Source organism: Arvicola amphibius, chromosome 5, assembly GCF_903992535.2.
Source record: "Arvicola amphibius chromosome 5, mArvAmp1.2, whole genome shotgun sequence".
Taxonomy (NCBI): Eukaryota; Metazoa; Chordata; class Mammalia; order Rodentia; family Cricetidae; genus Arvicola; species Arvicola amphibius.
In genome coordinates, this window is record NC_052051.1 from 15474233 (window position 1) to 15598897 (window position 124665).

A 124665-nucleotide genomic window follows, 5' to 3' on the forward strand; every position below is an offset into this window, starting at 1 on the left:
AGACATCTTTCAGAAGCACCAGCACTCTGATCTCCTTTTGTCACTAATGGACTTAGCATCTGCCTGCTGTGCTAATGTGTGCTTGGCCATTAAACGCCCTAAGAGCCTACATCCTATGATGTGGTTTCCGGGGTGAATGGAGTGCTGCCGCTGCTGTCTCCACATGTGGCCTTTCAGGAGTCCGAGAACTGCACCCTGGATCCCCTATCATGAAAAGGCACCTTCTGGGTTGTGTGGCGCAAGATCCAAAGCAGTTGCTGATGCCCTGCAGTGCCATGGCTCCTCTTGAACTGGGCTGCAGGCTTCACGAAAAGGGCGTCTGTCACAAGTGATAGGATGTCACAGTTGACCAAGATCCATTCTAAGCAGAACAAAGCAGAACTTTCCATGGGGTGTTTCCTCACTCCCTGCACACAGGGAACACTAGAACTCCACCCGAGGCATGGTCCTGCCCATGCAAGAAGCCCATACTCTGAGACAGGACCTGGGTTTTCTCCCTAGCAGGGGTGGGAGTATGTTCCATGTTGGGAGAAAAGGAAATGCGTACTGAAGCAGGGAGACGAGGGAAGGCCTCAGGACTGTGCATGAAGTTCTGTTCTCTTCCAGGCTTGGCACCTGCAAGTATGGGATCTCCTAGACCCCTGGAACTACCATACTTTGAACAGTGAAAGGTCAATAGGAGTGGAATTTATTATTTCCTGGTGGCAGCTTTAAAAGCCAGGCCAAGGGGCTAGGGAGATGGCTCAGTGGGTAAGAACACTTGCTGCTCAAGCATGAGGGCCTGGGTTTGAATCCCCAGCACCCATGCAGAAAGTCAAGTGTGACCATATACAAACTATAGCTCCAGCACTGTGGGGAGCAGAGATGAGAGGGTCTCTGGGGCAAGCTGGGTACCAGCCTAGCTCTGGGTTCAGTGAAAGATGTGTCTTGAAGGAATACGGCAGAGCATTATAGGACAAACCCCTGATGCCTCCTTGAGCCTCTGCACCTGCTCACACAGTGCATACATTGCACACATATAACACACACAGCTAGTGCATTATTCATCACATGCTGTTCACCATGTGCTCCTTCTCTTTTTGGACAGGAGCATGACCTGCTCCAGAGGGCTCCATCAGCGTAAGGCCCTCTCGAGAGCAACAAAAAGATCCCCTTGAAGCCCTATCCCAGGCACCTGCCTCAACACGGCATGGTGCTTTACCACTACACAGCATGCTTTACAGACTACTTTTCACTGCTGAACTTACTACAGCCTGACCCTGCCCGTCCTGATGGTGCCCACAAGGATAATGATGTGGCACAGCTGCGAAAGCTACCTTCTTTGGACTCCTGTGTCTAAGCCTGGGTTTCCACTCCCACATCTTTCTATGAGGCCAGTAGAAGTCATGTTGCTGTGCCCTCCGCCCATAAGAGGTAAAGACAGGACACCATGCTCAATGGCATGTCAGCTCTAACAATGGAGCGAGAGCCAGTGATGCCAAGACCCTGTAGGAGCTGAACTCCAGGGCCAAGGTTAGGAAAGATATAGGTAAATGTCATTTAAAATGGCCTATAAAGAAGGATACTACATTTAAATGTATCAGTTAGTTATTTCATGGTGTAACAAAGGTGCCCGGTAAAGCAACCTAAGGAAAGAAGTTCATTTTTGGCTCACAGTTTATGGGGATACAGTCTGTCAGGGTGAAGGATGCGGTGGTCACATTACATCTGCACTCAGAAAGCAGGGAGAGATGAGCACTATTGCACAGACTGAGTCTCCTTTTTATCCACTCTGTGAGGCTAGCCCGTGGGATAGTATAGCCCATACTCAGGTAGGCTCTTAGATGATTCTAGATCCTGTCAAGTTGACAATATTAATAATCATCACAAAGTCCAACACAAAGAAAACTACTAAATTTACTGAAAAAAAAATACTGGCAAAGGTTAAAAAATTCAAGGTACCATGAGTACATCATATACACACACGCATACTTGCCTCCTGCCCAGGTCACAGAAGTTAGCAGCCAGGAGGATTTAAACCTGAGCCATTAGTCTGACTTCTGGTCCATTACTGATAATGAAAGCGAGTTCTTTCCCAACCAGCAAGCTCTAGAATGGGTCAGCTGGCAAATGCCTGGACTCTTAGAACTACTCAAAGTCACAGCGACCAGTAGACAGAATATAAACAAGTAGGAATGGTGAGGTTTCAAGGTTTCATACTTTATTTACAAGAGCAGATTTGGACTCAGGCCACAGGTCAGAGTTTGTGGAGGCCTGACCTGAAAACACAGATCCTAGAACATAGCCATGCCCCACCCCCTTCTGGGGAAAAAGTAACAAGCAGAGATTTGGTCTAAAATAAGATCAAGCCCATAAAGAGAAGCTCCTGTAGTTACTATTTAGAATTGTGATAGATGAACACATTAATATAGAATAACTGTAATTTACTTCTCTACTTATCTATGATTTGGAATATGACCCCTCAAGAATATGGTCTTTCTACCGACACTTGGATCCTGTAAGAAGTTCAAGGCTTATGTGAAGGCATCAGATCTCCTGAAACTGGAATTACAGGCCGTTGTGAGTGCCTGATATGAGTGCTGGGGACCAAACTTGCATTCTCTGCAAGACTACTGAGTGCCCTTAATCACTGCGTCATGTCTCCAGGGTAACAAGAGCTCCAGCTCCATGTACACAGAGATGCATCTGAACCCTTCTATTCCACCCAAGGAGACTCTGAAAGGTTTCCCAGGGTAGCAGCAGAGATGCAGGATAAAGAAAGGCAAGGCCAAGAGCCATATTTGCAGGCCAGCCCTTAGGCCCGTATCCACGCGGTACGGAGGCATGCTCAGCTAAGGAGGCTGTGACTTGGGTGGAGGTAGTCCAGGGCTCGGTCTCTCTTATGTGGCAAGTTTCTTCAAAGAAAGACACATCTATATTCAGAGCGACAGAATTTGCCCTCCAAAGAATTTTCCAAAGACAATGAATGCTAAGCTACTAAATAAAACTAGTTAGCTGCGAATGGTGGCACACATCTATACTCCCAATGCTCAGGTGGCTGAGGCAGAATTGCCAGTTCAAGGCTAGCTTGAGCTACATAATAGGACCCTCCCTCCCTCAAACCAAAATGAACCTGCATAAACAGGTCCAGTGGGCTTCAAATGTGGTTTTTAATCAACTCAGCTTTTCAAGCTTTAAAAAAATGAAATGGCAAACCTCAACATATCTGTCTGCATAGAGCAAGAAAGTATTCCAGGCAGTGTTACAGACTTAAAAACAGCCAGAACCCTAGAAGCACAAACTCTAAACACCCGAATTATGAACCAGTGGGGAGGGGCTAGGGAGATGGCTCAGTGGGTAAAGTGCTTGCTGCACAAGCATGAGTCGTGAGTTTGGGTCCCAGCACCCACAGAAAAAGTTGGGGGTTGTCTCCTGTTGGGATGGAGGGGACAATTGTATATCAACTTCTTTGGTGTGGTAGTGAAAAAAAAAACACCATGCCAAGGCTGGAGAGATGACTCAGCAGTGAAGAGCTCTGGCTGCTCTTCCAGCGGTCCTGAGTTCAATTCCCAGCAACCAACCACATGGTGGCTGACATCCCGTCTATAACGGGATCTGATGCCCTCTTCGGGCATGCAGACGTATATGCAGATGGAGCACCTATACACATAAAAAATACATAAATAATTTTTTTAAAAAACCACCATGACCAGAAGCAAAGCCACCCCTTCTAAACCTACACAAACAGTGCCACCAACTAGGAACTAAGTATTCAAACATCTGATCTTATAGGGGAACATTCTCATTTAAATAACCACATACCCTGTCTCAGGATTTCTATTACTACAATGAAGCACCTTGACCAAAAAGCAAGTTGGGGAGGAAAGGGTTTATCACCTTACACTTCCATGACACTATTCATCACTGAAGGAAGCCAGGGCAGGATCTTGGAGGCAGGAGCTGACGCAGAAGCCACAGAGGGGTGCTGCTTACTGACTTGCTTCCCACGACTTGCTCAACCTGCTTTCTTATAGAACCCAGGATCACCAGCCCAGAGATGACACTACCCATAAGGGGCCGGGCCCTCCCCCATTGATCACTAAATGAGAAAATGCCTTACAGCTGGATCTCTGGAAGCATTCCCTCAACTGAGGCTCCTTTCTCTCTGATGACTCTAGCTTGTGTCAAGTTAACATAAAACCAGCCAGTACACACCCCACTGTCACCAATGGGAACCAACTGTTTAGATATCTGAGTCTATGACGGAGTGAGGGGCATTCTCAGTGGTTAAGAGCACCGATTGCTCTTCCAGGAGACCCTGGTTCAATTCCTAGCACCAACACAATGGCTCACAACTTCAATCCTAGGTATCCAAAGCTCTTGTCTAGCCTCCATGGGCACTGCATGAACATTGTATATAGACATACATACAGGCAGTACACCCATATTTATGAAATTTTTAAAAATGTTAAAAACCTTTTTTAAAAAAAAAAACTTTAAAAAAACCCAGAGAGTACCAGACTCAGTGAGAGATCCTGTCTCACTTAAAAAAACATGGTGGTGAGTGACTGAAGAAGACACCCAATGTCGTCCAGTAGCCTCTGCTCACACATGCACACACCAAACTTGTACATTCATGTACAGCACAGTCTCATAAAAGACACCCAATGTCAGCCAGGCGATATTGGTGCACACCTTTAATCCCGCACTCAGGAAGCAGAGACGGGTGGATCTCTGTGAGCTTGAGGTCAGCCTGGTCTACAAGAGCTAATTCCAGGACAGGCCCCACAGCTATCTTCTCTCAAAAACCAAAAAAAAAAAAAAAAAAAAGGAAGGAAGAAAAAAAGAAGACACCCAATGTCATTCAGTAGCCTCTGCTCACACATGCACACACACAAACATGTACACGCATGTACAGCACACTCCCATAAAAGAAACAGCAGGGGGTTTGTCACTACAGGGCCCTGTTACTACAGAAGAAACAGTGAGCTAAAGCATAGACCTAAAGAAATTCTAGTTTATCACACAGGACACGTGTGGAAGAGGGCACGAGATACTGTGCATTCCAGTGAGTACAGCACCAGGGTCCTCAGAGGGGAGAGAGAGTGAGGCAGAGGCAGCGGAGGAGAGGAGGGATGGTTTCCAAAACCAGCACAAGCTAGTCCCACACAGGTTCAAGGTGCCGGATAAATACAGAGTGTTAGCACTCTAGTTGATGGCGTGAACCTGGGGGAGCACAAGGAGCCTAGTTCAGGCCCCAGAACCCAGGGGAAAATGCTGCTGGACATAGTGGCACCTGTGTACAATCCCAGAGCTGGGAGGTGGAGACTAGCTGACCAGCCAGTCTAGTCTAACTGGTGAGTTTCTGGCCCAGCGAAGGACCCTTTCTCAAAGGAGATAGGCAACATTTCTGTAGAAAATCTCTGAGATAGTTATCTGGCCTCCACATTCATGCACACACACACATGAGTACACATACACACACACACACACACACACACACACACACACACAGGCATGAGTATCTTATCTAGACTCTCAACTCCATGAGTAGAATGATGAAAACACCCGGACTCAGCTCAAGTGAAAAGAGGAGGAAACACACTACAGTCAGTGAAAACACTATTCAAGAATAAGGGGGAGGAGGTCGCTGAAAGTTGGCTCAGTGGTTAAGAGCATTTGTTGCTCTTACAAGAAGACCCAGGTTCGATTCCCAGAACCCACATGGAGGATCATGACTGCCTGTTACTTCTCTGACCTCTGAGAGCACCAAGTACACACATAATGCAAGCAAAACAAAACACTTATACACATAATCAAATAAATCTTTTTTAAAAAAAATAAAGGTGGGACTAGAGAACTGGTTTAGCAACTAAGAGCACCTACAGCTCATTCAAAGAACCTGGGTTCATTTCTAGCACCCACATCAGGGGCTCACAACCTCCTGACACCTTCCCACATACATGCGGCATATGCTCACATAGACACACATAAACAAAATAAATCCTCTTTTAAAAATTTATTTATTAAGCATACAATGTACTGCTGGCAAGGAAGGCACCAGGTCTCATTACATTACAGATGGTTGTGAGCCACCATGTGGTTGCTGGGAATTGAACTCGGGACCTCTGGAAGAGCAGCAAGTACTCTTACCCTCTGGGTCATCTCTCCAGCCCCCAAAATAAATCCTTAAGGGAAGAAAAGGTGAAACAAGGGTGTTGTTGAGCCAACAGAGACAGAACAGTATGTTAACAGAGGTCAGGAAGTTGAACTTGAATCAGAAGGACAGTAATTCCCCAAGTGGTATAAGATGCAATGGGAGCCAGAATAGCAAAAAAGGTACAGATTTGAGGAGAGGCACGGGGGTGGAGGGAAGGGAGAAACCGCACAGATACCAAATGACAACAGCAGCAAAGGCCAAGGAGGCGGTTAAATCAGGATTACCCCTTCAGGAGTGCTCCCCCTTCCTTGGGTATGTCTTTGCTTCTCTGGCTCCTTTGAGAAGCACACAAGCGGGTTGGAGAGATGGCTCAGAGGTTAAGAGCATTGCCTGCTCTTCCAAAGGTCCTGAGTTCAATTCCCAGCAACCACATGGTGGCTCACAACCATCTGTAATGGGGTCTGGTGCCCTCTTCTGGCCTGCAGGCATACACACAGACAGAATATTGTACACATAATAAATAAATAAATATTAAAAAGAGAGAAGCACACAAGCACGCAGGAATCCACGGGGGCCAGAAGAGGGCATCAGATCCCTTAGAACTAGCCTTAGAGATGATTGTGAGGGCACCAGGCACACACGCAGTGTACTTACACACATGCAGGGAACACACACACAAAAAAAGAAATCTATTTTTTTAATTGGATATTTCAATTTGCAATTATTAAGCAATCAGAAAGTGTACAAAGTGAGGAAGGGTGGAAGTATTTCGTCAACACTCTGTACTTAAAATAAGAGCTGGTGCCAAGTGTGTTGCACACCCCGGAGACTGTAGCACTTAGGAGGCTGAGGCAAGAGGATTTAAAATTAGAGACTGCCTACATGAAGAAGTGACCTAGTAGAGATAGATTGTAGGTACACAGATTGTGGGGTGGGAGGAGAAGAAAAAAAATGAACCAAAGAGAGCAAAAATAAGGGTACAGTAGTCTGCTTGCCACAAAAGCATGAGGCCCCGGGTTTGGTCCCCAGCACCATGTAAACTGGCTACAGCAGCACACGTCTATAATCCCAGCACACAAGGTAGAGGTCATCCTCATCTACATATCAAGATCCAGGCCAACCTGAGCTACATGAAACCTGGTCTCAAAAGAGGGGAGGAAGAGAGCAGGGTGGGGGATTATGAGGGAGGCGGAGACAAGGAAGGAAAGGAGGCAGGCAGGAGGACTGGTAAGAAGGCTCATTAGATAAAAGTGCTTGTTACTAAACCTGATAACCTGAGTTCGAGCCCAGAACTCACGTGGAGGAAGAAAACCAAGTCCTCTCTGAAAGTAGTTCTCCCACCTCCACAATTATGTCACTACATGCCACTGCATACAAATAAATACATGTAAATTTTTTTTTGAAAGATAACGCAAAGTTAGTTAATGTAAACCAAAGTATATACTGGGTTTAATTATACTAATGAAGTCAGAAGATGCAATGGCAATGTTCCTGCCATAAACAAATTTGAATAGCAACTTTCCTCGAGGCCACTCCCCCAAGCAACGGACAGTCTTTTCCTGATGTCATAAGCTACCCATTGTGACCACCCATTCTGTCCCTTGACAACACAAGGTAACAGCCCTTCGAGTCAAAGGGTTGTATAGCCTGCTAACTTCACCTCCTTGGAAGCTACTGTTTTGGGCTCTTGTATCTGCTTGAATTACCTTCTCTTACAGCCGTTTGCTGGCTTTCTCTGCATAGCTGTTGCTGACAGAACTTGAAGAGGAAGAATTTCACTCCAGAGTCCCAAGAGCCAAAGCTTGGCAGAAGACAGTACGCTCTTACAAAAAGGCTTTTCCTTGAGAGGTGTGCCATTTATACTTTGGAGAGCAAGACAACTTGGCTTCGAGTCGAGTCCCCATGGAGCCAGAATCCATTGAAATCTGTCCTTACAACCCTCACCACCGAATCCCACTCAGCAGACTCCAGTACCACCTGGCATCATGCAGGAAGAAGAACCCCAAGAAAGCCAAAAAGATGGCCAGCTGTAAATACAATGCTTGCCACGTGGTCCCCATCAGAAAGCTGGCTGAACATGAAGCTACTTGTGTCAGCCGAAGCTCCCTGGAGGAAGAGGACACGCTGAGCCCTCTTCACATTAGTCTCCCAGAGCCGCAGACTGAGGACACACTACCGGTCCGTTGGCTTTCCAACCCTGATATATGGAATGTTGACGGTGCCAACTCTCACCCAATGTTCGTGCTTAAGAGTTTTGTTCCCCAAAAACTTGTTTGTGAAAGTGACACACAAGAGTCACAGAGAGGAGACCAAACCCCAGAGGATCCTCGAGCCAGGACCAGGAGGGCAAACCTCTAGCAGGAAGAAGAGGGCTCTCAAAATGCGTGGATAGACGCGAATCTCAAAATAAAAAACCTGCAAAGTAACTGGCCCTGCTGTTGATTGTTCCAAAAGAGCTTAGGAAGTCTGCGGTAGAGGTGGGATTTATAACAAAGGTGAGATGAATGTAAGTTGACCCAACTTCCATGGGGAACACTTTGACAGGAACTATGAAAATGATCATCACACACAGGCTTTGATCAAGTAACTCCATATCTAAGACTTCACCCTGCACAGCCAGCCACATGTAGAAAATGAGGTTGAGTACAGTTACTTAGTAACGTATTATTTATAGCAGCACTGACTTGCCCATAAAGAGGGCCTACCTGAGGGAATTAGGTTGTAACTTTACTAACAAGAGAAGGGACTGTGATGAGCCATTTGTAGAAACTGTATAGATGTTGGAAATTGGACACTGCTTCTTCAGAAAGGCGAATAGTTAGGCTTGCTTCACCTTGCAGACTCTCTGGCAGCTACTTGTTTCTATAGGATGAAAACAGCCAGAGAGAACACCTAAGTCAGTGACCCCATGTTCCAATAAAGCTGTCTACACAAACAAGAGGCAGCCTGGATTTGGCCGGTGGGATGTAGATTGCCAACCACTGAGTTTAAATGATAAAAAAACAAGCCTAGAAAAATCTACATTATAATATGCCATTTGTACAGGGCCAGAGAGGAAGCATGATATATGTGCTTGTATGGCATACACAGGATAAAATAGCAGCATGTCCAGAGGTTTAAATGCTCAGCACCTGATAAGAGCTTCTTCCTAGACTCCTAACACTGGCTGCTTCGAGGAAGAACAACCAATGAGTAAGGAAGACATCTCCCTGTTCTTCGCCTCTGCACACCTGTGTATGTGTTACCTGGCTTACATATATATTTTTAAAAAAAGCAGCCAGAAGCCATAATTAGGATTTTGTAAGTTCTTCAGAAATCTTTATTTTTTAAAGACATAGTGTATAGCTAACCTAGAACTAACCATATAGTCTAGTTGACCTTGAACTGTGAAGTAAGCTAAGGCTTGAGTTCACAGGTGATCCACCATACCTAGTGTAGGAGGAAATCTAATCTTTTTTTTTTTTTAAGCATAACTTGGGCACACGCCACACCACCCTTGCCTCAACTGTTTCCATAATGTGGTGTGCCCCTGACCCCGGAGACAGCGTTTCTTGGTGTGTTAAATGAGATTACTCAAAGGGTAAAGACACTTAAACTGACCTGAGTTCAATCTCCAGAACCCACATAAAGGCAAAGAAAATCAACTCCACATGAACTCTGTCCATATGCACACTGTGAATAACACCTCCCAAAAAACCATACCCAATAACAATTTTAGATTTTTTGTTTTGTTTTTCGAGACAGGGTTTCTCTGCAGCTTTAGAGCCTGTCCTGGAGCTAGCTCTTGTAGACCAGGCTGGTCTCAAACTCAGAGATCCGCCTGCCTCTGCCTCCCGAGTGCTGGGATTAAAGGCGTGCGCCACCACTGCCCAGCTCAATTTTAGATTTTTATTCTTGTGTGTATGTGAATGTATGCCAGGTCTCAGCAGGTGCCCCTAGAGCTGAAGTTACAGGGGCATGTCAGCTGCCTGACAGGGATACCAAACTTGGGTCCTCTGGAAGAACAAGTGTTCACCAGCCCCAAATAACAAAATTTAACAAGAATTTAAGTGTACTAAGTAGAGAACAGCCAATGGGAAGTCAGGGGGAAGCAGTGGAGGGATAGTTGTATAAGGCCAGGAAAAATGTCTGGTGTGTATTAAGAGCAAATTAGTCATTAAAAAAGATCTATCATGAGGTGATTCTAGTGTCTTGATCTTTTGTGTATGTTTGTTACTAGGGACCCAGGGCTTTGTACCTACTAAGCACACACACTACCACCTGCTACATAGCCTACTTTTATATAAACTTGAAGCCTTCCATAAAGAAGTTTAAATGAATATGCCAAATGCAAAGTGACACCCTGGGTTGAAGAGAGACAGGTGAAATCCAGAGGAAGCCTGGTATTTGGGGGTGGTTTTACACCAGCCATTCTTTAGGTTTTGTGAAATGTACCACTGTTTGGCCAGATGTGAATGTTGGCAAAGTGAAGTGCTGGAACTCATCACATGATCACGGTAGGTCCTCTGGGCACTTAATACATCCAAGTAAAAACTTTAAAACGCAGAGTGAACCCGGAAGGGTGTGAGAAAGGCCTCCATAGGGTCCAGTTTGGGCTGAATCCATTCTGTCACCAGATGGGAAGTTCCCATCAGCTGTTGTCAGCAGGGCAGCTGAGGATCTATAGTCCTGACTAAAAAGGACTGGGTGGTTCAACGCACTGAGATCAGGGAAGCTCTGCATCAATGTTAGTCATCACGGCATTGTTCAGCCATCCATGCCAGTCTTCCAAGTCAAGTCTCACTGACAAACCCTCTCCCTCATTGCAGGCTGGCCCAAATCCAGATCCCAGCCATCTGCTGTTGCCTCCGCCTACTTCAGTCCTCAGCCTGTCTCCAAAGAACTGGGAGACTGCACCTGCTCTATGACACACTACCTCCAATTAGTATATAAATTGCTTGCTTCCTCAAAGTCTCAACCAGCTGGTTTGGGTAGTTTAGCACACTCCCTTGAGTCTGAGTGATAGCAGGAACCTTGTCTCCTTTAGTAGTCCCAAGTGACCCTTCCTTGTATCTCAAGACGCCTCAGTCATCTTCACCTTGGGCCATGTTATATACAGGTCACCGTTTGGATCTTGTTGGTTGACCCCTGCACAACTTTGAGACTGTCCCTACTTAATATTCACATTTTGCTCCCAGAACCGAGCTCATCACATTAGGAAACACAAACCGGGTGGATCCAACTGATGAAGGCCGAAAGGCCTTACCTCCAGCTGGCTCCCCGCAACAAGCACAACTAGGTATTCCCATCCCCTGTGGGCTCTCCCTTTGTATAATTCCTGAGAATAAGACCAGAGGTAGGATTTGCATGTGTGTGACAGTTGTGTAGCTTGGTCTATTTGTGGGGCTAACAGTGGGGTCAGGACCTGTCCTTGGTGCTTATTTTTGAGACCCTTCTCCCCATGCTGGATTGCCTCACCCAACCTTGATGCATGGGGAAGAGCCTGGTTGGTCTTGCCTGAACTTGATGTGCTATGCTTTGTTGACTCCTATGGGAGGCCTGCCCCTTTCTGAATGGAGACAGGAGTGGATGGGGGAGGGGGAGAAGGGAAAGGGGAAGTGAAAGGAAGGAGGGGGGGAAACTGGAACACAAAATAAAAATAATTTAATTTTTTCCCATTTAATAAAAATTTTTTCTCATTACATTTTAGTCCAAAAAAAAAAAAAAAAAGCCAGAGGTAGGAAAGGGCATTGGGTGGGGTGTCTCAGACCAGCTCATCAGCATAACCAAGGACTTCCAGGGGCCTAGGCTCCTAGCTAAGGTCTTTGGACCCAAGAACCTGCACCTCCAGCCAGCAGCAGACAGCCACAAAATACAGATCTTGGTGGGAACCTCTGGAAACAAGGCAGCTCAGGCCTCTTCCCCAAGGAAGCTGACATCCTTTTATGGCAGAGAAAAGGAGAGAAAGGTAGAGACACTCTGGTGGCTACTCTTCATGGTTGACTTGAACAGTGTCTGAGGAAATTCCAGGGATTTAAAGGGAAAAACCCACCCTACATGTAGGTGGCAGCACCCATTGAAGAGCCCAGACTGACTGAGAAGCCTGGTAAGCACTAGCAGCCTTCATCCTCTGCTTCACGGTAGCCTCGTTTCTGCCACCACACCTTCGCTAGCACAGACCAGGAGCCAATGTAGCTCCCCCAGCTTCCTTCCTGCCCCCCGTAAGTCCCTTCTTGGTCCTAGTAGTGAGAAAAGCACGAACAAACACAGGGGTGAGGCAGGTGCAGCTCAGAGACAGAACCTACCTGAGGCATGTGGCTCAGACACATAGCACAGGGGTGAGGCAGAAAGAACCGACCTGAGCATGGGGCTCAGGCACAGGCTGTAGGAGGCAGTATGGGAAGAGCAGAGCCTGTCCCCATCATCCCTTGCATAAGAGCAGGGAAGTGTCTGAACTCTGGAGCGCTGGCTCAGGTGTGTCTTGAGATGGTATCTCTTGCCTTATTAGAAAGGATCTGCCTCTAGTCTTCCCAGCAACCTGGACTCAGTACAGGCTTTCCAGAGGTTCATCCAACCTCCGACCCAAGGACACTCATGCAAACTACTGAACTTCCTGATCTAAACATTAGGCTCAGCATCTCTCTCTTCAAGCTCACCAGCTATAGGCCATACTCCATCCACTGACCCTAACCAAGGGAGGCAACAGCCTGAAAAAGCAATTGTTCCCACAACCTCAGACATAGGGCTTCAGAGGTAGGCAGCCTTCTTTCTGCACACTGGCCACCAGAGTTGCACAGTTCTGCCAGTCCTTTCCACCTTCCAAGAGCCTCTCACCCATGCCCAACTTCACCAAGAGTTCCTAGGAGATTTGCAGAGATTTCCACAGGGCAAAGTTCTAAGGACAAAGGTCCACATACCTATATGTCAGAATAAAGCCACTAAGGCATTTCAAGCAAGGCCCAGAAGGCAGAGTCAGGGCTGCACAGGGAGAGGGGTATTTTATTGTGGAGAGAATGGACCAAAAGGGGATGAAAAAAGGAACACTCCTAGCCACGTCCCCTATCCTAAGCGGAGGTATGAGATGAGGCCGGTCTTGATGAGAGCCTGGGAGAAGCTAACAGGGTTCCTAGTGGCATTGGGGACAGAACAGATAGGCCCAGGAGTGGGATTTTGTTCTTTTAGCACCAGGAACTAACTTCCCAAAGATAGACCTGGGGACAGGATATAGTGTGTGTTACTTCTGCTGCCACCTGAGTAGTCTGAGGGGCTGGCAGCAGGCGACTTCCTGAAGCTGATCACCTGAATGTGATTTCAAAGCAAACCTCACCCCCCCCCACCCTAGCCCCTGTAAACATGAGAACAGATCTGTACCCTCCAAGCCCCTTCAGGACAGAATGAGGGTCCGAGATGTGTGGCTGGGCTTCAGGCGGCCCAGGAGCTGCCGGGCTTTCTCTTGCATGAAGAGCTGGTCTTTGGTGCCCCCGCAGGCCACCATCTTCCAGGCGTTGGTCATCTGGTAGGTGAGAGAGTTAGCTCAATAACAAACCCCGGTAGTCCTGGGTAGTAAGGGTGGGGACATTTCTAGGGCCTTCCCTCTGGATGCTGGAAGCCAGTTTATGCTCCCTCCATTTTCTTTGGTGGCCCTGGGGAAGTCACGCCTCATCTGTGGGCTTAATAGTAAAGCAGGAGGCTAAGACAGGAAAAAAATGTACAGCACCTGCTGGCCTCAGGAGAAGCCACAGCAGAACAGATGAGGACACTGGGATGCAATGACCCAGGTCAGCACTAAGTCAGCCAAATACAGATAATGACCCAGTGGCAGGTAAAGTCCAAGCCTCAGGAAGGAAATGGGGCTAGATGCATCTCTTCAGGTAAGGTTAGGAATGGCTTCCCATAGGAAGTAGCAGCTAGCCTAAGATTATAAAAGTTAATCAGGCAAAGAGTCACAGGAATGCAGTAGAACAGTCAGGCCCTGGGGCAAAAGGGTAGCAGGACCTGTTTACAGCAAGCACTCACAGGGGCAGGGGCTGGAATATGGCTCCGGGGCTTCTGGGTGGCCACCACTTTCTCAGGTTTGGCCTGCAGGAACCCCTGGTTGAGCAGGTTGTTATCCTCTTTGATACCTGGCAGGGTGAAGCTAGAGGAGCTGGATGGGACACTTGTTGGCTGAAATCAAAACCAAGTTAGTCACCACTTTGCCACAAGATCTTTGCCAGGGGAAAACAAAACAGAAATACAACCTGGTATCCCAGCATCCCCACCTCGATGAGATGTGGAGCAGGATATCCACCCTCTAAGCCTCAGTTCCCTTTCAGATAAGGAGTTTAAACACACTCCCTTAATCTTTTTACTTAAAGGAATATCTATGAACTGATAATTTCGGAGCCTAGCAATGCCAGCTCCTGTCACATGAGGTCTGACACAGTACTCCAGGCTTCCTGGTCCAGAAACACCCCTAAGCATCAAGTGGAATTTGCTGCAGACCCATAAAGCACCCCTGCTCTGCTCACTGGCTTGCTTTCCTTATATTCGACTTGGGGCAAGGGGCCCAGGAGTCAAGACCACAGGCTAATTATTCCCTACAGCAGAGTGGGTTCAACCCCCAGCACTGCTTAAAGCCAAAAAATATATGTGCCTCTGGAGGCAGCCAAAGGTCTGACTGAAGGGAGCAAGTCCCCCACAGGGCAGGGCTCCCTGGAAAAAGGCTTTTCTAGAAGGATAACAGCCCTACCTATAAGATCTGTTTAGCAATTCATCTCCTTCATTCATGCTCCTACCACTCCCTCACAGCCTCTTTACTGGTGCCAGGTATCAGGCCTAAAGGAAAACTCCAATTCCCCTAACTCCAAAAGGCTGTCCAAACATCCAGAAATGAGCTCAACCTAGACCTAGATAAGAGGATTCTGGCAGTTAGATAAAAGCCAACAGGCCTCAGGAACCTGTGAAGCCGGTTCCCCTCCACTTGAACATATGGTTACTTGTGGGGCCTATCATATATCAAAGCTTATTTATGCCGGTCTCCAGGCTCCCTCCCTATCACAAGTACCTGTTACTCATTTCAAAGCCCAGGCCAGCATCCTAGCCCTTCTTATCTCCTCCCATACCCCAAAATCCCAGTTCCCTTCCGGCAGCCACTCATTTTCCTTATAACCCTGTCATTCATGCTGTTTTCTCTGTTCTCTATCCCGTGCTATCCTCCTCTCTCTCGCAGATAGCCCTGGTCATGTCTAGGCTGCTGTTTATGTACAATCTATTCTTTCTCTTCTCTGGATTCTTCCAGACGTCTCTGGCTGTTCTCTCTCTCATATCCAAAATAAAAAATCTTCCCTTTAACCATACAGCAGAACTGCCATACCATCAATTTATATACCAGGCCACATCCCATCAGCTCCGAGGGACCTGCATTAGCACCTGGGCTCTTAAAGGCAGTGACTTCTACTCCCAGAAGAGCAAGGCTGGCCTGTAAGCCAGATAGCAGTTGCTCAGGGTTAAAGTACCTCAACCACCCAGCTGGGCTTGGGGCACATGTGGTTGGCACTCAGTGGGCAGGGTGGTGCTGGGGGCCTAGAATGTTCTAGTAATATAACTCTTGCCAAATCAAACCTAGGAAAGACACATCAGGACTCTCAGTGAAGCTCAGGCTGGATGCCCAGACCTGCCATCTCCTGCCAATCTTCCCAACACTGGGCCCAACCGGAGAACCAGAACCCCCCCCCCCCCCCCATCTAGAGGGTCCTCTCCATGACCAGACAGCTTCAAAGGCAGAAGGTTCCCAAGGCCCCATGAAGCAGGTAGTTACTGTCACCCCCCTTACCAAGGACAGAGTTTTGGGAAGTGTAGACATCAGCTTCCCATCTTCATCCACAATGTCAAGAGCCAGAGACTTTCGAACTTTCTTGATAGGGCTTCGCCGCAGCTGAGGGTTGGGGAAGAAAAGGATGGATGGCGTGAGTAATCAGGTTCCCCATGGTCAACACCTCAGTGACCACAGTCATTGAATCAGGACTTGAGAGTATGTGTAATCAAGGAGACCTTGGCCACACTAGACTCTGACCCAGGTGGTCCTTACCCTGCCAGACACTGTGGGTCCTTCCCAGCCTCACTGCCTAGCTCCATCATCTCCCTCTAGGGAGAGCAGTCTAGGGAAGAACACAAAAGCAAGGAGATCTGTGGCAACAAGAGTAGCCAGCCAGTGTAATGGGAAGGAAGCAGACCATGACTGGTATCGCATCAAGTGGCCCTGTGAATCCCACCTCACCCAACGGAAAACCTCCATGTGCTGCCTTCATGGCTGAGGTACCCATTCTGACCCTTTTCCTAACTCACTTTACCATCTGAAAAAGAATACTTGGAATCTGTCCCCCTCTATTCCCTCATCCCACATGAATTCACATGGCCATGAGGGTATGTGCTGCACGCCTGTCTCTGTAAATCTCACTTGACCACTACTGCACTTGGCACCCCCTGGTCCAACCCACTTCAGAAGGGTGCATCACTCAAAGTGCAGGAGGACCCAGGGAAGAGACCAGGGCTCTCTGAAAGGTGTACTCCCTCGGTAAGGCACTTCACGGGTCCCCCTGCCCTTGGGGCTGACTTTCTAGGCCTCAAGTCACTCACCCCAGGCTTTCTTTTCTGCTTCTCAGGCCTTACATCATCCTCAATAATGAGCTCAATGCCGGCCTCAGAACGTAGCACTTCCTTCAAGTCCTCTTCCAGGTGTGGAGTCTGAGGCTGTGGACAGATGCAAGGGTGACCCACATGAGGCCAATTCAGGCTGTGCAGGTCTAAGAGAGGTGGACGGTACTAGGCAAGCAAAGGAAGCCTACACCAGGACACTGACCTCACATGGATTGCTCATAACCTAGTTGTCCTGCCTTATTAGACAACTGGATGAAGACCTTATCCCTGACAACCTACATGTCTAGAAGAGCAGCTTTACAGCTCCACATAGCCTTGTGCAGCAATTTTCATGTCTACAGAGTAGAAACTCGGGCTCATATGTATCAAGAACTTGACTCTATTATAATACAGATGCTTGAGCCTGGTCTTCTTTGAAGTCCCAGGTCCTTAAGAGTCGATGCAGAATCCAGGAATTTCAGACAGCACCTGTCTATAACCTCAGCACTGTGATGTTGGCCAAGACAGGAGAAATCAGCCCGGACAAGTTCAAGGACAGTCCTGATAGTGTTAGTTTTCCATTAACTTGACACAAACTGGAGTCACCTGAGAGGAGGAGACCCGAGAAAAGGTTTCCAAACAGAATGGCCTGGAGGCAAACCTCTGAGGGTATATATTCTCAATAATAATTGACGTGGGAGGGCCCCACTGTAGTCCTGGGGTGTATCAGAAAGTAACTGAGTAAGTCATGAGGAGCAAGCAAGCACTCCCCCTCAGCAACTGCACCAGCTCCTGCTCTGACTTCCCACTGTAGGCTGAAGTAAGCCCTATCTCCCTGAAGTTGTTTTTGGTCAGCATTTTACCACAGCAACAGAAACCCAAGACACTGGGCTTCGTAGACAAAAGCTATCTTTAAAAAGAACCTACATACACCAAAAGCCCAGCTTCCTTCTGTCCTTGTTCCGCACTAACTGGGACATTATGTGTCTTGTTTCCATTGCTCGGGTGCAGAAGCTCCAAGTAACCTCTCTACCCTTGGGTAGTAAAGACTTGGAGAGACAGTGAACACTCACAGTGACACTTCAAATGTCATACAAAGAGCCAACACTGTCCACTCATCTACAGCCGCCAAGAACAAGCCTGAAGGGTGACCTAGTTCAACAGACAGCCTTTCTAACCTATTAGGGACAGTATTAACTAGTACTCATGACTAGTACCAGTTTCTAGAAGCCCCCACTTGACCTAGAATAAATGAGATAACCTTCCTCTTTGCTGAGGCCTTCCTTTTCTCCTCCCCATGCAGTGCAGACTGGCTCACAATAGCCTTGCTTCAGCATCCTGAGTGCTAGATTAAAGGCAGGGACCACCATGCCTAGCTTCCACCCCCACCTTTTAAATAGGGTCTCATGTTGCTCAGGCTAGCCCCAAACTTTCTAGGTGGCTGAACTTTTGATCTGTCTGTCTCTTCCACCTGCCAAGAACAGGTATTACAGGTGAGTGTCACTATGCATGTCTTGGCCCTTTTCTTTACAGTAAGAAAATCTGTAGGTATTTAGGTGGCATGTGTTTTAATGTCCAAATCCCCTGTTCTACACAATGTCACCAAGATACCACCGACTCTACGGTCAGCCAGTTTCTGCCTGTCTGGCACACTGAAGGTACTCAAGAAATGCAAACAAGTAGAAACTGTACCTTGTGAGAAGACTATGGAGCCCTCAGAGAGAAAGGGGCTCATCAGCCCACGTCAGATGAAGCCACCCCACAGAGAGTCACAGCAACCATGGCACATACCAGGGGCTTCAGTGGTCCGTACTTCTCCAGGGCATTCTTGAACGGGGTTGGCGTGTGGGGAGTGTTGTCCATGGAGTACTTCTGATCTGGGGTTACAAACCTGCCAGGGGCCAGAGGAGGCTCAGCCAAGGCAAAGAGTGAACCCCTGCTTTCCCAGTCATGACCAGGATCCCCAACTCCCCCCAGATACTCTTTCCTATCACATTGGTTCAACAGTGCCTGCCTGACTTCCTGCACAAGGTCTAGGTCAGGGACCCAGAGGAAGGCTATTCTCAAATAAAAAAAAAAAAAAAAAAAAGGACAGGAAAGAGGGGGGAGGAGACCATGACAATGATGGAGAGTGCTGCCCATCAAAGTACAGTCTGGGGACTTCCCAGATACAAGGCATATTTCAGGCCCAGGAAGCAAGCCCACAACCCTATGTGTCCTATCTATAGAAAGTATGTGGTACTAGGTACAAGACAGCCTCGATCTCCACTGGTTCTCTCAGATCATCATGGTGGGGGCAGCAATGCAGAAAGAACACATGTACAGTTCTTCCATGTTCTCTCTCCATCTGCTCACAACTCAGGGGCCATGCTGCTCCTTACACAAAGGCATGCCTCCACCCTCGAGCTGCGGCAGTTCCCTTCTCAGTTCCTTTCTTCTCAAATTCCTGACAGCTGTGCTTCCAAGGGGCTGTCCCTGATCTCTGGTTATAGTGGAACAAGTGTGCCACCCCTCAGGCCAGGGCAATTTTCCCTTCAGAGACCAGTGTCTACTACCAATAAGGACCATACCTTGATGTGTGCTGTTTAGACAGTCCCTAATTTACAATTACAGCACAGCACAAACCAACAGCATTGTGCTTCTCACTTTCTGTACAGTATATATTAGCAAAACAGTCCCTTGTAATAGGCTTTGCATTGGAGTTTCTCAACTGCAGGGTTAGCAATCGAATACATTTAAGGCAGGAGAGGCTAAACTATTTTCTGGAAGTTATCTACTAAATAGATTTTTTTCTCTTTTTTTAAATTGTGTGTGTGTGCGCACACGCGCACGCATGCATGTCTCAGTTTAATTATGTATACTACTTGAGTGTAGAAGCATAAGAAACCCAGAGAAGGACATTAGATCTCCTACAACTGGACTTACAACTGGCTGTGAGTCACGATGTATGTACTGGAAATTGAATCAGAACCCTTTGCAAGAGCAGCCAGTGCTCTTAACCAGTGACTCATCTCTAGTCCCGTACCACTCAGGGCATTTTCCACTTTTCCTCCCCCTGCTGCACGGTAAGCACACACTTCATCACTGGCTCTATCACAGCCTCCATGTAGGGCGTTTTAAACTAGTGTTGGGTCTATTCCACTTTTAGCTGAGAACACCAGTATCTGTTGTTAGTAAACCATTCCTTCTACTAAGCCACACCTCTGTGACATGACGAAAAAAGTTCTGGGCACAGTGGTGACAAGTACTTGTGACACCAGCTCTTGGGGAGGCAGAAGCAGGAAGATAGTAAATCAAGGTCAGCCTCAGCTATATACTATGTCTGAGGCCAGTGTAAGACACACGAGGGCCTTTCTCTCACAACAGCACACCCCCAAACACAGGATGCATGAAATAAAGCTTTTGGCAACAAAACTCCAATTTGGAAATTTAAGTCTAGTATGTCTTGCAAAGAATCTTTGAAAGAGATAAGAATATCAAAAGAATTTGTGATAGTATCTGCATTTAAAGATAAAGCATGTTTTCCACCTCTGGTCAAAATGGAACAGCAGAAATCAGATACACCCTCTCACCAAAAGAAGGCAGATAGATGAACAGTTGTGTGAGGGGGACTTGTGACACTTGGCAATTGGGGAAAGTAATCCCCGAGTCCATGGCTATTCCAGTTAGCTATCTATCTCTTAAGCACAAAACAGGAGGAGGACACCCAGGCAGAACCTAGCAGTCACATGAGCTGCATTGAGTGACGTACAGGCCTAAGAATGTCACTCATTATCATCAGCCTTTTTTATTGAGATGCATTAGTAGCTTAGGTAGGTCTGGAACTTGCTCTGTAGACCAGGCTGGCCTTGAACTTGAGGTCCACCGGCCTCTGCTGGGATTAAAGGCAGCCCTGGTGCCCCACCACCGCCCGGCAAAAAGACCCACTCAGCTTTACCATAAAACAAAATGTAAAATACAGAAATACAAAATTATACAGCAGTAAATTCTACACCACAGGTCTCTAACCACAGAAGGAAAAGGCCAGGCCTGCCATAGTTCAGCATCCCTGTTAAAGGGCTCAGATGTAAAGTCCAGGTTCTCATTTGAATGCAAGAACTACTTCTCACAAGACTATCGTTATTATATTGAGTGATTTCTAACCAATGGATTTTAATAAATTGCTTTTGAAAAGTCATCATTACCTTGTGCAAAATTCCTGAACCAATTCCTTGAGCAGACTGTAATGCCTCTGTAGCCAAACCAATGAACAGAGAGAGGAGCAAGAAAGCAACCCTCATCCACCTGGAATTCCATCATGCCACAAGAGGGAGGGGGCATACCATAAAAGCCCTTCCTCACAGCAGGCTGAGGACAGACACAATCGCAGAGCTCTTGGCTCCTGTGGCATACAGAGCCCAGGGGCACTTTTGGGTTCAAACACATCTGATCCATACTTGATGCTTATCAAAGGAGGGAAAATATTAGGGTTTTTTTTTTTGTTTGTTTGTTTGTTTGTTTTTTGTGGCAATACTGTTTCTGAGATCCAGGACTATCAAGTTAAAAAAATAAAAGGGGAAAAGACGGAAAAAGAACAGGTTATTCAGACAAGGACCAAGAGGTATGACAGCCATGCCCCAGGATGAGAACGCCTCCCTGTTGTCCAGGTGGACAGGTGGCAGTGCGGCACTCACGATGGATACTTCTGATGCAGGGGAGTCTTATCCCTGTGCAAGGGTGTGGTGACCACCACCTTCTGGCTGCACACTGGAGTGGATGTCAGTGACGGGCTCTCTAGCTCCAGGGTATCCTGCTTGTTCCAGAAGTTCAGAAACTGTCAGGGAAGAGTTAGAACATGTGACAAGATGAAGCCTTTGACGGACAGGAACAGACCCTTAGGCAGCACTCCCCACGTCTGTTCCGTGAGGTTGAGGTCTTGTCCTGACCTGTAGGACACCAGCAAAGACTTCTTTCAACAAGTATGACTCAGCCCTTCTGTCTTTCCTGTATCACCCAGCCAGGTCCTACAGCATTCTCAATGCAAGAAATTCCTCTATCCCTGAAAGTCCCCCTGGATCCATAGTTAGCAACTTGATGGTGTTTGCTGGCTTTGCTCACCTAGCACTGAGTCCCTAGCACTGAGCACAGGGAGATACTCAGTGAATACTGATTATCCAATGTGTACTGTGCCAGACCCCACTGGGCACTAGGTGTTTTATTTATGCAATCAAGGCAGTCAGAGGGACCCACGCACCTGGGAAGGAGAGAACGGAAGGGTTTTGACAGGTGTGCTCTTCGGGGTAAGACTGTTACAAGAGTCCAGGAAGGACAGGCTGGCACTGTTTTCTGTGACAGGTGACAGGGCCACACGTCGTTTCTTCTGTCGCTTGAGCACTGAGGGTGGTGTGCCAATGCCTGAGCCTCCAACCTCAGTGCTTGGGGAAATGGGGATCAGCTCCCCCCGGCTGCTCCGGCTCAGGTCTGAAATAGTGTGGCCATCAAGCCGATACTCAGTCATGCTGGGCCCCGGTGTGGCAGTCTCATGGGATGGCAGTGCCTGTTCTTGCTGCTGTGATGTCTGGGGTTGCACTGGGCTGCTGTTGACACTGCCCTCAGCAGATGGTTCTTCAGGAAGATCAAATTTACTCAAGTCACACCAAGCATCAGGGTCCTGCCAGAAAGGGAGGGTAGAAAGTCCTAATACAGTAGAACTTCATTCATTACATGAAAATAATGTCAAAATCGGTCCCTTATCCCTGGGATCAGTCATTATCAATTACATTCATTTCCTCAATGCTCTCTGTATTACACTGAAGCTTGAACAGGATGCTTGCCAATCAACAGCTTTACAATCCCTTAGCAACCTGCTAGAAAGCATGACTTTTTTTTATTAATTCATTGCATTTATTTACACGTGAATGTCAAAGACAACTTGAAGGAGTTAGTCCTCTCTTTCTGCCACGTGGGTCCTCTGGATTGAACTCAGATGGTCGGGCTTGGTGGCAAGTGCCTCTATCTGCTGAGCCATCTCTCTGGCTCCCTTTCCTGCTATCACATTAAAGAACCCATGCTAAGCTCAAAAGAGTATATGAGAATCACCAGTCCTCATCTTTACCCAAAGGTGTCTAGAAACAGAAGATTCCACTTTGATCCTGGAAGTGTGGCCCTGAGATAGAGCCCACTTGCACACTGTGGTTCTTGGGACTTGCTGGAGCCAGAGACAGCTCATTCCTGAGTAGAAACTAGCGTGCAGCTAGGTTGACCTCAGATCCTGATCTCTCAGAGATCAGAGGTCCAGGAAACTGATGACATCTTGGATCTAGGAAGTATATCCTGCAGGAATGCCTGCGGAGGATGCTAGATGGGATGGACAGCGGTTTTATAGATCCTTTCCCTTATCTTCACCACTCCTGGTAGAGTCTGAGGTCTGAGTCAGTCAGGACTTAACTCCTAGCTGATATAGCCTGAAGCTGCCTATCACATCAAAAGGGTGGCCCCAGCCACAAGCTCTCAGGCAAAGTCATCATTTAGCTATTTTCTCAGAAATGACACATTTTCTCCTTGAGGAAATTTACAAGAGCTGCAAGGCCCCTCCCCACTGTAAATAACAACTGGTGAAGATGAGACTCCGCCCTGAGGGCTGCATACAATCTGGGCTAGGCACCACAGTGTCACTCACGCTGGTCAGCTTACTAGTAATGCAGCCGTCTTGTGGTGTTACGAGATACCCACAATCCTCTAGGCATCACCTGCTGGAGCTGTGTAGGGTTGGTCTGTCCTTGGTGCCATACCTGGGGTAAACAGGTATTTGCTTGTCTCCACATAAGGAGCACAACCTACGACACCTAGGGCAGTAATCACAGCATGGCCTGGGGTGAGCAGCCAAACCCATTGGCTGAGCAATCGTAACTCCTTGCACTTCCAGGCCCCTCTCCAGCGAGACCTAACTATATGATGCCAATTCGGCACCCTCTCTAAGAATACTTTTCATCCCATTCCATGCTGTAGGGCAAGGACTGCAATGACCTCACTAGTGTCCCCAGCCTGGTCAGGGCTGTGCAACCTCCATCAATCAATAAATGCAAGGAGAGTGGTGGAGGGAAAAAAAGGCAAGTTCACAAGAGAAGTGTTGGGCCCAACATACCGACTCAATCAAGTCCAGGGCTTCCGAGAGGCTGGGCCCCACAGCAGGGATGAGGAGGTTTGCTGCCTCCACCACCCATTTGTAGGGCAGGCTCGTTTCTGGCGAGGAGGAGTCCTCTTGATATTCACGCTTGAGGGGCTCCAGGGGCTCTGGGGTGTGCACTTCGCCCAGATCAGCAGGCACAGGCTCACGCTCCTGTTTAGCACAAGCAGCAGCAGCAGCTGCTGCTGCGGCCTCCTCCTCACTGCTCTCCTCTTCTTTCACAGCAGAGGGCGCCAGCGGCCAGCCAGCCACCAGACTTCCCTGTCAGATCCAAGGGCAAAATGTGCATTTTTGTTGAAATAGACAATGCTGTAAGTTTCTAAATCAAAACACATAACCCGAGTCAAAGATAAAGGAAGCTCAGATGACCAGAAACTGCAAGACATTCTGATTGTACTGCATATTTGAAAACTATCAGTATGACATAGGCTAATGAGACTTACAGAAAAATAACTAATCCTGGACTATTCATAGGAAAAGCGGAAAATGGACTACACAGAAGAGAGAGGCCCTGAAACAATGCTGGGCATGGCAGAACTTGAAAGGCCAAGGCAAAATGACCACAAGTTACATAGTGAATTCCACAACAGCGTGGGTTACAGAGGTGGCTCAGCAGATAAAGGTGCCTGCAGCTGGGCAGACAACACGAGTTTGACCCATAAGATCCACATGGTAGAGAAAACAGACGCTATCCTGACTTACACACACATCATGGTACTTGCACACACAGACACACACACAGTTTTTAAAGCAAACAAAAAAGTCTTCAAAGCAAGCAAGCAAAGCAATCCATTATGCACACACATTTGTTTTGTGATTTGTTTTTCTCCCCAAAACCAGATTTCCAGGGTCTTTCTGTGTAACAGCCCACATGGAGATCTTCCTGACGCTGCCTCCTGAGTGCTGGGATTAAAAGTGTGGGCCACCATGCCCGGACACACATACTCACTTTGTTAAGGTTGTTTTTTAAAGCAAGCAACCAAAAACAAATCGTTACCACCACAAGACTCAGAATCAATGTGGAAGTCCCTGAATTAGAAACAGACATACCTTAAAATACAAAAAAAAAAAAAAAAAAAAAAAAAAAAAGGAAGAAGAAAGATAGAAAGAAACAGATGTACCGAGCGTAAGTGAATGCCCTTATTTTGGGAAATACAAGCTGAAGCACAGAGCATTCAGGGGATAAAAATGTAGTAACTCCCGGTTTTTCTTTCTTTTTTTTTTTCTTCCGGTTTTTCTTTCTTTATCGAGGCAGGATTTCTATACAGTCCCAATTGGCTTGTAAGTCTCTAACCAGACCAACCAGTCCCACACTGAGTAATACAGTAAGTTAATCGAAGTCTGGCAAATGGGAAAAATGAGCTAAGCCTTGGAGCTGCAGGTCTGTGGGAGGGTCCTTACTAGCACGGGCAAGGCTCTTTGGGAATGGGACAGGAATGGAACCAATCCCAAGTACACATGGAAACTCCTAGCACTAGCCCTGAAACGCTTCTGGATGTTTATCCCAACACTGTGACAAAAAAATAGAAATTGAGGAAAATCCTTCACAGGAATAATTCTCAAAGTAGAACCTAGTAAATGAGCCATTCAAGGATAGGCTAGGCTACATGAGACCTGCTCAAAAAGCAAGTGCTGGGCTGGCACTTGCCGCCATGTCTGATGATCTGTGTTCGATCGTTGGGACCCCACATGGTAGGAGAGAATTGCAAGTTGTTCTTCACCTCTACCTGCACAGTGGTATGCACACCCCGTCCCCAACACACACATGCACAAGATAAACAAATGTAATAAAAAACTGAAAATAAGGAGCTAGAAGGATGGTTCAGGAGTTAAGGGCACTGACTGTTCTTCCAGAAGACCCAGGTTCAGTTTCCAGCATCCACATGACAGTTCACAACTGTCTGTAACTTTAGGATCCAACACCCTCACACAGACATACATACAGGCAAAACAACATCAGTGCACATAAAATAAAAATAAATTATTTTTAAAAAAATGAAAACAAAACAAAATAACGCATCTGGAGAGGAATGGATGAGACAACGTTTGAGCTGACCTCCTGTGCTCTGGACCATGTGGGGCTCACCCCACCCCAGCTTCGGACAACACTCCAGTGTCAAAGGAAGAAAAGTGTACCAATAAACTGACTCCTAGCAGAGCAGGGTCTTTAGCAGCACCACGCCCCCTCATGCTCTGGCCTCCGTTGGTGGATATTCTTTCTTTCCCTCAGAAATCTCAAGTGGAAAGCATACTGCTTAGACATGCAAGAAACTGCCAGAAGCAGACTTCTTTGGTGAGGGAACCTTCAGGGAGCTAGGACTAGAGATGCCCTTACATATGTTCTTCCATCTTTCTCTGCAATTTCAATTTCATATCCTTTCCCTCTACAAAGCTGCATCTGACATCAGGGGATCAGATTCCCAGAAGTTGGAACCCCAAGAATTAGAGGCAAAAATGTGCTGCAGGTCTGTGGGAGGGTGTTTATCTAACTCTTGAGCAGGACGGTGTAGAGCTGGGACAAGCAAGTTCCTGCTAAGCAGTAAGAGGGGTACAAGACAGTCATATCCGTCAGTAACCACCTCAGATCAAGACAGCACAAGACAACTGGGGAGGGGGCTGCGCACACTGTCATCTTTGTCTCTAATCTTTTTGAGACAGGGTTTCTCTGAGTAACAGTCCTGGGTGTCCTGGAACTTGCTCTGTAGACCAGGCTGGCCTTGAATTTACAGAGATCCGCCTGCCTCTGCCTCTGTGAGTCATGACTGCCTGGCCCTGCAATCTCAATTTTAAAAAAGTAAATCAGTTTTGTTTTTTTTTTTTTTACTTTTTATAGTTAAGATCAAGTGTAAAAGAACAAATTATTGGAGTGTGATGGCTGTTCTTAATTGTCAACTTGATTACATCTGGAATTAACTAAAACCGAAGCAGCTAGATACACCTGTGAAGGATTTTTCTTAATGAAATCATTTGAAGTGGGTAGAATAACTTTTAACCCTTTAATCTGGACCACACCTTCTGCTGACATGAAGGAGGAAACTTTTGCTCTTTGCCTACTTGCTCTTGCTCACTGTCAAGTTCATTCTGCTGTAAATGAAGACCAGCTGAGACAGTCAGCATTGTGACCTGAAAACTACTGGATTCTTGGAACTTCTGTTGGTAGACAGCCGCTGTTGGACTAGCTGGACCACAGCCTGTAAGTCACTCTAATAAACCCTCTTTTTATACTTATAGATAGACTCCTTCTAAGTTCTGTTCCTCTAGAGAACCCTACTACAGCTTTTGGTATCAGAAATGGTTCTAGAACAAGAGAAGTATGAGGATGAATTTTTTGTTCTTTGGTTTTTCAAGACAGGATTCATCTGTGTAACAGCCCTAGCTGTCCTGGAACTAGCTCTGTAGACCAGGCTGGCCTTGAACTCACAGAAATCCCCCTGCCTCTGCATTCCTAGTGCTGGGATTAAAGGTGTGTACCACCACAGCCTGGAAAAGATAAATTTTTAAAAGTATCTGAATAGGCTTTCCAATTTGCCAACATCTACATGAGTTACTGAAATCTCTCCTAGAAGCTCAGAAGGTATTGAAAGCCCATGGTGTGCACTACTTTACAAACTTAAGGAGACAAATGCATTTAATTCTTCTGATTCACCAATAGTAAGAGACAATGGATTTGGAGATTATAAAGAAGGAAAATGATGATGCTGGTTGGTTGTTCTTAACATCTCTAGATAAACTGACAAAGGGAAAGAATGTGCTCCATTCTGTGATAAAATTGAACTAACAGCTCAGGATTTGGTAATGGACAACGATGAACTAAGTGGTGAAACTCACTAACTCCAGATGTGCATAGTCTAAAGCAGTGGTTCTCAACCTTCCTAACGCTTTGATCCTTTAATATAGTTTGTCATATGTGTAACCCCCAACCACAAAATTCTTTTCGTTGCTACTTCATGAGTGTAATTTTGCTACTTTTATGAATAGTAATATAAATAGCTGTGTTTTCTGATGGTCTTAGATGACCCCTGTGAAAGTTCACCCTCCCCAAGGGGTCCACCCACAGTTGAGAACCACTGGTCAAAAGGTTTCTCAGTAGACCCTTGCTTACTTCTCTCCAGCAGCTACAGAAATCAAGCTGTGGAAAATCAAGCAAAAGCAAACCCTAACTATAATGGCCGAATTACAAAGAAAATTCTGGAATATTCAAGTCCCAGCCTTGGAGGGTGTCCACAGTTAAAGGAAGGTCATCAGTGGGTAAACAATGGGATCGGGGTGTGTGGACCAGAGCGACGCTGAGAGCTTTGAGCCCTCGGATGCTCAAGAGCTCATGAGTCTCCACCCCCAGCAGGAGATGTGCTACACCCCAGTACCCTGAAATATTGTCTTTTCACCTTTGACTAAGGAGATTAATCCTTAATTGTTGGCTAAACCAGCAGTGACTTTCCCTAAAGAAAATGCCAGGTAAAGACAATAGTGATGTCCCTTGGGGCCCTCTAGACCTATAATCATACTAAGGCTAAGCAGGCTCCTAGAGAGGACAGAGAAAGCGTAGTTCACAAAAAGGTATGCTATACAATTTAAGAGTATAATGAGTTTGTTAAGTAGACGTTTATTACAGCAGAAGTCTGGGGAGTATGTGAGAATGGATTTTAAGGGTATGGATAACAGTGAAGAATATAAAACTTGATCGGGCTAAATTTATTGCTACAGGTCCATTGGATGAAGATTCTAAGTTTAATATGGAAACTCTCACAATTGAATGGTTGGCTGAACATTTGTCAGAAAATGGCCTACTGAAAAGGAGTTGGAGGTACCTGACATCCCTAGCTTCGTGTTGACGGGTTTTAAGGCTCAGGAAAATTGCAATACTTGAGTGGGTACAATGTGTAAAACCTAATCCTCCACCATGGGAAAAGCCCAGAAGACACACCCTTCACTACTCCTATAAGATGCAAATGGTGAAGAGGCACCAGCATATTTGAAGAGCTCTGTTGTCACCCTTTTTCTTGTGCCAGATCTTAGGGTTGGAGTTGTTGCTACTCAGCTGTATGAATTAAATGCAATGGGTTTAATAGGGTCCTGAGGAAGCAGGGTCAGGTGGCATCACTGAATCACCAAAGACAAGGTAGTCATAGTTATTGTAATAGGCAGCATAGACAGTCATATCACCAGGCCAGGCGGTGGTGGCGCACGCCTTTAATCCCAGCACTCAGGAGGCAGAGGCAGGCGGATCTCTGTGAGTTTGAGGCCTGTCTGGTCTACAAGAGCTAGTTCCAGGGCAGGCTCCAAAGCTACAGAGAAACCAAGTCATATGACCATAAAGGTCAGTACATAAAATGTTGATTGGTCAATAGCCAGACAGGAAGTATAGGCGGGACAAGCAGGCAGGAAGTATAGGTGGGGCGACCAGAACAGGAGAATTCTGAGAAGAGGAAAGCGTCTGTCTGCAGTTGTCACCCAGATGTAGAAGCCAGATAATGCATCACTGATAAAAGGTACCAAGCCACATGACTAACACAGGTAAGAATTATGGATAAGATATAAGATAAGAGTTAATAAGCCTGAGCTAATACGCCAACCAGTTTATAATTAATATAGACCCCTGTGTGTTTCTTAGGAACTGAATGGCTACAGGAATGGGCAGGACAGAAACCTCTGTCAATAAGATGGAAAATAAATACAAACAAAATTCAAGGGCTTTCTAACTCAATGAAATTCTAAAAAAATTTAGTGGTGTGAATGGTGGTGGTATACGAAAATTAGTGCCACCTTTTAAGGTGAAGGATAAGTTATTGCACCTGCCCCCCCCCATACTGCCAAAGAAACAAGATTAGCGGGGGCTTATCTGGATTCTAGAGACAACACATTCCCCATCTGGGTCTATTACTCTGGCCGGCCCATACACCCAGAGACTCTGAAAGCTGCTAGCTTTGACTGAGGCCTGGAACAGGAGAAGGTTCTTCAACAGGTCCAGGCTGCTGTGCAGACTGCTCTACTACTTGGACCACATGATCCAGCAGACCTGACGGCTACCTGAGGTGTCAGTGGCAAATAAGGATGCTGTCTGAAGTCTTTGGTAAGCCCCTATAGATGAATCACATTAGAGACCTAGGGATTTGGGAACAAGGCTCCATCATAATCGGCAGATTACTGTCCCTTTGAGAGACAGCTCTTGGCCTGCTATTGGGCCTTAGTGGAAAGTGAACATTTAACAATGGGCCAAGTTACCATGCAACCTGTGCTGCCCATCCCAAGCTGGGTGTTATGTGATCCACCAAGCCATAAAGTAGGACATGCACAGCAGCAATTTATTGTCAAATGAAAGTTGTGTGTGTATATGTATGTATATGTGTATATATGTATGTATTATATATATTTGCGCCCATGTGGGTTCTGAAGGTGCAAGCAAATTTACAAGCAGAAGTTGCCCAAATGCCTACAGTTTCTACTCCTATTATAATGCTGTTTATTGTATGCACTTATAGGTTCATGGGGCTATGATTGGTTGACTGATAAAGAGATGACTAGAGGCCGGGCAGTGGTGGCGCACGCCTTTAATCCCAGCACTCGGGAGGCAGAGGCAGGCGGATCTCTGAGTTCGAGGCCAGCCTGGTCTACAAGAGCTAGTTCCAGGACAGGCTCTAGAAACTACAGGGAAACCCTGTCTCGAAAAACCAAAAAAAAAAAGAGATGACTAGAGTCTGGTTTGATGTGGGATTCCCCTCTGTATGCTGTAAATGTTTTATTGCCATTGGTTAACAGAGAAGCTGCTTTCGGTCAATGACTTAACAGAATATAGCCAGGTTGGGAAAGGTATTTAGAAACAGAGTCAGGGTGATGCCATGTAGCAGCTTCAGGACACAGATGCTGGACACCAGACAGAACCTTATGGGTAGGCCACAACCATATCATGACACATAGATTAATAGAAATGGGTTAATTTAAGATATAAGCACTAGCTAGAAATATGCATTAGCTAATAGGCTAAGCAGTGTTGTAATAATACAGTTTCTGTGTGGTTATCTTGGGTCTAGGCAGCTGGGAAGCAAATGAGCACTTTCGACCAACACTGGTCGAAACACTGGTTTACTGATGGTTTAGCTCATTATGCCAGTGACCACCCAGAAGTAGACAGTTGGCACCATTACAACCCCTTTCTGGCACAACCCTGAAAGACATTGGCGAAGGGAAATCTTCATAGTGGGCAGAACTTCGGGCAGTACACATGGTCATTCATTTTGTTTGGAAGGAGAAATGACAAGATGCGTGACTTAGTTGATTCATTCATCCAGTGGATTGGCTGGATGGTCAGAGACTTGGAAAGAGCTGACTGGAAAATTGGTAAGACAGAAATCTGGGGAAGAAGTATGTGGATAGGTACCTCCAAATGGTGAAGTGCGAAGATACATGCATCTCATGTAAATGCTCATCAAAGGGGACTTCAGCAGAGGAAGAGTTCAACAATCAAGTAGACAGGATGACCCACTCTTTGAACAGTCAAGTCTCTTTCCCTAGTCATCCCTGTCATTGCCCACTGGGTCCAGGAACAAAGTGGCCATGGTAGCAGAGATGGGGTTTGTGACAACACGGACTGCCACTCGTCAAGGCTGACCTGGCTATAGGTGCTGCTGAATGCCAGATCTGCCAAGAGAAGAGACCAATACTGAGCTCCATTTCCTGGAATGACCAGTCAGCAGCCTGGTAGCAGGCTAACTACTCTGGACCACTTCCCTCCATGGAAAGAACAATGCTCTGTCCTCACTGTTCTAGTTAAGCATTTGCCTTTCCTGCATGCTATGCTTCTAACAAAGCCAACATCTGTGGACTTACAGAACTCCTTATCTACCCTCATGGTATTCCACACAGTATTGCTTCTGAACAAGGAACTCATGTCATAGCCAGAGAAGTGCAACAGTGGGCTCAAGATCATGGAATCCGCTGATGTTACCATATTCCCCACCATCCTGAAGCATCTGGCCTGACAGAAGGATAGAATGGCCTTCTCTGTGATTAAAGTCAATGGGAAATTACAACCTAATCCAGGCAGGATGACAAAGGACACAGACCCTTCAAGAATAAAGCTAAGAGTCACTTCAGGAAATGAGCCAAGACCTGCTGAGGTGCTTCCTGAGGGTGGAGGAAATACAGAATGGGTAGTAGAGAAAGGTAGTTAGTTTCTGTCTTCAATTATTTATTTATTTGTTTGTTTGTTTGATTGTTTGTTTATTATGTGTACAGTGTTCTGTCTGCATGTATGCCTGTAGGCCAGAAGAGGGCACCAGTTCTCATTACAGATATGGTTGCTGGGAATTGAACTCAGGACCTCTGGAAGAACAATCAGTGCTCTTAACCTCTGAGCCATCTCTCCAGTCCCAAGTTTTTTATTATGTAATGTAACATCAATTAAGGAGACACATTTCCACCTATTCTAGAATATATAATGCACCTGCAGCTATATGAGAGATATCATGTTAGATATAACTATAACCTGGTTATTGTTTTCATTTGGAAATTAAGCATGACTTGAGGAGATGTGTCAAGTTGATAATGGGTAGACTTGTGATGACTGTTCTTGGTTGTCAACCTGACTGCAGCTAGGAGTAACTACAACCAAAGCAGCTGGATACACTGTGAGGGACTGATCTTAAATCATCTGAAGCGGACGGATCTTTTGTGGTGGAAAGATCCCCCTTTAATCTGAACCACCCTTCTGGTGACAGCCTATATAACAGACATAGAAGGAAGCTTGTGCCCTTTTCCTGCTTGCTCTCGCTCTCACTTTCCCTGGCAAGTCTGCTCCTTCACTGGCATTAGAGTCAACTTCTTCAGGATTCCAGTGTATCCTGAAGACCAGCTGGGATATCCAGCCTTGTAAACTGAACAACGACTGGATTGATTCTTGGACTGTCTGTTTGCAGACAGATATTGTTGGACTAGGTGAACCACAGCCTGAAAGCCTATAAGTCATTCTAATAAATCACCGTTTTACAGGTATATATGTATATACATACATACATAATCAATCTATAAGTTCTGTTCCTCTAGAGAACCCTGACTAATAGGCCTAGGTTTAACTGCCAGCACCAAATACACAGGGCATGGATAATGGCATATGCATGTAACTCCACCATTCTGAAGTCAGGTGTAAGAGAACAGAAGTTCAAGGCTATCCTTAAATACAGAGAGACTTCTTCAACCTGGTAAAAGACCCTGTTTTCAAAAAAAGAAAGAGAGAAAGAAATGGGGGTGGGGGTGGTTAGGATGTGCAGCAAGATGGCTCAGTGGGTAAAAGTGCTTGCTACTCAAGCTTGACAACTTGAGCTCAATTTCTGACACCCAAGTTATCCTCTGATGGCAACACATGTGCCTATACTGACTCACACACATATACATGGACACAAATAATTACATTTTTTAAAATAGAAAAAAATATAGTTGTTTTGGGAGTGGATATTTAGTATATGCGCATATCAGTTCCACTGTTTATAGTTGTAGAAACTATAAGATAGAAAACATCAAGGCGGCTGGAGAGATGGCTCAGTGTTTAAGAGCATTGCCTGCCCTTCCGAAGGTCCTGAGTTCAGTTCCCAGCAATTACATCGTGGCTCACAACAATCTGTAATGGGGTCTGGTGCCCTCTTCTGGCCTGCAGGCATACACACAGACAGAATATTGTATACATAATAAATAAATAAATCTTAAAAAAAGAAAAGCAAACACATCAGGAAGATAATGGGCTGACAAAAAAAAAAAAAAAAGGAAATTCTGGGTGATGGCAATAAGGATGCCTTGTGTTTTCAATGGTCTTAGGCAACCCCTGTGAAATGGCAGGCCACCCCCAGCACACCATGGGTTATGCTATGACCCACAGGTTGAGATGGTAATGGGGAGCCATGGTGCTGTGCGAGCAGCCGAGCACTGGACTAACAGTAATGGTGGTAGTGAGGTGGCTACAGATACACCAGTGTGCTTTTTATCATAATTCAGAATATATGCTGAATGCCAAAATATTTTATATCTCAATAAATCTGATCCTTTTTAAAATGGCAAAAAAGGAGACAGTAAGGTTACTAAGCAATTAGATTGCTTTACGACTCTTGCAGAGGACCCGGGTTCAGTTTCCAGAACTTACATAGAGGCTCACAACCTCCTGTAACTTTGGTTTCAAGGGGATTCAATGCTCTCATCTGATCTCTGCGGGCTCTTACATGCACATGGTACACACATACACATATGGTACACACATACACATATAATAATGCTTTTTGTTTGTTTTTTGAGAGCTGGCATTGAACTCACAGAGATCTGTCTGCCTGTCTCCCAAGTGCTGGTAGTAAAGGCGTGCGCCACCACCACCACCTGGCCATATATAATAATTCTAAATTAGAAACACAGGCTGGTAAGATGGCTCAGCAGGTAAAATGAGCCAAAACTCATATGGTAGAAGGAGAGGACCAATTCTTATAAGTCAGCCTCTGAAGGTCAGGCATGGTGCTACATTCTAGTACTTAGGAGACAGAGATGGTAAAACCCATGAGTCTGAGGCCAGCCTAGTCTACATGGAGAGTTCCAGAACAGACAGGAAGACCCTGTGTGATGTGGGAAGTCTTTCTGTATATGTGTTGCTTTTATTGGATAATAAATAAAGATTCTGCCTTGGTCTGTGATAGGGTAGAGTAGAGCTAGGCAGGGAAAACTAAACTGAATGCTGGGAGAAAGAAGGCGGAGTCAGAGAGGAGCCATGTAGCCGCCACTGGGAACAGATGAGCTAGAACCTTGCTGCTAAGCACCAGCCACGTGGAGATACACAGATTAATAGAAATGGGTTAAATCAAGATGTAAGAGTTAGCCAATAAGAAGCTAGAGCTAATGGGCCAAGCAGTGATTTAATTAATACAGTTTCTGTGTGGTTATTTTGGGAGTTTGGGTGGCCAGGAAACAAAGAAGCAGCCTCCTACTACACCTGTCTCAAAGACAAAAAAGAAAGAAAGAAAAATGAAAAAAAAAGAAGGCACCATGAACAAGCTGTCCTCTGACCTCCTCCACATGAGTTCTAGGACATGGGACACATGCACGCAAACACATCTTCTTTTAGATTTGAGACAGATTTTCTCTGTATAGCCCTAACTGTCCTGGAACACCCTCTGTAGACCAGGCTGGCCTAGAATTCTCATAGATCTGCCTGTCTCTGCATCTCGAGCGCTAGGGTTAAAAGAATGCATCATCACCACCTGGCTATAAAAAGGATTTTTTTCTTTTTTGGTTTTTCAAGACAGGCTTTCTGTTGCCTGCCCTGGAACTAGTTCTTGTAGACCAGGCTGGTCTCGAACTCACAGAGATCCTCTTGCCTCTGCCTCCTGAGTGCTGGGATTAAAGGCGCGTGCCACCACTGCCCAGCTTTATAACAAGGATTTTTAAAAATAGCAAGAACACTTTCAGTTTGTAGATAGGAAAGACCTTTAAGAAAAGAGTTGTTGAAAGGAGTAGGAGGCTAAGAACTCCTCCCTAACCCACTTCTCAAAATGTTATCTGACCACTTTCCTGTCCTGTAACAAACTAGGACTAGACTGTCACAAGGAAAGTTCTAGAAACATGAAGGCCGCACTCAGACCCCAGAGCAGAAATGAGTGAGTGGCTCTGAGGAAGGTATTGAGGAGACAGGGTAAGAAAACCAGGGAGTAAAGCCAACAACCAGCCTGGAATGAAACCCAGAGTCTGAGCCACAGGGGGCCACTCACCTGGCCTTCCACGGGCTGGGCACTCTGGTGACAGTCCTTGTCCTCAAGTTCCAAAAGCAGGTAGACAGGTTTGCAGTCTCTGGACTCATTTGGGAAGCCTCGTGTGTCTACTTTCCTCTTGATGGTGGAGTTCCAGTGATTCTTCACAGCATTGTCCGTCCTGTGGGGAAATCCAGGGACCCCTGATATATGGCTCTCGGAGGCTTCCCCCACCCTGCTGCAGCATATCCCCCATCTCTAAGTGAAGGTTCGGCCAAATGCGCTGTGAGCACTGTTCAGCTCACTGTGTGTAGCCCTCCAATGGCCTAGCAAATATCCACATATCTCCATGGAATAAGCAAATGAAGGACTGAGTGCAAGTTGGACTGACCCAGAAAGCTTCTCTGAAGAAAGAGCAGTGAGAACTGATAGCACGTGGGTAGGCCTCACAACAGGGCAGGGCAGCAATGCAGGCAAGGCTGTCTGAGTGGCTCAGGGTCAAGGTGATTGCAGATGGAGGTGAGGCTACTTGCATGTTCAAGGCCAATGTTTCTTGCCCAACCAAGCAATAAGGCAGGCCCTCAAAAGTAACACAAGGGGCTGAAGTTATATTAACAGGCAGTTCAGACTCAAAAGACAACTTTATCACCTGGCCTCCTCTTTATTCTTCCTTCCAGGATCACACCTCCATGACAAAGGAAAGACTCAAAACACAGAAAACAAAAGCAAAGTAGGGATAAGAAAACAGGGAGGGAAGTGGCAGCAAATCAGATTTTAGAAGTTATTGGAAAGTGGAAAGAGGTCAGATGAGTGACAGCCCAGGAGTTTAAGAGTCCAAACCAAACTGACCTTACAGGAAGACTGACTAGAATCGGTTCACCCTCAAGGCTCTCCCAGGGCTTCCCAGAACTCCAGGAGCCCCAAGATTGTAGCAACCAGATTGAATGAGGAGCACAGACAGACACAGGTTAAGCAGAGCAGCTGTCCGACCTCCAGCTCCTGACACTGACCTCCAGGCAGGAAGAGATGTTTCCTCTTTAAAAATAACCCAGTTTGTGTGTTGGGTATAGCTCAGTGCAAGAGCATTTGACTGCAGACATAACCCAGCAACCGTGGCCACAATGAACAAAAACAGGACAGAAACTGGGGCTTCATGGAAATCTGCACCCTGGAGGTGAGATTCCCAATGCCATGGCATCCCAGGCAACAGCTCCTTAAAGGAATAAGCTACTTCGAGGAATAAATAAGTCCAGAGAAAAGCATTAATTCTTGGAGCATCCCAAAGGGCCAGTGAACAACAAACCCAGCAGGGAAGCAGCAGCAGTGTGCAGTGGGCTTTACAACAATGGTTGCCAACTGCTTCCTAACAGTGAAGAGCCAACCACAGATCTGCAATCCTTCAAAGCAAACCTCCTGTATTAATCAATATGGATGGGCAAAACAAAGAAAAACACTAGGCCATGGTTCTCAACCGCCCTAATGCTCCAAGCCTTTAGCAGAGTTCATGCTGTAGTAATCCTCAACCATGAAATTATTTTCATTGCTACTTCATAGGCAAGCACACAGTGCAGGGAAGGAATTTTGTTTTTTTTTTTTTAATCTTTTGATCTTTAACACAGTATCGACAGTGAAATAAGTGGCTGCAAACATACATTAAGGATCTGGGCCAGAAAAGGGGTTAGAATTTAGGAAACAAAACTTTTTTGTTCTTTTTTTTTTTCCTTCTTTTTTTTCCCAAATAGGGTTTCTCTGTGTAACAGTCTGTCCTGGAACTCGCTCTGTAGACCATGCCTGTTGAGGCTGGCCTCAAACTCACAGCGATCTGCCTGCCTCTGCCTCTCAATTGCTGAGATGAAAGGTGTGCACCACCACCTCCTGGCCAGAAAACAAAACTTCTTCATTAAAATGATTTCCAAAGGATTAGAGGGTAAAAGCCAAGAAACTTCTGAGAAAGTGAAATCAAAGAGAAAACAGAGAAAGATGAAAAGATCACGGGATGCTCCCAGTACTCTGAACAAAAATGACTTTCAAACGCTACATATATTCAAATCATCTATTATATACGGGATAAAATTGAGGACTGAGCTTTGGATGCTAATGAAGGATGTGTTCCACTAAAAAAAGGATGTAAACAAAACAGAAGGTGTCTAACAGTATGAGGGACAAAAGACATTTAATCTAACAACAGAGAAATCCTGTCTCAGGGGAGGAAAAAAAAATGAGGCATGACTTTCTCTCTTGCTGTGGAACAATGGTCAGTACCATCACTTGTATTTTAAATAAATGCTGATTGGCTAGTAGCCATGCAGAAAATATAGGCAGGGTGACCAGGCAGGAAGTAGAGGCAGAGCAACAAGAACAGGAGAATTCTGGGAAGAAAAAAAGACTCAGCCTGCAGTTGTCACCCAGACACAGAGCAAAGCAAGATGTGACTGTCTCACCAATAAAGGTACCAAGCCACATGGCTAACACAGATAAGAATTATGGACTAATATAAGTTATAAAAGTTAATAAGAAGGCCAAGCTACTAGGCTGACCAGTTTATAATGTAGACCTCTGTGTTTTTCTTTGGGACTGAATGACTGCAGGACCGGGTGGGACAGAAACCTCTGTAAACACTCTCCATCTCCTGGTGGCTGATGAGACTTCCACCTGCCTGTACCATATTTGTCTTAAACTCTAACAATAAAATTGTCTTTGAGATTAAAAAAAACAAAAACACCTGTGGAAGAAGGGCCACATAGAAAGAATAGCCAGAGAAGAAGGAAATACATTCATACACAGTACTAGTGCTTGAATTCTATATTCAAGGCAGTGGTATAAGCTTTGTTATCCTAACTAAAAATTGGGGTCATGGGATATAACAGGTATCCTAGTTACCTTTCTTCCCCACCTGAGACAGGGTCTCTCTTTGTAGACCTGGCTGTCTCGTTTTAAACCAGGCTGGCCTCGAACTCAGAGAGCCACCTGCCTCTGCCTCATAACTGTTAGGATTAAAGGCTGCGCCATCACATCAGGCTGTCTACACCTAGTTTTAACTACTTGTCAGCAGGGCGATGGTGGTGCATACCTTTGATCCCAGCACCTAGGAGGCAGAGGAAGGAGGATCTCTGTGAGATCAAGGCCAGTCTGGTCTACAGAGAGTTCCAGGATAGCTAGGGCTATATAAGGACCTTGTCTCAAAAGGTGGGGGGGGGTGAGGGGGACACACCAAAGTCTGCTAAGTATAAGCCTGCAAGTGAGCGAAAGCAAGCCAGTAAGCAATGTTCCTCCCTGGTTCTGGCTTCAAGTTCTTACTCTACTTCCCTCAACTGTGACCTGAAGTGTAAGCCAAATAAACCCTTCCCTCCCCAACCTGCTTTAGGTCAGTGTTTTATCACAGCGACAGAACCAGAACAGCTGGATAGAATGGGGCATCGGGGAGGTAAAGAGGGTCAGAGTCCCAGGAAGCTAAGTCTATGGCTGAAAACCAAGATGAACAACATCACAGGGGCTGAGGAAACAGATGGTCCAGCAGCTAACAGCATAAATCACTCACTCTTCCAGAGAGAGGATCCAGATTTGATTCCCAGCACCCACCAGGTAGCTCACAACTGCAACTCTAGTCCTAGGACATCCAACGCCCTCTTCTGGCCTCCTCAGGCACCAGCTAGACATGGTAGATACACAAGCAGGCAAAACACACACATAAAAAAAGCAAACATAAAAAAGAACCCAGAGGTGTAATAGTCTTAAGAACAACGACGTATCATTCATTAATATGGAGACTAGATAGGCAGGGTGGTGTATACCCACATTCAGCACTCAGGAGAAGGCCAAGGCCACAAGGTGAAGTCGGCATGTCCCTGTCTCTAAATACAAACAAATGAGTTTGGTTCAGCAGAAAGTGGGAAATGGAGACGGAAACCGGTATTTCCACCATACTCCTTGTAACAGGATATAACCTGACGTACTGCCTTTCTAGCCATGCCCTGCTGATGCATGTCTCTGGAGACAAGGCAGGTTGAATACTGAAGAACACGGGATGGCTAACAGTACTCTGGGTCACTCTATCCAGGATGGGCCCCACCTCCTGGAATGGAAGACAGCTCACCTCCCTGGCAGCATCTTGGCGATCTCAGCCCAGCGGTTGCCCAGCACTTTATGGGCCTCGCAGATTATGCGATCTTCCTCCTCGGTCCAGCAGGACTTCTTCACCTCGGGGTTGAGGTGATTGTGCCAGCGCTCGCGGCACTGCTTCCCCAGCCGGCCCTTCAGGTGCTTGGCAATCAGCGTCCACTGTTTTGTGCCATACTTCTTGACCAGCTCAATGACCTTGAAGAAAACATCAGTGAAGGACCTGCCCCTCAATCACCTCCACTCAAGCATCGCCAGATCCAGGTGGGTCTCACTTCGCAGGGCTTTCGAGAGCTACAAGCCTGAGAGGTCAGCCCCAATCACACTGTAGAGTTATTTCACGTCCTCTTGGCACTTCTATGGACATCAGGAGGGTAGAGCCCCAAGTCATGGCATGGAGAGCTAGACTTTGGTCTTCAGTCACCTCTCTGAAAGGCTCTTTTGCTCAGAATACAAACCCTAACAGCCACAGTCACCCAGTTTCCTTTTTCCCTCAAGACAGGGTTTCTGTGTGGCCCTGGCTGACCTGGATCTTGCTCTGTAGACAAGGGTGACCTCAAACTCAGCATACCTCTGTCTCCTGAATGCTGGAATTAGAGGCCTACACCACTACTGTCTGGTTCCCACAACCAGGGAAGAGTAGATACTTATAGAAAAAGCAACTTTTGCATGGAAATATTCTATTTCATCTGTGTCATTAAAAATTACAAGGTTTCACTATGTAGACCAGGCTGGCTTTAAACGCTGATCCTTCAGTTTCCACCTTCCCAGGGCTGGGGTTACAGGCGTGTGCCACCATACCCAGTTTGCTGTGACTTAGGTGCAAAGGCAGCTTGTGGGCCAACACCAGGGAGATGTACCAGAACTGCAGGAGAGCAGCCCAGGGTGAGCATAGTCTGGAGAACGACAAATCCTTTCTGTGCTTGGTTTACTCCACTTTAACATGGAAATCACCCACCTCATGGGGCTACAGGCACTACAGAAATAAAGCATTGAAAAACCAAATGTGGGGGCTGGAGAGATGTCTCAACAGTTAAGAGCACTGATAGTTCTAACAGCGGTCCTGAGTTCAATTCCCAGCAACCACATGGTGGCTCACAACCATCTCTAATAAGATCTGTTGCCAACTTCTGGCCTTCAGGGACACATGCAGGCAGAACATTATAAACATAATAAATAAATCTTAAAAAAAAAAAGCCAAATGTGGCAAACACCTGTAATCCCAGCTCATGGGAGACAGAGACAAGAGCATCAGGAGTTCAAGGCCAGCCTTGGTTACATAGCAAGTTTAAGACCAGCCCAGGCTATCCGAGACCCTGTCTCAAAAACAGAAAAAAAAAAAAAAAACAACAAAACAAACCCTAGAAGGGGTTAGGAGGGGAGATAAGCTCAGTGGTAGAGAGCTTGCACAACAAGCAATAGGTTTCACATAAAGCACCATAAAACAAGGTCTCCAAGTTTTGTGACTGTGATATAACCATTATCATAGCATCTGACATATTATCATAGCATCAGTGGCAGCTGCCACTGGCTGAGCAAGCCCCTCTGTGCACCACACTTAACCTTTCCATGTTCTTTGTAACAGCTAAGGTTAAAAGCCAGGTCATTCATGGGGTAAAGTGGCCAGTATAAGCCCAACACTCAGGAGGTTGTGAGTTCAAGGCCTGCTTAGGATACACAGCAAATATGAGACCAGCCAGGGCTACAAAGCTGGCCTGCATCAACACACACACACACACACACACACACACACGGGCGCACACATGTGCGCACACACAAACAAATCCCTGAAGACACTTAGGACTAAAGCGGAGTGGTACAGGGATGTTTAACACACACACACACACACACACACACATACACACGCCCCCGAAGACACTTAGAACTAAAGCGGAGTGGTACAGGGATGTTTAGACGTCTTGGTGCCTGGCAATGGTGAAAGCCCACTGTGTATGCAGCCCTTTGCCAGCACTTACCTTCTGATCTTCCTCTTTGGTCCATGGTCCCTTAACAAGGTCTGGATTCAAAACCCTCAGCCAACGATACTGGCATTGCTGGTCTGTGCGGTTCTGGGACAGGAAGAGAAATAATTGTGGGACCATAAGATTGAACTCTGGTTGAGCCCTGAGCTCAGGGGCTAGGATGCAAGCACACATCAGATAGCTATGTCTTGAGCCATGCACCCACCACACACCAGAGGCTGACCTACCAGAACAGCAGTGCATTAATTTTGATTCAAAGGATAAACTCAGGCCCTGTGGAAAGTAAGTTCCCAATCTCTGAACCCAGGATGTGTGTGGGATGCAGTACCTCAAAGTCTATAAATGCTTTGTGGGACTTATTGGCTCCTACTGTCTTCTCACTTACTTACTTATTTAAGTTTTTCAGGACAGGGTTTCTCAGCAGCTATGGAGCCAGTCCTAGAATTTGCTCTGTAGACCAGGCTGGTTTCAAATTCACAGAGATCCGCCTGCCTCTGCCTCTAGAGTGCTGGGATTAAAGGCATGCACCATCACTATCTGGTTTATTATTTTTAATGATTTATTTTTATTATATGTGTATTGATGTTTTGCCTATATGCATGTCTGTGTGAAGGTGTTGGATCCCCTGGAACTGAGTTACAGACAGTTGTGAGCTGCCATGTGGGTGCTGGGAATCGAACCAGGGTCCTCTGGAAGAGTTGTCTGTGCTCTTAACCAATGAGCCATTTCTCTAGTCCCACATTTTTAAAGAGTTCAGACTACAAGGAAGTAAAAGACAAGGAGGGCACAGAGAAGTATGATGATCTAGCCTGAGATGCCTATGGAAGGCCAGCAGTCAAGTGACAGCCTTGTGCATGATCCTATCTAGATGCCTGCAGTCCTGCAGAGGGCATATAGAGGAAGCGCTCTTCCCCAGAGGGCTTTGAATGTCACCTGCGTGGGAGCCTCAGCTTGAAGTCTGCTCAAAGGATGCCTCCCCTCAATTTCAAGTTCATGGCCCAGAGCTAAGTACCCAGTTGCTCCTGACTTGCAACATGCCTTTGGGCCTAGAACCTAGGACGTGGTAAAGAGCTGCGTGGAATCTTCTCACTGGGTACCTTCTGGATTTTTTGTTTTGTTTTGGTTTTGGTTTATTTGTTTCTCTGTGTAGCCTTGGCTGTCCTGGAACTTGCTGACCTCGAACTCAAGAGATCTGTCTGACTCTGCCCTGTGCCCCGCCCCCACCTGCATGCTGGGATTAAAGGTGTGCACCACCTCAGCCAAGCCTCCCAGGCTTTCACAACTGCTTTCTAAGTACCTCTTGAAGCAGGCCACCCAGAGCCCTTGCCCTGAGGGGAGGGCCAGTACTCACAGGGAAGTGGCTGGCCAGGAATTTCCAGTCTTGCTGTCCAAACTGCCTCACCAGGGCCCTCAGTTGCTCATCCTGCCAATGAAGACACAGAATTTAGTTCATGTGTGTGGAAAGTTTTATAGATGCCATGATACAGCCATATCCATGTATTCACTGAGGAAGTGAGTGCCTACTAAATGCTAAGTATTAGTCCCAGTAGCAGAGAGCAACAAATCTGCCTGACAAGGAGAAAGGGGCAAACAAAGCCTCAGGCAAGCACAAGTATAGCCACTCTGCAAAAGGGTACACTGGGAGTTAGGGTGATTGACTCTTCAGGCAGGCAGCTTTTAAAAACAAAACAAGATAGCCAAAAAAGATAGCTAGGCAGGAGGGGGAGGGAAGAGGGATTAGACCAGAGAGGCTAACAGAGACAAGCCAGGAGAACTAATTCTCTTAGGCACTTGGGCAGCAGATGATCAAGGTCCAATGTGCTTGTTACAAAGTATCGGTGGGCTGCCTCAAAGTGGGAAATTTTCAGAAAACAGAGTCTATTTTAACCTCTGCACTTGAAAATAGAGACAATAGGATCAGGAGTTCAAGGCCATCCTAAAGTATAGACTAGCAAGCATTCCAGAGCATCCTGGAATACAAGAGACCTACCTCAAATCAAAAACAACAAAATCCCACAAACAACAATGTCCTTTCCCACTTAGGGCTGGCAATGCAGCTGAATTGCTACAGTGCTTGCCTACTGTGCACCTACTTCAGGAAAAGTGAAAATTCAACATCAGCCTCAGCTGTATGACAAATCGGGAGGCCTGCCCAGCACACATTAAAAACCCTGTCTCAAAACCAAAACAAGTGCAAGGGAGACCGCTCAGTGGATAAAGGCACTTGCTAAGTCTGACCACATTACTTCAATCCCTAGGACCCAAATAGGAGAGAACCTATTTGGCCCCCGAAAGTTATCCCAATACACACACACAGACACACACACCACACACACACACACACACACACACACACACACGCACGCACGCACACGCAGTAGAACAAAGGAAAAGAAAACTCATAGCATATGCCAACCCTCTCACACACAAAAATAACAATACATAAAATTAATTAAAAGCAGCTAGAGAGATGGTTCAGTGGTTAAGAGCACTGGCTGTTCATTTCCAGAGGACCTGGGTTCAATTCTCAGCACCCACATTGCAGTTCACAACCATCTATAACTCCAGTTCCAGTAGACCTGGCACCTTCTTCTGGCCGGTACCAGGTACACAGTGGAGCACCTACACACACGCAAACAAAATACCCATACATATAAAATAATAAAATTATTTTGTTTTAAATTTTTAAAAAATAAACTTTTTTTTATTTATTATGTATACAATATTCTGTCTGTAGACCAGAAGAGGGCAGCAGACCTCATTACAGATGGTTGTAAGCCACCATGTGGTTGCCGGGAATTGAACTCATGACCTTTGGAAGAGCGGCAATGCTCTTAACCGCTGAGCCATCTCTCCAGCCCAACATTTTTTTTTTAAACAAGGACTGCAGATTTAACTTCCTAGCAGCCAAGGGTACATAGGGTCCAATGTCCCCACCAAAACTCAAAACTCATGTTTAAACTTAATCTCCACTCTACAGTATGATGAGGTAGTCTCAGGATGATTAGGTGTGGAAATCCTATAATCTCTGCTGTCAGAATGGTTAGTTACCAATACATGGACCAATGGGTTAGTATCTTAAGTAATCTGTTAAAAAAGCCAGTTTGGCACTTGCCTCTTACATAACCTTCTTGCCGTGTGATGCTTTACACTGCCTGGGAATAGAGTACCCCCACACACACCAGTGAAAATGGTAAATGGTGAGGTGTATAAACCTTTCTTTATGAGCTACCTACTCTCTGGAATTAGGATATAACAGCAGAGAGCAGACTAAGATAAAGGGCAAGAAGCACCTGAGAGAGGAGGTGCTGAGGTCTAAGACTACACCCCCCCCCATCCTTAGATTGGAAAGTCTGAGAATGCTCAGAGGAGCAAAGAAGAGAAGCAGATGGCCCATCAACTTTTAGGGGACACCACCAGCCACCCTTAACCCTCTCCTCCCCAGTTCCCTGGAGTAGCTGCCGCTCGCTCACCTCCTCGTGGGTCCATTTGACCTTGCACTTGTTGTCCCTCTGCTCCAGGAGGTCTGAGTCCCCGTCCTGGTAGTGTAACTCATCCAGCTCCTCACTGCGGAAGCAAGCTAAAGGTCACGGACAGCATGTTTACATACCTTTACCTGGGGATGGTAGCGCAAGGCCAGGGTCGGGTCAACTATGGGAGGTTTTACAGAAGTAGACACAGGTTGTGTGTGGTGGCCCCAGCACTTAGGTGGCAGAAAGATCAAGAGTTCAACCCTCGTCTGGGTAAAACAAAACTTTGTCTCAAAAGCCAAAAAATAGGGGCTGGAGAGATGGCTCAGCGGTTAAGAGCACTGACTGCTCTTCCAGTAGGACCCGGGTTCAATTCCCAGCACCCACGTGGCAGCTCACAACTGTCTGAAAATGCAGTTCCATGAGATCTGACACCTTCACACCAATGCACATAAAATAAAGTTAAATAAGGCAAAAAAAAAAAAAAAGCCAAAAAATATAGGCAAAAGTTTGCCTTCTGGTTTTTTTTGTTGTTGTTTACTTATTTTTTTTCAGACACTCTCTCTATCCTGGCACTTGCTACATAAACCAGGTTAACCCCAAACTCAGACCTTCCTGCTGGTATTAATACCCCACCATGCCCAGACTTTGCCTTCTGTTTTCTTCTCAAACAGGTTTATGGGCTTTCACAATTACATTTATTTATCTGTATGCCTATGCATAAACGTCAGCACCTTTACCTGCTGAGCCATCTGCCCTGCTCTCTGCTCAGTTTACAGTTCTTTGTGATTTGCTGACGCAGTCTTGTTAAATGGCCCATGCTGGTCTCCAACTCAAAATAATCCTACCTTCATCTCTGGGATTGCAAATTTACGCTACCATGCCTTGATTTATTTTCCTTTTGTTGCTTTATTTTTGGGATAAAATTGTCCAGCACCCACAAAGTCCTAGGTTCTAAACCTCCACCTCACCACAAATACAAAACAAAAACCCTTCACAAAGATTGTAGTATTTAGAGGGTGATGGTGGTGCATACCTTTCATCCCAGAACTTGGGAGGCAGAGGCAGGAGGATCTCTGTGAGTTTAAGGCCAGCCTGATCTACAGAGCTCCAGGACAGCCAAAGTTTCACAGAGAAATGTTATCTCAAAAAAAAAAAAAAAAAGATTATGGTATTTATGATATTTAGCTGGGCAATGGTTGTATGGTTGTATATGTCTATAACCCCAACACTCTGGAGACTGAGATAGTGGATTGCTGCAAAATGATATTCAAAACTATATTCCCTCTTTTTTCTTTTCAACAGTAAACTTACACTGGTATTAGTTATTTCCTTTAGATTTATTTTATGTATATGAGTATTTTGCCTGCACGTGTCTCTTACACCACATCTATCTATGCCTGGTCCATGCAGAGCTAGAAGAGGGTACCTGATCCTCTAGAACTGGAGGTCCAGATGATTGTGAGTCACCAGGTGGGTGCTGGGAACTGAACCTGGATCCTCTGCAAGTGCAATAAGTGCTCTTAACTACTGAGGCATCTCTCCAGTCCCTGGCATTGGATATTTTCAAGATAACATGTAATCATCAAGAATGCAAAATTTTAAAAAGTCCAAATTACTTAGGGGAAACGTCTGAAATAACTTTTTCCATTTTTTTAAAATGTGGGATTAAAGGCTTATTCCGCCACACCCAACCTAACTTTATTCATTCTTGCCTGCAAACAAGTACAATCAATGGACAGAAAAAAAAAAAAAACTCAGAATACAATTATTTGAAGTCTAAAGGCTTTTTTAAAAAACTAACATAGACATTTTTGTTATTGTTTTGTATTTCAAGACAGGGTTTCCCTGTATAGCTCTGGCTATCCTGAAAGTCATTCCTATACATTCAGAGATTAGCCTGCCTTTGCCTCCCTGCTGAGATGAAAGGTTTGCTCCAGGATGGGCCAGTCAATGTGGAATTTTTTATTTATCTGTTACCCAAATCCTACTATCTAGCTTAATGCTCTGAAAAAGAAGACCACAGCTGGGTGGTGGTGGCGCACACCTTTAATCCCAGCACTTGGGTGGCAGAGGCAGGTGGGGTCTCTGTGAGTTCGAGGCCAGCCTGGTCTACAGAATGAGTGCCAGGACAGGCTCCAAAGCTACAGAGAAACCCTGTCTCGAAAAACCAAAAAAAAAAGAAAACAAGAAAAAGGAGAGCACATTATGAACCTCTAAGAATGCTAGTTAGGGACTGCAGAGCTGGCTCGTCGGTTAAGAGAACATATTGCTCTTGATAAAGACCCAAGCTCAGTGTCCAGCACCCTTTAGCACCATCTCCCAGCTCCCGGAGAATCCATGGGCACTGGCCTCTGTGGGGACCCACACCTAAGTGATCATAACCACACATATGTATAATTAAGAAAGGAAGGAAAATAGCCAGTTATTCACAGAAAGTTATTAATCCTTCCCCAATTCCCCAAGACCAGCATTGGGTCACCTCTAGCAAATATACTGCTAGGTCAGTCATCTGTAACTGGGAAAAGCAGAGAGATTTGCAAACAAGACAAAGCCACACTTTGCATCTGCACACTCTTTCCTTTCTTCCCCCCTCAAAGGCAGCAGAGCTTCCCAGTCACTCCTACACACCCCAAACACTTTGGAAAACCAGGCCCTGACCTCAGTCCCAACCTCTGGTCTTGATAGCACCCGCAAAGGTCAGCTCTACTTTCACAACCTGGTTTGGCACAGAAAGACCTTAAGAAATATTTGTCCAGGAAGTGAGTGGATTTGTGAATGAATGAGTACTTGCTAAGAGAAGCTGCCTACCAAACGATTTTAAAATTCAGAAAAAATGAAAATAAGTCTCCAAACCTAACAATACATGTCACTGGATCTGGAACACAAACTTGTTCTGTCATTTCTGACCCAATGCATGCACCACCTACCACTGTAAAGCAGGAGACAAAATCTACTAAGTATTAATAACTGAGCTTGCTTCCCCAGTACCCAGCACAAGGCCCAGATTCTATGAGAAGCTCAATGTCCTAGAACTAAAGGTATCTGTGCAGAGAAGCTCTGATGCTGTATAAGGGGGACACTAATAAACAGATGGGAGGTAATGGCATTCACGCGATACTTTCTCACATTCCCAAGGTCTCCATTTAACAGATGTGAACACTGAGGCCAACTAGAGTTATGCTGTCAGGCTCGACACCTTTATCCCCCTCACCTCCCTAGTAATCACAGCTTGAAAAGCATAGGCCAGTGTGTGGTTTAAAAAAAAAAAATCCCATTTTTGTTCATATACCCTTTCTCTTGCCCTCGTAGGTTCTGGGCTGTGCTCCAGGGAAAGGTGAGTCAGAGGCCAAGAGGGAAGTGGGGCACTGGGGTACAAGGGAGCTATAACATGTGGTAGAAAGAGGGCTGAGGCTGGTGACGACGCGGGGATACTGAGGGTACCTCCAAATGAGCCCGGGGGGGGGGGGGAGACTCCCGGAGTTAATCCGTCCGCGCTCTTCCTGGGCATTGCAGTGCCTTAGAAACTGAGGCAGGGGAACCCACTCTAAGCAGTGCTCACGGACGGAATACTTTCCAACCATGAGGAACTCTGTGAAAGTAAGCAAGCTCAGGATCTGTTCGGTATCCTCACCCTAAGCCCAGTTCGGCCATCTGAGGACGTGGGTGTTCTGAACTGGAGAGACCCAGAGGGAACCCTGCAGACCCCATGATCTCACCCCTTAGAGAGTGACAGAGGCTGGAAAGCCCCGGAGTCGGACCCCAGATACACAGGTGTACAGAGGTCCAGGCTTGACCCAGTCACTTACCCCCTGGGGAACTAGAAAGAGGGAAACGCGGCTCCTGCCTTGGGCCCGGCGGCCGCTGGCAGCACAGTCTCGTCACACCTCGTCAGTCTCTACTGAGCCCCAGCTGCCCCAAACTAGCGTGGGACAGGAAGAGGGCTTCTGAAACCAAACCGAACCCGCCGCCGAATCCCCAGGAGACAGACAATGAATCCCCGGCCTCACACCCGGCAGAGGGCCCAGGGGCTTTGTGCTTTCCCGAACGCAAACTAGAAAGGAACGCAAGCAAATTCGAGCCGCTCTGGGACGACAAGTGTCTCCCAGACTTCTGCCTCCCACTCGCGGCGACCAAGAGAGACATTCTCCCTGTCCAGTACTGAGCCTCCAGCTGACACCGCGCGCACCAGTCTTCCTTCCCCACCCTGCAATTAGGCGGGAGATGACGGACCTCACCCAGGGCCGGGACCCGGTCTCGGTGCGGGGAACCCGCGCTTTCCTGTTCCCGGGCCCAGAAGGCCCAGGAACCCGTGCGAGGGGTCCCTCAGCGTGGCGCACTCCCCTGCACAGGGTGGCGCCTTGCACCGGGCTGCCGCGCGGAATGTATTTCCCGCGGGGACCCCTACCTCAGGTTTGCAGACCCAAGAGGAGGGGCGAGAACCCCAACACTCACCAGCGCGTCCGCCGAGACATCCCCCCCACCCCCACCCCGACCCGGGCCGCGCCGCGCCCTCACGCCCGCCGGCCGAGCCCGGAGCGGGAGCCGGGCCGGGGTCAGGACTCGGGCTGCTCCGGCCGCTCCCGGCCCCAGGCGGCGCTCTGGGGCGTCTGCGTGGCTGCAGGTCTTGTGGCGCGCTCTCAGAAACTGCAACTGCCTCAGGAGTGCACAGAACCACTTTCCTATCTCCCGCCAAGAGCGTCGGCGCCGCCCGGACCTGGCGCGCGAGCGCGGGGGCGGAGCGTACGGAAGGGGCAGGATGGACCAGTCGAGGGGCGGAGCCCGCGCGCCAGGGCCCTGGGAGGAGCTTATAGGAGGGGCTGAGACTAAGGAGGGAGCCAGCGGGCCAAGCTGGGCCGATCCTACAGCTGCGGTTGTGAGGACCTCAAGACTGACAGACGTTGAGACTCAGTGAGACGCGAGGTCCGGCCTTGTTCGGATCTTAGGTAGACACCGAGCAGCATACAGAGCAAAGAACCGAATGAGGGGAGTGAGATGGGAGAAACTTCCCGCACAAATTGTCACTGCTCCAGTCCAAGCCACTGTCCCTACAGCCCCCACGGTCCCTTTTTTCTGGGTTTGCCCCCTTTCCAAGCCTTCCTGCTTTTTCAGCTGTCTCAGAGAGAACCAGCTAAGATAAGGATGCCAACATTTCTCTCACCAAACTTCTTTGCTCGGGGTTAATTCTTTTACTCCATATTCAAGTTTGTAAAGGTTTTCCAGATCAGCGCACCAGCCCCAGAGAGGGGAGATTTAGTCTCCCAGGTTTTGCTTGGGCCATTACCTGGACTAGTAATTCCCACACCTCCCACCACCGGGGTCCCTTGCCCAATGCACTTGCTGATGCATGCAACTGAACTGTGAGCGTCCTGGAATTCTAGCAGCCTTTCCTACCAGGAGGGGTGGGAACACTCAGGTAAATGTCTGTTGACTTAAATAAACTCTATTGGCAAGGACTTTTGATTTTAGGTTGTCATTTAGCAATTTAACACTGAGTGTCCCCTTACTGGGACTTCCTGGAAGTCTAGGAGCCTGGGTGAGACCCCCCGCCAAACACCTTCTATTTAGGATCAGCTCAGGCCTCGGCTCCCTTTTCCAAACACTACTGGCCACCTGAACGCTCTCCAATTCTGCAAACTTCATTTACAACAGCAGAATGAGGGTTAAGAGCTACAAGTTTCCACCTTAATTCAAGGCTTTCCCCACCAATCTCATCACAAAGAAACTCACTGCGGGCATTTGCTCTTCAGTGGTAGTGTGTTCACAGCCGGATTTCCAGGGGTCGATTCCAGCCTTCCACTCCCTCGCTGCATTATCTCAGGCAAATTATCAAACTCCTCTGTGCCTCATTTCCTCATCTACAAAGTTTATCAAGATCTTAATTTTTTTTACTATGTATTAGTCACCATTCCACACACAAATTTTAATTAATTTGATCTTCCTAATAATCAAATAAGTTATATACTAGCATTACCGTTAGCAGATGGAGCAACTGAGGCACAGACTGCCAGACTCTAATTCTAGAGTTTATAGAAAAGAGAGAGAAAAATAAAAATGGCTTCTGCCCTAGTGTCATTGGCTTGTTTACAAATTAAATGGATTGGAAATATATTAACAGGAAAAAAACATTTGATTAGTTACATACCCATGGGAGTAACTAATTAGGATATCATATGAAGGCTCAGATAATTGAAGCTTCCAGGGTCCTAGAGCTTCTGGCAGGGTGGTAATGACAAAGTTACTTGGGGCTAAGGAAAGGGATTGTATGACAAACGGAAGTGTTCTTGTCATGCAGATATAAGTCTCCCAGGTTTTTGTGTTTTTTCGTTTTTTGGGTTTTTTTTTTTTTTTTGGTTTTTCGAGACAGGGTTTCCCTGTAGTTTCTAGAGCCTGTCCTGGAACTAGCTCTTGTAGACCAGGCTGGCCTCAAACTCAGAGATCCGCCTGCCTCTGCCTCCGGAGTGCTGGGATTAAAGGCGTGCGCCACCACAGCCCGGCTCCAGGTTTTTTTTTTTTTTTTTTTAAAGCAATTGGCAGCAGCTGAGTTCCTAGTACAGCATGCCGCCTCCTGTAGATGTCCTTTACGAAAGGTCTGCCTTGCAAAGTTACTCCCTGGTCTACAGTTTCCTCAGAATAGCCAGTGCAAAAGGAAGTGGGAGATTATTTTCTCCTATAGTCTATTTTGGGGTGGTGTGGTATGAGCCTTTAAACCAGGCACTACAAAGATATCTACCCTGTATGATAGTTATCATATATATCAAATATCAAATATATGAGTATGTATAAGGCACATGGTAAGTATTATATTATTGCTAGGTTGTTTTTGTTCCTGAGATTAGATCCAGGGCTTCCCACATGCCTTTCTCTCAACACCTGTACCCCTTCTGCTAGTACTATTATCCTGACTCCAGCAGCCTTCCCACTTGTCCTGTGAGGCCCAAGAAGCTCCTTTGCAGGTGGTACAGACTCACGTAGATCATCAGTCTCCTTTTGGGCAAAAGCAGGACCTAGAAACTTTCCTAAGTGCCCAAGGCAAGAGGCAGGGAGCAGATGCACAGGCCACCTGGAACCTGGAATTAAAGCCAGATAAACAAAACACCAGAACTAGAGCAGCTTAGAGGTCAGTGTAGTGAATCTAGCAGCAAAATCACTTTACTGTCTCAAGGAATCTGGCTAGTGTCTCAAGGAATCTGGTGACCTCTGCAAGTATGTCCTTTAGTTATCAGCGCATCAACACACAACCTCTGTGCAGAGGACTCTCGGCGTCCAGGGCCTTTGCACCTGGCTGGGAGTGGTCTCTAAACTCAAGACAGATAAGGTCCATTCTGAACAGCGCTGGGAGGCTTTTTTTTTTTTTTTTTTTTTTTTGGCTGTGACCTCCAGGGATGGAAAGTCTCTCGCCATTTAACCCATTTAATCATTCAAGTTATCTGCCCCACCCTGGGCTCCAAACACAAGGCAGTGCTTGGGTCGGGAAGACAAAGACCAACTCATCTTGTTACACACCCTGGGCCTAGCAACTGGTAGGACACAAAAACACCGGTGATGAATAATAATAGATCACCTGCTTTTCTGTCTGGAGTCATGGCTTCCATCTGCTGAGCAACTTTTGTTTTGGTTTTGCTTTGCTTTGTGCCGGGCTTCCATGTTTGGGTCTTCAGCCTGCCAGGTAACGACACTACCTATAAATAAGCTCCGTACATGACCCACATGTGAAAGATCAGAAAACTGACACCAAAGCCATTTGGTAAATTGACTGACTGCATTGGAGGTCCTGTGCTGGTGGAAGGAAGCTGTGGGCACTCACCCAGTCATCGGTTCAGATGAGGCTCTTCAGAGCTGGCTTTTTAGGGATTTGCAGGTGGACAGTGCAGGAAATAGCAAAGAATACTCAGGGAGGAGAAAGATTAGAAAATCTGTGCAAGCCACGGTGTCACAAGTCTTAAATCCCTATACTTGGAAGGCCAAGGCAGGTGCATCCAAGACCAGCCTGAACTATACAGTGAGTTCCAGACCAGACTGAGATACAAACAGACATTGTCCCTAATACCAAAAGAATAAAGAAAATTCTCCCTGAAGTACTGGTGAATGCCTGAAAATTCCAGCATTCTGGAAGGTTAAGTCAGAAGGATGGAGAATTTAAGACTAGCATGGACTAGCTAGGGAGACCCTGAATCAAAAGAAAAAGGTAAAGGAGGGAGGGAGGAAAAGACCAAAAGGAGAGGTAGGTGGGGAACTTCCTTAGAGACTGGCAAGACTTCAAAGCCATTCTTGATTCCTTTCAAGTCACAAGTCACAATTCCTTTTGTTTTTTTGGAAACAGAGTTTCTCTGTCTAACAACTCTAGCTGTCCTGGAACTTCCTTTGTAGACCAGGCTGGCCTCAAACTCACAGAAGACCATGGCAATTCTTTCAGAGGAAAACATTTCATTTGGGCTAGCTTACAGTTTCAGAGGTTTATTTCAATATTGTCATAGTGGGAACCAAGGCAACATGCAGGAGACATGGTGTTGGAGAGGGAGCTGAGAGTTCTACATCTTGATCCAGACAGAAGGAAGTGAACTGTATTCCACACTGGGCATAGCTTAAGCACATAAGACCTCTAAACCCACCTTCATAGTGACACACTTCCCCTAACAAAGCCGTACCTACTCCAACACGACCACACCTCTTAACAGTACCACTCCCTCCTTATAGGTCAAGCATTCAAACACAGGAGTCTATGGGAGGCATGCTTATTCAAACTACCATACGCACCCACGTAATTCTAGCACTGGGGGAGAGGGGAGACGGCAGGTGAATTGTAAATTTGAATCCAACCAAAGCTAAAGAAATTCTGTCAAAAAAAGAAGGAAAAAGTGATGTGAGAGGGTCTTCTGTTTGAGTTGATTTCATTGGTTAATAAAGAAAACTGCCTTGGCCCATTTGATAGGCCAGCCCTTAGATGGGTGGAGTAGACAGAACAGAATGCTGGGAAGAGGGAAGTGAGGCAGATGCTTCAGGCAGATGCCCTGCCTCTCCTCTCTGAGACAGTCACCATGAAGCCAGCCACCAGGTCAGACATGCTGAACTTTTCCACTTCATGGTGCTACACAGATTATTAGAATTGGTTAATCAAGATGTGAGAATTAGACAATAAGAGGCTGGAACTAATAATGGGCCGGGCAGTGTTTAAATGAATACAGTTTGTGTATTGTTGTTTCGGGGCATAAGCTAGCCAGGCGGCTGGGAGGAGGGTGGCGGGAATGTGGCCCGCTGCTCTCACTACAAAAAAGAAAAGAAAAAAGAAAGGAAGGAAGGAACGAAGGAAGAAAGGATGGATGGAAGGTGGGTGGGGTGGTGGTAGCATACACCTGTAGTCCCAGAGTTTGGGAGGCAGAGACAATCAGATCTCTGTGAGTTCTAGACCAGCCTGGTCTATAGAGCTATGTTCCAGGACAGCCAGAGCTACACAAACACTGTCTTGAAAAGCAAAAAGAAAGAAAAGGGAGGTGGCCTGTCCATGTAACCCAAGCTGGCCTGGAACTTACTCTATAGCCAACCTTAAGCTTTTGTTTGTTTTTTGTTTGTCTTTTTCTTTTTTTTGAGACAGGGCTTCTCTGTGTAACAGCCCTGGCTGTCCTGGAAACTCACTTTGTTGACCAGGCTGGCCCTGAACTCACAGAGATCTGCATGCCAAGGTATGCAGCACCACTCTGGGCCAGCCTTAAACTTTTAATTCTGCTTTATCCTTTAATTGTTTCTTTCTTTTCTCTTTCTTTTTCTTTTCTTTTTTTCTTTTTTGAATTAGGATTTCTGATTTTTCTCTGTGTAAAGTCCTGACTGTCCTGAAACTCGCTTTGTAGACCAGGCTGGCCTCAGACTCACTGAGGTCTGCCTGCCTTTGCCTCCCAAGTGCTGGGATTAAAGCCACCACCGCCTGCCTTGTTTCTTAAACATATAAACAGGCATGGTACAGGCCTATATTACCAGCTTAGGAGGAAGCTGGTGTGGGAGAATTAACTGAGCCCGAGGGTTCAAGACCAGCCTAGGCAACATAAAATGACCCTGTCTCAAAGGAGGAAAGAGAATGAAAGTGCCCAGCTGTAGTCCCAGCTGGAGGCAAAGTTCCTACAGAGCCAATGGCTGGCCTACAAAGCAAGAGTTGGAGTATGAGGGATGGGCTAGGGAGAAGCTTGGTAGAGGGCTTCCTGGACAGACATGAAGGCCCAGGTGTGATCTCAACACCATATAAACCAGGCCTGGTTGCCCAGATCTGCAAACTCAGCACCAGAGGCAGGAGCATCACTGGAAGTTTGAGCCTTGCTTGTTCTACATGGCAAATTCCAGATCATAGTTACATAGTGAAACCATCTCAAAAAACATCTCAAATCAAAGAAACAAACCCACCCAAGACAAAACTCCTCCCCCTGTAAACAGAAAGAGCAGCCTTGCAACTATACACCCATTGTATGATCAAATCTTCATAAGTGTACACACCCACACACAGACTTTCTCCTGTATATTTACAACAGCCCCAAACTGAACGGGTAAACAAACTACAGATAGGAACTGCTTTCAAAATAATTATGCTGAAAGAAGTCAAAGAGAACAAGACGGTTTATGCCATTTGTACAAAACTCCAGGAACTGCAATCCCATCTACTGGGATGATGGTTGTAGAGGAGAGGAAAGACTCACAGCGGGACACAGGAAGTTCTGTCCTTTTGCATGACTCTTCCACAATCATTGGAAGAACTGTGGAGTCCAAAGACCTGATGACTCAGCCGGGCGGTGGTGGCGCACGCCTTTAATCCCAGCACTCGGGAGGCAGAGGCAGGCGGATCTCTGTGAGTTCGAGGCCAGCCTGGTCTACAAGAGCTAGTTCCAGGACAGGCTCTAAAAAAGCTGCAGAGAAACCCTGTCTCGAAAAACCAAAAAAAGAAAAAAGAAAAAAAAAAAGACCTGATGACTCTCCCCGAGCTGACAAGAGTGAGGCGCCGCGCTGCATGGCGGCGTCACTGGAGGGCGCTTGGACCTCCTCAGCCTGACGGTGTGGGTCGGCGGAGCTAGCGGCCCCTAGCGGCCGAGCCTCAAGCTGCGCCCCTCTCCACAGTGAGGCCAAGGCCCTGCATGGCAAGTTTTAACATGCTGTAGATTTGTCATCCTTTGCGTTAAAGCATTTATCTCTATTTACGGTAACAGTAGTCGCAGAGAGGGAGCTGGATGGTTGAAGAGGTGGAGTTCTTTCCCCTACACCATTTAGTTCAGTGCTCAAGACTTAAACTGCTAATTCTTTTTTTTTTTTTTTAATTAAAAACTAAATCAGAGTTCAGTGCCCAGCTCACAACCATGGTTAATTCCAGTTTCAGGAGACCTGGTACCCTCTTCTGGATCCACTGGCACCAGAAACATGGTGCACACACATACATGCAGGCAAAACATACATAACATAAAACTTAAAAAAAATCTTATTATTTTTTTCTCTAAGATAGGGTTGTCTGTGTAGCCCTGACCCATGCTGGAACTAGCTACGTAGACCAGGAGGGCCTCGAACTCAGATATCTGTCTGCCTCTGCCTCCAGAGTGCTAAGATTAAAGGCGTGCACCACAGTGCCTGTCATAAAAAACTAAATATTAAAAAAACCAAGAAAACCTAAATTTCAAGCTAGTTATGAAGACCCATGCCTGTAATACTAACACTCATATGGAAGAGGCAGGATGCTCGCCAAGAACTGGAAGGCAGTTGGGGCTACAGAGAGAAACTGTCTCAAAAATAAAACAAAATAAAAACAAATCAAGACAAAAAAAGTCGCCAAACAAACTTCACTCCCTAAATTTCTGTAAGGCAAATGAACAGAGTAAAATAGCCCTCTGACGCTTAGGTGTGGTACGCGTGTTTTGTTGTGGGGTAGAGTTTCTCTATGTACCCAGTCTGGCCTGCTGCTTCAGACTCCCAACTAGCTAGGATTATAGGGGTGCACACTGCACTAGCTGATATTTAGAGGGGGCTTGTGGATTCTTTTGATTTGAGACAAGGATGTGCTATGTATCCCAGGCTGGCCTGTAATTGAGTTGGATGTCAGGCTGGATTCAACAATCCTTTTGCCTTCGCCTTGTAAGTGCTGAACTGTAGATAGGAGCCACACTTGTTCTAAATTTAAAGCAAAAGAGGATGGGGGGGGACTGGTGAGATGGTTCAGTGGTTAAGAGCACTGACTGCTCCTCTAGAGGACCCGGGTTCAATTCCCAGCACCCACATGGCAGCTTGCAGCTGTCTGTAGCTCCAATTCAAGAGAATCTGACATTATTATACCAATGCGCATGAAATAAATTTAAATAAAGTTTTTTTTTAAAAGAGGATGGGGTACATATCAGTGTAAAGAGTGCATGCTCCCTAGACTTCATACTATAATGCCATTATTACATCTGCCACTCTATGAACACTCAGACTGTCCCCCATATGTTTAAATTTTTTGTTAGATTTATTGTGTGTTTTCTACATGTAGATATGTGCATCATGTGGGTTCTTGGTATCCATGAAGACCAGAAGAGGGGGAGAGGTCACCTGGAACTGGAATGATAGATGTCTGTGAGCTACCATGTGAGTGCAAAAAATGGAATCCTGGTAAGAGCACTCAGTGCTCTTAACCACTCTCCAGCCCCACTGTTTTCTTATTTGAGAAAAGGTCTCCACAGCTCAGGCTGGCAATTCTCTTGCCTCAGTCTCTCAAATGCCAGGATTACAAGTGTATGCTATCATGCGCGGCTCTCAAAATGTGCTTTGTAGATATTTTTCCAAACCAGGATTCAGCCATTCACACTCATTTTTTAAATATATTTATTTATTTATTATGTATACAATATTCTTTCTGCCTGAAGGCCAGAACAGGGCACCAGACCTGATTACAGATGGTTGTGAGCCACCATGTGGTTGCTGGGAATTGAACTCAGGACCTTTGGAAGAGCAGGCAATGCTCTTAACCACTGAGCCATTTCTCCAGCCCCCACATTCATTTTTAAACTACTTTTGAAAGGTGCTGTGGGCTAAAAGTAAAGTCCTGAACATTATATGCCAGTGCTCTACCACTGAGCCACACCCCCAATTTTTCCCAGTTTAAAATTTCTAAAAATGTTTTCCTCTCCCCACCCTCCAGTTCTTTTTGAGACCAAGTCTCACATGACCCCCTGGCTGACCCAGAACTCACTATATGGCCTTGGACTTCCACAATACCTCTTGTCTCTGCCTCCTGACTGCTGCAATTATAGGCTTGGGCCATGGCTAAAACGAATGTGGGATTCCCATCTGTATGCTATGAATATGTTTTATTACCATTGGTCATTAAAGAAGCTGTTTCAGCCAATGGCTTAGTAGAGGAAAGCCAGGCAGGAAATCCAAACAGAGATATATAGAGGAAGTAGGCAGAGTAAAAAAGATGCCATGTACCTGCTGAAGGAGACAAATGCCTTGGAACCTTAACTTACTGTAAGTAGGCTACAACTTTATGTTGATACACAGGTTAATAGAAAAGGGTGAATTTAAGATGTAAGAGTTAGTTAATCAGAAGCCTTAGCTAACAGGTCAAACAGTATTGCCATTAATAAAGTTTCTGTGTTATTATTTGGGTCTGGGCAGCTGGGAAACAAACGAGCCATCTCTGTCTACACTGGTCATTTTTTTTTTTTTGGTAAGCTATCCTAATAGCTTCAATGATCATATGCACAGTTCAGACCTTAGCTTCTGTTAAAATATTCTAGCCATTTGCTGGTTAAGTCTTTCTTCTTTTTCCCTTTTTTTAATCTTTCTTTTTGAGATAGAGTCTCATTATGTATGGAACTCGCTCTGTAGACCAGACTGGCTTCAGACCCACAGAGATCCACCTGCCTCTGCCGGAGTGCTGGGATTAAAGGTATAGGCTGCATGTTCAGCTTGTTTTGGATTCTTTCAAATTAGTTTACAGGGTCAACATTAGCTTAAGCAGTTAGATCTCCTGCTAGGCTTTGATCTGACTTTGAACTAGCCCAGAAGTCGTACAGTATTTTAACAAGTTCAACCATTAGTGACATCTTCAATACAAGACTCAAATCTTGAGCAGGAATGTGGAGAAAAAAAAGATATTAATGACAGACCAAACCATGAATTATGAAAGCTCAATCATAGATTTAATTCAAGTAAATGAATCATCTCTTCCACCTGAGCACTACAGAGTACGCACAAACCTTCTAAAGCTCAGAGAAACACAGTGTAGACACTTTGGTCAGGAGGGCGAACTCAGAACCCCGGAGCTGGCAGGCAGAGGTGCTCTAAGAAGAGGCACGGCCCACAGCCCTGGAATGTCAGCCCACTTGTATCAAGAGCATGTGCAGGAGGAGACAGGAAACTCAGAATTTTATTTTATTTTATTTTGTTTCAGTTTAGGGTCTGAAATAAGAACCTCTTTGGTATTTTGACATCAAGTTGACATTCCAGATCACTGTTAGTTGGGACAAGTAGGAATTAGTTGACTTGATGGTTGATTCTAACCCAAGGATGAAGTTTTCACAACAACCATGCACCACACAAGTACAGTTGAAGGTTCTGGTACAAACAGTACCCCAGACTCTGGCATCCATGTGTACTGGGCCAACTCTACTCATTTTAATAAATGCTGGCGCACTGGATCCCTCTGGCCTAGCTCTGTTTTTTCGACACCACATCACTTACCACCTCTAGCCCGCTACGTGCTTGCTTATATACTCTGCTACTGTTTGCTGGGACCCTCCAGGTAGAATAGAAGTTCCATTCTCGAAGGGATCATCATGTGCTGTTCATCTGTAGACACTTGGTAAGTACTTGCAGAACTAAGGAATGTTGTAAACAGTCTATACGGGTGACATCACCTGAAGGGCTGCCATGTCAGTGGGCCTCCTGGTTCAATTTCTTGAACTCCACCACCTGGAAGAAGATGTGCTCAAGAATATGTTTGGCGTCCTGCTGATCCTTTGGAAGTTTACTGGTTACTCCAAGAATATCACCACACTTTCTGACATAGAATTCCAGGTCTTCATCAGTACCTAAACACAGCAGAGTGTGGTTAACCCTTCAGTTCCACTCTTTCCAGAGTGCAAACATCGTGTGTGAGGTGTTCCCTTCCTCCTGAGATTACTCAGTTCTTCCTAGAATGATGTGATCATTGGACTTACATCCAACTCTCAGGTCTTGGATGTGCTGCTTTCATAAATAAGAACAAAAGTAGCTCATTTTGTTGTTCTTTAGTGAGACAGTGTCATGTTATAGGCCAGGCTGGACTCAAACTTGTAACAGTCTTCCTGCCTGCCTTCAGCTTCCTAAGTGCTGGGATTACAGGAGTGAGACACTATGCCCAGCCTAAAATGACAAGCCTAATCAGAGCAAAGTCCATCTGTTCTGGCTTTCCCACTCTCCAAATAAAGCACTAGTACACCCCAAAGCACAAAAGCAACCAAAGGAACTCAAATTACCAGGCTCTAAATATAGGCCACTGTAAAAAGGTCATATATGAAGTTTAAAGTAGCATTTATGCTAACCATGGTGTACACACTCAGAATCCCAGCATCTGGGAAACTGTGAAAGAGGATTACAAGTTTGAGACCAGCCTGGATGACACAAGAACACTCTGTCACATAAAAGAAGTCAGGGATATAGTTCAGTGGTAGAGCACTGGGTTTCAATCTCTAGTGCTAGGAGACAAGGAATGGCATTTACCAAAAGAGCATTATAGAAAAGTAAAGTCCTGGGTTCAATCTATAGTAAAACAAAAATAAAACCCCACCATTTACTATATATTATTACAGAAAAGCAGGCCATGACACAAGGTGGCTCTCCCCTGCCCTCACAGCACTAGAGAGCTAAGGCGGAGGATACTGAGTTTGGGGCCAGCTGAAGTTACCCAGATGAGTTTCAGAGCCAGCTTACACTACTCTGTGTAACCAGGTTGAAAAAAACCCAGATAGAAGCAGGGCCTGATGACAAGTGGACACAGGAGGATCAGGAGTTCGGTCAGTCTCAGCTACATACTGAGTTCAAGGTCAGCCTGGCTATATGAGCCCATCTCAAACTTCATCCCACACCCCAAAAATTAGAAAAACACAAAAAAATTTACCAGTAATTCCAACAGTCTTCTGTGAAATCATTCCCTAGCAGTCCTATATCTAAGATGTACAGCCATTACTGCTCTTCTTGAAACAGCGTTGTATACTGTAGCCTAGGCTGGCCTTGAACTCAGTGTTCCTCCAGTCTCAGCCTCCTGAGTGCTGGGATTATGTGAGCCAAGCTCCATACCACAGATTAAATGTGAAACAAAAACTTCCATTCCTTTGCTAGTTAACATGAAGGACAATCCCAATTTCATTGCTTTTTGTTTGTTCTTTGGAGACAGGGTTTCTCTATAATAGTTCTGGCTGTCCTGGAACATTTATAGGCTATGCTGGTCTCAAACTCAGAGATCTGCCTGTCTCTGCCTCCCGAATGCTGGGACTAAAGGCGTGTGCCACCACATACAACTCATTGCAGTTTGAAAATAAACAATGCCATCTGGGTATGTTCATATGTCTTCTTAATTGTATTCCAGGAGTGGGGTCACTGCTTCACAGTGAGTGCTTAACTTTATGTCTCTTGTACTGGGGCAGGTTTTGAAGCAGAGCATATCAGAAGGTTCAATAGGCAGAAGGACACTACAACTTGAAGTCTACATAAGTCTTTTTGGTCTGATTTCTTTTTATGTTCTTGGTTTTATGGGGTGGTTTTTTTGTGTATGTGTGTGTGTTGTTGTTTGTTGTTGGGCTTTTTTTTTTTTTTTTTTGACAGGGTTTCTCTGTACCTTTGGAGCCTGTCCTGGAACTCCCTCTATAGACCAGGCTGGCCTCGAAGTCACAGAGATCCGCCTGTCTCTGCCTCCCAAGTGGTGGGATTGAAGGTGTACACTGCCACAACCCGGCTCTTGTTTTTTATGTTTTAAAAATATTTAATTGCTTTATTATTATTATTTGTATGTGTGTGTCGGAGCTTGTACATGGCATATATGTGGAGGTTGAAGGACAACTCCTTTTCCTTGTGAGTAGGTTACAGCATGTAAACTCAGGTAATTATGCAAGCACCTTTACCTGCTGAGCCATCTTAGCAGCTTGTGACTCTTTCTAATCTAAATGCTGCTATGACCAGTGACCCAGCTCTGTAAGGAAGAAGCCAGGGTTAGTATTAGTCTTCTCGTCACTCAGTCTAAGGACCAGAACTAAGGGCCCTTGGGGATACAAAGTGAGACTTACGGTGTCTGCTTAGCATCGTGTTCTGATTCACTAGATTAACTGAACTCAGAGGACCACATTCACATGCAATGAAGACGTGTTCAGTTTTGTCCATGTGCTCAGATTTGGTTCTCCAAGAACAATCTTTGAACATTCTCTTACAGCAAGTCACAGTGGTTCATGGTAAATAAAAGTCGTAAGGGAAAAAGTCTTAACGGGCTAATACTCACATTTGTTGGTGATCTGAGCAAGACGCGCCTTTTCAGAGGAGAACGTTTCATCTAGGTCAAACAGCTCCAGGGGAGGGGGTGCTAACTCCCGGAAACTGGGTGGGAAGACCTAGAGGAATGAAGGTTTTTAGTGAAGTCTCCCAGAGCTTAACAGCGACAAGAAAGCGTAAGCAGTAAGAGGCTGACTGAGCCTTTCCCCTGGGAGGAACCGTCCATCCCAACTCCTTCACCTCTGGCTGCCCTCATCCATTATGCCCATTTCAAGACTGAGTCCCTTGTAAGCAACCAAGCAGAACCAGATTTAACTACACTGTTAAACTGGCAAAGCTAATATAACAGTGCCATGAATTCTGCACAAGCCCAGAGTTTAGGTTTGTGTAGAATATTTGAGGCCACAACTTGTTCCTATATAGTTAGGCCTTTGTTTTGAGACAGGATCTTGCTGTATAGCCCAGAGTGGCCACAAACTTGCAGTCTTCTTGCCATAGTCTCATAAGTCTTTAATCATAGGTGTTCATCTTACACCCAGCTAGTTATTATGTGTTCTTTAGGAACAAAAGTCATTGGGAAAGCAGATGTAGATCAGTGCAGACAGGGTAAACTTAACATTAATATGTTAGGATTTTAAGAAGTTCTCCTGGACAGTAAAGAATTACAGATTCACAATAGGACAGATTCACACATAAAAGACCTCTAAATGGGTCACAGTGTTGGATAAATGTACGTAGACTTGAGGAGAGAAGAAAAAGAGTATAGAGAGTCATAAAATAAAGTTAATGCTTCTTTTTTTTTTTTTTTTAAAAAAAAAGGGGGGGGATAAAGTCTTTAAAGAGACAGTACAGAAAGTCATAGATTAAAAGCAGTAAAGAAAAATAAGCCATGTAAAAATGGAAAATTCACAGAGTGTCTGGATTATGTTTATTATTGTGTTTTCTTTGAATTATTTGACTGTAAAGGAGCTAAGTACAGAGAGACATTTCACTGTATGGGCTGCTAAGCTAAACCACCATGTATATTATAAAGGTGTCATGACTTTCAAATTTGGGCCTAAGGATATATTGCTTTGGAAAAGTTCTTCTCTTGTTTTCACAGAAGATGAGAGAGAACCTGTAGACTGCTTCTAGACCAATATGGTTTGATAGACCACAATCCCCTGAAAGATTGTCACGAACACCCTCAAAAAATTACTTCGCCCAACTGCTGACTGAGATGAACCTAGCACACAGAATATAGCATAGAAGACCTGATTAATAGTGCCCTCAATCAGCAGGAAGCAGTATGGACAAATCTACGCCCATATTCCCAAATATTGTCTATAAATGTTTTTTTTTTTTTTACATTTAAAGGGGGATATGATATAGATATGAATAATTTGCATTGGTATGGATCTTGGTTTACTGATACAAATTTGAGGTCAATTTTGTTATATGTATATGCATTCCTGATCTTGATTAAGGTATTGTGTTTGTGCAGCTCATTTAAAAATATAATGTATAGCCGGGTGGTGGTGGCGCACGCCTTTAATCCCAGCACTCGGGAGGCAGAGGCAGGCGGATCTCTGTGAGTTCGAGACCAGCCTGGTCTACAAGAGCTAGCTCCAGGACAGGCTCTAAAGCTGCAGAGAAACCCTGTCTCAAAAAACCAAAAAAAAAAAAAATGTATAATTAAGAAATATAGGTTAATAGATAATCATCTATAATAGTCAAGCTTGTAATCATGTTAGATTTTCTAGATGTATAGAGATATATTTCAGTTAGATAGGTATTCTTCAAATCTTTCAGAGACCTTCAGAATATGGCATTTAAAATGTTTTAAGAACTTAGAACTTGGGGCTGGAGAGATGGCTTAGCAGTTAAGAGCATTGCCTGTTCTTCCAAAGGTCCTGAGTTCAATTCCCAGCAACCACATGGTAGCTCACAACCATCTGTAATGAGGTCTGGTGTCCTCTTCTGGCCTGCAGGCATACATGTAGACAGAATATTGTACACATAATAAATAAATATAAAAAAAAAGAACTTAGAACTTTTCATGACAGTGAAACACATCTGCTCCTGACAGCACAAATTACTTCAAGAGGAAGATGGGCATCGAAGATGCTCCTTAGACATTTGAGCAAGAAACTACTCTTGCCTGGACTGCTAGAATGGACTTGAGGACCCACAGAGAAATGACGGCTGAACTTGGCTAAATATGAGATGGTCCTTAGGGGTTCCTGCTTCATGAAAGAGTCTGCAAGACACTCAGCAGGATACAGACGAAAGTGACTGGCAAACTGCCAATATAGGCAGAACTGTCTTTGAAATTTTCTGCTTCATGGAAAAGTCTGCTGGATACTATGAGCCTGTAGGCTAAAGATGAATGCCCCAATGATACAAAAGAACTTTGGGTGACTGTCCAGGCAGTGAGATGTCTCTGTCAATTCTAGAGTTTTGGAAGTTGCTTATGATGTACATCCCATTAACTTAGGTAATATTATAACCTTTTGGAGTCTTTGATGGAATTGAAAAAAATATAATTATAGTTAGTTTTCCTTAGTTATGATAAAAGATAGATATAAATATTGTAACTGTAATTCTTGCTTAATAACTGTTTTGTTAGCCAGGCGGTGGTGGCGCATGCCTTTAATCCCAGCACTCGGGAGGCAGAGGCAGGCAGATCTCTGAGTTCGAGGCCAGCCTGGTCTACAAGAGCTAGTTCCAGGACAGGCTCTAGAAACTACAGGGAAACCCTGTCTCGAAAAAAACCAATAAATAAATAAATAAATAAATAAATAAATAAATAACTGTTTTGTTATATGTAATTTTACTATGTTAAAGCCTTCCTTTTTGTTTAAACAGAAAAGGGGAAATGGTGTGGGAGGTCCTTCTTTCTATGTGTTGCTCATATTGGTTAATAAATAAAGAAGCCGCCTTGGCCTGATAGGGTAGAATTTAGGTAGCCGGGGAAGACGGAACTGAATTCTGGGAGGAAGAAAGCAGAGTTAGGGAGACGCCATGGATCCGCAGCTGGAGTAAAACATGCTGCCAAAACTTAGCCGGTAAGCCACTGCCACGTGGAAATACACAGGTTAATAAAAATGGGTTAAACTAAGATGTAAGAGTCAGCCAATAAGAAGTTAGAGCTAATGGGCCAAGCAGTGTTTTAATTAATATAGTTTCTGTGTGGTTATTTCGGGGCTAAGCTAGCCAGGTAGCCAGGACGAACAAGCGGCCCCTCCCTCCTATATGTTGTAGTTGTTTCTTTGCTTTTGGTTTTTTGTTTTTCAAGACAGGGTTTCTCTATGTAACAGTCTTGGCTGTCCTGGAACTCTCTTTGTAGACCAGGCCGGCCTTGAACTCACTGAGATCTGCCTGCCTCTGCCTCCCAAGTGCTGGGATTAAAGGTGTGAGAAACCACTGCCTGGCCTCAGTTATGGGCTGGTTTTGTGTGTCAACCTTACACTAACTAGAGTCATCAGAGTGAAGGAGCCTCAGTTGAGTAAATGCCTCCATGAGATTCAGCTGTAAGGGATTTTCTCAATTAGTGATCAATTGGGGAGAGCTCAGCCCATGGTGGGTGGTGCCATCCCTGGGCTGCTGGTCCTGGGTTCTATAAGAAGGTGGACTAAGCAAGCCACAAGAAGCAAGCCAGTAAGCAGCACACCTATGTGGCTTTTGCATCAGTTCCTGCCCTGACTTCCTTCAGTGATGAACAGCAATATGAAAGTATAAGCTAAATAAACCCTTCCCTCCACAACTTGCTTTTGGTCAAGGTGTTTTGCTGAAGCAATAGAAACCCTAAGACAATGAAGTACTCAGAAGTTGTTCAATGCCTTACATATGGCTGCTGTTCTGTAGCTGCTGCTTCTCAACTGAAACATTCCCCCAGAAGGAAAAAAAAATTGAGTTCCACAGGAGTTAGGAAACTTACAAAGTTCAGGAAGCTCACAGTCTACCTGGAGGGTAAATGAGCAGTAAGTTATGTGGAGAGGCAGTGCAAGCGGGCAGAAAACTCCAAGATGCAGCTTTCCTGACTATTCACCTATGCCGGGGTTGGGCTTTTTGGTGATGCAGCTGACTGAGAAGAAGCCCTCCTATGATGTGAATAACTCCTAACTCATATTCATGTAAGTAACTCACTGCAAAAAAATCACTGGTTTACTAAAGCAGACTTGGGAGGAAACATGTTTGTGTTCTGTTGTCAGTGCCCTCTAGGATGAACATGTTTGCTCCTGTCTCCTGAGTAAGTCATACAGTGGCCATATGACCCCAGCCTGTTAAAACTAAACTCAGGATCTGAGTGCCCAATGCCTGGGAAGGCATCTCAAAGATTTTCTACCTCTTTACCCAGTGTGGTGGTTTGAATGAGAATGGCATCCACAAGCTCATGTATCTGAATGTTGGGTCATTACTGGTGGTTTGGGAAGGATTAGGAAGTGTGGCCTTGTTGGAGGAAGTGTGTCACAGGGGGTTGGCTTTGAGATTTCAAAAGCCCACACCAGGCCTAATCTTGTGCTCTCTCCATTTCCTACTTGTGCATCAGAAGTAAGCTCTCAGCTACTGCTCCAATGCCAGGCCTGCCTGTCTGCTGCCATGCTCCTCATCATGATGGTCATGGACTCACCTTCTGAAACTGTACACAATCCCCCAATTAAATGCTTTCTTATATAAGTTGTCTTGGTCAGTGTCTCGTCACAGCAATACTAAAGTAATTAGGGCACTCAGGCAGTCTCATACATGCCTTCCAACTCCTGACCCGAAAATGGAAAAGTTTAAGAACTAGGAAAGCCCATGCTCTGACTCCTTGGCACTTCCCCACATAGAGGTCCCTATAGAATACTAACAGATGTGATGTCTCAACGTGCTTAGAGGTAGAACACTTGGACTCTATGAAGGTGCCCACATCGAGGGTAAGCAGTGGAGTTCTACAGCAGGAGCCCCTAAACGCACTTACTCACCGCAGGCTGAAGGGCTGGCAGCGGCATCTCAAACTGAGGTTGGACAAGCTGGAGTGGTTCATGTTTCACATTTAGCTCCTCATGAGCCCTGAGTTAGTCAGACAGAAACGTGGGAATAAATGTAAGGCACTGTGGTAAAGCACAGCTAACTGCTCACATCAACGCTATTCAGAAAACATACAGAGTGTGCTGTTCTAACAGCTGTGGGAATAGTTCATAATAGGGCTTATGCCTAACGTAAGTGAGGGCCTGGGTTCCAGCCTTATCCCTTCCAGAAAGAAAAGCAAAACAAAATATATCTGTTGCTCTGGGTTGGTGAGATAGATCAGCAGGTAAAGAACTTGCCATCAAGCCTGATGACCTGAGTTTGATCCCCAGAACCCACATGGTACAAAGAGAGAATTGATTCCTGTAAGTTACCTTTAGACTTCCACATATGGGTACACATGTACACGTACACACACACACACACACACACACACACACACTGTGATAGCTAATCTTGGTTGTCAACCTGACACACCTGGGAAGGAGGAGCCTCAGTTGAAGAACTGCCTCCACTGAAGAGGCCTTTGGGGCATTTTCATGGTCGCTATTTGATATAGGAGGGCCCAGTCCACTGTGAACACTACCATCCTCTGAGCTGACAGTCCTGAGTTTCATAAGAAAGCTTACTGAGCATGAGCCAGAGGGAGCAAGTCAATAAACAGCATTCCTCTGTGGATTCTGCTTCAAGGTCCTTCCTTGAGTTCCTACCCTGACTTCTCTCAGTGATGAGCTATGACCAGGAAGTGGAAGATGAAATAAACCCTTTCTTCTCCAAGCTGCTTTTGGTCATGGTGTTTATCACAGAAACAGAAACCAAATTACAGCACATAAAATTAAATACAATGTAATGCAAAGGAAAAGCAATTTTAAAATGCTGCTCTGTCTAACAGGATATCTTCTATGATACTTCTCTAGGGAATCACAAAGCATTATTTGAGAGGAAAACTTACTTTTAAATTTCAACAGTCCTTTCAATGGGATTTGGTTTTTACCCGGTGAGTACTGTAACTGTTTTCACTACCAAGAGAAAGCATCCCAGTGTGGTAATATTTCATTTGTATTTTAATAAATAAACTTGCCTGAAGATCAGAGAGTAACACAGCCCCACTAGTCAGCCTTACAGACCAGACAGTGATAACACACACTTTTAATCCCAGTAGCCACACTAGTTTGCCAAAGAAACCAAGCGGTAGTGTTGCATGCCTTTAATCCCAGCACTAGAGAGCATTATAAAATGGGAAGAGACAGCTGTCAGACACACTCTCATTCTGAGATTCTTGGAGACAAGATCGCCATTTCAGACTCAGGTAGAGGTAAAAGTCAGTAGCTGGCTATTTTGCTTTTCTGACCTTCAGCCTGAACCCCAATTTCTGTCTCTGTATTTTTATTAATCATGCTACACTCCAGTATAAGGACTGCTTCTGGTAAGCGAACACATCTTCACGATATGAACTCCCGTGTGTCCACTTTTCTCAGCAAGTACTGACTCACTGTCTGCTATGTACCAGATAGTTTTACCTGTCATAAGCACCACAGCAAGAAGAACCAAAGGAGGTTCTCCTGGGACATATAGTACATAGAAAACCAGGTAATATGCCAAGTATCAGTCAGTAGTAAGAAGAAAAACAAATCCAGGACAGAGACAGGAAGGGGCAGGAAGTGAGGATGGTCAGAGAAGCCCTGAGTAAGGGAGAGAGGGAAGAAGTCACAGTTATCTTGAAAAGTATCTTTTTTGTTTGTTTCTTTGTGGGTTTTTTTTTTGTTTTGTTTTTGAGCCTGTCCTGGAACTAGTTCTTGTAGACCAAGCAGGCTTCAAACTCACAGAGATCCACCTGCCTCTGCCTCCCAAGTGCTACAATTAAAGGCGTGTGCCACCGCCAGGCCCTTGAAAAGCTGAGTCAGGCATGTGTAACACACACCTATCTCAGTGCCTAGGAGGTTGTGGCAAAAAAAAAGAAAAAAAATCACAGGTTGAAGGCCAGCCTGAACTACATTGAAAGTTTCACACCAACTTAAAGTACAAAGGAAAACCTAGTCTCAAGAAAACAGTTTCTAGGGGGCAGCAGACTTGGCAGAAGGGGCTGGGGTCCTTTTGTCACAGCACAGTGGAGAATGGTGAGGGCATCAGAGACTCGAGTGCCAAGCTCAAGTGGCTGCTCTGGCTTCCGCTTTGCCGTCACTGCCCCTAGCATTCATTTTGTCCTTCTGTGCTGTATGTAATTTTGCAAGCTAGTCCAACTCCTAGTTCAATTTAATTGTTCTCATTATTCTACTCATTTAGGTTTTTTAAGACAGAGTTTGATTTGTTTTCAACATGCAATCCTCCTGCCTCAGTCTCACAAGTGTGGTGGGCATTACAGGCCTGACACTACTGTGTCTGTCCTCAAATGTACATTTAATACACATCTGTGGCCTTTCAAAATTAAGTGAGTACACAGCCTCAGCAGGAGTGAGGTCTGTGGCTGTAAAGAGGCAAGCAGCTGAACTACTCCTGTCTCAACCACTGTCTGCACACGCGCAGGTGTGTGTGGGGGGTCCTTTCCTGGCAGTGAGGATTACAGGTTCAAGACAAGGCAGACCCTGCCTCAGAAATACTACATGAACAGATTAAGGAGAGAACTGAAGTGGACAAGGAGTTGCACTAGTTAGCAGAATACAGACATACAAAAGGACAGAATCCCATGGAGGAAAACAAGTAAATCCCAGTGATGTCTACCCACTGCACACATGTTTTTTTTTTCTTTTTTTTTTTTTGCACACATGTTTTCTGACCCTGTAGTGTGCAGGGTCACTGAACTCATTTTGTTTAAGTTCGTTTAGACTCAAAACACTCTAGACTATGGCATAATTACTAAAGCAAGAGAAAGCGGAGGTATAGAGACTTGATGTAGTTTCCAAAGTTGTCTTTTTAAGAGACAGGCGAGGCGTAGCCTGGGCTGAGTCTGGCCTAGTCATCCTCCTTCAGTCTCTCCACATCCCAGGCTGATGTAACAGTGCAACCTACTCAGCAAACGTCTCTTTACTTAACCTGTGTCTGCCAAGCTGTGTGCTGTCAGAGATAAGAATGCTGTTAGGAACTAAATCCACTGCGATAGGGCACTCTGCAGCAAGCATAATCGTCTGAACAAAGCCCTGGAAATTTACCCATGTTGTAAAAGTCCTGGCAGAGGAGCAGTTGAGACTCAGGGCCAGGATCCTATCTGTGAGAAACTAAAAAAGACCTCTAGCAGAGGTGCATGCTTCAATCTGTTTTTCCAGAAATAGCCAAAACAACTTTTGGGGAAAAGTATCTGAGAGTCTTGCACGTTAGCTATACTCGGCACCCATAGTACTGCAGCAGCCTGCCAAATGCCTAGAGGCAGGAAGAGTAGAGACTCGCTGCAGAGGGTTGACAGTGGAGCTAGGAAGAGCAGCTGAGGGTTAAAGGATATGGGAGGAAGAGTCCATGGGCATGGGCCTCATAGGCTGTGTTGGACAAGCCCCAGAGACTCAGTGCTTTCTCTGCTCTGTTTAAGTGCTTCCAAGGGGGACCAAACATACCTGTTTACTAAGGGGTTCTTGGAACCCAGGACTCGTGCTAAACCCAGAAAAGCTGTTGGCAAAGTAGAAAAGTCAGGTTACCTGAAATGCCTTTTAGATCCTGGGACACAGGTGGACAGTGACTAGCAGCAGTTCCTCTACACCATTCATGCATCCCACACCAGTGTCCCTACTGACTTCATCAGAGCTGAGAACATGTTTTCCTGTCACAGCTCATGTTTTCAAACCAGAGTGGACTGCAGTGTGCAGCCCAGGCAGCCTCAGTACTAACTTGATGACCTTGGGGAGGCAGGTGGTGTCCAGCTGGTAAATGGACAGATCAAATAGGGTGGTAAAGTCACGTGGGTTCTCATCGCCCTCCTGGAGGCACACTCGGAGCTGCTCTGAGAGGGTGGCTGTGTCTGGTACCATCATGTAGTCAGAAATCTAAAAGTCAAACAAGAGTCCCTCTCAGCAAAAGTAAATGGAGTTTACTCTGTCAAGCATTCATCTCGGGTCACAATCTACAAAACTTCTATTTTCTTGCCAAGAGATCTCACCGCCGATCATCACTGACAACTTCCATCAGACACTTTAAGCAGAAAGAGGAAGAGAGCTACTGAACTGAACCCAAAGCTGGCTGAGTCCAATTCTGCAATTACACACGCAGTTGAACACAGCTGGAGCCATGCTGACTCAACTTCTCTCCTTTTACTACCGTGGCCTTTTACCCTGAATACTAAGCAATCAACTCTCTCAAATTACTCACATCTCCATCTGAGGCAATATCCCTTTTACCACTGCAACCATCCACAATAATTTTCCTTATTTTAAAGAACAACTTTCTTTTTTTAAAAATATTTATTGATTTATTATATATACAATATTCTGTCTGCGTATATGCCTGAAGGCCAGAAGAGGGCACCGGACCTCATTACAGATGGTTGTGAGCCACTATGGGGTTGCTGGGAATTGAACTCAGGACCTTTGGAAGAGCAGGCAATGCTCTTAACCCCTGAGCCATCTCTCCAGCCCCAATGAACAACTTTCTTTACTATTACAGTGAGAAACTGGAGGTGATAAGAAAAAGTCCATAAACTCCCACTAAAACACACACCCCTCCCCCGCCCCAGCATCTGCTCTCTCCTGTTAGAAGCATGAGCACATGTGACATCAATGCAGACAGGCCCTCCCCCTGCACCCTATACCCCAATCTTTCTCCCTCAGTCAAGGACATCCCAGCACTGTTCAGAGCAGTGATGTGGTCTGTGCTGGTAAGAGGAAAAGGCCAGGAGAATCTAACTGTCCATCTCAAGAGGACACTGTTTAATAAGGGGCAGCATGTTTATGCTTAAACAAAGGGAAAACATAGCTCGGTGTTAAGAGCTTTTCAGAGGACCAGCATTTCATTCCCAGTACCCACTTTAGGAGACTCACAACAACATGTTACTGCAGCGTCACGGGAGGTCATGCTGGCCTCCTTGGGCATCTGCATATGTGGTACATATATGTATAGAGGCAGGCATACCCACACTCCAAGAAAATAAAATAAATCTTAAAGAATAAAGAACAGATAGGAGGTTCTTCAATAAAGAACAGGAGCCGGGCGGTGGTAGCACACACCTTTAATCCCATCACTCGGGAGGCAGAGGTAGCCTGGTCTACAGAGCGAGTTCCAGGACAGGCTCCAAAGCTACACAGAGAAACCCTGTCTTGAAATCCTCAGATATGGGATTCCCCTCTGTATGCTATGAATACCAATGCTTAATAAAGAAACTGGCTTGGCCTGATAGGATAGAACAGAGCTAGGTGGGGAAAACTAAACTGAACGCTGAGAGAAAGAAGGGTGGATTAGGGAGAAGTCATGGAGCCTGTGCTGAAATTTTGCTGGTAGGCCACGACCTTGTGGTGATGCACAGATTAATGGAGATGGGTTAAATTAAGATGTAAGAGTTAGCAAATAAGAAGCTAGAGCTGATGGGCCAAACAGTGATTTAAATAATATAGTTTCTGTGTGATTATTTCAGGAGTCTGAGCAGCTGGGAAATGAACAAGCGGCTTCTCTACAACACCCCTCCACCCCCCCGCCCTCCTCCCCCTCCCCACAAAAAAAAAAAAAACCATGAAAAATATTTCACTGATAATTTTCCTCCCAGGGGTCACATGTAGCACAGACTGGCCTAGAACTCACTACTTGTAGTGAGGCGCTGTGGGCCGCGTTCCCGCCTGGCTCCTGGCCGCCTGCTAGCTTATGCCCTGAAATAACAACACACAAATTGTATTCTTTTAAACACTGCTTGGCCCATTATTTTCAGCCTCTTACTCACATCTTGACTAACCCATATCTAATAATCTATGTAACACCACGAGTGGTGTCTTACCGGGAAAAAATTCAGCATGTCTGACCTGGTGGCTGGCTTCATCGCATCTCTCTCCCCGAGGAGAAGCACGGCAGTCTGTCCCAGAGAGGAGAGGCAGGGCAATTGTCTGAGCCATCTACCTCACTTCCTTTTTCCTGTTCTGTCTACTCCACCTATCTAAATCTTGCCCTATCAAAAAGCCAAGGCAGTTTGTTTATTAGCCAATGAGAATCCTCCATCAACTACTAACCTGAGGCTGACATTGAAGTTCTGATCCTCTGGCTTCCACCTCCTAAAAGCTGGGACTACATGTATTTGCCATCATGCCCATGGTAATTTTTAAGATGGTGGATAATGTACACACAGTGTGTGTGGTATAAGATGAGGGAAGGGAAGCCCACACAAACTAGCTTACCTAAGCAGAAACTATCTCTGAAGAAGCTATGGGAGACTATGACTGCTGTCACTGGAGGGAAACAGAACAGCCTGGCTGGAAGACAGAAGAAAGACTACTCACTGTGTATGACCTTTAAACCCAGAACTATGTCAATCCATTACCTATTAGTCAATGCCTGGAATCCCATTACTTTGGAATAGCTTCAAACTGCACTAAGGCCCAAGGAACACCGAGGAAGAGAGAGTGGAAGACTGTAAGGAATTGTAACAGCTATAGGGTCAGAAAGTCTGCTGTGAGACTGTCTCCCAGAAATGACAGAGAAGCTACACTTTGTTGGTACCTCAACAAAGTGGCAGCCTAAGCAAGACCTGAACAATGACAAGACCAACAAGACATGCTAATTTGGAAGGGGCAAATCTCACAGTATTCCATCCCTAGACAACTACGAGCAGCTAATGATTGCTATTGCTGAGAGTAGAAGGAGCTAGTCCCAGGGATGAGCCCCCTAACTGGTTATCCAATAAAAAACTTATTTAAACTTAAAAAATAAAATAAACAAGCAAAAAACTCTGATATATAACCAGACGTGGCAGCACAGCCTATGATCTCAGCACTCAGGAGGCTGAGACAGGAGGACTGCTATAAGCTCAAGGCAAGCATGGACCACACAGGGATACTGTCTCAAACAAAGAATAGCAACAGAAGCTGGTCATCTGAAGGGCTGGGGATGGCTCAGACATTGAATGCTCAGTGTATGGGAACTCCGGATTTGACCTCAACCACCAAACGAACAAACCAAATTGCTAGTCCTGTTTCACAAAATCTTTACCTTCAGCATAAGAGACTTGCCTGAACATTATAGGAATAATAAAATACATTCACTGTTTTTCTGTAGCCCTATGATTAATTTTATCCCAGTTCTTGATAGGCAGCAGAGGTAGGCGGCTACCTGTGAGTTCAAGGACAGTCTGGTCTACAAATTGAGATGCTGGGTAGACAAGACTACACAGTGAAGCTCAGCCTAAACAAATATAAAAACAAAAAAGAAACCAGTGACTTTTCCCAATCCTCAAACTTTTTTTTAACTCAAGAATCAAACAGATGAATGTCCTTTGCAGGAATATGTGGCAGCTTTAGCTACTTTAGTCTCCAATGATAGTGGGCTAAGGGCGAGAGCAATGGCAAGGAGACTAACTGTGCTATGACACATCCCAGCACACAACTCAAAGGATAGAAACAGGCCAGCCATCTGTTTTTACATCTCCAGCCAGAGGCCTTCCATAAAATCCTAGTTCAGACAGTCATCAAGGCTTAGACACCCAAACATAAACATAAAGAGTTTTCCCAGGATGACTAGCTGTCCTAACTTGTTCTCTTTTTAATTTTACTTTGTATTTTATTTATTTGTATATTTGGGGACACATGTACCAAGGCAAGCCTGTGCCAGTAAAGGACAATGTATAGGAGCTGGCTCTCTCTTTCCATCATGTGGGTCCCGGGGATTGACCTCAGGATGTCAGGTTTGACAAAAGGGCCTTTTCCCACTGAGCCATCTCTTTAGCCCAGCAATCTTCCAGAGAGCAAATTTTAATCTTGATATTTATATGGAAGCACTGACTCCAATTAATCCTATCATTAACTATCTATTGTATCTACTGGTACCTGACTTTCTATAATGTGCCCTTCCTTTCCACAAGCAGCATCACTTTCTTTCCGACTGTTTCAATGATGAGTTAAGAGACATCTATTCCTGTGGAAGAGGTTCTAAGAAGCTGGCCTCATTTTCCAGTTCAGTCTTCCAGTGATTCACAGTCTCCTACCTCTGGGTCCTCGGCATCAATCTGGTTTAGGTGGATGTCTCCTGTCGTGAGCCACTGGAATACAACATCCTGTATTTAAAATGATAAATACAGTTAGACACCTGGCTGTTTGGGAATGCTGAAGGTCAGGCTAAATTAATTAAGGTGGGGAAAAAAGACAACTAGTAATTTAAAAAAGGACCGTCAGTCTTTTGTTGGTAAAATCTTTGGAAATTAACAGGTTTTCTTCAGTCTAATGCAAACCTTTATTAATCATTTGCTTCAAGGTATTCTAACAAGTAGCAAGTCAAAACTTACTAAAAACCTGTTCACAATCCTAAGCAGCCTTTGTTTACCAGAATGACAGTCTAAACTTTTTTTTTTTTTTTTTTTTTTTTTTTTTTTTTTTTTCGAGACAGGGTTTCTCTGTAGCTTTGGAGCCTGTCCTGGAACTAGCTCTTGTAGATCAGGCTGGTCTCGAACTCACAGAGATCCGCCTGCCTCTGCCTCCCAAGTGCTGGGATTAAAGGCGTGCGCCACCGCCGCCCGGCCAGTCTAAACTTTTAAAAACATACCTTCTTAACTGCGGCTATTGTAATATGACAAAATCATAATTATACATAAAAACCAAGCAGCTTTTCAAAGTAAACATTTAGGATTCCGAGCACAGTGAGAGGCACTGAACCAGATAGAGCCCTGGTCCACCTCTCACTACATGGAAGACTAGAAGGGCTCACTCCACTAGCACACATCTTCCTCTGGCAAGTGAGCTGCTGCAATTCCAGTGTTCAGGTCTAGCAGGCACTAGGAAAATACTTGCTTCCCCATTATTATCCTCACAAGACACGCTCTTCCCACTACACAGACAAGGCAAAGGCAAGCTTCTACTTCATTCCTCACCATCTTATACAGAAAAGTCTCGCTAACTCATTCCGCCAGCCCTTGCTACACTCACTAGTCACAACCTTCACTCAGTCATCGTCCTTGCCGGGTAGAAGCTCACACTACTTGCTTTACAAGGGAGGCTTGCTCCTCACCACTTTTCCAGAGTCAGTCAACACTCCAATTGAGCACACTTCCCCAAATCTAGATTCACCAGTCTGTCACTCTCCTGACAGACCATAAACTTCTGTAAAGCAAGGGCTACACCCAACTCAACTTTGTGTTTTTAGTGCCTGATATCTACTCAGTTCAGTACAATTCACGTAGACAAGTGGCAAATGTACTTATCAGTATTTTCTATTGCCATGGAAGTCATACTTACATAGTGTGCATTAATTTGATGAAAGAAAAAAGCTTACCATAATCTTATTATTTTCTTCTTTATCCAAATATTGGTCACTGAACATGTGACATGAGCCAAGCACTGCCAGCTTCCCACCTTGGTTCTGTTGGTGACAAAGCAGTGTCAGACGCTTAGGTCCCGAAACACAATGCATGTATCATTTATCACATTAGCAACTGTCTGATATACCAATAAATGCCAATTCAAATGAAGACTTAGCATTTGAAAAGTTTCAACTATGAAAACAATTACTCTTTACTGTTATTCATTTTTAGAGACATTTATTTTTCATTTATGTATATGAGTGCTTTACCTACATGAATACATGTGCACCATGTGCACGTAACACGCTGTGCACGTAACAGGCTGTGCAGGACAGAGAAGGGTATCAGATGCCCTGGAATTAGAATTACATGTAGTTGTGAGCCTCCAAGTAGGAATCAAAGTGAGGTCTCTGAAAAAGCAGCAAGTGTTCTTAATTACTGAACCATCTCACCGAAACCTAAGGTTACTATTTTTCAACAAATAAAAACAAAGTATCTTTGCCTTTCTGATAAATATGAAAAAAAATGATGATGATCAATGTTTATTAGATTTCAATGAGTTCTTTTTTTGTTTTTTGTTTGTTTGTTTTCGGTTTTTCAAGACAGGGTTTCTTTGTGTAGCTTTGGAGCCTGTCCTGGAACTACCTTTTGTACACCAGGCTGGCCTCGAACTCACATAGATCCACCTGCCTCTACCCCACCTGAGTGCTGGGATTAAATGTGTGTGCCACCACTGCCTGACTAATGAGTGAGTTCTTACACTACACTTCTACTAAAATTGTCTTTATCTTCAGCCAAGGCTGAAGAGATAGCTTGGTGGGTAAAGTACTTGTTGTGTGAGCATAGGGACTGAATGTTAATCCCCAGGACCCATATAAAACCAGTTGGGGTAGCACACATGTCCATACCATAACCACAGCACGCCTGCGTGGTTATGGGAGACAGAAAAAAACAAAATCCCTAGAATTTTGTGAGCCAGACACAAAACAAAAGACTTTGTCTCAAAGTCAAAGATGAAGACCATTTTCCAAGGTTGTCCTCTGACCTCCATTTATGTGCCATGGAATACATGTGTTCATGTTCATACACACAAATGAAGATGCATGCATACCTCCCGACTCACACATGCAAACCATACAAACATCTAAACACACACCAAAAAAAAAAAAAATTTAAAGGAAACAAAACAAAACCCTGCAACCAACAATCCAAAACAGAGACTCTATATACAATCTCTAGTCATAATTACAATTAGAAATAAATCCAATTGTTCAGTGGGAAAACAGACCAGCTTCTATATCTCATAAGAAGTAAACATTTTACAAGAAAAATATTACTATTTTGTTGTGTGTGGGGGGGTTTCTGTTCAAAACAGGGTACCACTATGTAGCCTTGGCTAGCCTGGAACTCGCTATGTAGACCAGGCTGACCTAGAACTCAACTCAGAGAGCTCTTAACTGCTCTGTCTCCCAATTAGAATTAAAGGCATGTGCCCATCACAATGTAATTTTATTACTTCAAAAACAAAATAATACTCCCCACCCACATACCTAAGAAAGTCAATACCTTTGAGTGATAGAAAGCCAGAATGGGTCTGTTAAGTGGGAAGCAGACGGAGCCTGTGGACAGAACAGCTACTGCAGGTTTCATGACACTCAACGTGGCACCAAATGGGTAGACAAAGGTGAGAGCCCTGTAAGAAAACAAACACACCCAAGTGATTATGGAATGGATTTTAGGAGCCATGAGATGGGTCAGTAGGTAAAAACACTTGCCACCAATCCTGAGTTCACACAGTAGGAAAGAATGACTGCATGCTGTTCTCCAACCTCCACACATGTGCTGCTGACATGTGTACACAAACCACACACACACACACACACACACAAAGTAAAAATATAATAAAACCAACCAAGTCCAGCCTCTGGCGGACATGGGGCACACATCTGTAATCTTCGCACTCAAAAGCCTGACACAAAGCCGGGCGGTGGTGGCGCACGCCTTTAATCCCAGCACTCGGGAGGCAGAGGCAGGCGGATCTCTGTGAGTTCGAGGCCAGCCTGGTCTACAAGAGCTAGTTCCAGGACAGGCTCTAGAAACTACAGGGAAACCCTGTCTCGAAACCCCCCCCCCCCCAAAAAAAAAAGCCTGACACAAGAAGACTGGGAGGCCATCTCATACTACACAGCAGGTTTCAGGCCAGCCTGGAACACAGAGCAAGACCTTGTCTCCAAAAAAAAGGGTAGATTCTCTCTGGGTCAAACTGCATAGGTCTGAATCCAAGATCTGACAACAAATTAGTCATGTGAAGTTGGGCAATGCATTCACCACTACTTAGATAAATTAGGATGTAGCTAATCTGATCCAGTCATTTAAAATAATAAGCTACTTAGTTACATAAACCATTATAAAGTGCTTAGTTAGATATATCATTATATGTGGGGGAAAAACCCCAAAACAAAACAAAACAAAACAAAAAAGCAACTAACCTGGAAATCTAAATTCCACACTCTTAAGACACAATGCCTCTCTTAAAGGGAGGAGCATGAATTTACAGTGTGGAATTTCTACTCTGCTTCCTTTTACCATGGGTTGGAGATTGGTTTATTTTCTTTGTTTTTAGTTAAGTGTGTATGTGTGTGGAGGTGTCCACACAGACCAGAACAGGGCTTCAGATTCCCTGAAGCTGGAGTTACGTGTAACTGGAAGCTGCCTGATATGGATGCTGAGAGCTAACTTCAGGTCCTGAAAAAGCAGTATGCACTTTTAACCACTGAACCATCTCTGCAGCTCCCAACTGGGATTTTGCTGCTGGTGGTTTTAGGGTTCTTCCGGTGAGAATTACTTTTATAACCAGAAAACTCTTCATTTTGAAAAACGCAACTCTTGGAAGTGAGAGCTCCTTCCCTACAGGGAGCTGCAAAAGCACACTCACTGGGCAGGGAGCTGCAGAAACACACTCACTGGGCAGGGAGCTGCAGAAGCACACTCACTGGGCAGGGAACTGCAGAAGCACACTCTCTGGACAGGAAATGAGAGCTCCTTCCCTGCAGGGAGCTGCAGAAACACACTCACTGGGCAGGGAGCTACAGAAGCACACTCACTGGGCAGGGAGCTACAGAAGCACAGTCTCTGGACAGGAAATGAGAGCTCCTTCCCTGCAGGGAGCTGCAGAAGCACACTCACTGAACAGGGAGCTACAGAAGCACACTCACTGGGCATTGTTTCCATTGCTCTCTTCATCAATGATTCCAGGCACAGCCTTTCCTGCTGCTCGGCTAATTTCCCTAAAAGGAAAACATTAAAATCTAATAAGCAAAGAAGTTGGGGAATTTCACACTGCCTTCATCAACAGTAAATATCAACTAGACAAAAACACTCTGTATTTTAGCAGTTTTTAAAAAGTAAATAAAAGCACACACCCACATACCCACATTCTTTTCTGACAAGTTACCATTAAAAAATTAGGCTTGGTCCAGGTATGGTGGTGTAGGCATTTATTCCCAGCAACAAGGAGGTAGAGGCAGATAGATCTCTGTGTGTCCAGACCAGCCTGGTCTACATAGGATGTCTCAAAAAACAAAGCAACAATAAACCGTGACTATTACAACAAAAAACTTAGGCTTGGGCTGGGGCTCAGCTGGAAGAGTGCTGGCCTAGCACATACCAGGCCCTGAGTTTAATTCCTAGGACCACATAAACATAGTCCGGTGGTACACTCGTGTAATCTCAACACTTAGGAGGGAAGAGCAGCACGATCAGGAGTTCAAAGCTAGCCTGGGCTATGTGAGACTGACTCAAAAAAAAATTAAAAAAAAAAGAAATCAACTAGACAAATATTTAGTTCAATTCCTTTTTTTGTGCTGTTAGGAAGAGAGGCTTAAAAAGAGGGAGACACAAAGTTGGGAAAGGTGGGAAGATGGTGTGAATCTGAGGAATTAAGGGGAGGAATAGGGAGTAATATGATTGAAATATATTGTATGAACTTCTCAAAGAATGAACATATAATAAGGAAGGAAGGAGGGAGGGAAGGAAGGAAGAAGGAAGAAGGTCTTCCCATGGAGCACTGGTTGGCATGGTTGGCACTCACTCTTTAGCCAAGACTGGCCTCAAAATTGAGCCAATCTTATTGTATTATACTCCCAAGTGTGAGGATTACAGGTGTGTTCAACCACACTGTCTCAGTCTCTCCATCTTCAGTCCTAAGGAAAGCATCTATACCCTAGATCCACACTCTACACTGTATAACTAGGGTCAGCAAAGCACTTGCAGACGGCAAGCTTGAGTGTAGAATGAGTCATTTCCAACATGGAAAAAAGCTCATGGGGCACCAGATACTGCCTTCTCATGTACTCTTTCCAATTCCAAAAGCCCCTCATCTGTTTTAGGATCCAGAGCAAGGAAAGCTGACACAGTCTCAGTCTCCATGAGGTGAAATCAGGGTCAGTTCAGGCTGGGCATGGGGCCTAGGATGGTTCAAACAGCAGACCTTGGAGCTACTACTCTTGAGGGAATGATGAGACCAAATCATATCATGCTACCTCTAGACGCTGTGGCAAACAGTTATGAATTAGGGAACTTTAAAACTTGTTGGAAGGTAGCTCTGGCAGCACACAGTTGTCATTCCAGCACTTGGGAGGGCGAGGCAGAAAATCACAAGTTTGAGACCAGACTGGGCTACATATGGAGACCTGGTCAAAAAAAAAATTTAAAAATAAAGTGGACGAAGGGGTAGGGGAGAGAAGATGACGACCTTGACAAACAAACACACAAACAACAGGAATGCAAAGCTGAGAGTAGAGGAGCTGCGCTCTTAACACTGTGGCTCCTTCAGTCACTCCATACGCAAAGCCTACTCTACTGCTGCACATTCCCGTGACCCAAAGCAATAAAGTTTCTTTACTGCTTAATCCTGCCTGGATGGGGTTTTCTTTTACTTGGAGTGGAGAGAGAATATCCTGACTAAAGGTAAATGTGAAGTTCCCAATGATGAAAAAATAGTTTTGGAGAATAAGAAATAAATAAAACAAAAAGGCCAAGAAAGGAGGGAGGTGTGGCAGAGAAGGATGGAAGCCACATGAAGGGCATTCTGCTTTCAGCGCCCTTACCTGTTCAACACTCCGTCTGAAACCAGAGCTTCCTTGGGATGGAAATACTTGTAATATACATTTCTAACCACAGCATCTTATGGGGCAAAAGAGGAAGGCACATTTTAGATTAGAAACAACCTTGACATAGAGACTCATCCAAATTTTGAAATAAAAAGAAACCTAGCACTCTGTTCAAATCCCTCCCACTTTAGTGTACTAGTTCAGTGTACTAGTGAGCTCAGGATGGTGACCATGTCACCTTGGGAGAGTCTTCCCCCAGTGCATCAGCAGGTCGAGAGGGTTATGATACAAACATTATATAGACAATCAGTACCTTTGTTTAAAATACTAACAACCATACCAATGACAGTTCAGTGAGTAAATGCACTTGCCACCAAGCCTAACAGCATGAGTTTGAACCTTGAAATCCACATGGCGGAAGGAGAGAACCAACTCCCCCACGTTGTCCTCTGACCCCCATATGTACATTGTGGCACACACAAATAAATAAAATGTAGTAAGATAATAATCACCATTATTAACCATGATTCCATATTCTTCTAGAAGAAAGTTGATGTTGGTATCAAATCTGGATTCTCCCCCTTCTCCCAGCATCACGAGGATATCCCCACCGCTGTCAAGGTACTTCTTCAGGACTTCAAACTATGTACGGGGAAAAGCAGACTATGGTCAAAAGACTTTTGTTTAAAACATGCATACCATGAATAAGGCCTTAACTAACTAAAAAAAACATTTCAAATTTATAAACTATTTAAATGTTCTTAGAATAGTATAAAATTTTCTCGCTGTATAAGATCATCTGTGTGTGTGGTGGTGCATGTTTTTAATCCCAGCAAAGGCAGAGGCAGGAGGATCTCTGTGAGTTAGAGGCCTGCTTGGTTCACACAGTGAATTCCTGGATGCCAGTAGAATGTACAGAAACCCAGTCTCAAAAAGAAAAAACAATGGGCTGGAGAGATGGCTAGAGAGATGGCTTAGAGGTTAAGAGCACGGGTTGCTGCTCTTCCAGAGGTTCTGAGTTCAATTCCCAGCAACCTCATGGTGGCTCACAACCATCTGTAATGAGATCTGATGTCCTCTTCTGGTGGGCAGGTACACATGCAGACAGAACACTGTATACATAATAAATAAGTAAATCTTAAAAAAAAAACAAAAACAAAAGCACACAAAAACCCATCTCCAAGTTTAACTTTGAACATCAAAGCTCTAAAATGCTCAAACAGGAACAGGGAATGTAGCTTAGGTGATAGAAGTGCTTCCCTAACAGATACTAGATCTTGGATAGAACAGTGGTGCACACCTGAAAGAGGACCCAACACTTAGGAGTAGCATCCACTGTATTATAAATGCCACCATTGTTGTTACGGGTTTCAATGCATTGATAAGCTGGGCATGGTGGTGCACACCTGTAATTCCAGTACTCAGAAAGGGGATGTAGGAGGATCACAGATTTGAGGCCAGCTTAGGCTACACAGGAGTTTTCCTATGTTCAAAGTAAATTTAAGGCAAAGACATGTTCCTGACCCTTGCCTGCCTTCCCTGTGGGTTAAGGACTCCATGGGTTACCACAGTTTATCACCACAAGGGGAAATGACTACTCCAGGCAACACGGTGGGTCTAGAAGGGAGACTCCAACCCACGAGTTCTGGTCCTTGCTTGCTCCTGGCCTCCTCTCTTGTATTCTGTGTAAATATTCCTTACCTCAGCTGCAGTAAATTTTTCCCTCGGTCCAGCTGTAATCCATAGTTTCACCCCAATTAACTTCTCAGATGTGATTTCATCTTTTAAGCTAGAAATAAGATTTTAAGAGCAAGTTAGATCCATAATTTAAACCAATTTTGAATTATTAGCTTCTTAACTATATGGCACCATAAAGGCTGAGACAGTTAGGGGCATAGAACAGCCTCTCTCCTGAAGTGAGAGACCCTCTAATGAGTGCTCTAGAGGCATCTGGCCTCAGTTGAGATCTCCCAATAAGCAAAGGAGTTCAAATTAACTCACACTAAAGTATAAAGAAGTCTTCCAAATATTAATTTAATCAATTCTTCTATTAGTATCTCTATATTTTAAGACAGGGTCTCATAGAGCCCAGGCTGGCCCCAAACTTACTATGTAGCCAAATCTAACCTCAAACTCTTACTCCATCTACCACTATGAGATTACAGGCATATGCCACCAAGCCTGGCTCTAACCTTAATCTATACAATGATACCCTCACTGAAAAAAAACAAAACAAAACAAAACAAAACAACACTTAAGGACTGGAACTGGAACTTAGTACTTGCTGAGCTTATGCAAGGTTTTGGTTCAATCTTCATGACAAGGGGGAAAAGGAAAAAAGACATTTAAAGAAGGCACGTTTAAAAACAGAGACATTCTCATTTAACTCTCGCTTTTCCTTCCCTAAACTAAAATTTTAAACCAACTTAAAATATGGAGAATAACTTCTCTGCCTTTGGCTGAGATCAAGTATAAAATATGGAGAAAACTTCTGACATCTTAAAATACTATATATGCATAATGATGAATCTTTGATTTTATGGGAGCAACTTAATAACATTCAGTTTGATCTTCAAAATATTAACTGAGAAATCTTTAAATTGAGCCCCTCCCACTTAAACAACGAAAGTTAAGAAATTACTATTCAGTTCTACCATAGCCCACCATTAGCACTTAGAAAGCAGTGCCCAGGGCTGGAGAGATGGCTCAGTGGTTAAGAGCATTGCCTGCTCTTCCAAAGGTCCTGAGTTCAATTCCCGGCAACCATATGGTGGCTCACAGCCATCTGTAATGAGGTCTGATGCCCTCTTCTGGTCTGCAGACATACACACAGAATATTGTATATATAATAATAAATAAATATTTAAAAAAAAAAAAAAAAGAAAGAAAGCAGTGCCCAAGATCATGGTCACCTCTGAATCTTCCAATTACTCCGAAGTCTTTTCTGCAAAGATTTGTAGCCAGTATTGGTGGTAAACACCTCCTTTTTGTATGCATTGAAAACAATGGTACTCCGCACCTCCTTCTCCATGGTTATCTGATGAAGACAAACCAGAGGAGCAGCATTTTAAAAGTGCCCTGTAACACTGGTGAAGGATACACAGCTGCACCTACCTGTAAAACCTCAAAGATTCTCAAAGGCTGAGAGGGAAATGCATAATCATAGCTGAAAAACCAGTGGCCAAAGACAATTCAGCCTGTGCCTGGCTTTCGCTTTCTGGCTGGTCTCTGGCTCTCTTACCAGCCTACTTTCATGACCTTGCCAACCACCACCCTCCCATTGTACACCAAGATCCTATTTCCAAAGGAATTCCTCACCGCTTACTACCGTCAAGTATAGCTTCGAGATTTTAGGCACAACTTAATTTTATGAAATAAGACCTTACCATAAATGCTCCTCCAAAACATATCACATATTTGACACTCTTTCTTGTCAATACATATAGACCAACTCTTTCAAATAACTACATAGTATTGTTTTAAGGATGTTGCACAAATATTTAACCAATCATAACTTTAGTGACATGTTATTCAATTTTGTTAGTAAAATACTAAAAACATTCCTAGATTCGTTTTTCAATTTTTATTTTTTTCGGACAGGGTCTCACTATGTAGCCCTGGCTGTCCTAGCAATCATTATGTAGACTCACCTGACTCTGCTTGAAAGCTCTGGAATTAAAGTCCTGCATCCCTATGCCTGGCTAGAGCCATTTTACTTTTATATGTATGTATGTGTATGTACATGTGCCTACAGGGGCCAGAAGGCAGATCCCCTAGAGACAGACTTACAAATGGTTATATGTCACCTGATGTGCTGGGAAAACCAGGGTCATCTAGAAGAGCAGTATATCCCAACTACTGAGCCATCTCTCTATCTCTCTCAAAACATTCTGAATGTGAAGTTTTGTGTATTTTGCTGCATTAGATTACTATCTGTTGAATGGTTAAATAATGTACAAACTGCCCTCCAAAACACTAATCGACTAATCGTTTGTACTTTCATTAACAAATTGTTTCCATTCAACACAATTTTCCAGTCTTTGTCATCTTTACCAACAAAATAGAAAAGTATCCCTATCCATGGCTTTGCTTTTCAAGGGTTGTTACTGGGTTAAATGTGTTTTGAAATTTGTTTGTTTATTTGTTTGTTTTTCAAGACAGAGTTTCTCTGAGAAACAGTCATGGCTCTCTTGTAACTCGCTTTGTAGACCAGGCTGGCCTCGAACTCACAGAGATCCACCTGCCTCTGCCTCCCAAGTGCTGGGATTAAAGGTGTGTGCCACCACCACCACCCTACTTTTTCTTTCTTTCTTTCTTTCTTTCTTTCTTTCTTTCTTTCTTTCTTTCTTTCTTTCTTTTTTGGTTTTGTGTGTATCCAAATATAAGAGTGATCTGAAATTTTAAATGGAAAGATCCAAAAATAAAGTTTTAAAATGTGAACCATTCTGGGTAGTATGATGAAATCTTAACACTATCCTACACTACCTTCCCCTGGACATGAGACATTTCTTTGTAGAACCTGTCAATGCTATATGCACTATCTAGCTATAGTCACTCTGTAATCTGTCAGTCAGATTGGTGGTTTTGGCATCACAGGGCTGTTATTCAATGAATCAAAATAATACCCGGTACCATGTATGTCACAATGCCTATGTCATTCTCCTTACCTCACGGCATCACACAGGCATTATTAGATATCATCACATAGGTATTATCTCAATCACAACGCTAAGTCTAGAATAAGCTATTTTGAGAGAAACCATATTCACCTAAGTTTTACTGCTTTTTTAAGATTTATTTATTTTTTACTATGTATACAGTGTTCTTGTCTGCCATGCATGACTGCACACCAGAAGAGGACACCAGATCTCATTACATATGGTTGTGAATCACCATGTGATTGCTAGGAATTCAGGACCTTTGAAAGAGCAGCCAGTGCTCTTAACATCTGAGCCATCTCTCCAGGTCAGTTTTACAGTTTTTTATTTATGAACGAGTGCTCTGTCTGCATGCCAGAGGAAGGCATCAGATCCCATTACAGAGGGCAGTGAACCACCAGGTGGTTGCTGGGAACTGAACCCAGGCCCTCTAGATAAGCAGCCAGTGCTTTTAACCAGACCATCTCTCCAGCCCCAGTAATACTAGTTCATATAAACATAAACAAATACAACACACACGCACGCACGGCTTATTACTGTTTGTGGCTTCAGGCATCCCCTGACAGTCTTAGAACAGCTCCTGAAGACAAGAGGAAACTGCTGCATTGGTCACTGCTCATTTTCTTGTCTGTATCCACTGCTCATTTTTCCATTGGGTTTTATGTCACCAAACAAACCTTTCAAAATTGTATTTGCCTTTAGCCTTGGCTTCTGGTAACCTTTTGGCTTAATTTTACAGGTCTCATGTTTTATAGATCCAAAAGTATTAACATTTCTCTTTTTGGCATCTGGACAGCATGAAGCATTTAAAAAAAAAACTTTTGCTGTGGTAAGATTTCTAGGTATATCCAATTATGTCTTCTTCTTGAACTTTCATGATTATCCTTTTTATTAAGATTTTATTAGTATATATTAATTCAACAATTTCATTCGTGCACTTAATACATTTTTTATCATACTTCCCAATTTGTTATCTTGGCCCCCCACTAATTCCCTTCTCTTCCCTAAACCGTCCTCCCTCAACTGTCATGTCTTCTTTTCTCTTTAAAGAAATGAGTTTAGTTAGGATTGCTTGTGGAGCTGTGAGACACGGACGGCAACACTGTGCCACCGAGGAAAATGTCTCTCCCCACCCACAGAGCTTCAGGGAGGGACAAGGCCTCCTGAGCCCTCCCGTCTCCATGAGGTAACACTGACAGGCCCCATTTGAGATAGGTCTTGTGCAGGCAAATATGACCTAATTTTTTAACACTGAAATCTGGGTCCTCTGTGGACTGAAGAGATGACTCAGTAGTTAAAGGCACTGGCCACCAAGCCTGAAAAACCCATAGAACGACTCCTGCAAGTTGTCTTTTGACTTCCACAAGTACTCGGTGGCATGTTCACCACACATATACAACAAATAAATGTAAATTAAAAGTTAAAATCACTCTAGGTCCATTTGAAACTTATCTTGATGCTCAAAATGAACATCATTATTTCTTCCTAAATTACCAGAAGACTGCCCAATACCAATCCATGTTTTCAGAGCTGATAACAGATCCCTTCAATACATTTTTTTTTCTTTTGAGACAGCATCTCATAGCCCAGGTTAGCCTCTAATGTACTAGGTAGGGGAGGATGACCTTGTACTTTAATGTCTTAGATTCCTGGGTGCTGGGGTTACAAGCACACTGCCACCATGCCACAGCCTTTCCAATGGCATTTATTTTTCTGTGCTGAGATCAGACACCCAGGGTCTCATGCAGGCACTCTGTGCTAACTAAGCTACATCCTAACTCCTTCAATGAAATAAAAAACATTTTTGCCATGTTGATTTCGCCACATAACAATGCTATATTTTTATGTTCCATGGACAATTTTAATGGCCACAACGAACTCATGCATCGCAGTACTGGAATTATATTTTTCTGCTTTTGGGACCTTTTCTACCCCTCCCCCCTTTTTTCTCTAAAGGGCAGATTTCCGGGAAAAGCAAATAACCTTCTTTGGGTATTGAATGGTTCTTAAAGGAAGAATACACTTCGAGTTTACAGTTTATTGTAGTTTAGCCTCCAGTGGGAGCAGTAGTTGTGGGGTCCTGATGTTTGGGTAGAGTAAGGGCCAACCTTATTCTCTTATTTTCTCTCCAATATCCTTACTAGGCAAATCATATTTTGTCAAGAGTGACGAAAAAACAGGGGTGGTAGCAAGAATAGCCGAGTCTAAGACCTGATGGCTCCTTGTCCAGGGTTGTTTCATTGGGCAGGACGACGACGAATCCGCGCAGCCTGAGGAGCTAGAGATTCCAGATCACTTCCAGGACCCTTTTCCAGCCCATTTACGCGCCCTCAGTTTACCTCCGCCGACCTAGGGTTTCCCACAAGGCAGGCCTAGGGGTCTCCGGAGCAGCACGACGAAGCCGTCACCACCCCTGAGGCACCCAGCGCCCAGCCGGCCCGTGAGACCCGCCCTCTCCTTACCTAAGGCCAGAGGCCGCCAGGTATCCAAGGCCGCGCGCCGAGAAGGCGTGGCTCTGGGCCCCGAGCGACTTCCGCCGCGGAGTGATGACGACAGAGCGCAGAATGGTAGTGCCAGCGAGCCGCGAACGCTGGGGCTAATGGGCAGGGACGGGGTTGATGCCGGCCTAGACAGTTCCTGCGGGTGGAGGGAACAGCCAGGCTTGAGGACTGACGTTTTAATAAGCCCATGTCGTTCATTTCCTTATAGCTGCCGTTAAAGACCGATGTCTTAACGGTCCCCAGGCTCCCTGAGGGCGGAGGCTGTGGGCAAGCAACGGCCCGGCCGGGCTGCAGGACGCAGGCGCAGGGCGTCTTGACCGAAACACCTGCCGGTCTGCGGCACCTGGGACGTTTGGGAGGCCAGGTGTCCTGAAATGCCAAATTACCAACTTTTAGAAATAGAAACTGCTGCAGGGAGTTGTGAGGAGTCGGAGATGTGGAGTTTGGGGAAGCATTTGGGGCAGAGGGGATTGCTTGTGCAAACGATTACCATGGAAATGAGAAAGGCCTGCACCCACAAACAGGCCCCCTCGTCTTCAGGAGGGCACTCTGCCTTCATCGAGAGGGCTGTGGGTTTGTGTACAAAGCGGCTGCAGCCTCAAGGCTTGAGCAGGCCAGTGATGGAATCCCAGCGGTTTTGGTTTTCACGTATTATATGTCTTCATGTACAGAGCAGTAAACGTTTAGGATATTTAAATACACAGCTTGTCTGGCATTTTCACAATTATGGTCACTACGAATTTAAAAAGTGGGAACGAGTATGAAGGAGCATTATCTCTTCCCTCTCGCTGAAGAGTAAACCCAGAGCCTTCCACATCAAGCCCTCAACCATTGAGTTAATCCCCAGTCCGGAGACTTTTCTACATAGTGCTGCAGAGCCCACCAAATTGAATACAGTGTGCCATTAAGGATGCAAATGAAAGCCATCTGGAGTCAGGAGAGGATCCTTCTGTACAGTCAGGGTGTACTAGAAGTGCTAGGAGACGGGAAAGAGAGCGCCTCCCAGAGCATTTCTCCAATGTACCAGGTTGCAGAGGGTTTTAAAGGCAGCTGGTCCCAAATCCACTTTCTATGACTTGTTTGAGGTGAATTTGGACAAACTGCTTAATCTGAGCGTGTCCCACCCACAGATTGAGAATAGTCCCTAAATGCTTATTGAGAATTATAGATAATGCTTATAAAACTTGGGATGGGTCCCATGAGATGGCTCAGCTGGTAAAAAGACACTCGCTGCTAACCCTGACAACCTGAGTTAATCTTTGAGTCCCCATAATGGGAATAGAGAACTAATTTCTGTAAGTTGTCCTCTGACCTCGACATCTACCCTGTGGCATGTTTGTGTGCATGTACACACATACAAATATGAATTTTTTAAACCTGGCATGTTTCAAAAAGCATAGATAACAACACAATCAGTTTAGTAGTGTATTTGTTCTTTATTTCCTGTCCTGGTGAAACATTCTGTGATTCTTACAACCTCAGAACGGAACCAGCCGATGTGGACTTGGCAGATGTTCCGATTTCTGACGGTTACACTCTAAGTGGGAATATTTGTTCCTGCCTTGTGTCCCACATCTAGCAGTTAACCTGCACCAGGTGAGATGGAAGTCTGTTCCTTTCTATATCAAAGCTTAATAGTAATTCCTGACTCAGCTCTGGTGTCTAATAGATCAATGTTACCAGTGTTTGATTTTGTTTTCATGAGTCCCAGCCTTGCTTCCCCCACTTAATTCCTAGGGCTGGGGACAGAGGGAACAAAACTGGGAGGAAAGGGGTGGAACCAAGTATAGGAGAAGAAGCAATAAAAGACAGGCCTCCCGTTGTCCCCAATCCAGCAAGGTAATGAGGCCACCCTGAAGTTTGTGAAAAAGACACTGGAAACAGAATGACCCACCACACATGCATACCTGACCGTAAACAACATGCTCACATTCTCACCATCCAGAATTACCTTTTGAAATGACTAATCTTGACCACCTGGAGTTTAGTGGCTAGCCAGGAGATTGGCCGCAAAGGCTTCAGCTCTGTGCTGGAGATCAAGCACATGAACTTGACAGCCAGGCCCATACCAGGAGTGAGGGGCTCTCCAAGACCCCTCTTTATCACTCTCTGGCTTGTTTTAGACAATTCTTGCCTTGATCTAAGAGGGTTTGGGTTTTTTTTTTAAGATGTGGTCTCACTGTGTCTCCCTGACAGCCTGGAACTCACTATGTAGACCAGGCTGCCCTAGAACTCATAGATCCACCCACCCCTCCCTTCCTGTTATTAAGGGCATGTGCACTGTGCCCATCTCTCATGAGAGATGCTTAGTCTTTTCTTGGCTCTAACAGTCTAAATGAGGAGCAAACCTGTCCAAGGGTTACTGGGTAGAGCCCTAGGTCAAACAGTTCCACATTCCAGCCTGTGTTAATGGGTATGGCCTTCAAGCAAAGAACAGCTTCTCTGACCTTGTCTCTTGATTGGCAAAAGGAGGAGTCATTACTACTTTAGGGTCATCTGGATGAACATGCTAACAGACATGAACAAATGTTCCACAACTCGCCCAAGAGAAGTGTTCTAAGGCTGACTTTGGACAACTAAGTAAAAAAGGAGTGTGTTAAAAGACTTGGAAATCTCCTGTAGGCCCATATTTCTATATGATGTGGCAGCCAGGCTCTAAAGCCACAGTCAGTATCTGAGGATGGTCACATAGCCTACCAGACAGGCCATCACTACCTAAGAAAGGGCCAGGATGTTGTTGCTCCTTTCTTTGTAATTTGGAGGATGCCTTATAGAGATGTTGATTCAAACCTACACGACAGCTAGCATACACAGCAGACAGGTAGATGCGTAGGTGACAAAAATGCCATTCACCTGGTTACCTAGGAGACAGAATGCTAACGTATCTCCCCCTGAGTTAAGTTTTGGTATAAAGACTGTTTGAGAATAAATGAGAAGAAATTCTTCAGGATGTGAACTCAGGATTTCATGAGGGACCACTGAGAAAGAATCTCCCTCCCGTTGAAACCTTGTGAGTTGTGTCTTTATTCCCATCTCCTCCACGCTGGTCCAGAGAGAGATAGTTTATGTTGGGGTCTGGTAGAGAAATAATTTATGGTCCGGGCTAGCACCGGACTCTGACAATCTTCAAAGAAAATCTTGAGGCTTCCAGGATCAGCACTACAGCCCTAGTATGCTGAGGCCTGGCTGCTACAATCTGCGCTATCACCTCTTCTACAGGGGGAACTCAAAAGAGTCCCCAGTCCTGTCCTTGGACCCAGGTTGGCACAGATGTGTCTCTGGTCCACATGCCTTGCTTGAGCTCAGAGGATGAGGAAGCCAGAGTCTGGTAGTGTTTGCTACTATAAATGGAGGTAGCCACCTCTCACACACACACTCAAGCCTCAAAAGTAGGGACTTCCTTGAATTATGAAAGGTGTTGAGGCAACCATACTTAGTAACAAATACCCAGTTTATCAATACTACCGTCCACACAGAGCAATGTGAAACTGAAGGCAATACACTACAGCTCATCAGTTTACACTCTGAAATAAAAACTCACATACCAAGATGTCTTTTCCCAGAGTGTTCGTGGCCTAGATAACATTCTTCCTCTTTCCCTCAGCGTTTGAACGCCCTTGCTATGAGAGGGAGCTTGTGCCCAGGCTCCATTAAGTAGGGCTGGGGATATATGACATGCTAAAAGAAGTCACTGAACTGGGCTTCTGGGAAACTCTTTAACGGTGTCCTTTTGTAACCCACTCCTGTCCCATCCCTCCTTTTCTCTTGCTTAGAACACAAAGGTGGCTATGGTATCAGCAACCATGTTATGATCATGTAACCCCAATATTCAAAGCTATTTTACTTTGGATCTAAAGGTTCCCCTGTCCAGCTGATGGGGTTTTAGTATATGATTGGGTTCCGGGGGCCCAGGCTCATCAGTGATTTAGTCCATTCGTAGATTCGTAATTGTATGGCATGGAGAGGTGATGGAAAGGTAACTAAAACGTGAGCCCCGCTTGGAGGGTGTCAGTCACTTGGGACATAACTCCGAGGGTAAATCTTATTTCCAGCCCAGTCTTCTATTTCGGCTTCCTGGTAGGAAGAAGGTAAGCAGCTTTTCCACACCACTCCTTTCACCGAGGTGACTCAGCTTTGCCTAAAGACCACAACAATGGGACCAGCCAGCAGTGAGCGGAAACCTCTGAAGTGGTGAGCCCGAGGAGATCCTCTTTACGTTACCTTTCTTGGATATTTGTCACAGCAGCAGCAACAACAACAACCACCAAACACAGGAGTCATTTCTCAAGAAGAGCAAATCAGAACGACAGACGCTTGGTACTCGGTGACCTGTCCAGCCAGGCTGACCGGGTACTCGGTGGCCTCTCCTGCCAGCCTGAGCCGGGACTCGGTGGCCTGTCCTGCCGACCTGACCGGGTACTTGGTGGCCTGTCCTGACAGCCTGAGCAGGGACTCAGTGGCCTGTCCTACACTGTTTTTCATGTGACAGAAAGCACTCCCCTCTTCTCTGAGTCATCAAACTCATTGTGTCTTGCTGGAAGCAGAAGGTAGCCCCTGCAGGTGCCAGTTAGTCTTGGTGGATTTGCAAGCGCTTTGCCGCTTATGAGTCCAAGATGTTTTCATCCTGTGCATAGGAAAATCCAAGGAATGCGCTTGAGGCCCCAGAACTGCTGGCCATGGTGTCAGGGGTGCAGCCAATGGACTTGGACACAGCTTCCTGGGTGAACTCTGGGTCAAAGTGTTTCAAGTCAGCAGGTCCTTCCTGTAAGTAGAAGCCAAGGGTGAGAAGGAGGCACTGGGATATGAGTCACAGAGGGTCCCAGAGCCTGGGAGAGGTTGCCAGGCCTTCCTCTCTGAGTGTCCCCTAGTCCTTCATATTTAATAGTGATTGTCTCGTGCTCCACATCAATCCTCAGATAAGCCACTGGTCGGTGTATACTTCCTAAGTGTTTACCACAGTCCCGGTTTAGTGCTCTGGGAATCATGGGAGGACAGAGCACAGCAAGTCTACTTCCGCTTTCAAGGACCTTGTATGATGGAGGAGGAGGTAGGAGGATCATTTAGGGACCACTAAGTCCTAGATAACAGAAACAAAACAGGGTAATCTGGTGAGACCCTGGGGCTGCTCAGCGATACTGGAGGGAGATTTGTACGGGAAATGGCAGAATGGATCACAGACAAAACAGCACAGCTGAGCACACCTGAAAGCCACGCTCTTGGGAGGTGAGGCAGGGGATCAGAACTTCAAGGTCATCCTCAGCTACAGAAGTTTGAGTTTAGCCAGGAGTACATAAGATCCTGTCTTTAAAAGACATGATGCTAGGCATAGTGATGCAGATCTTTAACCCCAGGACTTGGGAGGAGAGACAGGTGGTTTTCTATGAGTTCGAGGCCAGCCTGGTCTACCTACATAAAGAGTTCCAGGACAGCCAGGGATACATAGACAGACCCTGTCTCAAACAAACAAAAACAAACAAACAAAACAAAAAGAAAAGAAATGATAATAGATTCTCTACTTACACTCCAGAGACAGAATATATACAACCATCTTTTTAATGTGGGCTAGTCGTGTGACTGGCCAATCAGATACTGCCAAATAACTAAGCGAAGGCTTGAGAAGGGTACCTCAGAGGAGTTGTCTTTCTTGGTACCCTGAGGCCACCACATATACAAACTCAGACTGGCTTGATGGAGGCAAAGAGGACTCAGGAAACAAACACGTGAGGTAATTCCAGACCACCAGCATCAGCTCCTTCATTACTGACCATGGACCTGAGGGCTCCGCAGAGAAGAGTTGAGCTCATCTACTCTAAAAACCCATAGAATCCAGAGAGAAGACTGTTGTCCGGCAACTGGAGCGATGGCTCGGTAGTTAAGAGTGCTTGCTGCTTTTGCAGAGGACCCAAGTATGGTTCCCAGCATCCTTCGGGAAGCTTACACAGCCAGCTGTAACTGCAGCTCCAGGGGATCTGATGCCCTCCTCTGCTGGGCTTGCACCTCTACCATACCCACCTGCACACACCCACCCACACCCACCCCCCACATAATTAAAATAAATAAATTAATTAAATCTGTTATTTGAAGCCCCCTACTTTAGAGGGCAAGAGCAAACCGAGGCTAGTGTTTCTGCAGCAGAAAAGACGCTGCCCCGGGGTTCTCGGACATAAGCAGGTGAGCAAAGCGGTGGGAGGGTCTGCAGGTGCGCTTACACGCAGGACTGGGGCTGGGGAAACACACAAGCCACAGCTGCCAGCTTCTCAGGAGAGCCATAGGGTACAGTAGTCCAGCCCAGAGCTCAGTTCCTGGACCAGAATGTGAACCTCACCATGACCCTTGCCTAACTTTGTTGTGTTACTCTTGACAACTCAATAGTTTCCAGTTTTTACAAATAAAAAATGTGGTACTAAATATAATGTGATACTTTGTATAATGTGTGTAACAGTTTTTAATCAAGGAAGAGGCAATGGGGGAGAAGGACAAGACACACACACAAACTGGTGCTAGCTGGCTATGGTAGTCCACTCTTGCAAACCCAGTACTCAAAATGCAGATGGATCAGCATGGTTGGAGGCCAGCCAGAGACACAGGGATGGTGAGATAGTACCTAGGATAGCCTAGTACAGAGTCTTACAAAAAAGGGAAAAGAAATCTGGTGTCACATTCAAGGGCAGTAACTCCACAAAGGAAAAATACAAATAGGGAATGATAAATCCTGGCAGTATTCAGGTGTGGAAGGAAGTCTACCAACAGTCGTTTCCCTTGCCTGGTGAGACACCTAGACATTCCCCTATTGCTGCTTCCAACTTCATTTTACACACTTCCTACAAGAAATGCACATTGTTTTTATCACCAGAACAAGGCTGTGTAGCTGAAGGCTAGCCTGAGCTACTACCTCTCAAAAATAAACACTGTACCAGTTCTGTGGTGAGGTTACAGTGCTGGAGATGATGGAGCAGCCCACAGCTCATCTTCTAAGGCTGAGCTAGCCATCAGGGGCCAGGGTGGCTAGAGCCAATTCTCACTCTTGCTGCTTTGGATGAGACTCTTGACCCCTTCAGGTTCCCCAGCTGTATGAAGAGAGTTGGCCTAGATCCTACCAGCCCTTGGAATTTAGAAACCAAAGTCTGGAGAGGTCCTTGTGCTCACTTACCACGTTTGGGTTGAAGGGTGGAGTTAGCCTCTTGTGGTACAGGTCATCCCAATTTATGGGACTGAAGAACACATGGTTCTTTATGTCGACCTGCAGGGAGAAGACACTGGTCAGCAGTCCTCACCACCACAGCCACTCCCCAACTGGTGCCCACAACTGGCCACCAACTAGACAGAACTCTGCAGCTCTGGCTGGTTTGCTCAGCCTAGAGAGCATTCTGTTGACAGACAGCTTACTTCTGCATTGTCCAGACCCAGATTTTCCCCTACAGCCACAGGTGCATTCCACAGCTAGGTCTCAGCAACCACACCATACCAGGCTCTGGCAGCATGTCTGTGAGAAAGACTGCAGAACTGGTTATCAGGGGAGAGGGTAGGCAGGTGGAGCTTGAAAACAGCCTCCCACCTCCACACACATCAATGCATCCTGATTCTTCCAAAATACAAGCCAGAGAAATAGAACAAACCTGCTCACCAAAGACGACATAAGAAATAAAGCCCTAAGAAAAACTGTAGATTCCCAGGGACTCAGAAGTGAGGAACGAGTCCTGGGCATGGTTTTCCGCTTTTTTCCTAAACCACCTTTCCTCCCTCCGTCTGTTTCACGTTGAACAATTCTCCAACACCTTGCATCAGTATTGCCTCTCAGAGGTTTGATTTCTGTGAACACATAACTTGTCTCAAGAGTCACAGGCATGTGTGCTCTAAGATGCAAACTCCTTTCTCGAAAGAAGGGATCTGTCTTCGCAGAAGCCTGGATCGGATCTTTAAACCAGATAGGGAAACAGGCAAATAGCCAAAGTGGTTACCACACATCACAATACCTGGCACGGTGATCTTTTCTGTGTATATAGTGCTTACAAACTCTTGTTATATGACACACACGGGTCAAAAAGCTGTGCTACCCACAGAATGGGGGGTGGGCAGCCCTGGAGCCTATCCGTTAGCTACTGAGGCCATCTGGACTAGAGTCACCATCTCCTCATTTAAGACAGGGTCTTACTATGTTGCCCTGGCTGGCTTGGAACTCACTTTTCAGACAGGCTGGTTTAAAACTCATAGAGAGCTGCCTGCCTCTGCCCCATGTGGAGGTCAGAGGACAACTTTTGGGGGTCAGTTCTCTCCTTTCACCACGTGGATCCTGGGGATCCAACTCAGGTTGTCAGACTTGACAGCAGTCACCTTACACCCAGACTTTCTTGCTGACCCTGAAATGATCCCACATTGAGTAATAAATAATATTTTTTGTTTGTTTGCTTTGTTTATTGAGGCAGGGTTTCTCTCTGTAATATCTCTTGTTGTCCTGGAACTTGTTCTGTAGACCAGGCTGGTCTTGAACTCACAGAGGTATACCTGCCTCTGCTTCTGCCTCCCAAGCTTTGGGATTAAAGGTGTGTGCCACCACACCTGGTTTAAGATTATTTTTAAAATTGATGCTTTAATCTTTTTCTTTAAACATGTATGTGGGCCGGGCGGTGGTGGCGCACGCCTTTAATCCCAGCACTCGGGAGGCAGAGGCAGGCGGATCTCTGAGTTCGAGGCCAGCCTGGTCTACAAGAGCTAGCTCCAGGACAGGCTCTAGAAACTACAGGGAAACCCTGTCTCGAAAAACCAAAATAAAATAAAATAAAATAAAATAAACATGTATGTGTCAGAACAGGAATGAAGTCTATGACTTACTTATTCCCATATAGCATGTGTCCAGCCAGGGGATAAGCAAAGTGAATTGCTCAGATACTTGTGGAAAGCAAGACACTTAGGCAGTTTCTCTGCACAGAAGCAGGAAGAAGCTTCTGAAACCTTCCTCTGCTCAGCAAAGACATCCTGCTTCCTGCCACTCTCCTCCTTGTGCAGGACTGGTACACATGTTGTGCCTATGGCTGGGCCTCCATCCATTTCTTTGCATGGCTCCCCATATTCGAAGTTCAGCTTGTTACGTCTTTAGAGGGGACCTGCCTGGCCATGCCAGTGTGAAACAGCACTGTCCCCATACGCCTTCACTGTCTGTCTCTGCTCATTATTTATTTCCTTCCTGAAGCTTGTCACACTTTGTGATCCGTGTACAGAATCTCTGGTTTCTGTCAGTCTCCTTCCACCTTCAAGCTTAATCACGCCAGAGATCCAGGCTATTCAACCCCCAGCACCTACCTCAGTGCTGGGCCAAAATAAGAATTCTGCAAATATTGGTTGCCTAAAAACTGTATTTTAAAAAAAATAGTCAGGGGCGGGAAAGATGGTTCAATTGGTAAAGTGCTTGGCAGACAAGCAAGAGGACCTGAGCCTGGATTCCTGACACCTATGTAAAAGCTGAGAATGATGGCATATTCTATAAACTCAGAGCCAAGGAGGCAAAGACAGGCTAGCCAATCAGTTAGCACCAGGTTCCGTGAGAGACCCTGTCCCAAGAAACTGAAGACATTTGACATCAACTTCTGACCTACACACACACACACACACACACACACACACATATATCACATACAAAAAGAAGACACACACACATACACACACACATATGGAGAGAGAGAGAGAGAGAGAGAGAGAGAGAGAGAGAAACAGACACAGAGAGAGACAGAGAGACAGAGAGACAGAAATAGATACACAGAGTTCAACTGGCAGAAAGATCATTTCTAGGGAAATGCACCGGCAGCTCCTGGCTTTAGAGGACAGCAGAAGGCAGGTGCTTTCTGAGCTGTTCCTGCAGGAAGGGACCTGTGCTCTTCTGCTTGGTCACTTACAAAGTCTTCCTTGGAGCCCAGCCGCTGCTTCTTGTCCTTGTGAAGAAGGCCTTGCAGGAGGTCACAGGCAGCCACCGTCCGGCCTCCAGGGATCTGGAGTGGCTGGTGCAAAATATTGTCATACATCTGGGCCACATCTCTGTTGAAGAAGGGGGGCTAGGGAGACAGGGAGAGAAGCTGGGGATTCAGTCATGAGTCCGTGGAAAGGGGTCTCATCAGGGAGGGTTAGAGCAAGCTGGATAGCAGGGAGTATGTGGTCAGGTTGCGTCCAGTGCCACAGCTTGTGGGGCAGATGGGGAGAGAAAGGACCTCCAGGCTTCCAGCACGGGATAGAGGATTGCTGAGAGAGCCACAGACTTTGCACATCCACAGGAGGCTCCCGGATGCCCTTTCTCTCTCCTACCCCCTTCATCCTTTCTTCCTGGCTTTACAGCCATCTTCTGTCAGAGGCTATGGATTGGCAGATAAGAGAAGACAAGGCTAGGGAACCACTGAACCACACAGCCAAGAAAACCTGGACTCTAAATTACACCCACGGTCTATCCCTCCTTGCTTCTCTACCCGCTGGTCCTTCAGAACCTTCAGCGCTTACTCCTTTGACAACATGCCATGCTGAAGAATCCAGCCCAGAGGAAAGTCACCCTCAGGCAGGTCCACACAGGCTTCCACTGAAACATACAGTCAAAGGACAGCTCCCAATCTACCAATGGGACCCTTCAGCCTCAGTTTCCCTCTTAGTACAACAAAAGTAACTACGCTCTGCAAAAGAGGGTGTGTTATAAAGGTAAGCCGTGAAAATGACACTATTTAAAAGAGATATTCATTTCTCATATTCACTTTTGCCTCATCGTTCCTTCCCAGGGTAAATGGCTAGCTCTTTAATTCCCTGTATAAAACGAGAGTAAGCCACATAAAATGGGGGCCACCCTCAGCTGTCCCAAGCCACATGTGCCCTATAGACATCTCTGTCCACTCACCAGGCCATGAAGCATCTCATAGAGGACCGCTCCTAAGCACCACCAGTCCACTGCTCGATCGTAAGGCTCTTGACGAAGCACTTCGGGGGCCAGGTACTGTTGGGGGAAGCGCAGTTATTTGAGGATGCCTGGCCTGTTCTATGTCTGTAAAGAAGGCACTCGCTACCACTGTCATTGTTTCTCCTGTGGTCATTAGCATCCATTCACCAGAGGCCAGTTTTGGTGACAGGCCCTTTGCAGTGCACTGGGGACAGACAGGAGATCAGGCGAGACAGCCCTGTACAATCGTGCACGCTGTACATCACACAGGAGTACCAGTCACGGGGATAAAGGGAGCTATAATCGGTCTGTGATCTGCTCACCAAGCCAGCATGGTAATTCAGATGCATGGTCACCTATAGGCTCTCTGTGTCCTAGCGCTGGGAAAGCCCTGGTGGCATCTCACTGTGTAGTGGGGTGACAATGGGGCAAAGCTAAAGGAATGTGTCACATACTTGTTCTGGAAACCGTACTGCATGGGAGATGGTCAGGAAAGGGGTGGTATTTCAGGTCATACTGATGGATGGGAACAGGAGCCGTGCCTGGTACGAGGAAAACTATAGGCAGTGATGTGCTTCTGCCAGTCCCAAAGGCCTATTAGTGACTTCTTATTCTGGGGTTCTCTGTTGCTAAGGAACAGAGGCCCAGAGACAGACACAGCTACCCTGAGGGATGTATGGGTCTATGGAAGGGAAGAGAATCACACAGCCCCGAGCCCTCTTCAGTGTGTGGGACCAGACAGAGCACCTGGTCTGCCAGAACTTAGACTTCCTTATCCTTAAGACAGAAACACAGCTGGAGTGGTAGCTGGAGAGAGACGGCTCGGTTGGTTAATGCTTGCTGTATAAGAATGAGGGCCTATGTCCAGATCCCCATCAGTCATGTAAACGCCAGGTGAGAAGGCTCACATATGTAGCCCCAGTGATGTAGAGTAATGGTGGGGAGGTAAGCAGACCCCTCGATCAGTGGCCAGCCAGCCTAGTCAAATCAATGAACTCCAGGTTCCTTTCGAGACACTGTCAAAATATAATGTGGAGAGTGTTTACAGAAGATACCTAACATCAACCTCTGGACTCCATGGGCATGCATGTGCACACGAACCTGCACGAACCTGTCTACATTCACATGAACATGTGTACATACTACACACACACACACACACACACACACACTAAATAAATAAATGAATAAATCAAAATGGGGACATGGGAATAAACATAGGTCAGCCGTGTGCCTGGCACTCAGAGGTGGCAGTAATGGAAGAAGGGAGTCATAATTCCATAGACCCTGCTCCCTAGTGCTAGTTACACCCATGGAAGGCACTGTTGTCAGGCTTTGGGGTCAGCTTTATCCAGTGGACAACCCACGCACAAACACAGACAATGGTCCCCTCTGGGAGAGGGTACCAGGCCATCAGGTCCCTGAGTACCAACTGGCGGATGCGACCTGAGGGTCCAGGCACAGCTCCGCAGGCTGATGGAGACACAGGGCGGCGCTTAAGTCCTGATCCAGACTAACAGGGAGGCGCTGCTCGGCTTTACATCCTCAGGCCTCTGCTCCATTCTGGTGCCTGGCCAACCCATAGGGGCCCTTCAGGCCTAAGGCCCAACTCAAGACTGGTGGGAGTTCAAGGAAAGGTTTTAAACGCAAGGCAGGTCAAATAGACAAGTGAATTCCTGCTCAGACATGCAATGTTTGTTTGTTTGATTGATTGATTGTTGTGGTGCTGGGGTTGAACTCAGGACCTCACACATGCCAGGCAACCACTCTACCTCTGAGTTATACTACCAGTCCTAATTATCACTATTTTGAGGCACTTTCTTACAATCGTCATACCTCATCCTCTCAGTGAAAACAAGTATGGGGATTACAGAAATTTTAACCTTCTAGACTCTCTGAAAGAGGGAGGCACATGTATGTTTAACACTTACAAACCCTGACCTTAACTCTCAGGCCACGCTCTCCTGGTCAAGCACTTGGCCCCGTGGAGCAGTGCCATCCCACACAGCGGCCTCGAGCACGTGTTGTCATTGAACAATTGCTTTTGCAAGGGATCAAGATTTGGGGTCTAGCTGGACATGTCAGCACATGCTTTTAATCCCAGCATTCAGGAGGTAGAGGTAGGTGGATCTCTGAGTTCGAGGCCAGTCTGGTCTACAAAGCAAGCTCCAGGAAAGCTAGGGCTATTTCACAGAGAAACCCTGTCTCAAAAAACAAAAAACAAAAAACAAAAAAAGAAAAGATTTGGCTCTATTGAAATGTGGTCAATCACAGCTGACGTGTACTATAAATATAAACTATATTCACATGCTAGATTGTAATATTAAGAAATAATTCATTATTTAAACATTTTTACATTTATTTTATTTGTGTGTGTTGTGTGTGCACATGTGTGTAAATGCTGCAGCATGCATATGAAGGTCAGAGGACCTATTTGGAAAAATTAATTCTGTCCTTCTACCACATGGGTATTGAACACACTCAGGCCCTTAGGCCTGGCGGCAAATGCCCTTACCCACTAAGCAGTCTTGACAGTCCTAGTTCACAATTTTATACTGATTATGTATTGAAATGTAAGGCTTGAGATATATTGAGTTAAATAAAATGCATTGTTAAAATTATTAAAATTAGTTTCACCCATTTTTCCCATCCACACGCACAACCCAAGACAGGATCTAACTATGTAGGCTTGGCTGACTTATAACTTGTTATCTATGGCAGGCTAGTCTCGAACTCACAGAAATCTTCCTGCCTCTGCCTGCCAAATGCTGGGATTAAGGCATGTGCCACCATGCCTGGCATCACCTGTTGCTTTTTACTTTGTACAGGTGTGCATGCGTGTGTGCATGCGTGTGTGCATGCGTGTGTGCATGCATGTGTGTGTGCATGCATGTGTACATGTGTTACTGGGAACCAAACCCAGGGCCTTGACGAGTGTTCTATCACTTATCTACAGCTCCCAGTACTGTCCTTATTTTTCTTAAAGATTTATTTAATTTTATCTTATGGGTGTTTTGCCTACGCATATGTGTCACATGTGTGCAGTGCCCACAAAGACCAGAAGAGGGTGCCAGATCTTTGGGAACTGGAGTTACTGTGGATTGGCTGTGAGTTGCCATATGGTTGCCAAGACCTGATTCCTGATCTTATGCAAGAGCAACAAATGCTCTTAACTGCTGAGACAGCTCTCCATCCCTGTCTACACACACACACACACACACACACACACACACACAATTTATTTCAATTTTATGTGCATGGTGTTTTGCTTGCACCTCTTGCATGCAGTATCCATGGAGGCCGGAAGAGGGCATTGAATCCTTTGGAACTGGAGTTCTAGACAGTTGTGAGCTGACGTGTGTAAATTGGGAACCAAACCCAGGTTCTCAGGAAGAGCAGCCAGTGCTCTCAAGCACTGATCATCTCTCTCCCCAGCACATCTTTTTACTTTTTAAATGTAGTTGCCTAGAACGCCTGAGGCTCTGAGTTCAACCTCTATCTATTTGTTTTTGGTCTCATGAAGTCCCATCTGGCCTGGGACCTACTGTATAACTGAACCTGGCTTCAAACTCCTGATCTTCCTGTCCCCATCCCCAAGTGCAACCCCACATTTAGTGGTAGCTTGCCCATGCCCGCTGGGCAGCAGTAGAATTCACTAGAAGTAGCTGGGTGCCCACCTGTTCCAAACGCTGGCTCCTTGACACTTGTGAGGAGATGAGGGCTCAGCTTAGGGCTGACTCAGGGAAGAGCTTGAGAGGATGGAGGGAGGCCTCGCTGCTGTAGCCTGGTGGCTCTATTTAGGGGCTGTGGCCTCAGCCTCTTATGGCTTGTCTTCCCCATGGATCTTCCACGTACCTCGGGAGTGCCACAGAAAGTGGATGTGGTCTCCTCGGGCTCCACACATTCCTTGCAGAGGCCAAAATCTGTCAGGACCACGTGTCCCTGTGGTTGAGAGACAACAGGAAGGGGTTAGTGGTCAAAGCTCAAATGCCACACCTTAGAGAAATGGCTGTGCAGTATGGTGAGGAGACACAGGCTGCATGCTTTCTGTACACTCAGAGTTCCTGGCCCAGATGCCAGGAGATCTCAGGACACAGGCTGGGACCATGACATCATGACTCGGGCCCATGCTTACAACAGTGGCAACTCCAGGGTGTTCTTGCTGGGTAGCAATGCCCTACATAGAGGGCTGAGGACTGAGAAATCAAGCCCACCAATGTCAACTGGGCGTGAGAATGGAGAAGATAGACAGGTAAGAGGGCTATCAGACTTTAGGAGCTGCTGCAGGCAATCCTCACTGCTGGGCCTGTACTCCTGTCCAAAGCTGTGCTGCCCTCTAGAGGGCAATCCACAACCAGCAACTGAGCAAGAGGGGCTGTGAAGGCCCAAATTTCCTTTAGTCAGCGTGGTAAGCGCCATCTGTGCTGAGGGCATCCATCCTATGAGATGTCCTGAGGCCTCTCTGCAACCACGGTGCAGTGACACCTCTCCCTCTGCCCCACCCTGATTTCATCCCCCTTAAAGTTGTACCACTCTCCATCTCGGGGTCTGTCTCCAGGGAATCAGGAAACATGGAAGGTCTACAGAGCCCCAGCTTCCACCTGGTCACACCTCCCACCCCTCTGCTCCCCTGCCCCCGTGCCACCACCACCACAGGCCTATATATCTATATCTGCACTGACATCTGTACCTGTGCGTGTCTTCTGTGCACGTTTACATACACAGATATGTGCATGAGCACATATTATACATACACACAAGAATGTATGTTACCATATGCATACATGTGTAATGCATAATTACCAATGTACACAGACCATGGCTGAAGAGCACAGATTTGAGCTGCATGCGGGCACACACACACACACACACACACACACACACACCACACCTGGCAGTCCAAGAGAATGTTCTCCGGCTTCAAGTCTCTGCAGAAAATAAGAGAAAACAGCCATTTATTGAGTAAATTGGGGACTTGGGTCCTAGCAGGAGAAACTCCTGGAAGCTCCCACAGATGAATAAGGAAAGCTGGACATTTGACTCTTGAAAGGAGGACACCTCAATCCAAAACAAGAGCCCTCCTCAGTAAAGGACCAAGTTCACTGGGACCTCATGGCCCACACAGTCCCTGCCTGGTGGAGCAAAAGGTCCTGGAATGACCACGAGCCAAGAGCAGGTCTCACCTGTAAATGATGTTGAGGGAGTGCAGGTAGCCAATGGCGCTAGCCACCTCTGCAGCGTAGAACCGGGCCCGGGGCTCCAGGAACCTGCGTTCCCGCTGCAGGTGGAAGAAGAGCTAGGAGAGGGGACAGTGAGATGACTTCTGGACTCCAGGTCCCAGATCACGAGACCCTCGACTCCGTGCAGGCCAGTCACCTAGGCTTAGCTGTGGTGTGCTTGACAGGAGAGACTGCATGCTGACCCCACCCCTCAGGGCGCTTGGGCTCTCCCCGCCTTCCATCAGCACAATTAAGCAGCTACTGTCTTCCAGGCTGCAAGCCAGGCTCTTTTATAACTCCTGTTTAATCCTCATGACCATCTTCAAGATCTCAGCTGTGACGTCAGTTCCATGTCTAAGGAGGAGGAGCTAAATGATTTGTCTAAGGTCCTACATCTCAGAGTTGGCAGAGCTGGAATTTGAAACCAGGTAGTCCAAGACACACTTTGTGGGCGGGGAGTTGGGAAGGGAATAGGAGGGGTTAAACTCTATGACCCCAGATTGATCTTGAACTCAATCCTCCACCCTTTGTATCCCAAGTGTTGGGATTATGGGTGTGAGGCACCATGCCCAACAAAAATGTGCTTGTTCTCCAACCCAAGCATTAGAATGCCACACTGAACTCAGCTCTAGATCTCTCTGTTTGGTCTGCTTTGTTGGTTGCAAAGTCATCATTTAGGGATGCGCAGGATAAACCCTCCTGTTGGGCTCATGCTGAAAAACATTTGGTTATAGGCCAAATCTGGTGCAATTGAGGAGAGCCCCTATTAAAATTTACCCCTTTGTTCTGTAAGACAAAGCAAAGTCCAAGATGGTGCCTAGTTTGTCCCTGCCCTGCTTTGGGGTTAGCAGGTGACTTGGGTCCCTACTTAGGACAGTGACATCAGGCTAGAGAAATAGCTTGGTGGTTAAAGTGCTCGTTGTGCAAGTATAAAGACCCGAGTCCGGGTCCCCAGAGACCAGCATAAATGCCAGAAGAGCACGGTCGCCGACCTGTAATTCCAGCCTCGGAAGGTAGAGACGGGATCATCAGAGCAAGCTGGCTAGCAAGACTAGCTACACTGTCAAGCTCTGGGTTTGGTTGGGAGACTCTGATTTGATGAAAAAGACGGAAGGGAAGTTGAAGATAACTCTGGCCTCCATGTGCAAACACACATGCACCTACACGTTTGCCCCTCACATAAAAATGGGCGTGTATAATACATATACATGGAAATAAAAAAATGATAGTGATGGGCCTGGGTCTGTGGCCTGGATGTGGGAAATGGAAGCACTGGGAACAGTGACCACACATTTCTCTTGGTAGAGACCTTTCCTGTGGTCTCTGAAAGTAAGTATGAGCCACCTTGCATAGGAAGCACTCCTGCAGTATCGGGAGTAAAAGGGACCTGGTGTAGACTGGCTTGTCATGAGGAGCGCCTTACTGAGTCTACCAAGTGGCTCTGTTGTAGGGATTCAGTGAGATCACTCTGGAGTGGGGTACGCAGTGGACACACGGGAGGACAGCTTCCCCTCCTGAGGTCTGCTCACCTCTCCTCCGTTGACATAGTCAAGCACAAAGTAGAGCTTCTCAGGGGTCTGGAAGGAGTAGCGCAGGCCCACGAGGAAGGGGTGGCGCACGTTCTTCAGCAATACATTGCGCTCTGCCATAATGTGGTTCTGCTGCGGGGTCACACAGACAGGTCCGTGTCACAGTCGAGGGCAGCCCCTTTCATTCCAGTGTAGTCAGGTGACCTTGCTTATAGACATGTCCTGCCCTAGCTCAAATACCCACACTGGCTCTCTATTGCCCCCAAGCCAGGCCTAGGCTCCTCGTCTAGTACCTGAGCTTCACCCCTAGTCACTCATACTAGTGGAACCTCCGAAACCCCTGCCCCAGGGTGACAGGCATAGCATACACTATGACAGGATGGCTGAGTCCCAGGGAAACTCTCTAGGAAAAAAAGTCATGCAGTGCCTATACTCATGGCTTTGGTTGTTGGTGGCTGTTTTACTTGTTTTACTCTTTTGACTTTTGTGGGGAGCCCATCATCCAGGTCCCAACTACAACACATTGAGGTTGATTATTCCTTATGAATGACTGGTCTTAGCTTGGCTTGTTTCTATCCAGCTTTTCTTAACTTAAATTATCCCCATCTATCTTTTGCCTCTGGACTTTTACCTTTCTCTATTTCTGTATATCTTTTCTTTCCTTCTTATTCCGTGTCTGGCTGTGTAGCTGAGTAGTTGGCCCCTGAAGTCTCCCTCCTTCCTCTCTCATTCCTTGATCTTTTTGTCTCTCTTTTTTCTCCTTCTATTTATTCTCTCTGTCTGCCAGCCCTACCTATCCTTTCTCCTGCCTCACTCTTGGCCATTTGGCTCTTTATTAGAACAATCAGTTGTTTTAGAGAGGCAAAGTAACACAGCTTCATAGAGTTAAACGAAAACAACATAAAAGAATGCAACACATCTTTGCATCATTAAACAAATATTCCACAGCATAAACAAATGTAACACACCTTAATATTCTACAACATTTGATCCTGCTTTTTTTATACACCTGGACTGCCCCCCATATGTGTGTATGTGTGTGTGTGTGTGTGTGTGTGTGTGTGTGTGTGTACAAGAAGTTGATGATGGTGTCTCCCTCCACCATGTTCTCCACCCTATTCTTTGAGGTGGGGTCTCTCACTGGATCTATAGCTTATTGATTGGGGGTAGTCCAGCCAGCTAGCGAGCTAGAAAGATCTTTCTTTCTATCTCTACAGCACTGAGATTAGAGATGCATGCTGCCACGCTTAGCTTTTTTATGTGGGTTCCACAGGGTCAAACTTAGGTCCTCATGCTTACACAGAGAGCACTATGTCATTTTAGCTATCTCTCTAGCCCCAGACATCCCACCTTCTTTTCAAACTATCAGAATGCTGTTTACTGTCAGGGTCAGTTCAAGACCTCCCCTCCTTGTTGGCATGGATCACTCTGTCTCCTGAGTAGTTTGACTTGATATTTTATTCTCTCTCTGCTCTTCTAGCAGTATTGAAGGGATTCAAGTTGCTGAGGCATCTAGAGATCCAAACTTGCTGTGGAATAATCCTTCTGTACACTGTGTGAATATACGCCGCTATGATTGGTTTAATAAACAAGCTGAGTTACCAATAGCTGAACAGGATAATGTTAGGTAGGAAAGCCAAACTGAGAATGATGGAATGAGGAAGGGCAGAGTCAGAAGAGGTGCCAGCAAGCCAGAGAATGAGATGGAGACACAAAATGGGATAGAGGTAAAAGCCACGAGCCTCAGGACAGCACATAGATTAAAAGAAATGGGTTAAGTTGTAAGAGCTAGTTAGTAACAAGCCTGAGCTAATGGCTGAGCATTTATAATTTATATTAAGTCTCCAAATCAGTTATTTGGGAAGTGGCTGCCTGTGCGTGGGACAGGAAAACTCCACCTACACAAGCTGGCCAGGCTGAAGGGGCCTTTTAAGAGACTGCGCTTTGAGCCCATAGTGTGCACACGGGTAGTCTGACACCTAGAGGAAGCAGAGAGCTGGTCCATCCATGGACCTGTTAACTGGAAGGTAGAGACCTTCTCATCCTCCAGAAAGCTCCAAGGGAGATGGCTTGGCCTGCCTTCCTCTAAAAAGGTTAGGATCCTGTGTGCCAGCTGGACTTTCTGAGCTGTCCCCACTGGACCTCTTGGGAAGCCACCGTAGGCTGGGGATGAAGAAGCAGGAGGGGAAGTGAGCCTTCCCGAGTTCTGGTACCTCTTTGCTCTTCAAGATAGATTTCTTTTGTAGCACCTTCACTGCATAGAAGGCTCCGTCAGACTTGCGCTTGGCCAGTAAGACCTGAAGAAAAGTACAGACATAAGACATTGGGGATGATGGGTTCCCCTGGAAGCTCCCATACCCATTCTGCGGGTATGTGGCATGCCAGACTTCTTTTTGCATATGCTAATAGAGACCACAGGCAGAGGACTCTAGAAAGCTCTCTTTACTTACCTTCCCATAGTTCCCTTTGCCAATGACTTTGAGGAAGTCAAAATCTGTGGGTCGGGCACTGTGGACCGGAGAAGAACATGGATCAGCATTTGGAAGCTCAGGAAGCTCAGTCTCTGGTTCATTTCAGAGCTGAAAAGTGCAGGTGGCCTTGTAGGAGCCTCCTGGCCCCCCTCCTGAAGAACATTATGTCTTACAGCCCAAAGGAGCTCAGAAGACAGAACCTCACACACCTCCCACTACACCCACCCCAGCTCACAGCCCAGTTATTACCAGGAGAGACAATCAGGTACATGGTACAGAAGGCAGTCTCCTTCATCCCTGCCCACCCCTACTCCCAGCCAGGAGTGAGCTGCTGACAGAGATGTTTGGGGTCATTCCAGGTAGAGAGGGCTTGGCCTGGGCCAAAGCAGGGAAGTTAATGAGAGACAAAGCTGAGCAGGCACAGGCTTAGAAGGATTCTGGTACAGCGGGCAAAGGCTTTGTGTACACCACGGACTCTGGATTTTATTTCTAGAGCAAAGAGAACCAGCCATGGGAAAGCTGGGTAGGAATTTTGTCTTAGAAAACAGAACTCACTTTGGGTTAGCGGATGGTCCCAGATTGATGTTCCCATTGGCCCTAGAGGGCTGAAGACATTTAAAGAAAGAGGCAATGAAGATCAGCAAGCTTCCTCCTCTTCCTTTGGCCTAGGCTCTGATTCTGCCAACATCACTAACTAGCTTACCTTCCCATCTCCCTCCCTTCCTTTATTGGTTTTCCTCTCTGTACCCACCCACTCCTCCGTAGCCACCCCTCCTCCGTCTAATCATCCAGGTCACACTTGCTTCTAATGACCTTGAGAGGCTGCTGGCCATCACGACAATTAAGAAAAAAAAACCGAAACCAGAGAGGAGGTGTCCAAAGCCTAGCGGGTGGCCAAAGGTGGGATTTGAACCAATGTATTTTCACAACCAGTGTCGTGGTTTTTTTTTTTCTAACCAAATCTACTTCTGATAGCTCCCTGCCAAATCTCTCTTCAATGTTCTTTGCAAATGGCCAACTCTGTGAGTTCACAGTAACCTGGAAGATACAAATTCTGGTTGAAGGCCCACAGGGCTGGCTGGGATCTCTACAGAATTCCTCAGCCTTGGGAGGAAGTGAGTCTCTGGTGGAGGGGGCTGGGTGTTGGAAGACTAGGAACCACTCACCTGTGGGCTAGGAACTCCAGCCCGGCTGGAGGCCATTCTGTAGCTGTGATGAGGTAGGCTCTGGAGGTACTGGGAAGACCAAGCGTGACAGTTCTTGGCCCCCAGGCCGGGCTGCCCTCTTTCCCACCTTAAACTTCTGAGACAGCCTTAGCAGCTCTCACCCTAAAGACCAGAAGTCCATGCGTGGATGAGACAAATGACAGACAAAAGGCCAGACCCAGCCTTTCTCACCAAACAGTTCAGGAGGGATGGAGAGGGACAGCTAGGGTGCCTGCCTGGCAGCATCTTTGCAAAGGCCCAAGACACCCAGGACAGGAAGATTCTTGTGAATGACAGAAACTCCAGAACTCCAAGGTGGCCGGAGGAGGCAGGAGCCTCGTAGGCTTAAAGCTAAACATCTCCTTTTACTTCTCAGGGAGGCACAGAGACCTTGAAAAATGCTTTATGTATTTTTGTTACTCTAATTTTTTAAATGGGGCCTTGCTCTGTGGTCCATGCTGGTCTTGAGCTTGCTGCATATCCTAGGTTGGCCTTGAACTGCCTTAGCCTCCCAAATGGTGAGAAAACTGAAGTGTGTTCCCACACATGATTTAGAACAGGGCTTTCTTGACTGTTACTGTTTGTGGGTAGCCAGGGCTCTCCAGACTCACAAATAGCCATGTTGGCAACTGTGAATTCTTGTGGAAAGTCCCAGGATAAGCTCTGTGTTGAATACAATCTAGCCTGGGTACTCTCCTCAAGGTCCAGTAACAGTGACTACACTGGGACTTTGGATCAGAACCACGAAATCCCCCAAGTAGCCAGTGTCTGTGAATTCAAGTGGTAGAAGGGGTGGGTAGCTGGTCTATGCAGCCAGCAGCACAGTAGGAGAAGCCAACTGTCTAGGGTTTGGTTCAGGGGCTTGGAACCTTATGGACTCTGTACCTCCCACAGGGCGTGGTGCAAATTATTCATTCACAAACCCCAGTTTTGGTTGCTGTAGGACCTGGGCTAAATAGCTTGGCATCTCTTAGATCATCTTCATTTCAGGAGAAGTCTCTGAGGCACCACCCTGTGGCTGGGTGGGACACTGACACCCACTCACCTGTGGCCAGGAACTTCTGCTAGGTCAGAGGCCACCCAGCTGAAAAAGTAGCATTAATGGGAGTTCCCAGCTAGGCTGATCTAGAGGCCTCCCACTGCCAAACTCCTGCAGAGTAGGCTGTAGAATTTAGCGGAGGGAGGTGTATCCTGGCCTCTACGATGCGTGCCAGGCTACACTCCTACAGTCAGCCTGAGACACCACCATCCCTCCCTTGGGTCCTGTGCCTGGTTCTGGCTGCCCGGGTCCCACATACCTATGCAGGCTAGGCAGAAGCCTCCGGGAGATGCAGCAGTTGGAGCCGAGCACAGGCTGTGGACAAGAGAGACTCTCTCTGTTCTCCCAACAAGAGCCAAGTGTCAGTGCCTGGTGCCCCCAGCACAGAGCTCAGAACTTCCAGCAGTGACAGCAGCAAGGGGGCTGGTGATGTCACACAGATCCAGCAGTGCTTACGACAGGACTGGCACAGGAGACCTCTGTTCCCTAGGGGATGCTGTTTCTCCCTAGGAGATGAGGGATTATTCAGCAGCGCCAGAAGAACCTGGAGACCACTGGGGACTGTAAAAACAGGTGTGACTGTACGGGTTAGGGTATGTGTTCTTTGCAAGTATTTCGTGTAGAGTTGTGCTTTGGCATGTCTCTGGTATGCCAGTGTGGCTGCAGATTTCAGATATTTGTGTCAATGTGTGTGTGTGTGTGTGTGTGTGTGTGTGTGTGTGTGTGTGTAAGAACGTGTACATGTGCAGGGCAGTGGTGGTGCACACTCGGGAGGTAGAGGCAGGTGGATCTCTGTGAGTTTTAAGGCCAGCCTGGTCTACAGAGTGAGTTCCAGGACAACCAGGGCTACTCAGAGACACCCTGTCTCTAAAAACCAAAAAGACAAAAACAAGGAAGAAAGAAAAAGAAAGAAAGAAAGAAAGAAAGAAAGAAAGAAAGAAAGAAAGAAAGAAAGGAGAGCACATGTTGGTGTGACAGCATTGTACGTACGTGAGTCTGCATCTTTGCTGAGTTCATCATTGTTTTGCTGTTATGATCGGTGGATGTAAAGTCCCAGACGTCAGTGTGCCATTGTATAGTATATGTCGGCATGTATTGTATACATACATATATATATATATATATATATATATATAATGTTTGGTGTGAGTCTGCATGTGTTTTTGTGTCTGTCTTCAGATGAGACTGTATCTAGTAATATGTGCATGTGACATATACATGCATAGGTTCATAACTGTGTGTCTGTGTCCATACTGGTGTTGGATAACCTGTGTGTGTGAACATGTGTATACACATACAGAAGGCTCATCAGTTAGAATCCAGGGTTCTATCCTGATACTATATAGACCACCTGTTCTGGAGGAGAGGTCCCTGGGACCTGAGCTATGGCTACATAACTCAAAACCCTGTAGGTGCTCCTCAGGAGCTGGCTCTCCGTCCTGCTGGCCTTGTGGACTACGGAGCACTTGGCTACCTGGGCTTTCCCTATGGGCTCTTCAAGAGCTCACTCTTCTGGCTCCCTGTCCCCGAAGCAGGCCTGGCTGGGCCACAGCTCTTCTGCTGTGTGAGAACTCATGCCTCAGGAGCTCCGGGCCCTTGAAGGCCTGCCTGGCTGTGAGGTGTGCTGTGAGGTTCTCACAGGGTCCTTTCCTCTATCTGGAGATCAGAATGGGTTGACAGGTGTTCTGAGAAAGGAAGGAATTCATGGGAGCAACGGAGCCCCTGTCTCCCTGGAGCCTTCTGTGCAGCTATACAATCACTCTAGGCACAGAGCGGGTGGGTCAGGTGTGCTTTTTTTTTTTTTTTTTTTTTTTTGCTTTTGCATTTTATTGTTGTTTTGGTTTTTTGAGACATGGTTGCTCTGTAGCTTTGCAGCCTGTCCTGGAACTAGTTCTAACTAGTTCTTGTAGACCAGGCTGGGTCAGGCATTCTTGTAGACTAAAATTCAAGGGACATGGAGGCGCTGACCTAAGAACACTACAGTAAACAGCGTCAAAGTTTCATTTTCCCACAAAATAGAAATGTTGAACCCATACACAAGTCTGCAGGGCGACGTGCTGACAAAACACACGTCCTTACCAAGAACATTTCTTTTCAATAACAAAAACCCATGGGGTCTTCAGGGAGCAGCAGCAGGACTTCAGAAGAACAAGATAAAGGGACTAACAATAGGCTAAGAGCCTCTGGCTGGCACTTAGGAACACTTCCGCCATGCTGGCTCAGATCCTCATCCTGCACCCTGGCTAGACAGCCCATTCCTCTCGCCTTCTTTTTTTCACGAAACTTCTCTAAGGACCTGTTCTCATCTCCACTCCTTTTCTGTTCCACTCCTGAACCCACCTTAGATTTCATCCCTGCATCCTGAGGAAACAGTGTTCAGTGGCCTCATATGTCAGGGGCAATGATGACTCCCAGGTTCTCACCTTTGTCAGCCTAGCCAAGGCTCTGGCATCCTCCCTGGCACCTGTCCTTTGCCTACTTGGCTCTGAGAGGTCCTGGGTTTCCTTATTGGACTCTCTTGCCCTTCAACCCTGGCTCAGTCCTTGGGTCTCTGTCTCCCCTCATTTCCCGTGTCTACTAACCAGTTCAATGGCTTAGCTCCATCTCCTTTCTCTGTCTAGAAAGCTCTTACCTCCACACAACATGTGGCTAACTTTCAGTAACATGGCGGAGAATCCGGCTTCAGTGGCACCTCCAGGAGAGGCCTGTGCTGACTGATTGTAAGTAGGTGATGGGTTCTCTTGATCTATCTGGGGCTTAGGGCTTTCAGTGCTGAGCCTATGCAATCCTGAGCAAATCCTGATGGCCAGTCCATCCCTCCACAGTAGCCGGCTTCTCCTCTGGAGACTGTGTCTCTGACTGTGTTTCTTATGTCACTAGTCGAGTGCTCTAATTTTCCATCTCAAACTAGAACATCAGCTCACGAAAGCAGACTCTTTTTGCTCACTTTTGGATCCTTTAAATCTATAACTGGCCTGAAATAGAGGAAGTGTTCATGACACATTTAATTAATGAAGTCATGGAGTTGAGTGATCAGGTGTAGTATACATACAAAATGAAAAATTATATAACCCAAACATCTGTCTATGTAAGCCTCTATGGATCAAAATGGGGGCATACATCTGATGCTATGATCAAGGAGAAAGCAAGTTTCAGAATGGTGGGTGCACTGGGGTACTAATTTTTATTAAAGTGGGGGGAAAAAGACAATGGACACTCGCATAAATAGCAACAACAAAATTCAAGAGGCCATGACCACTAGTTACTAGGTCATTTGTTTTTCTTTTTGAACTATGATATAAAATTTCTTACACTGCCACTATTTCATTGCTAAAGTACCAAGCCTCAGCGCTCTTCAACATGTTCACCGCTCAGTCTCCCGTCACCTTGCCCCATCTCACCCTGCAGTCCCTAAGAGTTCCTTTTCCCTTGTATAACTGCCTTGTGATAGATACAGCCTGGTCCAACTTGGCATCAGTGTCTTCTCCTGGTTATTTTATTTTTATTATTACATTTATTGACTCTCTCTCTCTCTCTCTCTCTCTCTCTCTCTCTCTCTCTCTCTCTCTCTCTCGTGTGTGTGTGTGTGTGTTGGCAATTTTATCCCATGGGGGTTATGAGAGAGAGAGCGAGAGAGCACATGTGTAGTGGTGAAGATTGATTGGATCCAGGACTGCCCGCCAAGTGTTCTGCCCCTAAACTAAACCCCCCAGCCCTGTTATCCCTTCTTAAATGAGGAGGAGACTGAGCCATGGCGAAGAGAAACAACTTGAGTGAGACGCCATGTCAATAAATGATATAAACAGGATTTAAACCCAGGAAAGCTGACCCCCAAACCCACAGCCTGGAACCTCCAGAAGAGATTAGACAGAAACGGAAAGAATGAAAGTGGGCATGAGCTGGTTCGTTAAAAAGAAGAAGTTGGCCGAGGAGGAGAAATTAAGGAGTCGCTTGGATGGGAAGGTAGGAGACAGGGGAAAGGAATTAGAGAGTTAAGAAAACTCAAGAGGAAAAGGAGGGAGGGGGATAAAGTTAGGGAAGGGAAGGGGAAGAAGGGCATGGAAAAGAGAGAAAATGGGTAGTTAGAAAGCAATCTAGCCTGGGCAGTCAGCTGGAATACAGAAAGCTGTGAGCAAGGCAGATACCCTGCACACAGGGGAGCCCCTCACCTCGAAACCCTGGGTCCCAGCGTAGGTCCTGGAGAACTGTGCTTTCTCCGTCTCCCCAATCCTGACTCATCCAGCAACCTTCTGAAGCAGGAGTGACCTGTCACCAGCTCGCCCGTCTCTCAAACCAGCGCAAGTTCAACCTTCCAGGCCAGCCAGATGGGAGTCGGCTTCAGGACTGTCCGGTTACTAATTAACTGCTGGACTGAATCACCATGGTTGCTGCACCACTGGCTTCTGGACAGCTGTGCCCTGGGGACCCTCTGAACTGTTAAAAACCCACTGCCAATTTAAGCTGTGTGACCTTGGGCTCCCAGAGTCTCGTGGGAATTCCTGAGCCTCGGTGAAGGCTCTTCCACGTCCCTTCTGACACTGCCACCCTTTCGCTCTCAAATCAGCCCCTCCCATGGTCCAGCTCCAAGTGAGGCTTCTCCACTTAGTCCTCTCACTGGCCGTCATCTAAAGCGCTTTCCCCTTCTCATTTCCACAACTTGGAGAATGGACAATAAAAAGACCTATTTCACCCACCTCTCTGCCACCATTTCCTTGATGAGGGTGCCTGCCTCTGCATCCAGCCCTGCCTTGATGACTTCCAGCGATGGGCAGCTCATTCCTGCTGTGTCCTGCTGCATCACTGGACACCCCCCCCCCCACCTTGCCTCGCTCTCTTGTATTGAGCTAGTGCCTAACATCCGGGTTCACCTATCCTGCCTCCTTTAAGAAGAATGACAGTCAGGTGGAGACTTGAAGCCTGCTCTGAATTGGGAGATCTGAGGGCTAGGTACCAGGGCTAAGCTGGTCCTAGCTCATGTGAACCGAGGCTTTGTTATGAGTGACCTGAAGGTGCCACTCAGTGACCTGAGTGTTCTTACTCAGGCAGGGGACATGATCAAGACACTGGACAGAAGGGAGAAGATCTTCCTTGTAACCTTTCTGCAGTAAGCACCTTAGAGTTTGAGTTTGTTGTGCTTAAAACGGTATCCCATGTGTCCCAGGCTAGCCTGGAACTCCCTGTATAACTGAGACCAACTCTGAGCTTGTGATTCCTCTGCTCCACCTCCCAAGTACTGGGACTGCAGGCCCTTACCATTATGACCAGAACTTCTGTGGTGCTAGGGATGGAACCCAGCACCCTGCACATGCCAGGCAAGCACCCTCCCCGAGCTACTTCCAAAGCTCTTTATCATTGACTCTTCGTTAAAATCGTCAACAATCCCATGGTCAAGCCCAGTGCCTTAAAAACTACCACTCCCACCCTCTCCAGAGCTCCGCATGGCCTCAACTCACCACTTTTTCCAACACACACAGTAGCACATGTCTGGCCCTGACCCAGAGAGGGGAGGCAGCTGGCCTGAGTGTACAGAACAAATCAGGACTGTAGCCAGGGTCCTGCTACTTGGCCAAGCTCCTCCCCACATTCCCAGGGATCCAGGCCAACACGTCAAAAGAAAAGAAAAAAAGAAAAGAAAAAATCTATCCACAATATACAATAGTGTCAATTGTACAGCAAGAATTTCAGCATGCAGAAAACATTAAATAGAAAGCGAAAGCTTCCCCTCCGCTCCTATTTGTGGAGGTACGTGCTGTCAATCACACAGTGACGAACCCTCCTGACTTTGGACTGTGCCCGAGTGGACAGATCTACAGACAAAACTGAATCACACTTTACACACTGCTCAGCCACTCATCTCTCAGGAATTAATTTCTGTTTCTCATGGATATCTTGCCGTGTCAACACAGGCTCGATTTTCTTTTAAAAACAACATCTGATGTGTATGTGTGCCTGAGAGTATAGGCACTATACGCATGCAGGTACCCCAGGAGGCTGGAAGAGGGCGTCTGATCCCCTGGAACTAGTTAGAGGGGCTGTGAGCTCCCTGATGTGCGCGTCCCATGGGATGGAAACTTGGGTCTTCTCTCTAAACCGCTGAGTCATTGCGCCCGCTCTTAAAATTAAGAGGTCAGAAGGCAACTTTTGGGGAGTTGGTTTTCTCCTTCTACTTTTACACCCAGATACTCATTTCTGTTTTTTTTCCCGAAATTAATCCACAATTGCTTCATATGTTAGTGTGATGGTTGTTTTTTTTTTTGTTTTGTTTTGTTTTTGTTTTTTTGTTTTTTTTGTCAACTGGATACAAACCTACACATATCTAAAAAGGGGGAATTTTAATTGGTAAAATGCCTTCATATGTTTGGCCTATAGGCAAGTCTGTGGATACTATCTTGACTAGTGGTTGACATAAGAGAGCCCAGACCATTGTGGGTGGTCTTAGATGGTATAAGAAAGAAAACTGAGGGGGAAGAAGTATGGTAGGACCCAGTGGTGTCAAGGGTACCACAAGAAAATCCACATAACCAACTAACCTGGGCTCACAGGGGCTCACAGAGACTGAACAGACAACCAGGGAGCCTGCATGGGATTGACCTAGGCCCGCTGCATGTGTGTTACAGTTGTGTAGCTTGGTCTTCGTGTGGGACTCCTAGCAGTGAGAGTGGGGGATGTCACTGACTGTGTTGCCAGCTTTTGGGACCCAATTCCTCCTGCCGGATTGCCTCATCTAACCTTGGTGAAGGAGGAGGTGCCTGGTCTCACTGCAGCTTGATACACTATGGCTGGATGATAAGCTGGCCTGGATCTGAAAGGAAACAGTGGATAGGGTGGGGGAGAGGTCGGGGAGGGGAGCGGAGGGATTCCCCTCCACCCCCAAGAGGGGAGGGTGGGGAAGCTTTAGTTAGGATGTAAAAACAAGAAAGGGAAAAAAAAAAAAGTAAAACAAACTGAGCAGGCAAGGGAGCAGTAATCCTTCATGGCATCTGCTTCAGTTCCTGCCCAAGGTCCCTGAGTGATGGACTCTGCTCTGGAAGTGTGAGCTGAAGCAAGCCCTTCCTTCCCAAGCTGCTTTTGGTCACTATCTCAGTCAGTGTTCTATTGCTGTGAAGAGACACCATGACCATGGCAACTCTTATAAAGGAAAACATTTAATTGAGGTGGTATACCCAAAGAGCCTGGAATGTTTGGGTGGAAAGTTCCATCCAAGCCCCCTCCCCTGGGAGTTGCCTCAGTCCAGACTCCACACCCAAGAAAGCCCACCAAAACGATGACCCCTCCTCAGAGATGCTCAAGACCACTCTCACAGGGTATTTAAACAGCAACCCAGAGAACAAACACGTAGTCTTCTGGTCTTCCTTCCCCATCTCCTCTCTGAGTCATCTGGGAACATTGGTATCCATTAAACCTGGGCTTTTTCTAATTTGGTTTGATTTGGTCTGATTTGGATTATTGCGTTGGTGGAGAGGTTTATTGGGACACAAAAACTTTTCAGCGGTGAGCGTAATGGGGTACAGGCAGACATGGTGCAGGAGAAGGAACTGTAACTTGTTGGCACGCAGGCAACAGGAAGAAGACTGTCTTCCGGGTGTGGCCTGAGCATATATAAACCCTCAAAGTCCACCTCCATAGTGACATACTTCCTTCAACAAGATCACACCTGTTCCAACAAAGCCACACCTCCTAATAGTGCCACTCCCTTTGGGGGCCATTTTCTTTCATACCACCATAGTCCTGATGTTTTGTTGTTTTGTTTGGTTTAATTTTTTTTTATACAAAGTTTCTCTGTGTAACAACTCTGGCTGTCTTGGAGCTCACACTGTAGACCAGGCTGACCTTGAACACACAGGGATCTGCCTGCCTCTGCCTTCTGAGTGCTGGGATTAAAGGCGTGTGCCACTACATCCAGCTAGTCACAATGTTTTTCACATCAATAGAAATCTTATTAAGACAAATGGCTTGAAAAATTGCCTCTGTGTGTAGAATATACATATATGGCTATTATACATAGAGAGAACATACATATATCACGTATTGCTTTCTGATGGATATCTGATCTTAGATGTCTTATTAGGTGATCTCATATGAGGATCATACAGAGTCCTTCCGTAAACTAAGAGAGACATGGAGTTACTAGACTTAATTATAGGATAATTATCCTAATTGAGGTGATTATTGACTATATATTGAATATTTTTACTGAGAATTATGTATTTTCATACACAATTCTAATAGAAACATTATATCCTCTTAATGTGTCAGTCTGAGTTTATTTAGCTCTTTCCCGCCTTTCTGGACCTACTCATTCTCCTATTCTTTACAGACAGTGTCTGCTATCACCGCCTTTCCTTTCCCATCACTTTGGAAATTCTCCAGGAGTCTCTCTTGTTTAATGGCCTGCTTAATGGATCTTATGAATTCCCCTCACAATATTTTATTATGAACTAGGGAGATGGCTCAGTGGGTAAATTCATGGCCAGAAAAGCCTGACAAGTTTGGTTCCCCAAATCCACTAAAGCTGGACAAAGTAGCTCAAGCATCTGTCACCACACTGAGCCCCTACTGGGACAGAGGAAGTGGACACTGGATAATCACCAGAAGCCCCCAGGCCAGCCAGCTTAGTGTACGCAGTGGTGAACAAGAGGTATCCTGTCTCAAACAGGGTGGAAGGTGAGGATCGACACCCAGGGTTGTCCTCTGACCTTCAAACATGCACCAAAAGGGGTACATGCATACCCACGCTCACATACACAAATCGTCTTATTGTGGTATAAATGTATGTGTACGTATATGGTAGTATTTACCATTTTAACCTCTTTAATGTATTGTTCAGTGGCATTAAGAGTTGCTGACTTTTAAAAGACATTCCCTCTGGGCTTTGCTTTGGGATAATTAGTACAACAGTGGGAAGCTGACACATTTTGGGTTGCTCATTGCAGATGTATAAAAATGCAACTGATCTTGTGATTAATCTTCTATCTTGCATCTCTGATGAACTAGCTTAATAGTTCTGGCAGCTTAACTAGTTTTTATTGACTTGGGACTTCTCTAGAAATAAGATCATATTATTTTTTAATGTAATTCTACTTCTTTTCAAACTTGGATTCTTTTCTTTTTCTTTTTTCTTATCTAGTTTCTCCGCTGAAACATCCAATAAAGGCAGAACAGCAGCAACAAAAGCAGGAGTCTCTTCGTCTTCTTCTTGACCCTTGACACAAAGGTTTAGCTTTCCACCACCGAGTTCAGTACTCATTGTGGACTTTGTGCAGATGCCCTTTGCCATATTGTGTAAGATTTCTTCTGTTTTTCTCATGTCGAAGCTTGTCAAAGGCTTTTTTGTGTCATTTGAGATTATCATGTTCCCTCTGTGTTTTATAATATACTGTCACCTAGGTTTTCTTTTTGATATTTTGAGATAGGGTTTCTCTGTGTAGCCCTGGTTGTCCTGGAACTTGCTTTGTAGAACAGGCTGGTTTCATTTTTTTTTTTTTCTTTTTTTTTTTTTGGTTTTTCGAGACATGGTTTAACAGGCTGGTTTCAAACGCAGAGATCCATTTGCTTCTCAAATCCTGGGATTCAAGGTGGCGCATCATCACACCCGGTAAACCTAGATTTTCTTAACTGAACCATCTTTGATTTCTGGGATCTTCCTCTTTAAAATCTTATTTTCTCTGTCCTTTTGGGAGGGGGAGGGCAGTATTTAAGATAGGGTATCACCAGGTAACTCTGGCAAGTCTGGAAGTTTTTATGTAGACCAGGCTGGCCCTGAACTCACAGAGATTGGTCTGATTTTAGGCTTGTGCCACCTTGGCCGGCTACTTTTGGAGTCTGATGGAGTGCATCACCCATAGGCAGGTGCACAGGATGTGGACGTCTGAAGAGCTGGGTGCTCGTGAATATTTATGCTTGTAAATATTCTGCCTTCGTGACTGATTGACAGCCTCACTGGGTACACACGTCTCTTTTCTTTGACCATTTTTATTTTCCCTTTTTCTCTCTCTTTGCAGGTAATTGGTTCTGGGGCTTACTGCATGGTGATTTGTTCTCTCTTTTCCTTTAAAATTGCTCCATGTGTTGTCTCAGCAATTGCTACAGAGAAACCCAGTGCCATTATCATTCATGTTCCCTGGTTTTGCTCTCACTGAAAGCTATTCTTCCCATCTTCTTCTTATTCTCATTACTCTGACTGATATTTTACAGTGTTGCAGTTTGGTACTATTCCTTTGTCCTGGCACACAGTGTGACCGCTCAATTTGGAGACTAGCTTATCTCAACTTTGTTTTTTTTTAAATTTTCTTATGTGTGTGGATGTTTTTCTTGCATGTATGTCTGTACCACATGCATATCTGGTACCCAGAAGGCTGGAAGAGGGCATAGGATCCTCTGGAACTAGAGTTACAGATGCTTGTGTCCAGGAACGCGGGTCCTCTTGGTCTTAACCACTAAGCCATCTCTCCAGTCCTTAGTTTATTTTTTTATTAATATAATTCAATGTTTGAATAGGCTGCTGATTTTCAAATATTTTTTATATTTTCCTCTCATTGTCTTGTCTGTTTGGAGACAGGTTGCCCTTGTCTTTGTGCAATCCTCCTGCCTCTGCCTCCTGAGCCTTAGGATTGCAGGATTACAGGATGGCAGTCACCGTGCCCCCTCCATGTGTTCTACTTTCCAGAAGGTGTCTTCACCTTTAACTTTTGAACCTTGTATTAAAATTTTATTTCTGCAATCACATTTTAAAGTTCTAAAGCCTTTCCGTGTGTGTCAATGTCTCCTTTATTGCAGTGAGTTGGTCAAGGATTAGCTTCCAGGAAGAAGAGTCACCTTTTCCACCGTGACAGGAAAGGAAGAGGACAGATGTGGGTGAAAGACACTGTGTAGATGGGGTGGCACGGAGGTGAAGCTTTGTTTCCTGGGACATAGCTGGCAAGGCCACAGAGGAGATGACGGCAGAGGAAAGGGAATAGGAGGCTTGAGGAACAAGTGAAAAAAGCTGGAGCCAAGCTCTTTAAGGCCCAGCTGCCCCTTATCCATAAGAGTTCAATTCACAGAAGCCTGAGGCCATCAGTCTACCTAGACACCAATCTGTCCAGTCTGCTGAGTTCCTGCACCAGAGGAGGAAGCTGCGCTCTTGGGAAGCTCCATGGTTGGTATTTCCCTGGTCAAATGGTTTGGAAGGGCAGGGGAACAAAGATACTAAAGATTTTGATGAGATGGCCACAGTGAGAGCATGTCATTCCCACCTGCTTGCACACTCTGGTAACTGTAGAGTTGAACCCTCCAGGATGGCATTTCTGCACCAGAGAGCTTTATGCTAATTTTAAAACTGGAGGATCCATTGAATTCTCTGGCCTGGACCATTTATATAAGATGTCAAGTTATCAGGCCCCAAGAGTTCTTATTGTTCGTGTTTTTAATTTAAAAACTTACGTGCGTGCTTATTTGTATGTGGATGGACGCACATATCTGGGGTGAGTGCACTGCACACATGTGGTCAGAGAGAAAAAACCCATGTTAGCCATAGGCCTCATCAAGTAGGCTAGTCTAGCTGGCCAGTAAGCTTCCAGGAATTTGAACTTAGATCTTCAGCTTGCTAGGCAGGCATTTTATTGACTGAGTCATCTCCCCAGTCCTGTTGTTTATACTTTTTTTTTTAAAGTGGAAATTTATTCAGCAGATATTTATTTATTTATTTATTTATTTATTTATTTATTTATTTATTTGGTTTTTCGAGACAGGGTTTCCCTGTAGTTTCTAGAGCCTGTCCTGGAACTAGCTCTTGTAGACCAGGCTGGCCTCGAACTCAGAGATCCGCCTGCCTCTGCCTCCCGAGTGCTGGGATTAAAGGCGTGCGCCACCACCGCCCGGCCAGCAGATATTTATTGAACACACACTTCTATGTGCCCAGCATTGATTGTCGGAGTTTTCCTTGTAGGTATATCTGTGCAACATGTGTGTGCCTGGTGCCTGAAGGGCCAGGAAAGGGCGTCAGATCCCCTGAACTGGAGCTATAGTTGTGAGCTGCCATGTGGGGGCTGGGAATTGAACCTGGGTCTTCTGTGAGCGGAAGTGCTCTTACCCACCAAGCCATCTCTCCAGCCCCAGCTGGTTACACTTGTAAGACAAGCAGGTGGATTGCCATTAAACAATTACTATCTTCTCTTTCTTTCTTCTTTGGTTTTTGTTTGTTTCTCGAGGCAGGGTTTCTCTTTCTCTGTGCAACAGCTCTGGCTGTTCTGGAATTCATTTTTGTAGACCAGGCTGGCCTTGAACTCAGAGATCCATCTGCCTCTGCCACCTGAGTGATGGGATTAAAGGCTTGCAACACCACTGAATGTCTCTTTTTTTTCTTAACAATAGCTCTCATGTATCTCAGGTGAGTCTCAAACTCACCATGTAGAAAATGGCTTTCAGCTTCTCATCTTCCTGTCTCCATCTCCCCAGTGCTGGAATTGCGGGGGTACACCCACAGACCTGTTCATGTGGTGTCGGGGAACAATCTTGAGCTTCCCGTGTGCTAGACAAGCACTGTACTAAACAGCCCCATCTTCAGCTAACACCAAATCCCGCAGCTCCGGATCTGGGATCCTCAGCTCTTGGTAGAATTATCTGGGCTCATATTATGGCCTTCCGCAGCCCTGCCTCTCCAGCTCTGCTTCCTGCGATACAGTTAACCTCTCTCTTAGCCTAGTGCTACTTTATAACTGCCGCTGTCCTTAGTGGGCACGCCACAGCCCTGGCATCTCAGAAATCAAGGGTCTTCACTGCAATTTGGGGTCCACCCTTATAGATTCATATAACGGCGATCAGGGCCTCCTTTCAAAAATATCTGGCCCAACGGCATGGTGCCCAGCTCTCTGGAACCCCGGAAGAAGCTTCCACTACCCCGTCACTCTTTCTTCTCTTATGCTTGCGAGACCAGTGCCATGTGGATGATCCTGCCAAGTTCCCGTCAGCCTGAGATACAGTCTGACCCACTTTTGCCACAGCCTCTGTTTACC

General features: G+C 45.8%; 4 protein-coding genes across 7 annotated transcripts; 1 reads left to right on the top strand and 3 right to left on the bottom strand.

Annotated features, from left to right (window-relative positions):
* The first annotated feature begins 8041 nt into the window (after positions 1–8041).
* Gtsf1l (gametocyte specific factor 1 like) lies at positions 8042–8497 on the top strand. Its single transcript, XM_042055118.1, has one exon. It carries the CDS (start codon positions 8042–8044, stop codon positions 8495–8497), a length of 456 nt encoding a protein of 151 aa, XP_041911052.1.
* A 4652-nt stretch (positions 8498–13149) lies between these two features.
* Positions 13150–49654, bottom strand: Mybl2 (MYB proto-oncogene like 2). Of its 2 annotated transcripts, XM_038331685.1 has the most exons (14): positions 49635–49654; positions 45183–45276; positions 43061–43132; positions 41704–41796; positions 39705–39925; positions 35633–35792; positions 23859–24161; positions 21969–22385; positions 21409–21548; positions 18527–18626; positions 16736–16849; positions 15933–16034; positions 14135–14284; positions 13150–13631 (listed from the first exon to the last, which is right to left on the bottom strand). In XM_038331685.1, exons 1-14 carry the CDS (start codon positions 49652–49654, stop codon positions 13503–13505), a joined length of 2115 nt encoding a protein of 704 aa, XP_038187613.1. In that variant the 3' UTR covers positions 13150–13502. The 2 variants fall into 2 exon arrangements, with proteins under 2 accessions (XP_038187613.1, XP_038187615.1); XM_038331687.1 differs by lacking the exon at positions 43061–43132.
* A 9885-nt stretch (positions 49655–59539) lies between these two features.
* Positions 59540–89337, bottom strand: Ift52 (intraflagellar transport 52). Of its 3 annotated transcripts, none has more exons than XM_038331679.2 (13): positions 89269–89337; positions 85061–85185; positions 83850–83937; positions 82661–82790; positions 82146–82221; positions 80253–80324; positions 78604–78730; positions 77010–77096; positions 75730–75798; positions 71445–71599; positions 67586–67673; positions 62650–62758; positions 59540–60211 (listed from the first exon to the last, which is right to left on the bottom strand). In XM_038331679.2, the coding sequence occupies exons 2-13, from the start codon at positions 85177–85179 to the stop codon at positions 60054–60056; spliced, it is 1278 nt and encodes a 425-aa protein (XP_038187607.1). In that variant the 5' UTR covers positions 85180–85185; positions 89269–89337; the 3' UTR covers positions 59540–60053. The 3 variants fall into 3 exon arrangements, with proteins under 3 accessions (XP_038187607.1, XP_038187608.1, XP_038187606.1); XM_038331680.2 differs by lacking the exon at positions 89269–89337 and adding an exon at positions 89146–89257; XM_038331678.2 differs by lacking the exon at positions 89269–89337 and adding an exon at positions 89018–89251.
* A 1386-nt stretch (positions 89338–90723) lies between these two features.
* Sgk2 (serum/glucocorticoid regulated kinase 2) lies at positions 90724–116005 on the bottom strand. The gene is made up of 14 exons (XM_038329396.1): positions 115843–116005; positions 111933–112179; positions 110596–110757; positions 109985–110034; positions 109409–109466; positions 109172–109255; positions 106959–107090; positions 105394–105506; positions 105102–105138; positions 104066–104152; positions 100172–100267; positions 99195–99350; positions 96458–96547; positions 90724–94069 (listed from the first exon to the last, which is right to left on the bottom strand). Exons 3-14 carry the CDS (start codon positions 110629–110631, stop codon positions 93908–93910), a joined length of 1101 nt encoding a protein of 366 aa, XP_038185324.1. The 5' UTR covers positions 110632–110757; positions 111933–112179; positions 115843–116005; the 3' UTR covers positions 90724–93907.
* Positions 116006–124665: the final 8660 nt, after the last annotated feature.

Coding starts and splice junctions, on each gene's coding strand:
- Mybl2 (XM_038331685.1), bottom strand. CDS start 49,654: ATGTCTCGGCGGACGCGCTG. Junction 41,797..43,060: donor TCCTGGCCAGCCACTTCCCT/GTGAGTACTGGC, acceptor TTCCTGTCCCAG/AACCGCACAGACCAGCAATG. Junction 16,850..18,526: donor ACGGACCACTGAAGCCCCTG/GTATGTGCCATG, acceptor ATCTGTCCACAG/CCTCAGACTCCACACCTGGA.
- Sgk2 (XM_038329396.1), bottom strand. CDS start 110,631: ATGGCCTCCAGCCGGGCTGGAGTTCCTAGCCCACAG. Junction 104,153..105,101: donor ACATTCTCTTGGACTGCCAG/GTGTGGTGTGTG, acceptor TCTCAACCACAG/GGACACGTGGTCCTGACAGA. Junction 96,548..99,194: donor TGGGCTCCAAGGAAGACTTT/GTAAGTGACCAA, acceptor TTCTCCCTGCAG/GTCGACATAAAGAACCATGT.
- Ift52 (XM_038331678.2), bottom strand. CDS start 89,047: ATGAAACAACCCTGGACAAGGAGCCATCAG. Junction 77,097..78,603: donor TGGCTTTCTATCACTCAAAG/GTATTGACTTTC, acceptor TGTCACCAACAG/AACCAAGGTGGGAAGCTGGC. Junction 71,600..75,729: donor TTGATGCCGAGGACCCAGAG/GTAGGAGACTGT, acceptor TTTGACTTTTAG/ATTTCTGACTACATGATGGT.
- Gtsf1l (XM_042055118.1), top strand. CDS start 8,042: ATGGAGCCAGAATCCATTGAAATCTGTCCTTACAACCCTCACCACCGA.